General features: G+C 42.2%; 2 protein-coding genes across 6 annotated transcripts; one reads left to right on the forward strand and one right to left on the reverse strand.

Moving 5' to 3' along the window:
* Nucleotides 1-28,837: 28,837 nt before the first annotated feature.
* Nucleotides 28,838-32,605, forward strand: BSX (brain specific homeobox; the record flags this gene model as incomplete). The annotated part of the gene is made up of 3 exons (XM_082660475.1): nt 28,838-29,099; nt 31,081-31,277; nt 32,366-32,605. 3 exons carry the CDS (start codon nt 28,838-28,840, stop codon nt 32,603-32,605), a joined length of 699 nt encoding a protein of 232 aa, XP_082516601.1.
* A 16,663-nt stretch (nt 32,606-49,268) lies between these two features.
* Nucleotides 49,269-112,818, reverse strand: JHY (junctional cadherin complex regulator; the record flags this gene model as incomplete). 5 transcript variants are annotated; one of them, XM_082660633.1, is made up of 8 exons in its annotated part: nt 49,269-49,466; nt 51,401-51,529; nt 52,636-52,716; nt 60,474-60,768; nt 64,891-65,543; nt 79,842-79,955; nt 97,533-98,052; nt 112,505-112,818. In XM_082660633.1, the coding sequence occupies 8 exons, from the start codon at nt 112,816-112,818 to the stop codon at nt 49,269-49,271; spliced, it is 2,304 nt and encodes a 767-aa protein (XP_082516759.1). The 5 variants fall into 5 exon arrangements, with proteins under 5 accessions (XP_082516759.1, XP_082516758.1, XP_082516757.1 ...); XM_082660632.1 differs by having other exon boundaries at nt 64,891-65,552; XM_082660631.1 differs by having other exon boundaries at nt 51,401-51,586; nt 64,891-65,552.
* Between the last annotated feature and the right edge of the window lie 9,078 nt (nt 112,819-121,896).

Consider the following 121,896-nt stretch of genomic DNA (forward strand, 5'->3'; position numbering starts at 1 on the left):
GGAGGACCATTATGGATGTAGAGAAGAGACTGAGCAGGTCATGGTGCATGAGGGCAGAAGGAGGGAGAGGGAAAAAGAAAGCTGGTGACAGTGACAGTGTGTCTTCTAAAAGAAAGATATCTTGTTAGTCTCTTTGGGGTGAAAAGATGATATAGGCCTCCAGAGTATTTGTGGCCCGGAGGTGGCACAAAACTAACAGATGATTAGGCTATAAAGCTTACATGTTGAAGAGAGGTGCTTTGGAGGTTCATCATGAAGAGATATGCATATGGTGGAAGGAATCAGAAAGGATAAGGAGGTATTTGACCTGGGTCGTTTTTTTTGGTTGTGTGGCATATGGGATCTTAGTTCCCCAACCAGGGATCAAACCCTTGCCCCCTGCAGTGGAAGCACAGAGTCTTAACCACTGGACTGCCAGGGAAGTCCCCTTGACCTGGGTCTTGAAGGGAGGAGAGGATATCAGTGAATGAAGAGAGCTGAGAGCGCCTTTCCCGGAACTGCAGCTGTGATGCCTAAACTTTCCTTTTTGCAATGGTCCCACATTTGAAAGATTGTGCTATCAAAGTACAATAGATTTATTAAGTAATACGTTTTCCTATTTATAATTAAAGCAATAAAGCTGTCGATTAAAGCTCCGATCATCACTTATTAGCCAACATTTATTCAACAAAACAGGTATTTAGCGCCTTCTATGTGTATAGTGCTGTGCCTGGTACTTGAAATACATGGATAGATAAGAGACTGCCCTCCTTCAAGGGACTTACTGAGATTTCTAGTTGAAACCAAAGAAATTAGACATCTCTGTCCCATACTATCTTGGGTACATCTGTTATTAGGCCTTTTGAAATATTTGAAAAGAAAAATGATTACCATTTACTGAGAGACAGCGATCTGCCAGACATGCATTGGGCACTTTATATGTGTTTTTATTCATTCGTGTCTCCCCTCCACCTACACTCGAATGCAAGCTTCATGTTTTGTTCATTGCTGTGTCTCCAGTCTCACCGTGATGCCTGCCACATACTAAGTGCTCAGCAAACACTAGTCAAAGTGACCAGATTAACTCGAATCTCTCAACAATCCTGCAAGGTAGTGGTGATTTGTGTTCTTTCACTGCTGAGGAATCTAGGACTCAGAGAGACTGAATAAGTTGCTCAAGTTCACGCAACTCTCAGTGACAGGGCGGGGGTTTAAATCTTAGATCTGTCTGACTTTAAAGGTGCTCCTCTCATTCTATTCTTCTGCCAGAGAGACCTAAAGAGAGGGACACTAGGTTGGAAAACCCTGAGATGAGAAACGAATATGCAAAAGAGGGTTGGAGCAGGGGGGGTGGCCTGGGCGCAGGGTCAGAAGAGGAGTGGGGATGAGGCTGCCTCGCGTGTTGGTGTGGAAGGCCAATGCGCTGGGCAGAGGACTTTGACTGGATTGGGAAGGCACTGTCTAACGCAAATTTCCACTTGATTGGAATTATGTTTTAGAAAGATTAGCAGCAATGCATGGGGTGGTTTGTCTTTTAGAGAGATGGGAGATGAACGGGGTCATTAATTCACCCATCGAGGGAGAGGTAATCAGTAATTGAATGGAGATGGTGACAATAGGAATGGGAAGGAAGCATGGTGTCAGGGCAGACTCAAATGCCCCAGTGAGGGGTCCAAGATAAAGCTCAGAGATGGATTTGCAGTGACAAGTGGGCGAGGCAGCTGGTATGAATGGTCTTCTCCCTCTTCCTAGAGTAACTCCAGGTGGATGGCAGCCTCTGTTTTAGGGCCGCAGCTGTAAACAGTCATTTCGGCAGAGCCTGTGGCTAGCCATTTCCTTTGCAAATATTTACGGAGCTCTTAGTGTGATCTGTTCACAGCCTCAGCATCAGCACTTTTTCGCACTTTGGGCTTAGGTCAATAACATGCATTAAGGCTGTGCTACGGTAGAGTTTGGAGATACAGTGAGAGCAGACATGTGGGACTCTAGCAGGCTTCCTAGTTCAATCTGTACATAACACCTCCTTTCACTTTCTTCAGCTGTAAAATAGGGATAATAATTGCACCCATCTTACAGGAGTGCTGTGAGGATTCAATGAGCTAATACAGGTTAAGCAAATAGAACGGTGCCTGATATGTACAGTAGTAAGTGATTAGTATTGCTAATATGATGTGGAAGACAAAGTCCCTCCCCTCAAGGCCATCATCATGTAACTGTATTCATCCAGTCCAGCAAGACACTGCAATAACAGATACATATACAAGGGACAGAAAGAGTTCTAAAGGGGAGTGATTTTTAAAAAAAAATTTTATTTAAGTATAGTTGATTTACAACGTTGTGTTAGTTTCAGGTGTACAGCAAAGTGATTCAGTTATATCTACGTATCTATTTTTTTTCAGATTCTTTTCCCTTATAGGTTATTAAAAAATATTGAGTATAGTTCCCTGTGCTATATAGTAGGTCCTTGTTGATTATCTATTATATATATAGTAGTGTATATATGTTAACCCCAAACTGCCAATTTATCTCTCCCCCGCTTTCCCCTTTGGTTTTCTATGTCTGTGGGTCTATTTCTGTTTTGTATATAAGTTCATTTGTATTTTTTTTTTTAAGATTCCACATATAAGTGATATCATATGATAGTTGTCTTTCTCTATCTGGATTATTTCACTTAGTATGATACTCTCTAGGTTCATCCATTTTGCTGCAAATGGAATTATTTCATCCTTTTTTATGGTTGGGTAGTATTCCAGTGTGTGTGTGTGTGTGTGTGTGTGTGTGTGCGTGCGCGCACGTGTATCACATCTTTTTCTTTTTTTATTTTAAAGAAGGGAAGGAAACTACAGCTTTATTAAGATATAATTCACATACCCTTTTTCTTTTTGGTTGTGCCGTGGGGCATGCGAGATCTTAATTCCCTGACCAGGGATTGGACCCGTGCCCCCTACAATGGAAGTGAGGAATTTTAACCACTGGACTGCTAGGGAAGTCCCCCACATCTTCTTTATCTAGTCATCTGTCGATGGACATTTAGGTTCCTTCCATGTCTTGGCTATTGTAAATAGTGCTGCAATGAATATTGGAGTGCATGTATCTTTTCGAATTATGGTTTTCTCTGGATATATGCCCAGGAGTGGCATTGCAGGATCATATGGTAGCTCTATTTTTAGTTTTTTAAGGAATCTCCATACTGTTCTCCATAGTGGCTGCATCAATTTACATTCCCACCAACAGTGTAGGAGGGTTCCCCTTTCTCCACACCCCCTCCAGCATTTATTATTTGTAGACTTTTTGATGATGGCCATTCTGACTGATGAGGTGATAACCTCATTCCAGTTTTGATTTGCATTTCTCTAATAATTAGCAATGTTGAGCATCTTTTCATGTGCCTTTTGGTCATCTGTATGTCTTCTTTGGAGAAATGTCTATTTAAATCTTCCGCCCATTTTTGAATTGCGTTGTTTGGTTTTTGTTTTGATATTGAACTGCATGAGCTGTTTGTATATTTTTAAAAATATTTATTTGTTTATTTTGGCTGTTAGTTGCAGCATGCAGGATCTTTTTAAAAAAATTAGTTAGTTTATTTTTGGCTATGTTGGGTCTTCGTTGCTGCGCGCAGTCTTTCTTCAGTTGCATCGAGCAGGGGCTACTCTTCGTTGTGGTGCGCGGGCTTCTCATTGCGGTGGCCTCTCTTGTTGCGGAGCATGGGCTCTAGGCACGCGGGCTTCAGTAGTCGTGGCACGCGGGCTTCAGTAGTTGTGGCACACGGGCTCAGTAGTTGTGGCTCACGGACTCTAGAGCGCAGGCTCAGTAGTTGTGGCGCACGGGCCTAGTTGCTCCACAGCGTGTGGGATCTTCCCGGACCAGGGCTCTAAACCATGTCTCCTGCATTGGCAGGCAGATTCTTAACCACTGCGCCACCAGGGAAGCCCTGCTCGTATATTTTTGAGATTAATTAAAGGAGAGTGATTCTTAGGGATGCCTGTCTATTGTGCAACCTCATCCCAACCACTGACAGCCAAGCTCTCTTTATATCTCCCCAAACTCCTCAGCAATAAAATGACTATAACTCTTTCCAAGCCTCCGTGACCCTAGGACTTCCCACAAATGTTCAGGAGTCAGAGCCCCCCATACAGTTTTGGAGTTGATCTTTATCCCCCTCCAGCTCAGCAGATCTGCAGATATTAAGTCCCGGGACAAATGAGATTATGTTCCCTTTGGAGAGAAAAAAAAGACAATCATCTTCACCTCTCCCTGGACACAGATATTCATTTGCCTGATCACCTGCAAAGCAGATGAGCCTCTGAGATGCCCTTTTTCTGTTCACTTAGGGGTGAAAAATTACCAGCAAAAAACCAATTAGTATCTTCCACGAGCAAGTCCCAAGCCTTCTGGAGGCAATTCTTTTACTCCATCCTCTGCACATGAGCAGCATCTACTTTGGGATCTGGTCCTAATTGAGTCCAACCTGTGCTGTTATCATGTGTTAATTGTAGCCCCAAGAGAGAAGAGGGAGGGAGGGAGGGTGGAAGGGAAGGGGCTCTCTCCTTCCTTTGTCTCCAGCCTAGAAGAAGGCAATCAAGAAAGAGGGTGGTTGGCCAGAGGGGCAGAGGTCAGAGATGGAGGAACTACCCAGATGCCTGAGTGGCTGATTTACATGTGATGAAAAAGAATAAAAACGATTCTTTTTTGAGCACCTATTATGCACCAGGCATTATTATTATTATTATTATTATTTGGCTTGCAGAATCTTAGTTCCCTGACCAGGGATTGAACCTGGGTCCCGGCAGTGAAAGCGCTGAATCCTAACCACTGGACCACCAGGGAATTTCCACCAAGCCCTATTCTACATGCTGTGTCTGGATTAACAGATTAACAGATTACCACAACAAGTCTCCAAGTTAGGTATTGTTATTAGTTCTCATTTTAAAAAATGAGGAAAATGGGGGCACTAAAAAGTTAAGTATTTTCCCAAGGCCATGCCACTGAAATGAAGGGAAGCCAAGATTTGGGCCTTGACATTCCTGCTGCTGCCTCTGTGCTTGTACCCACTGTGCTGCACTGCTTCTCCCCTCCGCTGCCCCTTGGCTGCACTTGGAGAGCTGAGTCAGCGGCAACATGGGGGCAAAGACTCAAGTGTAGGCGCTGCCGCTGAGAATCACCAAGCCTGGGTCTCCGAGGTCTCCCAGTTATCTGCTGAGAGAGCCTGGATGAGCGCCAGGCAGCGGGTGGCCCCTGAATGTAGAGCTCTGACCTGGCTGCAGACGGGAGGTACAGAGGAAAGAGACGCAGTGTTTGGGGACACCCGGTCTATTGGGGAAACAGGATATGCAACGGATTGAGATAAGCAAAGGCAAGTGAATACCTGCCATTTGGGCCACGGCCTGAAACCTTAAGCCCAAACTCCCTAGTAAAGCATGAGCGGTCCCTCGCCCTGTGGCCTCTGCCAACCTCCCAGCCTCAGGTGTTTGCCTTGGATGAAGACTGAGAAGAGGAAACCCCTCTCTCCTGTCACAGCTTCTTCTCATTTCCACCCTACTGGCAAAGCCCAGCACCCCCGACTGCAATAGCATTGCTTGGGTTCAAATCCAGATGCCAGGCTCCTATCCTATTTCTTAGAGCACAGGGCTGCATGTTCACATGTCCTCGGGAAACAAGGGAGGTATAATCCAATAGTGAGTGAGTGGTGCTGCATGCCTTAACCTGAAGAGCGTGCATTTTGCCTGATGGCTTTCAGGATAAAAACATTTAAAAAACACTGCTGAGTAGTGCAAGGCTCTTAGCTCCCCAGGAGGAGGAGTGATGGGAGTAGACCTAGAATTTCTCCTTTCCTGTGAATTCCTAATAGTAAGGAAGCAGCACAGTGTGGTTCATCCACACTGTAAAGGCATGGATGGACTCCGAAGGCAGGTTACGTGATTTTGATCCCGGCTCTGCTATTTATTGCCTCTGTGACCTCGGACAAGTTATATGCCTCCCTCTGCCTCAGTGTCTTCATCTGTAAGATAGGGAGAATGGTAGGACTCACCCACTTCATGAAAGCCGTTGTAGGAATTAAATGAGTTACATGTAAAGTGCTTAGAACAGTGTCCCACACGCATTTAGAGCCATATAAGTGTTAACAATTATTATATCTATAGTGCACATTTCACAAGTTCTGGATGCTGTGGACATGTAGTGACAACCTGCAGTTCTGTGTGCAGCCTGACAGCAAGAAGGTAATCAAGAGTTACATTTGTCATGATATCTCTAACTTCCCAGGTTCCCTGGAGTTCACCATTATCTCACTACTTATTATTTTATAATTATTAATAATAAATAATTAGGAATAGTATTATTTATTATATAATACAATGTTTAATAATAATAAAAGTAATTAAAAGTAATAATAGTAACAGATTACATATAGAGAGAGCTTTCTGTGAGTTGGGCACCATCCTATATGTGTTCTATATGTCATCTCAGTCTTCACATTAATTTTCTGTGACAAGGACTATTATTATCTCCATTTTACAGATAAGGTCCCTGAGGTTTAGAGAAGTTAACTAATTTGTTCACTTTTTAAAAGCACAAAAAATGTGCTGCCTAGATTTAATATAATCCTATGTCATTATCTGTGAATATTATGGACAAGAAATTCTGGGTATAAGAACTATTCTTTTTTTATTTGGCCTCGCTGTGTGGCTTGCAGGATCTTAGTTTCCCAACCAGGGATTGAACCCAGGCCTAACCACTGGACTGCTAGGGAATTCCCAGAACTATTCCTTGAAAGGAAACCCTTCTAGTGCTTATTTCCAGGTAATGACCTGTTAGGCTGGGAGGAGACTTCTTGGAGTAAAAGGAAGCAGAGAAACTCAAGACTGAAGATGTACATCTTAAACTGTGCAAATGTGAAAGTGGGAAAATGTGCACAGCACTTGGCATTTTATTAAGTGCTTTCTGGTTGTACCAGATCCTTTTTGAAACAAGGCATTGTGTAGCTAAATAAATAGTGATGTCACATTCTTTTTCTTGAAGAGTCCCCTACAACAACTGTGAGACCCTCATTTTATAAATGGGGAAACTGAGACTAAGAGGGCTTAGGTGACTTGCCTAAGTTTGGTGCAGAGCCAGGATTCAATCCTACGTCTTACAGATTTCCATCTAGCAGCCTTTCCTTACACTGTGCTGCCTAAGAGTTCGCAACACTGCTGGTGCAGTCAATCAAGCCACCATATTCATGACACTGTACTAAGCGCCATGGAGGAATCAGAGAGCATCTGGACTAGCCATTCCTTATGCTTCAAATGGAGAGGCAAGACACACGGGGAACTGAGTTAATGGTAGGAGAAATGTCCCAAAGCAGTGTAATCGGAAATAAAGGGAAAGCAGTTCTCAAATGTCAAGGAGGAAGTCAGACTCTGTGCCTATAAAAGAGATTTGTGCACAAAGTATATGGAACATGCTGACCGACTAGAGGAAGCCAAAAGGGAGAGAGCCTGCTGCCCTGGTCAGCCCTCAACCCTGTCATCCAGCAGCCAGCTGGACCCTCACGCGCAGAATCCTCTACGGCCGCAAAATGGCTCTTCCTCTTCCTTTAGAGTCGCGAGCGTGTTGCCAGCGTGTTTCATCGTGGTTTTGATTGAGGACTGGAGAATTTACGCCCTGCAGCCCTTCTCCCCAGCATTCTCGTCACTTTAATTGGTGGAGCTGCCTAATTACCTAAATACTTCTGGCCCAGAAGCAGGATGGGGATGTTGAGGCCGGTGCGCCTCTCCCCTCCTCCTCCCCCAGCTGGGCCATCCCCATCTCAATTCCAAAGGCCCAGCAGTTTCCATTGAAGTGTAGCAGCTCCATTTCCCTCCAGTATTAATAATTATGACATTAGAAGGGTGATCTGCTGCAATTCAGCCTTTCTATTTGCAGGCTGGTGGCTGCATATCAATGGCATGATTAGGCAAATGAAATCAGATTGACACTGTCGTGAAATATTCACATGGCCAGAATGCATATGCTTCAATCTCATTGTTCCCATTATTAAAGCCATTTTATAATCTCATAACATTTAGACTCACACTTTGCATTTCTAATTAACTTGAGGAGTGACTTCGCTGGGAATTAATTGCAACTTGTGCATTCTTATACACACAAACTTGCCGAGCAACAAACTCCGGTTGGCAATCATGCAGTTCACCCGCAGGATGGACCCTAGGCTGACTTCTGTTCTAAACCATCCTCTCTGTCAGTTGGGAAAAGTGGCTGGGGACATTGGTTTTCATTAAAATTTGGCTACAAATTGCATGCAGGAACAGTCTGAGTGCCAGAGTCCCATTTCCCTTTGGGGGGACTTGTGTCCACCTGAATAGCCTTTCACAAAGAAGAGGTTTGATGTGAGGCAGCGGTTTTCAGCCTTTTGGATTTCATGGATCAGTAATATCTTTAAAGTAATAATAATGAAGATTTGGGATATCTAAATAGCTGTCATATCGAGCTATTATATTGCCTTTATTGAAAATTACTTCGGGATGAAGAATGTTGTGTATCTCTCACACTTTAGTTGGTTAGTTAGCATTTGAAAATCTCTAATCAAAAGTCCATACCCTTGAAGTGGTCGCTACAAGCGCTTTAATGATCTCTGTCTCCTGTTAACATCAGAGCTTTGTTAATGCGCACAGTTGGTGTCAGAAATGTTTTTTTTTTTTTTTTACTGGTGAAAGGAATGATGTTCAAGACATGTGGATTGGTTAGAAATATTGACGAGGCACTTTTCATGAATGAACTGTGTAGCCCTGTAGCCTGCACCCTTCAGAATAGTGCCTAGGCCCAGAATTTTGCCTGGTCATATTTTAAGAAACGTATACAGGATCTGGCTGCCTGGCATTGCTTAAAAAGTGATCTGAAAAAAAAAAAAAAAGGTTCTGAAGAACCTAGAGGCAGGACAGGAATAAAGACATAGATGTAGAGAATGGACTTGAGGACATGGGAAGGGGGAAGGGTAAGCTGGGACCAAGTGAGAGAGTAGCAAGGACATATATACACTACCAAATGTAAAATAGATAGCTAGTGGGAAGCAGCCGCATACATAGCACAGGGAGATCAGCTCGGTGCTTTGTGACCGCCTAGAGGGGTAGGATAGAGAGGGAGGGAGGGAGACGCAAGAGGGAGGGGATATGGGGATATGTGTATATGTATAGCTGATTCACTTTGTTATACAGCAGAAACTAACACAACAATGTAAAGCAATTATACTCCAATAAAGATGTTTTTTTTAAAAAAGTGATTTGAGTCTACTGTGAGTGAAATTTGCTTGCAAGATGCTTGATGGAGTGACTGATTCTCAGCTGGGGACAATTTTGCACCTCCTGCCCCCGACCAGGGCATTTACAATGTCTGGAGATATTTTTGTTTGTCACAATTGTGTGTGTGTTTTGTGGGAAGCCATTGGCCTCTTGTGGGTAGAGGCCAGAGATGCTGCTAAACATCCTACAGTGCACAGGACAGTCCCCTTCCCCAACAAAGAATGACCCACCCCCAAACGTCAGTAGTGCCCAGAAACCCTGGAAAAGGATAGAGCTTCAACTTCATTGAGCCCACAGAGCTGGCTGTACGACTGTTTTCGTAGCTAATTGCTAATGTTTGCATGTGTGGCAGAATTTAGTCTGTGCCTCTCTTTCACTGTAATTTAGGACCTGCTGGTGAAGTTGGAGGGATGTTACCAATGTCTGTCAAAAAGAACCTAATAGGGACTTCCCTGGTGGTTCAGTGACTGGGAATCCGCCTGCCAGTGCAGGGGACATGGGTTCAAGCCCTGGTCCAGGAAGATCCCATATGTTGTGGAGCAACTGAGCCTGTGCATCACAACTACTGAGCCTGTGCTCTAGAGCCCGCAAGCCACAGCTACCGAGCACGCATACCACAACTACTAAAGCCCAGGCACCTACATACCATGCTCCGCAACAAGAGAAGCCACCACAATGAGAAGTCCGCGCACTGCAACGAAGAGTAGCCCCTGCTCGCCGCAACTAGAGAAGCCTGAGCACAGCAATGAAGACCCAACACAGCCAAAAATAAATAAATAAATTTATGGAAAAAAAAAAGAACCTAAAAATTGTGCAAGACCAAGCTGTCTTAGGTCAGTTTGACACAACAATGTAGAGGCTCAGGGGTGTTTTTACTTTGGAAACTTTAAATTTTGTTAATTCCTGCCTTTAAAAAGAAACAACTACCATCCACTATCACCATCATATAGTAACTGAATAAAAATCTTTAATACCAAAGACATTTCTTCCCCCTCCAACTTTTTTTTTTTTTTTTGGCTGCATTGGGTCTTTGTTGCTGTGTGCAAGCTTTCTTTAGTTGTGGTGGGCGGGCTTCTCATTGCGGTGGCTTCTCGTTGCGGAACATGGGCTCTAGGTGCGTGGGCTTCAGTAGTTGCAGCACACGGGCTCAGTAGTTGCGGTGTGCATGCTCTAGGGCATGTGGGCTTCAGTCGTTGTGACATGCAGGCTCTAGAGCACAGGCTCAGCAGTTGTGGTTCATGGGCTTAGTTGCTGCACAGCATGTGGGATCTTCCTGGACCAGGGATTGAACTCGTGTCCCCTGCATTGGCAGGTGTATTCTTAACCACTGCGCCACCGGGGAAGAAAGACCCTTTAATACCAAATACATTTAATAAGAATGATCCTTTAAGTAAAATATGTTCAGCTTTTTAAAAAACTCACTTTTTTCCCTCAACTCATTGCATTACGATTTGCTCCAGTTTCCCCTCATACTGGCAAGAATGTGCCCAATTTAGAAGGAGATGTTGCTCTTTTTCCCTTTAAAGGGTATCTTGGATCCAAGGACCAGCCTAGAAAAGGGACCATCTTTCCCAGAGAAGATTGAGAAAATCTTCAGGCAGCCAGGCCACTGGGACATCCTTCCTTCACAGGGCTGGAAATCCACAAACGGTACACCCCTCCCCCAAACAAAACAAAACAAAGACCAAGTAGCATGACTCCCATTCTACAGAGGAGAAAACACGCTTCAGCCACTTGTCCGAAGTCATATGGCTTATATGTTTTCCAGTGTCTGAGCCCAGATCTCTCTGCCTCTAAGATCTCAGAAAGGAAACATCTCTTCCAGGATATGGCCTAAGGACTGTGAGCATGTTTCCATGCAGCGTCTGATGGATCATAGGATTGAATGTTCTTTGGTGGATCACCTGGTCCAGAGATTCCCAATCTTAAACATGATAGATCCGTGAACATTTTAATTATATACTTTGACTTTTTCCAAGGAAAAATATTTTTTTTAAAAACCCCAAAACCTGACACTACTAATACCATTTCAGCAAAGAAAGGATATTTTAATGCTAGGAGAATAGAAAGGAAATAATTCATTCCTTCATTCATTCAACAAATATTTATCAAGTGCCCATTACATACAGGTATTCTGGGTGTTGGTGAAAAAACAGAATGAGAATAGCAAAGTCCTTGTCCTCTTGGATCTGACGTTGCAATAACAATCTCCGTTCTTTAAGTGAAATAAATGTAACTCTATGAAAGATTCTTCCAGTGTTCTTATTGTTCTCTTTTCATCTTAATCAGTAAAATCCTTGTGTGGCAGCACTGGTCCACAGACCAGCATTTGGGAATTCTGCATCTAATGCATTTGTCTGTTTCCAGGGACAGAGCCCTGAAGTTACCTCAGACAGAAGAAAATCAAATCAAAATTTAGATGCTGTCTGGATTCTCACAGGGCTCAAGTGGGAAATGGGGCATGGCTTTGTACACCACTGGGTGGCATGAGCCAGGTTTCCATGAGCGCAACTTCTGACGCTTTGGTTTTATCGGTAAAGTGGCGATGTCCGCCTCACTTTGCCTGCTTTTTCTACACCTTCACGGATAATTCTGGAAACCCTCCAAAGCATTCCAAACACCTTTCCATCTCCCAGTTCATTGAAGCTCATTAACAGCGCTGGGAGGCTAAGTTCATTTCTCAAACAGGGAAATTGAGCCCCAGGAAGAGGTCACCTGGCAAGGCAGAGATGGCTTTAGGACCAATCCCAGCTTTTCTGCTTTTCATCCATGGATCTACTCATGGGACAAGTCAGAGTTATCTCTGTTCAGAATAGAAAAGGCCAGAAGCATCTCCAGGCCTCTGTACCAACAGCCTTGTTTGTTTCTTCCCCCCAATTGTTTGGGTTCTACCTCTTCCAAATCACCCTTCCCACTCTGCCTGAAGCAGTGACCTAGGAGTTCAGGGTAACGGGTTTGCATGGCTAGTATCTCTTACTTGCTGAGCTATCCAGCAGGCTTGGAAATGGCAATAAAATTACTCAAATACTGGGACATCCCTGGTGGTGCAGAGGATAAGACTCCATGTTCCCAATGCAGGGGACCTGGGTTCAATCCCTGGTCAGGGAACTAGATCCCACATGCGTGTCACAACTAAGGAGCTGGCGAGCCACAACTAAGGAGCCCTCCTGCTGCAACTAAGACTCAGCACAACCAAATAAATATTTTTGTTTGTTTTTTGTGGGGTTTTTTTTGTGTTTTGTTTTGTTTTTTCTGCGGTACATGGGCCTCTCACTGTTGTGGCCTCTCCCTCTGCAGAGCACAGGCTCCGGACGCGCAGGCCCAGCAGCCATGGCTCATGGGCCCAGCCGCTCCGCAGCATGTGGGATCCTCCCGGACCGAGGCACGAACCCATGTCCCCTGCATCAGCAGGCGGACTCTCAACCACTGTGCCACCAGGGAAGCCCTGTTTTTTGTGTTTTTTTAAAAAATATTTATTTATTTATTTGGCTGCATCGGGTCTTAGTTATGGCATGTGGGCTCTTTCATTGCAGCACGGGCTCTCTAGTTGTGGTGCACAGGCTCAGTAGTTGCAGCGCGCAGGCTCCAGAACATGTGGGCTCTCTAGTTGTGGCGCGCAGGCTCTAGAGTGCACGGGCTTAGTTACCCCATGGCAAGTGAGATCTCAGTTCCCCAACCAGGGATTGAACCTGTGTCCCCTGCATTGGAAGGCAGATTCTTAATCACTGGACCACCAGGGAAATCCCAATAAATAAATATTAAAAAAAAAAAAAGACTCAAACACACTGAAAAAGTGTCCCTGAGAGAGGGCACAGTGAAGAGGTAGGAGCAAAGGAGGAGAAGCAGGCCTGAAAGTCTGAGGTTGGAAGGCTGTTCAAGGAGCTCCCCAGGCCACCAAAATCCTCAAGGTGGAAATGAGAAGGCCGGGGTCCTTGCCAAGCTTGACAGCTGGAAAATAAACACTGAGCTTCCCCTACTCTGTGTGAGCTTGGTTAAGTTTGCTTTAGAGAAAGGAAAGTCTGGCTGGGATCTTCAAGCAGCATCCTGTCTCTCCTCTGGCCTCCAGGCAGGCCTGCGTTGCACCAGTCCTGGTGAGTGCCATTGGACTGCACTCCCCTCCCTCCAGCCAGGGCTGTGCAAGCCCTCAGCCCCCTCCATGCAAACTCCTGCTCTTCCCAGTGACCTTCCACGGAAGCTTCCTTGGCCCATGAGAGCGTGGGCCTTCACAGGCCTAACCTTGTTAACGCTCATTCTACTTTCTTCTTTAAGTATGGAATTCATTCTCAGTCACTGGTGCTATTGCCACGGAGAAGGGTGACTGGGTGACCATACAAAACAGTGCCTGATACCAAGATCTTTCTGTTTGGTGCTGAGAAGTGTGAAGGAATTTTCTGAGGGAGATGCATCTCTTTTTATTTTGTTTTTTAGGCAAAGGCTAAAAATGAATTCATGGTTCCTGAGCCCATAACAACTGCAAATGAAATGAAGAATACCAGGAAGCATGGCTGGGATGGGAGAAACATCCTTGGAATGAATGCTTGGCCATGGATGATCTCCAACATGCACAACCAAGAGGTGATTTCTTTTGGTAGAATATTTTATTATTTTTAATTGAAATATAACTGACATGTTACGTTATATTAGTTCAGGTGTACAACATAATGGTTCCATATTTGTATATATTGCAAAATGATCACCACAAGAGGTCTAGTTAACATCCATTACCACACATAGTAACAAATTGTTTTTCTTGTGATGAGAACTTTTAAGATCTACTCTCTTAGCAACTTTCAAATGTACAAAACAATGTTATTAACTATAGACACCATGCTGAAGAGGTCACCTTTTATATATAGCGTTTATTATGCTATTTAATATATATGTCCAAACATGCGATGAGCTTAGTTTCTGCTGTCAATAAGTGTTGGATCAATTAGTTAATCAATGAGTGAATACAATCTGTATTTCTATCCAGCATTATTCAGACCACATGTGGAATATTATGTTCAATTCAAGGCAGGCTCTGTTTTAAAGTTCAGAGATCCATAGTGGTGAGAGGGCTAAAAAATGATGTGTTACAAGGAGCAGTGCAGGTTCTGGGATATTTATTCTGGGACAGAGAATACTCAGAGAAAACAGTAGAGCTTTGGAATGTTTGTTTGTTTGTTTAATATTGGAAATGCTTCTCTGTAGCAGTGAGTTTTCTTCTATGTGATTCTGGTGGTCAGAACAGGGATCCGTAGTACAGGTGACATGGGAGTAAACTGAGCCTTCATAAGAGGGAGTCATCGAACTGTCTCGGATCTTTTAGGTGGGAGGCCTACTTTGGGTAGAGGTTGGACAAAATATCTGGTAATTCCCTTTCCTGTTATAAAATTATACTACATATATGTATATGTGTGTGTGTAGCATATGGGTCTCCTGTACCCAGACATAGGTTTTTGTTTGTTTATTTATTTATTTTTTTTTTTTTTGCGGTACGCAGCCCTCTCACTGCTGCGGCCTCTCCCGTTGCAGAGCACAGGCTCCGGACGCGCAGGCTCAGCGGCCATGGCTCACGGGCCCAGACGCTCCGCGGCATGTGGGATCTTCCCGGACCAGGGCACGAACCCGTGTCCGCTGCATCGGCAGGCGGACTCTCAACCACGGCGCCACCAGGGAAGCCCTGTTTATTTTTATTAATGGGTAAATGTAGGTAAGACCATTTATTCTCTGAAAGTACACTATTTAAAGGAAGGTGAGTATATGGTCATACGTAGATATGCATGGAAAGATGCAGAAGCACGTAACAGTGTTTCCTAATTTTTATTAAACACCCCGTGCTGGACTCACTAACCACTTCCCATGCACTGTCTCATTTAAAGCTCCCAACCATCCTGTGAGGAGGGGGGACCATTTATGTCCCCATTTTACAGATGGGACAAAGACTCTGAGAGGTCCCAGATAACATACCCAAGGGCACACAGCCAGGTAGACTTGGGTTGAACATCCAGGAGCGTCTGATGATCAGCCTCATAAAAGAGGATCTGTGGGCTTCCCTGGTGGCGCAGTGGTTGAGAGTCCGCCTGCCGATGCAGGGGACGCGGGTTCGTGCCCCGGTCCGGGAGGATCCCACATGCCGCGGAGCGGCTGGGCCCGTGAGCCATGGCCGCTGAGCCTGCGCGTCCGGAGCCTGTGCTCCACAACGGGAGAGGCCGCAGCAGTGAGAGGCCCGCGTACTGCAAAAAAAAAAAAAAAAAAAAGAGGCTCTGTGATTTGTATTTCAACGCAGACACACGTTCTGAGGCTGTGCATTTATTGCAGAGACCGCATGCATACCTGCTGTCGCCCTATTTAGTCATTGGCTCATGGGACAGCGGGACTGCAGAGCGGGTGGTGTAGCTTCTCTTCTGAGTGATGAGCTCTCCCCACCTCCTTCAGGATCTGCGTACCTCAACTTCAAGGAGCCCAAAGGCCCATGGCTGGGCTGGCCAGGCTGGGCCGTGATGTTGGTCTGGGGTTTCCCTGCCATGGCCCATCAGAATAGAAATAACCTCAGGTTTCTTTAGTTGAAGCAAATGAAGTTTTCTGTGCCTTATTTCATTTTGGTTTTTGTGTGTTTTGTGTGCATATGTGCACATACACATGGGTTCTTGTTTTTATTTTCCTAATGGACGAAGTTGGCATGGGAGAAGCTGAGCTCTCTGCAGCAGGCAGAAGCCTCCCAATGAATGAGGATGGTTAAATGAAAGGAGACGCTTTTCATAATTTGTCTCAAACAATCACTTAATGGGCGCAGGAAATTTCTGCGAAATGGGTGAATAGCGTAGGTCCATTTTATCAGCCCCTTAATGAAGTAAAGCCCGCTTGGCTTTTAAGACCCAGGCAGCAAACAAAAAGTGGTCTTTATCCTCACACACCAAATCTGTGCGTCAGTAAAGTGCAGGCCCTGACAGGAATTTCAATTATTTAATCAAAAAGAAAATGAAAGAGGTCTTAAGTGTTGTGATTCGAAGACAGCCTTTTCATAGACCAATCTAGTGTGTGCTCACATTGAATATGAAGCAAAATGGGAAGGAAATGAAGGCAGCTTCGGTTTAAATCATGTGATTGCAAATAGTAAATTAGTTTCTCGATGTTTTCATTTAAGTGTTTAAGTGGAAGGTTTTATTCCTAATGTAGTGTAGTGACACAGAACAGAACCCGCGCGGACTCCAGCCTCGCCATCCTCGTTTGGGGATGCATTTACGCTGGGGCGGGAGAGGGGGGAAGGGAGGCCAAGATGGAGAGAGAAGGGGAAGGGGGCCTCAGTCACGTTGAGATGCTTTTGTTTCAAATTGCTACCGAAGTAGCTTTCACAGCAAACTCATTAATCGAGCAGATGAGTAACGTCTGTTGAAAATGTACTAAGCGAAATGCATTTAATTTGGAAGGGAAATCAGGAACTGCATTAGTCAGAGCATTTAAATGGCAACATTATCCATTCGCCTGTTGTTTTGTTTGATGCGGGCTCACTGAGTTTGTTCTTCAGGGATAAGGGTTGGTAAAACTGGTCGGCATTGAACTTCAGAGAAAACATGCCCCTCTGGCTTTCAAAGGCTTCTGGGTGGTTTTGCTGGGGCTCAGACGAGAGCCTGCTGTTGGCATGGGTGAGCATGTCACAGGAATCTCTTGGGTAAAGTACTAATTGGGTTGGACTGAGTTGACCTCTGGCTGATGCAACAAGTAGCTGGAGGTCATTTCTTTGCAAATGAGCATCCCTTTGTGTTTGTAATTAGCTTTGATTATTCGGCTGGGGTCTTGCAGCTGTGCGGGAGATCAGGCTCTGGGTTCACTCCATAGAACAACAGTGAGTGGACTTTTAACATCAAATTAAGCACTAGGGCTTGGCATCTCTGAGGGTTAGACCCGCCAGCGTCCCTCCTGCAGCCCACAGTGAGAGGAGTATTACGGTGAATGTGTCTTTAACTGGCACTGTCTTGGCTCTGCTAGGATTACTGACCCTCGTGTATGTTTCAGTTTCATTTACCCAAAGTCCCACCTCTCCCATAAAGTATTCCTTGCCTACCTCAGGCCAAGAGATCTTTTTTTTTCTAGACTCCTAGAAAGCTTTTGGTCCATGTTTCTGTGATGCTTTCTGGACACTTGATACTGAGCATACACTAACTTACCGTTGCCCAACTTTCTTTTTATGGTTGAATGGTATTTTTGCTCTTTCTTTTCATTATGGAAATTTTCAACAAATAGAAAAACAAAGAAAATAGTATAAGTAACTTCCAAGTACGGATCACTAAATTTTAACAATTATTTACCTCTTGTCATATTTATTTCATACCCCCTGACCCAGCCCCTGCGATTTACTTACATTTCTCCATTATTCTAAAAGTATTTTTTATGATTGGTGCGTTCAAAGCAGGATCTAATCAAGGACCACACATAGTGTTTGACTTTGTGTCTTAAGTCTCCAGTCCTCACTTTATTTTTATTTTCCTTGTGGCATTGCCTTTTTGAATGAAATGGGGAATTGTCCCATGGAATCCTGGATCTCCTGGATTTCTCTCACTGCTTCTATGCAGTAGAGTTTAGCTTGCTTTTGTATCCTGCGTATTTTCTGTAACTTAAAGTTGGATCTAAGCCTGATTGGGTTCAGGTTCAACATGTGGCAGGGATACTTTACTGGCAATGACGCGTGCTTCACGTAGCATCACAACAAGGGCACGTGTGATGTCTGGTTGTCCCACCATTAGGGATGCTAAGGTGGATCACTGGGTTGTAATGTTGACAGCCTGATGGCACTATATAAAGTTACATTTCCTTCTTTGTAAACAGCAAGTAATCTGAAGGGTATTACTTTGGTGCCATTAACAAAACCCAGTTTCCCTATTTCACAGCAAGTGAGAGCCAAGGATGTGCATTAGAGTTTCCTGTTTTCTGCAGCACCTCATAGGAAGAGATGTAGTCATATTAAAAAATACTGGTTGAAGGTATGAATGAACGAATGGATGGACACATGAGGTTCTGAGTGAATAAAGTGAAAAACTTAACATAATGAGAAATTCTGCAAACCCACCTGTGAAATATAAAACTAAGCTAATTATGTTTACTTTGCTGTATAACTTGGAGAGAATATATTAAAGCATGTAATACAATGCCAATCACAGAGTAAATGCTAGAAGCTATTATCCTTAATAATAATTAACATTTTCATCCTGCTTGACAGTTTTGAAAGATCTTTTGCATATTTTCCTCATAAAATAGTCCTACAATAGTCCTCCGAGGTAGGTGACATTATCCCCACTTTGCAGATAGAGTAACTAAGGCCTTCAAGGGTTAAGTGACCTAGTAAACACAAGAGTATTGTCCTTAGATCAGTTGCATGAGAATCACCTGGGGCTCTCTGATGTGCTACAGAAAAAAGTATACACTGATACTATCTTTATGGGGTACAATTTGGCAAAGCCAGTGAGAATTACAAACTTGATCCAGCAATTTATCATCTAAGAATTCCTATAGACATACTTGCCTATGTGCAAAATAATATATGTGTATGGTTATTTATTGCAGCATTGTTTGTAATAGCAAAAGACTGGAAACATCCTAAATATCTTATTATCATCGAAGGGGACTAGTTAAATAAAATCCTGGTCGTCCATAAATGTTATAATGTGCAACCAAAAAAAAGTTATGTAGAAAAACCAAAATGCAAAAGAATTTGTATAAAAAGAGAAAGGGGGCTTCCCTGGCGGCGTAGTGGTTGAGAGTCCACCTGCCGATGCAGGGGACATCTTCCTGGTCCGGGAAGATCCCACATGCCGCGGAGCGGATGGGCCCGGGAGCCATGGCCGCTGAGCGTGCGCGTCCGGAGCCAGTGCTCCGCAAGGGGAGAGGCCACAACAGTGAGAGGCCCACGTACCGCAAAAAAAAAAAAAAAAGAGAGAAAGGATGTGTGTATGTGAGAGGAAAAATTTATATATATTACATATTTATATTTCACTTATACATTTATTTATTAATTCACAAAATAATGTATTGGGTGGCTGGAAGAATGGGATGGGAAAAATTTTCACTTTGTAACTTCTATGATTTTTCACTTTGCATTATTTGAATATATTTCCTATAGAAAAAAAATGATACGTAATCTAGTTGGAAAAACAGAACCTGGCCGTAAAAAGAGATAAAACATATCAATGTAGTATTTAGCCTATTCCAAAAGCTCAATGAATAGAATATCTGCTAATTGCATGGTGATTAAATACTGTGGACCAGAGTGGTTTTCTGAGGGAAAAGGGTATGAACTGGATCTAGATTTGAATGGAAATTATCTACGTAGATGGGAGGTGATAAGGATGATCCTTCCCAAAAGAAGACAGATGAAAGCAATTTTTAATAATCAAGTTTTGCGAGGCTAAGACCTCAGAGTACAAAGTGGAGGCTGTGTTTTAGTTTAGTTTTGAAGAGATTTCCCTACACTTGCCAGTCCATATTTCTTTCCCCCCCAAAAATCACATGGTATTTGTTTAAAAAGCACATGGTATTACCACACCATCTTGAGGGGCTGCCCACCTTCCAGCCAATAAGGAGGGCTCTGGTAACCTGCACTAAATTATTCTCTTACCTGGTAACTGTCAAATAATACTGCAGTCAATTATAGAAATATTTTCGTGTCAATTTTGGGGGATTCCAATACTGGAAAATATTAAAGACACAGTAGATAAAATTAAATCCATGGCTTAAAAGTGGAGGCAAGATATATACGTATGAGAAAAAGCCTCCAAATGCACACTCCCGTTTTTATAAGGTACATGTTCAGTAAATGTTTGCAGATGTAAACGGAACAAATCACAGAGCTCTTGGCTTCCCTGTCTCCCAATATAATTTTCTCTCCTAGTTACAGTTGAGCCTGCATCATCTCAGTGATGAAAATATTTTGCTAATTAAGTAAAATGCACAGAGAATCTCTCGGTTGGTTGTTCGTTTTACATGTTTTTAGTTTCATGTGTTGAGGTGTGTGTGTATTTCAAGAGGAAATAAGGCTTACGCTTTTCCGACATGTTTTTGTTCCCTGCACTTCTCTACCCTATCTCTCCAAACCACCTCACAGGGAGCCTAGCAAAGGTAAGGTACCTGGTAGACACTCAGTAAGTAGTCTTTGTATGATTGGTTCTCCCCACCCTCCACCAGAAGAAAATAGACCTGGTGTGGATATCATGTTCTAATTTAATGTTTTCGAACCCTGTCTGGGGGAAAGTAGGAACATGAAGAGTGCAGCCATCCAATAAGAAGGCATCATCTTTCTCAAAATCATCTTCAAGGTATCTTCTAGAGCTAAATAGCTATTCCCCATTTGTATCTAGGAGACCACTCCCTCATAGCTTGTACTCATCACCACCTTCCCAATACATTGGTTTTTTTTTTCTTGACAAGAAACTCTTCCTAAGATTACATAAGCCTGCTTTTATGTAGCGACACGGTGTTGGATTCATTATTCACTCATGTCCGTGGTAGCCCTAGGGTTCCAGTATTGATCATCTGCGCTTGCTTTTATCACCACCAGCATCACCACTACCACCGTCTCCATCACCACCTCCATCAGCACGACTGTCACCATAACCACCACCACCTGCAGTATCACCATCATCATCACCAGTAGCAGGGCTACTTATTAAGCATTAGCTGTGTGCCAGGCACTGAGCAAAATGCATTACATATATTACCTTTGAAAAATTGAGATGCAGGAATTCCCTGGTGGTCCTGGGGTTAGGACTTGGCGCTTTCACTGCTAGGGCCCCAGTTCCATCCCTGGTCGGTGAACTAAGATCCCACAAGCCACACGCAGCAGCGCAGCCTAAATAAATAAATAAATAAAATTGAGACGTAAGTGACACATACCCATTACCTTAAATTCTCTCCAAAACTACCCTGTGAGATACAAATATTGTCCCCATTTTACAATGGAGAGCAATAGAGCTTCGAGGGATTAAACAAAATTTCCACAGTCATACAGCTAGTATTCAGCAGTGATGGAGCCAGATCTCTAATCTCAGTCTGTCTGACTCTAAACCCTGTTCTATTTTCAACTGGTTATGTATACTGCCCTCAACATCTTGAAGTGTATATGTGTGTGTGTGTGTGTGTGTGTGTGTGTGTGTGTTCATATTCCAAAGTTAAAACTTTAAAACATCCTTTCTGGTTCTAGTAATTACAGGTCATGGTATGAATTTATAAATCCTCCAATGAGAAGATTTGGGGAGATTGCACTCTTAAATCAAGGGCGATAGTTTCAAGTTCCATTCCAGATGAGAAATAAGCAGCACCTATTATTGCTTTACTTGTCTATTTTTCAAAGATAATGTGGTTGGAATGAAGAGAGTATGGACACTGGGGTCAGATAAACCTGAGTTCAAATCCTAGCGTACAAAGCTGAATGATCTTGAGCTCATGACTCTACCTAAGTGATCTTCTGTTTCTTTGTATGTAATAAGGAAGAGTTGTGATACTCAAATGAGAAGGCAGAGCAAAATATATGATGTATAATATAAATGCAAGAAGTTCACCTCATTATCCATAGTGCCATCATTGAAATTGCTAAAAAACATTCTTCAAAGACTTTCTTTAAGTGATTAAATCGATATTATTCTTAATTTATGGATGAGAGTGAGGTGTGTGATCAACTTTGAAATCACGTATAGTTTATATGAAAATAAAGACTTGCAGAACTTTTACTAAGGAATAAAAGTTTCATGTCCCTTATAGGCAAATATCAATTAAAAACAACTATGTTCTAATTTGGGTCCAGTAACTTATGGAGAAAAGCTAAAATCATAATAAAAATAATGTAGTGAATTTTGATTTGAACATTTTGGGGTTAAAGTAAAATAATTCTTTTTTCTTTTATATTTTAATTTTAAAATGACTTTTGAATAAATATTACATTCATATGATTCTTACTCAAAAGATACAAAAAGGGCAATTAGGGAAACACCTGCTTCCCATCAAGTCCCCAGGACCTCAGTCCCTAATGGCAACTAATGCTATGAGTTTCTTTTGTATCTTTCCAGAGGTATATATAGAATATGTAATCAAATTTGTGTAGTTTTCCCCATCCTTCCCCCTTTAAAACAAATGTTAGCGTACTTTGCTCTTTTCACTTAAAAATACATCCTAGAGTTCCTTTTGTTCTGGGTTTGTGTAATTTAGCCATGATGTGCAAATCATATCTGTTGGATAAATTACAATGTGCATTTGTAATTTTGATATATATTACTAAATTGTTCTCAATGGAGATTGTACAAATTTGCATTCCTTGCATCAATATATGAGAGTGATTCTTTCCCCCGCAGCTTTGCCAACAGAGTGGGCAATTAGATTTAAAAAATTTTTTATTCGACAGGTTAATGATGTCTCAGTGTAATCTATTATTAGTCTTATTTTTAGTATTATTGTTAGCATCTTTTAAAATGCTTAACAGCCATTTATTTATATTTTCTTTTTGGTGAACTCTTTCAATCCTTTGCCCATTTTTAAATTGTACTCTTGATTTTTTTTTTATTGATTTGTAGGAACTTTTTATGTATAAGGAATTATCCTTGTGTCTGGGATATGAGTTGCGAACACTTTCTCCCAGTTTATTGTTTGTCTTTTTCCTTTGCTTATGATAACTTTTGCCATGCAGAATTTTAAAAAATTAGTTAATTTTTTAATCAATGTTTTCTTCTCTGACTTCCAGGCTTTTATGTTATACACAGATTATCTACCATCTTGGTCACTGTAAGACAAATTCAATATTATTCTCTTTTTTTTTTTTTAAATGTATGTATTTATTTATTTATGGCTGTGTTGGGTCTTCGTTTCTGTGCATGGGCTGTCTCCAGTTGTGGCAAGCGGGGGTCATTCTTCATTGCGGTGCGCAAGCCTCTCACTATCGCGGCCTCTGTCGTTGCGGAGCACAGGCTCCAGATGCGCAGGCTCAGTAATTGTGGCTCACGGGCACAGTTGCTCCGCGGCATGTGGGATCTCCCCAGACCAGGGCTCGAACCGTGTCCCCTGCATTGGCAGGCAGACTCCCAACCACTGCGCCACCAGGGAAGCCCAATATTATTCTCTTATAGTGACAACATTTGTACCTCCCATTTTTTTGGTACACTAACTTGATTGCATTACCAATGAGAGTTTAAAGAATAAATATCATAAATATCAATCTGTTTCATGAACAGTATTCTCAAACAAAATATAAAAGGCCCAGCATTTTAACAAAACATACCAAATATTTAGTTCCATGTACATAGTCCTTTTGGAAATGTTTACAAATTTCTATACCCAATAATAGAGTTTGAAAGGGTCTTACAATCTCTAACATTAGAAATTCACATTGTATTATGGTAGCAATTCATGAACTTTTATTTTTAAAACTATGCATACTAATTTTGTATTGTTTAAAGTACATTGTGCTAGTAGGTGCTAAATTTAAAATCTGACATAGAATTTGAATAGTTTGGAGTGGGAGAAAAGAATACTTAAAAGACATTTTGTTAGCTTATTGGGTTTTTTCCTCTGGTAATACACTTGGCTACTCTTCTAGGGACTCAGTGAGGAAATGGTGGAATACTAATAAGAAACCTATTCAAACATCATTCTTATTCCACTATATGCCTCTTAGAGTATTAAGAAATGATAGGTAATCTCTCGTATTTCAAACCTTTAACTTCAGGTGTTTTTTTTCTGTCACTTTTTGAAGCATGTTTTGAATTGAGATGCCAAAGGCAGCAGCATAGAAAACTTAAAGAAAGAAATAAAATGAAAGTTAATTAACTCTTCAGACTGACCTTGTCCTGAACGAGCAAACCGGATAGAGTTAGTCCTCCTTATGTTAGGAATATTGTGATTTGAATACCCTATCCTTGAATGTGTTCTCATAGAATTCACATTCTAATTTTCGCTGTAAAAGCACTATTTGAAGATGCATTTGCAGGAAGCATTCAGTGACTCCTGTTCTTTTTCTAGGCATGTCATCCACTTTGGTAGTGCTTAAAATAAAGTACTCAGATAGAAGGTAAGTTGAAACAGACAACAAGCAATATAATACAAAATGTTATGAGTAAAGTGTGTTGCTCAGATCCTTCTAAAATACATTTCTCCCTTTATTTTGAAGGCCGCAGTATAGGCACCTTGGCTAATGGAATCAGTTTCTTCCTTTGATCATCAATAGGGTTATCTTTTCGGAAAACTAAGTCCCAGTTCAGATGACAGTTTTAGATGAGGCTGACATGAAAGAGAGAAGGCCTGTTTAATTATCAGCTCCCTGAAAAACATGTATTTTCTCTCTTTAAATTAATAATTCTTCAGATGAAACCATAAACAGGAGCTCGATCGGGTCTTGTGGGTTGGGTGGGGGAAAATTTATTTGATCCTTAACTTTTGCTCAGAGCAGTGAAGGGGATCTGGTTTTACGTGTCTGCCTTGCATACGGTTATAGCCTGCTGGCTCCAGGTGATCAATTTCGGTCAAATGAGAATGAGAAATAAATGTAAAGAGATTGCATTTATTTAATCTCCTAAAGCTTGGTGAAAGCTTGCAAAGACAGGTAGTGAGTACCCTGGAAGATAGTAGATGCTCAATGAATGTTCACAATAATAGAATATAGTGGATAGATGAAGGGCAAGTATTGAGAATGTGCTAGGCTGGCTTCAGCAACTGCTTTCCATTTTTTAAAAATTTACTTATTTATTTTTGGCTGCGTTGGGTCTTCTTGCTGCACGCTGGCTTTCTCTAGTTGCGGCGAGCGGGGGCTACTCTTCATTGCAGTGTATGTGCTTCTCATTGTGGTGGCTTCTCTTGTTGTGGAGCACGGGCTCTAGGTGCACGGGCTCAGTAGTTGTGGCTTGCGGGCTCTAGGCGCGGGGGCTCAGTAGTTGTGGCTCACGGGCTCTAGAGTGCAGGCTCAGTAGTTGTGGCACACGGGCTTAGTTGCACCGCAGCATGTGGGATCTTCCCGGACCAGGGCTCAAACCCGTGTCCCCTGCATTGGCAGTCGGATTCTTAACCACTGTGCCACCTGGGAAGCCCTGCTTTCCGTTTTCTATGTGTGTCTACCTACATTGGAAAAGGGTAAAAGGAATTATGGCAATTTACTAGACACATGCTGTCCAATAGGTAACCATTTGCCATATGTGGTTATTGAGCGCTTGAAATGTGGCTAGTCTGAACTCCTGAACTGAGATGTGCAGTAAGTGTAAAATACACAGTGGATTTTGAAGGTTTAGTATAAAAAAAGGAATGCAAAAAAAAATCTCAATGATACTTATATTGATTATATGTTGAATAATAATATTTTTGATATATTGGGGTTAAGTGAAATACATTACTATTTCTCCTGTTTCCTCCTACTTTTTAAACATGACTAGTAGAAAAATTTAAATGACTTATGTGGCTTGATTTATATTTTTATTAGACATCGTTGGTCTAGACTTTAGAGATAATCTAGGCAATGAAATATTTCTGCTTTTAAGGGGCAAACTGTTTGCAAGCTATATAAAAATATGACATTTACTCCTTACCTGGGCTGGCGGGAGTGGAGGGAAGAGGGAGGCCTGTTGGCTCTGGAATGCCTCTTCCTTCTACCCTAAGACTTACCCGAATTGATTCTCAAGATGGGGCTGGGCACCTTGGGGGCCTCCTTCACCCCACCGGGGAAGAAGGATGGGCCAGGCCAGAGCGCCAGCATCAGAGAGAAACGTGCCAGCTTTCTTCACCTCGCGATTTCCCCGAGGGTCTGGGTCGTAACTCTTAGAGGAATGTGAGGCCGGGACCCGAAAGGAACTTCTCCAGGACAAGCCCCGCGTGCACAGCCTGCCCCTTGCGCTGTGCTCAGGCCCCATAGCCCCCTTGGCGAGCCCAGCTGGGATTATCTGAGTGCGCTGGGATAAGGGGTTCTCCTTAATGGACAAGGGTGGCGACCGAGGAATCCCTGTCTCTGCCTCACTTCCGATCCCCCTGTTCCTGCCTCCGCGCCCCCAGGGGCCTGCATTGGTGCGGACGGCGGGTCGCACTCTCTCAGCCACGGAGCTTGGTTTCCCAGCATCGTTGAAAGGGGAGAGAGAAGGAAAACTCCCGCAGTCCTGGAAGTCCTTCCACTTCCCAGAGCTGTCCAGCTTCCTCCCTCCGTCTCTCACTTCCTAGGTTCCCACTGGGGCGGAGGCGGAGGCTGGAGAGCCGGACTCCCGAGGGAAAGTCTCCCTCGGCAGTGCTGGGCTCTTGGGCAGGCGGGTTCTGGCATGAGCAGAAGTAGAGAAAGGGGAGCGTGGGCAGTCGGCCCCTCCTCCCGCGCGTCTTGGCCAGCGAGCAGGGCCTGGGGAGATAGCCTTAGCTTTGGGGGACAGCAGGGAATGTGAAATAAAAGTATATGAAATAAGGGGGAGGGTAAGGACTGAGCAGGCTGTCTACCCCGCCCCTTCCCTTCCCTCCTCGGGTCCCTCGAACACTCCGGGGGACGTGTAAGGATGAATTCTGAGAAAGGGTTTGTAGCGCCTTGGCTCCAAGGTAACTGCTACCCAAAGGCGTTTTTTACTGCCCCTGGTCCCAAGGGACATTCAGTAATCTTGTCATTTCTGTTTCTGAGACAGAAGTTAGTCCCTGCCCCCAGAGTGAAGCTAAAATCCCACCCCCAAGGCTGGGTGCAAATCTGTGCTCGGTCTGTGTAGGGATGGAGTGTAAGCGCGCGCCGGCTCGGGAAGGCTCTCTACAGAGGCTACTTCTGGTTGTAAACCCGCCACGCCCTCAATAGCCTCTAATCCTTTAGGGTCTTAGGAGACAGGATGCCTCGGTTTCCACTCACAGGAAAGAGTAAGCGCTCGCTGGCAGCAGGGTGGATGTGGGTAAAGTGTGGACAGTCCCCTCTTCACGAGTCTCCTGGGTCTTCCTTTGGTCCTGCGGGAGATGACTGGACCAGGACTAAAGACCAAGCAACGCCCCTGGAAGTCTTCTATGTTCCCTCTCCGTGGCCACCTGCTTTCCGGTCTTCAGTTCTTACAATTATAAACTTTAAAAAGATCACATTTCTCACTCCAGGACAAAGAGTTCTGACTTCGTTTAGAGGCTTACTTGCCAAGAGCTTATTTTAAAGTTATTTCCCCCTTCGTCCTCCTTCTTCTGGCTCTCCTCATCTGTTTACCATTTACCAGTTCATCCGTATGGAATACGACGCTCCCACTTCTTGGAGCTCTGTAGTTTGGGGCCTAATTGATTCTGGTAATTAATTTGTTCTACCTGCTAGATCAGATGGAAATCCTACCCGTGCGCCCAAGGATTAGCACTTGGCTTCCTAACACCTCCTCTAATTATCTAATAGCATGGGTTGTGAGGACTCAGTCTCTATTAAAACACTTTTACTATTAGCAGTGGTGATTGGAATTGTGATGATGACTAGATTTCAACAAATTAGAGCTTAAAAATGGGGAGATGGAAGAGAAGTGGCTTCTTTTAATTTCCCTGAGTTTAACATCAATAATTAGAGCAATTTTCGGAGATGCGAGCTGAAATTACCCCTGCTGTGCTGTAGATGATCACCTTAATTTTAGCAAATTGACTCCAGGGAAATAAATGTGACAGATTTGAAAAAGACAAACATTAGAAAACAAAAGATTGGGAGGGAGGAAAATGAAAAGAAAGGCTGCAAAAGGGAATGGGAAACAAAAACACAGTACAATTATTTGGGGGGGCGCTAGGGCTGAAAAGGATAGTATAGCAGAAATAGCAGCCTATGTGAGCGGAATGAGGAGAAAGTAATGGAAATTTGAGAGGAGGTGGAGGCTGGCATTTAAGAGGTAGTTTTGGACATATTTACACAGATCAAATTAATTGACTAATGTAGGTATAACTTTCCTCACACCATCCTCTAAAACGGAGGTAAAGAATGTTATGATCATCATCAACGTTTTATTTATTTACCTCGACAATCCAGTCATCCCTCAGTCATCAACTTAAGGTGGGTCTAGCGGATATGGACTCTCTCCTCACTTCTCTTCCCCCTGTGCTATCATTTCTCTAAAGTTTTAAAGCCCTGGCCCCAGTGCTGAAATAAGTGCTTTATTCCTGTTGCTTCGGGGCCCTTTAAATGCCTTCTGCTCTCTAAAGAGGAGTTTGTCCGAGGGTAGAGACTTTATCTCTTTCGTTTTCTTTAAAAAACGGCCGGGAGCTAGGCAGCTCCTGCCGTGGCGGGCAGAAACTGAGGTCGAGAAACCTGGTAGGAGCAAGGACCCGGTCCGCTCGGCTGCACTCTCCCCGGGCCTGGCCGGTCGTATTCAGCACCGCGGACAGCTCCCCGCCCCGCCCCGCGCCCACCGCACCCTCCCCTCTGCCTCTGGCAGCCTTGCCATTGGCTGTCCCGACTCCCCTCTCCAAGCTGCCAATTCTCCTACACTTAGACCCAACCTACCCAAGAGCTTATCTTCTTGCCTCTCCAGCGCCGGGGGTAGCCCAGGCCGAGGAGAGAGCATCAGGGATCCGAGCCTCGAGGGTGGTTGGCTCTCGACCAGGCGTGCTGAGACGCTGCCTGCTTCCTACTCGTCGTCCCCGGCCCCCGCCCTGTGGCAGGCGCTCGGTTCAAGATGAATCTCAACTTCACCTCCCCTCTACACCCGGCGTCATCTCAGAGGCCCACGTCCTTCTTCATCGAGGACATCCTGCTGCACAAGCCCAAGCCGCTAAGGGAGGTGGCCTCTGACCACTTCACCAGCTCTCTGGCCTCCCGGGTGCCTCTGCTAGACTATGGCTACCCCCTCATGCCCACACCCACCCTCCTGGCCCCTCACCCCCATCACCCTCTACATAAGGGAGACCACCACCACCCTTATTTCCTCACCACCGCGGGTAAGTAACAGGGGTCTCAAGGTATGGGGAGAGAGAGAGAGAGCACGTCTTCCAGCATAGACCCTAAGCCTGTGACGGATGAGAGGAAAGGCCAGAGCTGGCTGGGCCTGGCTTGGCTGGGCCTCCTTCCCTAAGTGACAGTGGAAGGTTGGGGATATGGCTGAGAACACAGGGAGCTCCCTTGAGGCCAATCCAGGGTCACTCCTCACTTTCTATAACGGAGGAGACGTGCCGAGCCAAGAGGTAGCTGCAGATTTGTCGATATTCTTGACGGGCAGTGTTCAGTTTCCTTTCTCTTGGTCTTCCTGGCCACTCTGGTCCATCTCTCGGTCCCCATCCCTACCTCTCCCACTCTGAGGGAGACCCCTGACTATCCCACCCCACGGAAAGGAACTCAACTTTCCAGCCCAGAAGCTCAAAAGGCTCCAGTGGGGCCAGCTCTCTCCTCCCAGGCGCTGAGCATTTGCAGGTAGACACTGCGGGGGTTTGGAAGTGAAGGAGGGTTTGGGGATATTCTGAGGACTGAAGGTTTGGGCTGGCCCGAATAAGGGAGAGAAGGTAAGGAAAAAAGAGGGAGAGACGCAGCTGCTCATTAACCCTCTTCACTCCCAACATCTAGCATTTAATTCACAATCTTGGGCTGCGCTGCCCTCCTTTGCCCCTGTTGCTGATATCTCTGGAGCCCAGAGCCAAAGTATTTTGATTTCCCAGGCACGGCAAAGAGCGGGGACCAGCCAAGTCTGGTTGGGACAGGGAGATGCGGGGAAATACCCAGGTTTCTTTTGTGCCTCTCTCTGAAAGGCCACATTCACGCTTTCTTTTCCGGCATCTTCATTCCAGACAGAATAGAATAATTCGTTGAGTCCAGATGCAGAGCGCAGCCGGAAAAACAACCCTAGTCGGGGTGGGGGCTGGACAGACGTGAGCCAGTTTGTGAAAGGTGGGCGCTGGAATCCACGACAAAAGCTAAAGCGTTTGTGAAGCGGTAAAACCCAGACTTCGGGGCACTGGGTTGGAGGGGCAATTGTGAAGCCTGCGTCCAAGTCCGCCTCTCTGCTTTGGCTCCACCGCCGGCCAGAGACAGTCTCTTTTGCGCTGCACCCATGTTCCCGGCAAATAGTAGTGGCCAAAGCCAGAGATACCGGAACTACTAGTTTTCTGTTTTTGCTGTTCCCCCCCTGGGATCAGCCGATATTTACGTCTGCGGCGGTTGGTCCGCTTGGTACGTCTCAGACATGGTAAAGCTTGCGAAGGTCAGGAAAGACACGAGAAGTCTCCTGCGGCCCGGGAAAAGCGTTTCAATCCTTCTGCGTGGGGTTGGAGGGAAAGAATGAGAACTAGATGGGTCCCCAGCGCGACGCCGAGACTGATAGGAAACGTGCGAGGCGGCAATTCCCCTTCCGTTCTCGCTCAGGAGCTGCCCCGCACGTGAGAGTGTTGGCCTGTTCCCTTTGGCCGCAGGCGGGAGAGTGGAGGCGGCTCAGGGAAGAGAACGGTGTTTTTTAGTGAGGTTGGGAAGCCGGATCACATTCATGGTTCAGCCCCAGGACATCACTGGTTGTCGTCAGGGGTCTGGAGGATTGGGGGGAGGGGGGATGGTGAGGAGGAGGATAGCTGCTGGACCCTCCGACGTTTGCAAGAAAACTTCGGGAGGCGCAGCCGAGGACTCTCCGGAAGTTTCTCCAAGAAGACAGTATTTAAGGCCTCCGGATCTATTTTATAATTTTCTTTTCCGTTTTACTTACTGTTTATCGTGTGTGTGTGTAGACGGCCTTTCTGATAAAGATCTCCAAGCGCTATTCTTGCGATTTATTCCCCCTGCCCTGCGATTCCTGGGAGAAGCCCTGGAGAAGCCGTGGGGCGAGGCGGGGACCGGCGGGGGCACGAGGTGGAGCGGGTGCCGGGGACGAGGGTGGGGAGTGGAGCGGGGGTCGCCCGGGGAGGTCGGGCTCTGCCCACTTGACCGCTCTTCTCTCCGCAGGGGTGCCTGTCCCGGCGCTGTTCCCGCACCCCCAGCACCCCGAGCTGCCGGGGAAGCACTGCCGCCGCCGCAAAGCTCGCACGGTTTTCTCGGACTCGCAGCTCTCCGGCCTGGAGAAGAGATTCGAGATCCAGCGCTACCTGTCCACGCCCGAGCGGGTGGAGCTGGCCACGGCCCTCAGCCTGTCCGAGACGCAGGTGGGCCGGAGGAGGGGGAGGCCCCATCTCCGCTCGCTCCTCTCCCCCCGACTCCTAACGCCTCTGGACCGGCCGCGGAGTTCTTGCGTGCAACGACCCCGCTCCCCTTTATTCTAGGCTTCTCCGAAGACCCGTAGTAAAAGTACCGACACCTCCAATCTCTTGTCGACTCACCGAAGCAAAATCTCTCGAGCGGGTTCTGGACACGGAGGAAAAACCCCTCGAGTGATTCTGATGCTCACTCCCCGCTTGAGAACTAGCATTTCTGTGCCTCCCCACCCATTTCTGATCAGGGCAGTAACCCGGGTCACACGTAAATCGGTAAGAGATAAGAGGGTTCTTGACCCGAGAGAAGCCCACACAAGATTTTTTTTCTTCTTTAACCTCTCTCACAGCCGCGAGTCTTCATAGCCACCCCTCCCAGCACAGACACAGACAGACAGACAGACAGACACACACACACACACACACACACACACACACTAATATAAGCCTCCTTTCTATTGCCCTGTCCTGAGTGGAAGGACTGTTTTCATCTTCTACCAGATGCTATTCACATGCAACCTCAAAATACCTCGCTCCACTCCCTTTCCTATTCTCTGTACCTGGAAACCCAACTTGCTGTGAAATCATAGCCCTGCCAGGCCCCAGTGATTTTTCTCTCTGATGAGAAGCAGCAAGTCTGCTTCTCATCTTGCTGTCCAGCAGTCTTGCTGGACCCGGTATTTAGATGTCACAGTCAGAGGAACGTATTCTGAACAGAAAGGAAACTTATCCACGCAGCACTTACTATTAGAAATTCTAATTAATAGCACTATTAGTATTTACTAAACACACCCTTTTGAGCCTCATCGTTATTTCAGGACAAGTACTTCTGAGAGCTAGGATGTTTGATTCTCATTCAAGCTAAGACAATAACTTGTGAGCCACTCAGGTGTGACTTAACCCAAGGTTGGGACTGTCACAACTTCTGGATAATTCATCAGTGGATTGCGGTCTATTAAACTCCAGCAATCGCTTTTGTCTTAGCTCAGTAACCATGGGTCTGAAGGAATGACGTGATTTTCTTTGTTTCTCCCCGGAATCAGGTGAAAACGTGGTTCCAGAATCGGCGGATGAAGCATAAAAAGCAGCTGAGGAAAAGTCAAGACGAGCCCAAAGCACCTGATGGGCCCGAGAGCCCTGAGGGCAGCCCCCATGGCCCCAAGGCCGCACCCGCCGAGGCTCGGCTGGGCCTGCCCACGGGTCCCTTCGTGCTGACCGAGCCGGAGGACGAGGTGGACATTGGGGACGAGGGGGAGCTGGGCTCAGGGCCGCACGCGCTCTGAGCCGCCGGGCTGGGGAAGGCGGGGAGGACGCAGAGGGGCGGGCCACGGACATCGGCTCCGGGAAGATAAACACGACACACCTGTTAACCCTCCAATACCTGCGGGGCCTGCGCGGCGCGGCCTCCCGACCCCCTCCCCCGCCCGACCGCCAGCTCGCAGCGCCCGTGCGGGGGCGAGTGTGCGCCTGCTTGGCTCGTCCGCTCGCCCCGCGTCTTCGGCAGCGCAAACGGGAGCACGGACTCTTGGCTCCCTAATTCGGTGGGGGACCTCTTCCCCGCCGCGACTGCAGACCCCTCGGCCCTCGCCCCTCAGCCACCTGTCCCCGCTCCGTTGGCCAGGCTCTCCACCGGACCCCTTGCCCTTCCTTGGGCAGACCGATGGGCTGCAGGTAAGGGACCGAGTGTCTGGGCCCTCCGCTCTGCGGGGATCCGGATCCGGACCTGATCCTTAACACATTCACTCCCGGACAGACTCGCGCGCCACCCGCCACTAACCTCCCACTCGCCCCCCCCCCCCATCTCTAACTAATACAAAGGCGGCTCCCTCCTTCTCAGGGCGGCGCTTCCATCCTCTAGCGTCACAGTTCCCCTCAAGAGCTCGTGGTTCTGCACCCAGGAACCCTTTTTGAGCTTGTGGTCCCCCAGGCACCCGCGCTCTTTACTCTGGTTCCCTCTCCCTCCGCCCCCGTTCTGAGCGGCGCTCACGGGAGTCGAGACACTTGGGCAGAGCAAACCCACCGAGCAATTTTGCTTCCCGGCCTTGTTGCGCGCCTGTCCAGCAACTCTTCCATGTCCCACCGGTTACTGATATTTTAAAAGCGAGCGTTCCTCGGGTTGTGTGTGGAAGTGCTCATTCTCATCGCATTTTAGGGAACTCGGAGTTTTAGCAAAATGAAACCTAAAGGGGAATACGCATCCTCTTACAGGCGTGCACCTGTTTGGGGACCCTTGAGGGGCGGCAGGAGTCCTATTGGCTCTGCGCGTTGCCCCCTCCCTTTCCCCCTGGGAGGTCTCCTATTCTTTTCCCGGGTTTGCACTCTCTTTAGATAATAAAGGGCTCGCCGGGCAAAACTGGGAACAGACACGAGTTTCCGGGAATCGTTTGTTACCGCGACCTCCTACGCGCACGCTCCCTCCCTTCCGCCCTGGGCAGTTTCCTGTCCCCCGCAGGAATGAGCAGGGCTAGTAACTTTTCCTTAACAGATTCCCGTCTCCCCGTCGCCGATTTTTCTGTTTTTAATCGTTTAATAGTCTAGAGTTCCACCTACGTGAAAAAGGTTTCTGCAAATAGTATTTTTTGACTCTGAAGTGCTGAAAGGACAGAGATCTCTTGATATTAGGAGTGTGAAATTATGGTAATGAATTGTGTGACGACACTACATACCCAGTACACTTATCAAGTATAGCAGCCGTGCCAGAGGCGACCTCAGTTTCCCATCTTCCTTTCGCCCTGGTTGTGTATTCAGGTAACAGAGACCAGGAAGGCCAGAAAAGAGTGTCTGTGGCTAGGTAGAGGACTGACTCTTGGGTTCTAATGACTAATAGTAATTATGAAAATAACAGAGATGTGAGCTTGGGTTACATTTAATTACGCTTTTCCGTTCCTTATTTCTCTAATAAGAGGATGAATCCTAAAGATCCTTCTGGGTCAAAGTTCTATGATTCTATTAATGTAGCAGCAGATTTTTTTTTTTTTCCAGTAGGCTTGTTTGAGGAAACATTAACTTAAGCAAAGATAATCGTCAGAGTGAGAACTTTATCCAATCTGCACCATTTAGGAGGCAAAGCTATTGCTTTAAAAACACAAGCATTGTATATACTATTTGGGTTTGCCAAAGTGCTGTCAGTCAACAATCTGTGAGTCATGGCAAGGATTATTTTTCTCTTCATAGACAAGGAAATAGAGGCTTGGCGAGATGGAAGGATTTACCCATGAAATCAGGACTAGCTAAGAGCCAAAGCAGGACAGAAAATATCTCTTCTGACTCCTTGATCACTTCTTTGCCCAAAACACTTTGCTTTCTTCTGGTAACATGGTTGGCATTTTGCTTCTAACACTTTGTAAGGACCCCTCTTGTATTTATTTAGATTGTGTAGATGTGCTACGAAAGCAAGTCTAGGTTCAGATTTCTCCTCTCTCTCCCTGTTCAGATGATGACAGTACTGTTTTAAAGCAGGCGTTTTTGGCAAATGCTTTGTGAAAGACTTAGTTATATAAAGAAAGCAATTTGTGAATAAGAACGTTCCTAGTAACCTGGGAGAGAAAGTGGCTACTGTTACGCAAGGGGAACATCTCCAATACGTCTAATCCCAGGAAGAACAACTACTAAAAGAGATTTTGGGGGAGAATCTTTGAAGTGAGTAGAAATACTGTGTTTTGGGAGAAATGAAAACGGTTAAATTAGACGGTTAACACAAACCCCAAAGCACCAGGCTTTTCTTTCCTTCTTCTCTTGTCTTCACAAGAAGATGGCAGGGCTTGTTCTAGGTCTCAGAGTAGCAGACTAGCAACATTTTAAGACTCTCTGCCTTGAAAAGGCAGGTAAAGAGGAAACACTGTTAGCATAGGCACAGCTCTGCTTGATCAGAGGCAGGATGAATCCTGGGGCTCAGGGAATGGCTGTGTCTTTCATTTATGAGCATCAAACACAAAAAGATGCTCATTCTGCCTCGCCTTGTCTCCCTCTGTGGCTCTTCCTGAATAGATTAGTTAGGAAGGGAAGAGCTCAGATACACAGCGCCAGCCACACTGACGGTGGCATCATTTTCTCATCAGACAGTATTCCCTGAAATTGGCGGCCAACAACTCAATAGCAAAGTTCTCCTAGTTTTTCTTTTCTTTTCCCTTTCTTTCTTTCTTTCTTTCTTTCTTTCTTTCTTTCTTTCTTTCTTTCTTTCTTTCTTTTTTAATACACAGGGAGTTAGTGACGATAGTAGAGGATAGACACAATTTAGTCTCAATTTAATGTAACATGATAGCACTTTTTGGTTTCGGCCTTCAATACTGATCAAAGCCTCCATAGGCTGAAAAGATATTTTGTCTGAATTACCCAGGCTTTTGCCTCCACTCAGTTTCAATTGGTGGTGAAGATCTGCAAAACCATGTTCATTATGATGCATTAAAGTAAAGAAAGACATACATAGGTCTGATTCTGAAGGGGCAAAACCATCTTAAAATAGCCAAGGTGGACAAGTCATCCTACATGTAATCCCAAATGTAGTAACTAATTTGTTCGGTATTTGTTCTCAATGCTGTATCTGATGGACTTCATTTCATAGCGTCTCAGAGAGGGACTCGATAATATTTCTACTCACGTGACATAAGAACACAATAAATCGACAACACGTTATTCAGCCCAGTATTAGCTGATAGTGGCACTAAGAAATGATTAATTGGAATCCATGACACCACTTCAAAAGACAGAGAACTGGCTTTTGTCGATGGATTTGATAACTAGAGATAAAGAGGTGTGAAGGCACAGAGCAAGCAGAATGCTTTCTTCTGCTAAGAATCGTGCAATAAACATACTTAGTTGAAGCAGTGACTCCCTGGTCTTCTTGAATGGGGCTCAGTGTGTGTGCAAAAATAATGAAATATTTTATATTTATGTTATATTCTTGGCAGCACATTTTAAAGAGGATATTGACAAACTAAAATTCATCCAGGAATGAATACAGGAACCTAGATAGTAAAAGGTATAGGAAACAGAGGAGTATGAGCGTTTCAGCTTGGAGAAGCAAGGCTTTAGAGAGGGTTGGGAGAGGAGATTGGCTGTGTTAGCTGTATTTCAGTGGCTACAGAGCAATTACGTATCGGGAGGGTATGTCTAGTCTGTCCTGCTAGAGACGGCAGAACCAGAACCAATGGATGGTTCCAGGCAAGCAGATTTTGGAACAATATTTGAGCAATTTCTATAGGCCAGGTACTGTGTTGTCCATCAGTAGAACAGGCTAAGTCCACAAAACACTAAGCACTTTTCACTAGCAAAGTTTGATCAGAAGCTGGAAGGCAAAACATTTAAAATTATTTGTCATCTTACTAAGAATAAGATTTTACTTCATACACTCTAATTTAAATAAATAGACCAGGACTTCCCTGGTGGCGCAGTGGTTAAGGATCCACCTGCCAATGCAGGGAACACGGGTTCAAGCCCTGGTCCAGGACGATCCCACATGCCACGGAGCAACTAAGCCCGTGCACCACAGCTACTGAACCTGCACTCTAGAGCCCGTGAACCACAACTACTGAGCCCACGTGCCACAACTACTGAAGCCCGCGCGCCTAGAGCCTGTGCTCCACAACAGGAGTAGCCACTGAAGTGAGAAGCCCGCGCACCACAACGAAGAGTGGTGCAACTGGAGAAAGCCTGCATGCAGCAATGAAGACCCAACGCAGACAAAAATAAATAAATAAATAAGATCCCACGTGCCACGTGGCCCGGCCGCCCCCCATAAAAGATACCTAGAAATCAATAAAAATAAATTTAAATAAATAAATAGACCTATCACAATTAGAAGAGTTAACGGAAACAAGAAAAAGAAGAAAAGGATATTAACTTTAATTCATTAAAGAAGTCCCAAAACCTCATTCTAGAAAGTAAATGAAAACAAGGTGATATCCCACTGAGTTGAAGACAAAGTTATAGTCAGGAAGGAATTGTCAGTGTTAGAAGAGACATTTGACAAAAATCTAAGCCCTTCATTTTATAAACGAAGACATTAAGATCTAGATATAATGAATGTCTGGCCAATGTCAAATAGACAGTGGCAGGGACTTCCCTGGTGGCACAGTGGTTGAGAGTCCGCCTGCCGATGCAGGGGACGCCCGGTTCGTGCCACGGTCCAGGAGGATCCCACATGCCGCGGAGCGGCTGGGCCCATGAGCCATGGCCGCTGAGCCTGCGCGTCCGGAGCCCGTGCTCTGCAACGGGAGAGGCCACAACGGTGAGAGGCCCGCGTACCGCCAAAAAAAAAAAAAAAGACAGTGGCAGAATTAAGACTAGAAGCCAATTTTAATTATCGTAGCTTACCACTGATTCATATTGTGATAAAGGTGGCAGTGGGGCTATTGTCATTGTATTATGTGGAGGAGAGGGTTTTGCATAGCAATTTTGGTTGTAAAATTTTAAAAAATTACCTGGAAATTATCTAGCAAATTCTTAGATCAATTTATGGAAAACCTTCTAATTAAGAGCAATCTGAAACTTAAATTGACATTCCTAGGATGTACTGAATCCCTTAGCCCTGTTTTCATCCAAGCCACAGTTGAATAACCACTTGCTGGGATGTTTTCTTTATTTTTCTTTTTTAATTGAAAATGATGTTTTATTTGAATAAGGCATAAAATAAATTTATACTATTATAATTTATGCCAATCCCTATATTATGCTTACGTTTTATATTTTTTCTTAACTACAAACTTTTACTATGTTAATATATGTTGTGAATGATCATAGGATACATTTAACATATAGCGCCGGGATATCTTAGAAGAGGTTCATATATCCTCTTGTAGGATGAGCTAGATGATGTCTCAGCTACTTCAAATCCCCCCACTTTTCTATTCTAAAATTTTTGGCTTAATCTCCTTTAATTACAGACAAAGCAACTTAGAGTCAGAGACTGACTTGCCCAATGTCATACAGGCTATTAATTTGGTGAGTTACAGAATTAATACATGCAGAGGTCAGAGATAATTCCGATAAGTATTCAGAAGTGAGATGAAAATTTGAAATGACCCTCATGTTTTCTCTTCAGTCAGATTCTCCCTGTTGTATTTTCTGATTTTAATCCCACCTCCTAAAGACACGTTTCTCCTTCCCTCTCAGAATTCCTCGTGTGTACACTAGATAACCGTCCCTCCATGATTTCATTTATAATAATTCTGTGAGCTCTCTCTTATTACTCTTTATAATATTGTGGAACCACATCTGATTTGGCATCATTGCCACTGGCTAGATGGCTTAGAGACTTCAATTCTAATCTTACATTAGCTAATGATTACATTATTTCTCTTACTTGGCATCCAAAACATGAGGAGAGTACCCTATAAATCAGTTAAGAATGGGGAGGGGATGTGAGATAACAGTTATAAAAGTATATACTGTGATATCTTGGATGAAAAGTGCTAGAGAAAGATGACGAATTACAGTATACATCTGAACATAGCAGTTTGTTCATTGATACCAAACTTCAGAGGACATCAACTGTAGCAATATGGTTACCTAAAAGATGAGTATTAGTCTTGTGTGCCTTCACTATCATTACAAAGGGGATATTATGTCTCTTTCCAAGGAATTTTATTTTTTTATAACTTCATCTTAATTTCTCTTTGTCACTGACCTCCCATGTGGACTGAGGGGACAAGACAGCCCTGGATGAAATAGGAGTCAGAAAGTGTCATTGAGGATGCTTTATCTGGAAAGCTCCTTTTTCTCCCCCTTACCTGTCCCAGCCCCATTCTGCCCCAGGTTTCTCTTATCCCATTTGGTGACAGACATGATGTTATATAAGGAGTCAATTTAGAAAGAATTGCCTATGATTCCAATACAGAATGTACGATGGAAATCCAGGATTTAAGCTTCCTTCTGAAGCCTTTAAGAAATTTTTTTGAGCTTAAAAAAGGCACACCTTTTGCATATATCTCTGTAACAAGAATAAATAAAAGAGTTGTTTAGAAATATTAACTAATATAGTCCCTGGGAATTAGCTGAACATTTCTAACATCTGTGCCCTCCCTAGCCTCCAGGGCTGCAGATAATGGAGTAATCATGTGTGCTTGCCTTCTAGCCAGAAGTTAACTTAGCTTAACTTCTAGCCAGAAGTTAAAGAATGGCCAAATAGGGAATTCCCTGGCCATCCAGTAGTTGGGACTCCGCGCTTTCACCCGCCAAGGACGTGCGTTCCATCTCTGGTTGGGGAAACTAAGATCCCGCAAGCTGCAGGGCGGCAATCAGTACCCACGTACATACATACACATACCAAATAATCTATTCCTCTCAGTGATTCACTTGGGAAGGGAAACAAACTATAGAAAGCAATGGGAATAAAGATAGGAGATGGCTCTTTATCCCAAGTTTAAGATGGGAATAATTTACAAGCTAAAAACAAAATAATGAATACTTTATGCTTGCTCTGCTCTTTTCTCATCTGTTTTTTTCCTCCAGTTCCTAAGTTCTCTAATTTTAATTTTAAAGATTTGAGCTTTATCATTTACCTGTGCACAGTGTTTAAAAAGTCAAATAGTTCTACAAGGATTATTTAAAAAGGAAGCGGTCCCCTGTCCCCTTCCCTATTTTCTTCACTACAGAGGCAACCAGTTTCTGTTTTGGGCTGATTGTTTTGGTATCTTATCCACCTTCATGTTTCTAAATGACTTCACTGCATTGCTGCTTTTTGGTGTTTCTATTTCAGAAATTATCTAGTACTTCATGCTATAAAAGATGAAGGCGTAGTTCTCTTTCTCGCCTGTTCCCACCACATACGTGCACCCTCTCTTATCTCTCCTCTCAAAACTGTAACTTATTATGATGTGCATGTGTAATTCTCAGCTAAGCCAGGTAGTCAGCTGCGATTACTTTACTTTTTCTGCAAGACTTTTTGTTTTTCTTGGAATTAAGGCTCATTGTATTATTCTTAATTTTTAGTGTACTTGTGACTAATTTAACTCCAGTTCTTCACCATTTGTCACTACCTCCCTCCCAAATGTTCATGTATTTTAAAAAAATTTTTACTGGAGTAGAGTTGCTTTACAATATTGTGTTAGTTTATACTGTACAGCAAAGTGAATCAGCTATACATATACACATATCCCCTCTCTTTTTGGATTTCCTTCTCATTTAGGTCACCACAGAGCATTGAGTAGAGTTCCCTGTCCTATACAGTAGGTTCTCATTAGTTATCTATTTTATGCATAGCATCAATAGTGTATATATGTCAATCCCAATCTCCCAATTCATCCCACCGCCCCCTTCTCCCTTGGTATCCATACGTTTGTTCTCTACGTCTGTGTCTCTATTTCTGCTTTGTAAATAAGATCGTCTATACCATTTTTTTTCAGATTCCACATATATACGTTAATATATGATATTTGTTTTTCTCTTTCTGACTTACTTCCTTCTGTATGACAGTCTCTAGGTCCATCCACGTCTCTACAAATGACCCAGTTTTGTTCCTTTTTATGGCTGAGTAATATTCCATTGTATATGTGTACCACATCTTTATCCATTCCTCTGTTGATGGACATTTCAGTTGCTTCCCTATCCTGGCTACTGTAAATAGTGCTGCAATGAACATTGGAATGCATGTGTATTTTTGAATTATGGTTTTCTCTGGGTATACGCCCAGGAGTGGGATTGCTGGGTCATATGGTAGTTCTATGTTTAGTTTTTTTAAGGAATCTCTGTTCTGTTCTCCATAGTGGCTGTACCAATTCACATTCCCACCAACAGTGCAAGAGGGTTCCCTTTTCTCCACACCCTCTCCAGCATTTGTTGTTTGTAGATTTTCTGATGATGGCCATTCTAGCTGGTGTGAGGTGATACCTCATTGTAGTTTTGACTTGCATTTCTCTAATAATTAATGATGTTGAGCATTTTTTCATGTGTTTGTTGACCATCTGTATGTCTTCTTTGGTGAAATGTCTATTTAGGTCTTCTGCCCATTTTTGGATTGGGTTGTTTGTTTTTTTGATATCGAGCTGCATGAGCTGCTTGTATATTTTGTTAATCCTTTGTCAGTTGCTTCATTTGTAAATGTTTTCTCCCATTCTGAGGGTTGTTTTTTCATCTTGTTTATGGTTTCCTTTGCTGTGCATGTACTCTTAACATTTTGATTTCCTGAACAGATTTCTCCCAGAGGCCCCTGGTCTGCTCCCCTATGGATTCTGGGTCAATGCATCTTCCTTCCTCTTCATCTCAGGCATTGCTTTCATTTTACTCTTGTTTCCTCTATCTTCCTTTTTCTTGGTTTACTCTCTCATTTTGGTGGAGCACACGGTCCTGTAGTTTCCGTATTGGTGTATGAAAAGTCAATGTTTTGAGATCATTCTTGTATAAAAACATCTTTATTCTAGTTTCATGCTTTATTAGTATTTTGTCTAAGTATAGAATTCTCAATTGGAAATACTTTTGAATACTTTTGAATGATTTTGAAGGCATCTTTCAATCGCTTTTTAGCTTCCAATTGCTGCTGTGAAGTCTAACGCCATTTTGATTCTTGATTCTTGATTCTTGATATATCCTGTTTCATTTATTCATTTGTTTTCCTTTTTGGAAGCTTGTAGGGTACTCTCTTTGGAGCCAGTGTACTGAAATTTTGCAGTGATATGCCTGAGTTGGAGGTCTGTTTTCACCCACTCTTTTGGATACTCAATAGACCCTTTCAGTCTGAAAACTCATTTTTTTCAGTTATGGGAAAATTTCTTGAATTAATTCTTTGATGATTTCTGTTCCTTTTTTTCTATGTTCTTTACGGAACTCCTATTATTTTGATTTTTTTCAGCCTCCTGGATTTATCCTCTAAATTTATTCCTTTCTCTCCTATTGTCTATATTTTTGCCTTTTCGCTCTGCTTTCTGAAAAAATTCTGAATATTATTTTCTAACCTTTGGATTTTTTATTTCAGCAATCATGTTTCTAATTCCAAAGATCTCTTTAATTTCCTCCTCCTCCTTTTTAATGGTATCGCATATAATATCCTCAGATGTTTGGAAATCCTTGATTGTGTGCTCATATTTAAGTAGGAGAAATAAAAAGCTCATAGGAAGCTCTGAATACCCAGTGCGACCTGCTGACTGTGAACTTTCCTATAGGATAACATGGTTGCGTTCTTCAGTTGGAGAACCTCTGAAATCAGAACTTTTAGCTCTTTTCTTTTAGGCTGGTCAGATTCCCCAGAGAAGAGTTTTCCAAATTCCTGCTTATAGGATGAAGGCCTAACATTCTGGGGACCACGTGTCAGAGGAGGACCAGAGGTCTCTGTATTTAGAACACCTGTGCTCACTGTTGTCTCTGTTCTCAGGATGGTGCCTCCTAACAGCCCGTTGTTTCTCACTCCTGAGACTCTGTAGAGGGTCAAGCAGCCTTTTACCAGGGTGGTGGAGGGAAGTCATCCTTCACTTAACCCCCTCACCCTCTTCCCCCTCCTACTTCCAGCAGTAATTGACACCATCAGTTCCAGAGCATTTTGGGCATTCTGTAGTGTATATCAGATTGATTCTTGGATTTCCCCATTGCCTGGTTACAATTTAGTGTTTTTGGAGGCTTCCAATTATTATTATTATTATTTTGCAATTTATTCATCTGCTATCCAGTTTTTAAAAAGTTGCTACTGGTATCCCTCTTCCTATTCTCCCTGTTCTTATATGTTTATGCCTTAAAAAAAACCCGTTACTGTGATTCTAGCGGGGGCTTGCCAAGGGAGGGAAACAGATGTGTGCGTGCGTGTGCATGTGTGTGTGGGTGCTCAATCTACCGTATTTATCCAGATGTCTCATAATTTGAATCTAAGATTATTTTATTCTGGCTTTTACAATGAGTGATGGAGGTATTGATCTTTTACCTTGATGTTTCTTTTATGTAACTGAATTTGTTAAGTTCGAGAGAGTTGCATTATCATTAGAACATATTAAAAGGCTGACTTCATTACCAAAGCTCAGGATGGCCCTTCTTACCTCATATTCAGTGATGTACTACCAACGGCTTGGGATCTATCCATTTGAAAGCATTGGAGGTTAGTTAGTCCTTAAGAATCTTTGTCTGTGAAAGGTCCTGAATAGTTTTGCAGGATATTCGTAGAAATTTCAAGGTGAGGGAATTTATGTTATTTCATTTTCCTTGGTCTCAGATTAATTTAAAACCTGGGTCCGTAATTCTCTGAGAATCAGAAAAGATAAACAGAGAAAGCAAAACAGAGCCACACAGAAATACACACACACATGCACGCGAGCGCTTATAAAGAGAATGATGCAAACAGGACAAGGAGAATTGGAAGGTGATCAGTTAAGACATTAAGTGTTTTGTGACGCACGGACGCGTCTGCATTTTGCCCTGATAACAGGCCATCAGCTCGTTTTCAGAGGGCTGCTGCCTTCTTCAGCTCAATCCGCAGATCAAAGCAAAACTGTCTGCTTGCATTTTGCAATCAGAATGGGGATGCTAATTTATACTCCTTAATGTGTGAGGGTAAGAGACTCCTTCAATTAACTGAATTCTATAGCTGGCAAAATAAAAGGTACACAAAGAGGCGCAGGCTGGAAGAGCCGAAATTCTCATTAAATCAAAAGGTCCAGTATTCATTACCGCGTGCATCTGAGGCTAAACACTAAATATGGGGCTCATCAAAGGAGGTTTAATGGGTTAAATTGAGAATATAATCTAATTAAAACATTAGACACGGCAAATAGTTCTTTGATATTCATCTAAAGGTTTCATTAAAAATGGGTACTTGAGGCTTGTATGATAGATTATCAATTTTAAGTAGAGACAGCATCCTTGGTACTGATTCAAAGTGTCACCATTGTGTGGAAGCAGGGGAAATGGGAAAAGACATCACTGCCAGGTGACAGGTTAGAGATACAAGGTAAGGCCAACCAGGATTCATGATAGTGATTTTGATCACTGTCTGCATGACAAAAAAGAAAGCGTAAGGATTAATTTAGGAGACAAATTTGCCACAGAGGAAAGAGTCCATTTGGGGCCCAAATTATTTGGTGTAGAGATCTACAGTGGTTTTTTTCACTGGACATTCATTCTGTTCTCTACTTCCTTCTCCTGTATAGACAGCTTCCCGAAGGATAACTGATTATACTTTGTGGGTTTTAAATTTCGGAAGGTTATTTCTCCCAGTGTCAAATTCGCACCATAAGCATATCTACTATTTAAGCATCTCTTGCAAAAGCTTGGGACTCTAGCCATAAGAGGTACTCTCAAAAGCCAGTCTGGCAGCCCCGGTATCAGGTCTGGTCTCTACGAGCTGTCAACTCAGTAAAGAAAGTCTGTGAAATCTTACTAGATATTTTCAGGGTTGCACTAAATTTATTTGCCTGAAATGCTCATATCATTGTAATCCTCTCGACCTGTTAGAGCTGTTTAATAGCGGAAGACCATTTATTCAGCTTATTGAAAATTAATTACTTATATTGCCCAGGTTTGCAAGGGGACAATGAAAAGGCAGTGGAGAGGCAGCAAGGGAGATAAACCTTGCCCACCAAATTCTTTTTTCTTCTCTTCATTTTACCCAAAGAGGCCCTATACTGAGTGGTAGGGAGAGCTGAAAAATCTGTTCATTTTGCATCTTATTGCATCTCTCACTGTGATGTTTTCATAACCTTTTGGGAAAGCCCCAACTTTTCAGTTATTCCACTGAACCAAAATTAAGTAACCAAACATGAAGAATGGGAATCTTTAAGATGAGAGAATAAAATGAATGAACGAATAAATGAATGACTGAATGAATGAAAAAAAACCCTGCCATCCAAAACCTTTTGCTTTCCATTGAATGGATGTTTGCTTAGGAAATTGAGACATTTAGTATTTTCTCTGTACCTCTGTGAGAAAGATGTGTGGCTTTGCTTCATGAAGTTGAGAGGGGGAGCAGAAACAAATACTGTACTTAGTCTGGAGGCAGTGAGTTGTGGGGACAGTTCTGAATATCAGATTTTTAGCTATTCTGAGATCCTACTTCAGTATATTTTAAAAAGTGGAATAAATAGCTAAATAAAATTTTGTTAGAATACATAATTCTCCTTTTTTGCCTTTATAATATAGAAATTTTGTCTGACAATATAGACCATTTCTTATAATGAGGGACACAGAGGGAGGAGACACTGGATAGACAAAATCCACAATAATGAAAAACTGACTTTGTGCTACTGTTTAAATCCTGTCTCACTGGGAAAACAACTAAAGAGGCAATGCAGCATTTATGTGGCCTTTCGTCTTTCTGTTTTTACCCATTAGGAATAAAAGTTATGAAAACTCACTTAGCATTAGGGAGAAGCCCTATAGTCACATCCTGTAGAATACTTGCGTGTTAGAGGAAATGTGTATTATTCAAGATTTATTCTTACTCTGATTCAAGATTCCTATTCTTACTCTGATAGGAAAAGATGATCTTTAAAAAGGCACATTTAGGGGCTTCCCTGGTGGCGCAGTGGTTGAGAGTCCGCCTACCGATGCAGGAAACGCATCGTGCAGGACCGGGTTCGTGCCCTGGTCCGGAAAGATCCCACGTGCCGCGGAGCGGCTGGGCCCGTGAGCCATGGCCGCTGGGCCTCCGCGTCCGGAGCCTGTGCTCCGCAACGGGAGAGGCCACAGCAGTGAGAGGCCCGCGCACCGCAAAAAAAAAAAAAAAAAAAAAAAAAAAAAGGCACATTTAGGAAAGCAACCTTGATTTTTCCTTAAGAACTTTATATTTTCAAGTGCAACTTCTAATATAATGGTAATATCTGTTTTGAAGCACATGTTAGAGTTAGTTAAACTTGTCCTGGTATGTGCAGACTATCACCCAAATTCAATTCATTTTATGCAATTTTTCAATAAGTAATTAAAAAAGAATCCCTCCTGAGTTTATCCAGTCTGATATTGTAGACCATTTGCTATCAATTCAAAGTTCTCAATTAGCTCCAGTGTTGTTCTAATTACTGGATGTGTTTTCAAGCAACTCCCAGCTAATAACTGTTGGGATGAAGAGTCATTTTCTCGCTCTAGACTAGACTGTGCACGCTCATGCTTACTGTGATGTTTTGACAATGATTCATTAACCAATAATAAGGCCCCAATTGGAACAATTAGACATCGATGCCTTTGCTAGGCTGACCTTTTATTTTGTTCCTCAATATTGTCTTTTCTTCAGTTGGTTTCTAGATAACTCCCAAGAGACTCCTTACTATACAAAGCAATATCATGAAGACAGCTGTCATTAAATTCAGCTACTTGTACAAAAGCTGCCTCTAGGAGGATGCTCTTGTTGGAAACTCAAGATGGAAAAACATCATAAAAGGAGTCTATAATAAGAGAATACATGATTTAAAGGTCCTTTATACCAGTTCATAGAGATTAGGGAGTTAGGCACTATGTCTTTCAATGGCTTGTATAACATCTGGTCAAATCCAGGCCCTCCATCATTACGTCACTCAAGTTTATGGTTCCTTTCCTTCTAATAGGCAGATTATTTTTATTTCCTAAATATCTGAAATAGAAATATGATAAAAATTGATCACTGATCCACTCAGGTCTATAAAAGATCAATGTTATTGTTAATAGTACAATTGCCTTTAAAGGAGGAGCCAGACAAGCATTTGTCATTTACTGCTTTTGCAGAACGTCTACCCTGTCTTAGTATCATGGTGCCTTAGTGACATTCTGCTGGATCTTACCATTGTGGGATGACTTGGGGCCAGATGAAGCCTATTTTGATCTATTCTTTGATTTCAACCCCAAGCTCTCAGCAAGTATGTTCTATTTCTTTAGTCAAACTCATTTTAGATGCTGCCTGCCACTTTCCGTGTTTGTGTACAAAGAATTTTGATTGCTGTAGGGTCATATATACTGGATGGTAAAGCTTTGCCTTGAGTGTAAAGTTCCTGTGAAATGTTGTTTGATATCAACTGGATCTCTGAACCTGCTTCAGCTGGGTGTGGGTTCTTAATAGGAGGTGTGAAAGTGCCTGAAGGATTTAATGCTTAGGCTGAGAGAAATGGTTAGGGAGAGGTTTTTAAATGTTCTGAAAAAAAAATTGAAATAGTGTCTCTTTTATTGGTCAGCATTTGAGTTGCACTGTAGATGTCTCTTACAACTTCATCAGTGTAGTAATAAAGTTGCCAGACTGTACACGTTAAAAATGCAAGGTAGATAGTAATGCATATTTCTAAAAATGGAACTTAAATGTTGGAAGTTCATGTCCCAAATTGAAATGTATAATTACATCCTCCTTGCCCACACAGAAAAACAAGAACTCTCTTCCCACAAACAAATAATCAAACAGTGCTCTCCTTGCTGTTGAAAGATTGGAGTTTAGACCTGGCTAGTCTCCCATTGTAGGACTGAAGGACTTCAGAGTCCCTTATCCTTTCTTGATCTCCATTTCCTCTTCTGAAAGATTGGCACTTGAACAAGATAAACCCCTTCCAAGCTCTAAATTTCTTTAAGATAATTTAGTAGAAATGGAATGTTTAAAAAATTTACCCTGTCCCTTTAAAAATGAAAATATGGCAATGTCTCTTATGCATTATTTTTAGCTTCCAGAGCAAGTTTTAAAATATAGGGAAGTTTTAAAATATAGGGGGAAAAATCATTCTATCTCATGTTTCTAGAAAAGTCTTTAAACATGTACCTTGAAGGGTCCTCTTCTTTTACAGATACATTTTAGGAGCACCTTGGGCTGTGATTTTCCTGAACTAACTCCTCATATATGCTATGATTTTCCAAATACTACTGAAACATGATTCTCCAGTTTACTGTTTATGTTCAGATACTTGTTATCTTTCCAGACTTTCAATGCTGTTTCCAGTATTAAGAAAAAGTTTTGTACAGGCAGCTTTTCTACCACATTGTGGTATATGTAAAATTTATACAATATAGATATAAACCTCCAAAGCCAGTCCTTATGCCACCTGTATAGAGACACAGATTTTCCCTAAATTATTGTTAAATGTGTCCATTTCTGGATGTAGCCATCTAAGAATGCAATGCCCATCTAGTACAAGCAAGTAAGTAAAATTTAAATCCTAATTTAATAGGATTTAAAATAGTCCCAGGGACTATTTTAAGACCTGGGAATTTCACAATGTTTATGCAGTTTCAAAAGATTCTTTAAAAGGGAAAAAATATTCATGAATATTGACATTCAGTAGGATGTTTCTGTGGGATGTTTTTGTCTTACCTAATGTTTTTGTGTGGAAGCACACGTTTGATGATATTTTAAGATATTTTTGAGGGCAAGATGTTCAGCAAATTTATGTACTTGGAGTCAGCAGCTTTGAGCAAGTGTCTCTCTCAGGGGTGCCCGAGTTGAGTGCTTTTGGACTTGGTGGATTTCTGATTAATATCTTGATGCTCTGTTAGAACAACATTGAGATTTGTTTTACTTGAGTAGCACATCTAGAAGCACTTTCATTTTTTAAATTTTACATATAAACCCTTGGCTAAATTTAGAGATTTCTGAAATATTTTGGAAATGATATTGCAAAATTTACCGGTGTTTAGTCCAAGTTGAGTTCTTTTCAATAGAAACTGAAGTGCTTATAGTTTTTTTTTAATCAGAAAAATGAGAAAGAAACACAAGTAGATACATTTATTTCTGGGTAACTTTAAGAGTTTCATTATGCTAAGAAAGGGTAGCGATCATTTAAGAAATTAAAAGAGCCAATATAAAGCCAAAAAGAAATCAAAGGATCCAGGATAAAACCAAAAGGCTTTATTCCCTAGTTCTTATTCAGCCCCAATATTAACTGATTTGAAAATAAATAATTAAAATAGTTTTTCTTCCTGGAAAGTAAAGTATGGCGCCGTAATGTAACAGGGCCCCATATTTTAAACCCTGTACGAAGCAAACGTGGACTGCAGTTAGGTGACGATGCTAGGTCATCACTCTCAATGCAGAGCAGTGGGTTGGAGTTTCTCTTCTCCAAGTCCATCCCCTGGGCATCTCTGGTCATCTCTTGTCTATACAATATGAAGGGCTTTAAAAGCAGCCACAGCCTGTTTTTCCCTTTCGTGTCTGTTCTGCAGTACTTCCAGCAGTGAGATTTCAGGTAAAATGTCTCCGTTTCCAGCATGGGTTGGATTTTTCTTTTCCTTTGAGGCTTGACCACTCAGATTTGCAGGTTTGGGTTTGGGGATGGTCTTAGCATATTCCAAAGCCTAAAAGCATAAAGATAAAATTTTATTTGAGATGGGAAGTGAACCCTGGATTCCTTAAATTAAATCTAGTCTTAGGAAAGGTTTATTGATAATATAATTGGAGACTATTGCTACAATAATGTACTAAGGGATGGATGGAAATGGAGACCAAATGGAAAATACAAATAATGCAATATAACGCACAGTTTAAACAAAATCAATTAGCCACGTAACAAAATGCTGTGGAAAAAAAGAGTTGAAGAATGATATGTACGGTTGTGACTCTGGACGTTTTCTTTATAAAACTGAGTTTTATTCAAGTGCTTGAAAATAGATTTCTTATGTGTTTGATCTGTGTAGCTTCTGGCAGTCTTATTAAAACCAAACTTTTATTGAGGAGATATTAACTGACCTTTCCATCCAAAGAGGACTTGTTACAGCTTGAGACCAAAGACATCACTGTAGTTGAGATAAAACTGAGTCTCCATTATTATACCAACTATTCTTGTTTCTGGGTTCTTGCAACTCTTGCAAGTATTTATTAGAGGTTGAAAATTATTTTTTCCTTTTCTTTAGCATATCTATAGATACCTGGATACTAAAAAAAGGCAGTCTTTTTTTCAGTGATGTCAGTTCTGACAGGCATTACAATAAAAATGAGATTACTGAATATGATTTCTAAATCTGCCTTTATATGTTTTACTTTTCTAAAATTAACCATTTTTAAAAATTGAAGTATAGTTAATTTACAATGTTGTGTTAGTTTCAGGTGTACAGCAAAGTGATTCAGTTATATATATGTGTGTGTATATGTATATATATATACTTTTTCAGAGTCTTTTCCATTACAGTTATTACAAGATATTGGATATAGTTTCCTGTGCTATACAGCAGGTCCTTGTTGTTTATCTATTTCATATATAGTAGTGTTATATGTTAATCCCAAACTCCTAATTTATCTCTCCCCACCCCCAGTTTTACAGTTTAATAAGGGTTTCTTGAGAGCTAAAATGGGAATGGATAATATATGTAGGTCCTAGAAGGGGAAAAATCTCCAAAACACAAAAACTCCAGACTTCTCAGTGTGTGTAGTTGACTTCTATTGGAATTTCTAATTATAGACTTGTTGCCTTGAATCTCTTCATGAACAAATAATGGATTGGAGAAAAAAAGAAAAAGTGGCATCATGGAAACTCAATCAAGTGGATTGAGGTCTTCAAGGTCTGAGGAAGAAAGGCAATAGATAGAAAATATGAGAGTCTGTGAAAGAGAACACGAAGTACAAATTCCTAAAAGCACCAAAGGGTCACTTGTCCCTCGTGCAAAGGGTCCCACGTCCTTACTGGGACTGAGGCAGAGACTTGTACTGCAAAGCTCGGTGTCTCCATAGAACGTATTTCATTCACATCACAACTTAGAGTTGGATGACTTCTGAGAAGGAGAACATCCTGTATTTATCATTTTTATTGGGTAGAGGAACCTATATAGTACCATCCCTCAGGAGAAATATAGGGAATGAACTTGAGAGAAACAGTGAAGGACTTTCCTCTGACATAAGCACCCGGACATGGCAAGAAGATGCTAATTTCTTAAAACTTATTTAATGGTAGAGAAGGAAATTGATGGTTAATCAGGATTATTAGTTTTTTTCTATGAAATCACCTAACCATTGAATTTTTGTGTGAGAAACTCAAAATACTATACTTGGAGGAAAACATGTGGAAGACTAAAGATAACAGTGAACTTCAGGGGAAAAAAGAGGCTAACCTTCCAGCATCATATGTGTGTATATCATTTTTACATCAATATCTGTGAATGATGGGGAGCCGCAGGAACAGTAGTAGCTAAAACATCCTCTGTGTTCAAATAATGTGGGGAATTCATTGTCGTGAGGTCACAGAGGTTTCCTTTTAATTGTAATTAAAAAGACAACTGCCTTGGTGAGAATTTCTTACCTTCTGCCGAGGGACAGCAGATTTATTTTCAGTCTTTGCTATTTGTGGCTTTGACGGGATGGATAGTGCCTTCATGTTGTATTCCTTTACTTGTCTTGCATATTCCTTTTGCTGTATTAATTTCTGCATCTGTTCAGAGAAACAAAGTGAGGGTGACTCACAGGTCCTGCTAGATCGCTCTGTTCTCTATCTAAATTGACACTAATTTTAGTGAGCTGGGCATGGGGGAAATGGGATCACCGCGTGTAAGGTGACAGCAGTGAAATGGTTAAGTTAATGTCTCTCCTAGAAATAGTTTCTCTTGAGGGGCGGAATGTCACTGCAATAGCACACCCAGTGTTCACTTAACGGTGGCTAAATCACATTCAGCCTCTTCTTTGTTGCGTTTACCCAATTTATTTTCACTTTTGCTTCCAACTTTGAACTCTACTCTCTTTTTATGCCTTGAGTGCAGCTGCAGTTAAAACACATTAAATGAAGATCTCCTTTCACTAGAGGAAAGAGAATAAAGTGGATGTACTTTTCATGGCTTGGGAAACTCTTACCCTGAGTGTCTTCTCTGTAGCCACTCCTCAATATTATCAAGATAACTCTATTGGGAAAGACCAACGACCACATAACACACACATCTCTTTTCATGTGCATGTGTCCCACTTTTCTGTTTGGGCCTTCAAAACTAACTAAAAGGTGGATACATAAAACAACATTGGCTGAGTAACTTTTATTTTATGGTAGAAGTAGTGCCCGGGGCTTATTACCAATGCTACTTCAGAAGGGTCTCTATTCAGAGGGAGACATTTGAATTAGGACTTGGTTCTGGGGGTATCTTTTTTTTTTTTTCAGGTCCATACCTTTGTTTTTATTTATTTATTTTTTTTTTACATCTTTATTGGAGTATAATTGCTTTACAATGGTGTGTTCGTTTCTGCTTTATAACAAAGTGAATCAGTTATACTTATACTTATGTTCCCATATCCCCTCCCTCTTGCGTGTCCCTCCCTCCCACCCTCCCTATCTCACCCCTCCAGGCGTTGCGGAACTGATCTCCCTGTGCTATGCGGCTGCTTCCCACTAGCTATCTACCTTACGTTTGGTAGTGCATATGTGTCCATGCCTCTCTCTCGCTTTGTCACAGCTCACCCTACCCCTCGGTTCTGGGGGTATCTTTATACAGTTTTGCTGGAAGACAAAAGGCAAATCCAATCCTGGAATTGCTGTCTGTACATCACACTCACTTTGTCTCTGATGGACTCAAGGTCAGGTCCGAGGCCTCCAAGCTTCATGTCTCTGTTCTGATAAGCTTTCAGCTTGGAACTCTAAAAATACAATCAAAGAGACAGTTTCTTTTAAAGACTTGTATGTCCCCCACCCTCGAGTTGTCATGGCCACATAAAAAAGGGAAGAAGCAAAATGAAGAATGGCAGCCTGTGTGGACCGTGGGAGAGTGGGTGTGTTTCCCAACAATTCTTCCATTTTAGTGGTCGTCATTGATAACAGTTTCCTTGGTAATTTGTAGCTGGTGAGCTAACATGTTTGGACTTTTCCACTTCTGCAATAAAAAACATTGAAATTCTGAAAATTATAAATAAAAAATTTCAAGTGAGTGAAGTGCTGCTTTGTTATTAACATTTTTATCATAACGGATCCATTACTAATTTGCTGCTGCTGCTATGAGTAGTATGTCTAGTTTTGTACCGTTCACTGAACCAACTGATTTCCCTGGAAGAGGCGATCTAAGCGAATCAGGTAAGCACACTGCTTCGAAGAGAGAGCACCCTGTCTAATGTCATAATATTCAAAAGAAAGGAAACATTTAAGGGTTAAGAGTCTAAGCAAGACCCACTGAGAAGCTCATTTTATTCAGTGTGATTTTGGATATTTTGAAAGGTACAAATAATTTTACACGATAATGCTTATTACTATTGCATATTTAAAGGGACAGAGTATGGGCTTCCCTGGTGGCGCAGTGGTTGGGGGTCCGCCTGCCGATGCAGGGGAGGCGGGTTCGTTCCCTGGTCCGGGAGGATCCCGCATGCCGCGGAGCGGCTGGGCCCGTGGGCCATGGCCGCTGAGCCTGCGCGTCCGGAGCCTGTGCTCCGCAACGGGAGAGGCCACAACAGTGAGAGGCCCGCGTGCCGCAAAAGAAAAAACAAAAAAAATAAAATAAAATAAAGGGACAGAGTAACAGACCAAGGCTATTTAATTACTAAATTATGTCAGTTGAGCACAGTAACAGGCAGGAAAAATACTAACGTGCTCCTGACTGTAGGATAGGTTAAGATACTCCCCAAACTCCCACTTTTGACGTGAAATCTGACTTGCTACTTGCAGCAGATACCCTTGTGGGGAAACAAAGGCCTCTTTTCTTTGCATTTGTGAGTTCATTGAGTTGTCTTCCGTGGGAAGGGCAGGAAGGACAATACCAAAGAGATGGTTTGGGTGACGGCAGTGATCTTAGGGTGCCTCAAAATTGGTGCTTAGGGTAAACAGCCATACCGCAGAGGCAGCAGTTCTGAGCTAACCGTGTATGGTGCCACCTGTCTATATGCTAATGGCAAGGCATGGTATTTTTCTAAATTTGGAAAGTTCCTGTTAATTATTAAGTCCTAAAATATACAATATATCTGACGTGCCCTTTCCTAAGAGAGAATTTGGCAGAGATAGTCCAGAGACTTTAAAAACAGAACATTTCATCATATAGAGAGTTACTGCATATAATTCTCAAATCTTAACAATGAACTTACGTAGACACTTATATCAACTGTTACTGCTCACAGGGCCTATTGACCGACTACCTGGAGGTCAGACCACTTAGCTTCTCCATTGCCATTTCCCAGGCTCAGAGCCAAAAGCTCTTTCCTCCAGACCCCAGCACTGAACTCTGGCCCATGAGATATGAATGAAGGTTTGCTGGCATAGACAGAGAGTACATCTTGGAAAACCTTTAATTGGATTGGCACAGCCCCTCCCCCTTTCCCTTTATCTTGCCTTGAATGTGGATGTGATTTCTGGAGATACAGCAGCAATCTTGTAGCCAGGAAAGAAAAAAAGAACAAGAGAATCGTACAAATACTGGTTCTGATGTTTTGAGCTATAGAACCACCGGTGCTAGCAACTACCTACTTGTGGATTAACTGTATGTAAGAAGAATGAACCCTTATTTTTGAAATTGCTGTAAAGAGTAGTTCTGTGACTTGTAGCTGAAGGCAGTATTTCTAAGGTCCTACAAAATGTTTATAGTACATAGCGCTTCACAGGGCCAAAATCATGTGTCATTTAGGTAACACTTCTACACTGCAAGGATTAAAAGTTCTGTAAGCAGAATTTGCCTGATTAGTATGCTAAATATTTGTAGTCAAAACTCTTTCAGTGCATCTAATTCTAAAAGGTCAAAGAAGATCCTTTCTTAAGTCTTTGGACTAAAATAATTAAAATATAGTATACAGAAGAATATAATATATAGAAGAAGTATATAGAAGAAATATTGTTCATTGAAGGCATTTCAAAATCATAAATCTCCTTTAAGAGAATAGACTCATCACCCAGCAAAACCACTACAGCTGCTTCCTGCCCTTTAGATGTATCCGTTCATACTTTTATAAAATTGTCCCTATGCTACAAATTATTTTGTTATTTTTTTTGCTGAGAAGGTTACCATTACACTGTATTTCCCTGTCACTACATGTTTTCTGAAAATGTGATTTTTATGTATAACATTCTATTGTCTAGTTATAGTTGAATTATTTAGCGATTCTTCTAAATGTTGAACATTTAAGATGTCCTAGGGATGAGCGTTGTTTGTGGGCTACTCTGATTATTTCTTTGAGATAAATTAAGAGAAGTGAGATTATTGAGACAGAATCATGAACATATTCAGGGCCATTCATGAACACTTCTGTTAACAAGGTAGGAGAATGCTCTTTTTGTCCAAACCTCGATGACACTGGGTATTATCACGTTTTAAAACCTCTGCTAATTTTTAATAGGTGAATGAACTCAGATATCCTATACTTTGCGATTGCAAATTTGTTCTTTATCTGGCATATGCCATCTCCGCCATTGTTTTGAAATCACTAAGTTACCATTTGCCAAAGTAAACCAGTAATGAAAAAGGAGAGAACCCCACTCACATCCAAGTCATAAATCCAGTTTGTCCAAAACTGATGAGACAGAAATGATCAGTGCCCAGAAATCGCATCCTTAGTCTGAAGCAGCTTAGCTTTAATCATTCCACCAACTCACAAAAGATGTAATGTAAAGCATGAATAATTGCTTATTGCATCCCTGTTGAAGTTCTTACTATCACTTCGAATAAATATCGTGGCTGTCACAGAAAAACAGAGCCGATGGTCTAGCACTGCAGACTGACACAAGGAAAGAGTGTGGCCCGAAGGGGTCATCTCCAAAAGCCACTGACTCCTTGACAGACTGAGCTGCTTCCAGTGAAGAGATGTTTCTCAAGGGAGAGCGATGGCTCCTAACAGAGTTTGTTCTGGGTGACTGGCAATGAAAAATCCTGGATTTACTTGTTAGCTTCAAGTAATCTTGATTGGTTCCCAGTGCTGTAATTTTGTTTGATCTCTTCCCATCAAAATTCTTTTTCACAGCTTTATTGAGATAAAATTCACACACCACCAAATTCACCCATTTGAAGTTGTACAGTTCAGTGGTTTTTAGTATAGTCATCAAGTTGTGCGAAAGTCACCACAATCCAATTTTAGAACATTTTCATTGACCTAAAAAGAAACCCCGTACCCATTAGCAGTCCCTTCCCTCCCCCCACCTCCAGCCCTAGGCAACCACTAAGCTACTTTCTGTCTCTTCAAAAGGCTTTCATAGTCAAATAATCCCTAGAATTTAGTTTGATTTACCTCTCTTTGGCTGTTACAAGACCAAAAGGTCACAATAGCACCATGCCACCCCCCATTTTTAAAAATTAAATCAACAATAATAGTCTCATTAGGTCTCCAAACACGGGGAAAATAAAAGCATGTTTTCAAAAAATCCCCGGCGGGGTTTGCTGCTACTCTTTGCATGAGATGCACACAGGGTGACATCAGCCAACCCTGGCTCTAGCTGACGGCTGACCAGACCAGATCTACCCCTTGGAATCGGTGTCCACTGGTCGTGGCTTTGGCAGAGTCTGGCATAGGATCTCCTGGTGGAAGGTTTCTGCCGGCCATCAATCACACGTCTTCTCAAGCCGGAAGAGTGACTTTTATTGTAAGCGGGGGGTGGGGGGGGCAAAAGGTGCCTGACTTGGAAATGACATTGACTGTCCCGGGAGGACTTGTTTCAACTCTGAGAGGTCGTGCCCCGCTGTGGGGGACACTGCGGGGCTTTCCTCCAGAACATTCCTCAGATGTGTAAGGGTGAGAAAGTTACTCAGAGACGGACGGAAAACAATGCCTCAAATACTGCGGAACAGCAAGTGAAGGAAATTTGCTCTGCGGTTGCTAAACTTAATCCAAATAAACCTCGTCTTAGAAGCAGTCAAGCAGCAATACCCGGATTGTCTGTGACAACAAACACACGGGTTAATTACTGCAGCTCAGCGCGACACAGCTGTCAGAGAACTCCTTAAGCAGTTACTTTGTGGCCGGTTGCGGTAGATATTTTTATTACTGTTTGTCATCACTTGTGCTGTGTTACTCTCTCACTGCCTGATGTCTGCATTCAGTGGCGTGGACAATGCTGAATGTTCGTAAACTGGTCACAACAGAACTGCCAGGAGAAGAGGAACGGTGCTTGGGCCTATTATCTTGACAAATCCTCAGATTTTTAATGTGATTCGAGTCGATTCCCTTGGCAACCATGAGATTTGCTTTGACTAGGAAATGGGCATGACCTGGGGAATGAGTCCCTCTGTCTGGGGCCCCGGCTACCTGCTGTCCTATACAAATAGCTCGGTTCTAAATCATTTTAGCTTCTGGAATGGCTTCCCGGACAAAGAGTGCTTCTGTGTCTTTGTCGGATGTAGGCTGAAAGTCTTGGATGGAGAAAATGGATACGTGTGAATTGCAACATCTCTGAGAGAAAGCAGGAAGGCAGGGATTTCCCAAGTTGGAAAGAGGGCTTGGGAAGTGGGAAGTGGAAGTTCTCTTTCTTCCTCTTCCCTTCCCTCCCCGATCTTAGATGTGTCATGATCCACATCATCACTGGGTACTGTCCTCTGCCTTCCCTCGGTAAAACACAGATTCGAACCACCAAAAGGAGAAGGAAGGGAAAGGAAACTAACATTTAGTTGATGTCTATTCTTTGCTAGGCACTAAGCTAAGTTTTTTTTTTTTTTAATTTATTTATGCATTTATTTATTTTTGGCTGCGTTGGGTCTTCATTGCTGCGCGCGGCGAGCAGGGGGCTACTCTTCGTTGCGGTGTGTGGGATTCTCGTTGCGGTGGCTTCTCTTGTTGTGGAGCACAGGCTCTAGGTGTGCAGCCTTCAGTTGTTGTGGCAGTGGGCTCAGTAGTTGTGGCGCACGGGCTTAGTTGCTCCGCAGCATGTGGGATCTTCCCGGACCAGGGCTCGAACCCGTGTCCCCTGCATTGGCAGGTGGATTCTTAACCACTGCGCCACCAGGGAAGCCTAAGCTAAGGTTTTAATACATTGTTGCACTTAACTGTCAAACCAAATCTACAAAAAGAACAATTCTGATTGTGCGTATGAGGAAATAGGGGCTCAGGTGAATTAATAACTTGTCCGAGTCACAGAGAGGTTAGGTGATGAGAATTTAGAAATGGCTGAGTGCGTGACTTCCACTAAACCCTGCTCATTAGGAATTGTTAAAAGCTTGCATTGTCAACAATAATCCACAGTTGGCAAGAACCCTAACCCAGAAGGTTCTCTTCCGAGGTAGTGAGTTTGAGCTCTTTTTTAGGCCCTGGTAACTCGTAAATTCCAGAGTGACAGCACGCCCTCACCTTGAGAATGTGTTGGTTCCTGAGCTCTGAATACATTTCCCTATAGAAATAATAATACGCACAGTGTCTGGCTTCCTAGTCCAGCCTACAAACCCTATTCTATTTATGAAGTACTTGAAAACAGTGCTAATCATACCTCAGATTAGGTACGATTAACTGTCAAGTAATAATGTTTTGGTGGAAAAATAAGTTACTTATGAAGCCAGGAACATATTTCTTCTTATTTGCTGTGAAACTGGGGATCATCCCAGCTCTAAACAACCAGTAGTGGTTTCCACAGCCTGGGCAAGAATTAGGTACCCCGGCAGGACGGAGGATGTGAGGGAGGGTCACGTGAGGAGCTCAAGAAGCCCTCAGGTCAGCATGTGGGAAGGGGCAGAGGGAAGGACCCCGGGGCTGTGAGTGAGCTGAAGGCCTAGGCTCGCAGGTGGCGGCAGTGGGCTGGGGCATTTCATGTGCACCAGCCTCTGAGGTTCTATCTCAGGAGGACACACCAAGCTGGTCCTCCTTTTCTTCTCTGCAATAGGACCCACTGTCATTCTAGTCCAGCTTTCCCTTCTTCTCTTCAAGGCCACCCTTTCCTTTTTTTCTGAGGCTCGCATGTGGGTGTCCACTGACTTCACGATCCCCTATTCCTGGAGTGCCCTGCACCTGCCCTGCACACCACAGCCAGAGCAGTCTTTCTAAAACATTAATCTAACTGTGGTTAAAATTCTTCCATGCACCCCGCCAACCCCCCGCCCCAACACCAGCTGAGGGATTAGAGCCCTCCTTCTTCCAATGACGAGCAAGATCCTCGAAGACCCGGTGCCTGACCTACTTCTCCACTGCCACCTCTCAACACTCAGCACCTCCCAGTTTGAGTGACAGCAGCCCTAAAATGCATCAGTTCCCAGAATGCTTTGTGTTCTCTCAAGCGTCAGAACATTCACTTACACTGGTCCCCCTGCCTAAAATGCTTTCAGTCTTCCTTCTTTTGCTAACTCTCAATCATCCTCTAAGATGCCTCACGATCACCTCCTGAAGCTCTGCTTGGCTCGCAGGTGGGGATGTGTCCCCCTCTGTGCTCCTCTGTGTTCACTGTGCATCTCTCTCTCTTTTATTTCAACGTGATACTGCTGGGGAAAGGGCATGGCTCGTTTGCTATACGTCCCAGCACCTGACACAGTTCCTGGTGGGAATTCAACACATATATGTTGAGTTGAACTAAGGATGGCTCCCTAAATCTGCCTTATAGTGGACGCCCCACGGGTGTCCACTGGTTCCCCGGCTGCTGGGAGTGTTGTCTGCTACGGCTCACAGTCGAGTCCCTCCCTAAGAACTGACCTCAGTCAGATGGAGCGGCTGTGCCCAAAGTTACAACCCTCCCCCAGAGACAGTCAGTAGCCAATGGCTGCTCCATGTGGGGAACATCCAGGTTCCTTGCCTCTGAAGGGCCATCCCAACTTCAGAACCCTCATGGGCTTGGCGGAGGCGTCCTTTGCACCAGCCTCAAAGCCGCCCCTTCTCCCTCACCCGGCCCTGCCCTCTCCCTCCCCGACAGGGGTGGTTCCCCGGTAACTCTCTTGCTCACAAATCTCCATTTCAGCGTCTGTTCCTGGCGGGGCCCATCCACCACAGGACTATTGCTTCCAGCCAGTAAACTGAGCAACTACTTCCCTGTTGCCCAGTAAAGCAGAATGCATTTTCCAGCCTTTTCCTTACTATTTGACACTAGAAACAAGTGATCTTTCCTGAGGGGTTTTTATTGTTTGTAACAGTAGAGAAACACAAAGGACATAAAAAGACTCCTTCAACGCTCCTTCATTTCTTCCTGGAAACCTTCCTCTTTGCCTCCTATCCCCATTTCCCTTATTTAACAAAGCAGACCCGATGGGAAAGACCTAAGTGCACAAAGGTGCTAGTCATGGTGAATCTTAGGTAAACACAGAACTCAGTAAAGCAAACATTTCAGAAGAAAGCTCAGTCATTGGCTGTCCTGGGTGTTTTACTGCAGGAGCTGAGGTGAGATGAAGGCTGAGAAGGGGTGGGGACTAGAGGAAGAAGGAGGGGCAGCAGCACCCCTATTCCAGGCCTGTGATAAGGAGAATGAAAATCAAGGTCCCTGTGTATTATCAAAATAAAAGGTTAAGTAAGTAAGATGCTTTTATTACCTTAATGCTGCTTCTTTTCCTATGCTTCTTCCCCTTTTCCAGTTGAAACAGATAGCCTTCAGAATTGCTACGGCTAATTTTCACTTGGTTTCTTTGGCTTCTCTCTGGACTGAGCTGGGATTCACTTTCCACCCTTGACGGTATGGGTGGAAGCGTGAGGCCGGGTAAGGCCCCTTCGTGGGGATGCACCTCAGTCAGATGCATCAGCGCTTGCTGATGCTGCTCCATTGTCTGGGTGAGCCGGGAGTCTGGAGAGGCACTAGCAGGTTGGCTCTCAGAGGAAGAATGGAACTTCCTTAAAGGAAAAAAAAAAGCACAAATCTGTTAATGAAACCTAGATACATAAGACTTTTAGCATAGAAGTCTTTATGAACCATTAATTTGATGTATTTATCACTCCCCCAATCAAATTAATGTTCTTTAGCTTAATCTTTTCATAAATACATTAATTTCTTAATATCCTCTATTTTTTCTTTAGGATATTCTAGCTCTTACTTAGAACTTTCATTTAGTGCATTCAGAATAGAAAAAACATCATTCTGAAAACTCAAAGGCATTCCCACCACAAAATACCTGGACAGGTTGGATTAAATTAAACAAATGCCCTTTTAATTAGATAGTTGGATTTGTAAGAGAGACAGGGAATCTTCAGAGACCACAAACTAAACAGAAACTAAAACTAAAGCAAATTTAGATAAGATGAAGCTATGGCTTTCTTTGAGGGAGTTTGGACCTAAGTGCTTGAGTTTCACCATTCAACACTGGTATGGGATATGTGAGATCTTGGCTCTGTGTTGGGCAGAGAATCAGAACTGAGATGCCTGCGTGAAGGCTGTATGTAACCCTTGAAGAGCTACACCCTCAATAAAAAGGCAAATTAGTGAAAAACTCATTGACCAACCTTGGGAAACAACAAAGCAAGACTATCTGTCTTAATGTAGGCTCTGAGCTAGGAAAAAAATTCCCTGTGAATATCTACGGGACAACATTTGGGGTTCAAATTTACCTTCCCCACATAATCATGGAAATCCAACACCAAGAAATTAACATAAAGTGATCCTAGAGGAAGGATACCTCTGTAGTATCTGGCAGAAGCAAGTTCTCTGGAAGGATACATTCCCACCCAAGCCTGCCTAGGTGTCTACAGAGAAGATGGATAAACATAAGTTCACAATCCAAAATCCTAGAACATGTGAGTAAATAACCTACCAAGTATGAGAATGAGCAGATACACACACAAAGCAGTAGTAGATTTCTAAGAACTTAAGGTAATTGAATATTAGACAGCGTTCATAAGGAAGCATGTTTATAATGATTAAAGACATGAAAGAAGAAATCAAAACCCCGAGAAATATATTCTGAAAAAATAACAGGAAGGTTTTAATCAGAACCATGTAGAACTCCTAGACATGAAAAACACCATTACTGAAATTTACAACTCAGTGGATACACCAAAGAGCATATTGGGGCTGAAGAGACTTAGAAACTTAGAGGAAATTTCTCAGAAAGAGGCATAGAGGGATAAGAGATGGAAATAAGAAACAGTTAAAAAGACACAGAGTCTAGAATAAGAGAATCAAATATACATCTACTTGGTGTTCCTGAAGGAAAATGAGAGCAAATTTGGGAGACATAATATTCAAAGGAAAAATGGGTGATAATTTTCCAGAATTTATGAAAGAAATGAACACTCAGATTTAGGAATCCCAGAAAAATCACAAGCAGGATTACAAATTTCAAACCTAGATACATCACAGCAAAGCTTCAGAACACCAAAAACAGAGACCTCAAAACCAAGAAGAGAAACAAAGACAAAGACAAAAAGAATGATAATTACACTGATAAAAGACTTTTTGAAGAAATAGAGAAGCCAGGAAATAGAAAAACAATGTTTTCAAAGAGGTTAATTCTTTATCAAGTTAAACATAATTTAAGATAGAGAGGAAAGTAAAGGAATTTCCGGTAAATTTACCAGTGAAATGTACTTGCTGAAAGAACTTCTAAAGGATCTACTTCAGGAAGAAAGAGTAAAATGGAAAAAAGAATGGGAGGCAAAGACGATAATAAACAACTGGTTAAATCTAAAACAGCACTGACTCTATACAACAATAATAAAACAATGATTAGTTTTAGAGCTATAAGATGCTGGCTAAAAATAATATGTATGACACAAAGGGTGATTGGATTACAACAATCCAATGATTTGAGTATGTCTGCAGGAGAATAGAAATTTTAACACTAGACTAGTTAATAATGTAAGTTTAAAAAAAAAGAGAATAGAAAGAGAATATGCATTTCCAAATCAGTAGAGGGAAGAAGTAGCAGAAAGTTCTATCAGTTCAACAGACAGTATTAAAAAAATAAAGACAATATGTATTGGAAAAAGTAGGGTGGCTAGGACAAATTAACATAGTAGAAATTAATACAAATATATGAGTATCACAAAAAAAGTAAGTAGTTTAAAGTTTAATATCTGCCCACAAATAACAACAAAAGAAAAGCCGAACAAAAAAACACATGAGAACTAAATAGTTTTACTGGAAAATTCTATGAAATCTTCAAGAAGCAGTTCCAGTTGTACATGAAGTCTCCCAGAGGATATAAAATGGGGGAATTATTTTAAGGCTGGTATAATCTTGATAACACATCCAGGCGGGGGCCAATGGCAGATTGGAGAATTTTAAGCCAGTCTCACTTCCTGCATGTGAATGTTAAATCCTAAACAGTGTTAACAAATCAAATCAAGCAATATATTAAAATCGTGTGACAAGTTGGGTTAGTCCTAGGAATAAAAGGACGATGGAATGTTAGAAAATCTGTTAACACATTTAGCCACATAAAGGATTCAAGGAGAAAATTTTTCAATTGATGCAGAGAATTTGATAACATTAAATATCTATTTATGATAGAAGTTCTTTGCAGGAAAAAAATAGGAATAGGAGGTCATTTCCTATTTATCTCCCTAACTACTAAAAATTAAATATTTTTAATGGCAAAAATGTTAGACTCACTCCCTCTAAAGTCAGGAAAAAAAGATGAGAATGCCTGCTATCTATCTATCACTATCTCTTCTAGGAAGCAAATTCTGAATCTTATTAATTGTACATTCCATACCTCCACGTGGAGCACTTAAATGTCTTCTCATTAATTCATGTGTGTCAAACTGTCTCCCTACTTTGAAAATAAGCTCCTTGAAGGTTCCCATGCATCATACTACTTTTGTATCTTTTATAGCTTTTTAGTCCTATATTCAGCCCTATCAGGTATGTAATAAACACATTTGACTGAATGATATCAAGAAATACCCCGATTTTAAAAATAGCTTTTCTTTCTTCTAATTGTAGAAGTAATGCATCTACACTGTAGGGAACTTGGACAACTCAGAAAATATAAAGAAGAAATTAAAAATAATCCCAATCTCTCTTGCCAGAAATAACCACTATTGACATTTTGGTGCATTTTTCGTCTTCTCTGCACATTTTGACAGAGTAGATAGAGCTCATACTCCTTAGGTGTAATTTTTGCACTGTACTATTTTCTCTTTATAGAAGAATTTCCTCATAAACATGGTTTTTAATGGTTACATGATATTAAATATTATAATTAATCTAAACATTTCCTTATTCAATTATTGTTGTCATTTCTGTAAATGATATATATATATTTTTTATTGAAGTGTAGCTGATGTACAATGCTGTGACAATCTCTGCTGTACAGCAAAGTGACTCAGTTATCCACATATAGACATTCTTTTTTTGTATTCTTTTCCATTGTGGTTTATCACAGGATACTGAATACAGTTCCCTGTGCTATACAGTAGGACCTGTTGTTTATCCATCCTAAATGTAATAGTTTGCATCTACCAACCCCGAATTCCTGGTCCATCCCTCTCCCTCTCCGTCCTCCCTCTTGGTAACCACAAGTCTGTTCTCTATGTCCGTGATTCTGTTTCTGTTTTGTAGATAGGGTCATTTGGGCCATATTTTAGATTTCTCATGTAAGTAATATCATATGGTTGTAAATGATATTTTTATACCCAAGTGTTTTTTCCCTGTATTTTAGATTATTTTCTTAGGATAGACCATTACAGAGCTGGAGAGAATTTGTTCCCTCTGAACATTACTTGCGACCCTCAAAATATACTGATCTTTTTTGACTGGGTCCCTCTGCCCTTCTCCCTCCAACCTCTGGTTTAACGACAGTGAAAAAAGTAGAGGAGACAGGGAAGAAGAAATACATCAAAAGTGGACTATTTTCTGCAGAAATCAAAGGCAAGAACGTCGTTAGGAGAATTTTTCCTCTTGCCTGACCATCGCCATGAACAGCCCCCGCCCCTCCACCCCGTCCTCCCCGTCCTGTCTTTCTCTAGCAGCCTCTCATTACTCTAGAAAACCACTTGAGAACAGGAAATTCTTACCATAATATTTCTAAGTCCTTATACTTTGTTTCTGTATAAGTCCGTTTGGGTTGCTTCTTATTTTCAGTGGATCCATTATCATTTATGTTAGAAACAGACTGAGAGCCTTTCTGGCTAAGGGATGCATGCTTCTTATTCAGTTCATGAAGATAGTTCAAGTCCGTATTGGAAAGAGTGTCGATGTGTAGCTGCTGATTTGAAAATCTTTTCTCTTCTTGGTCTTTGCATCCTCTTTCCGTATTAACGTTCATCATGGAGTGACACCTGGTAGAATTTCTATATAACACCTTGTCAGAAGCCTGGTGTGGTGGAGCATATTTATTGGAGGTTACTTTGGGTTCCTGGCTTCTCGGTATACCTGAGTATTGTAAATCATTGTCCGGGGCATTCATAACCACGACTGTTTCCTGTTTCACTGCCGTAGGTATAGGCTTAGTTGGGGTTTGCTGCTGTCTGGAAGCGTTATTCTGGTTTCCTTGACTGACAACCAGCTCTTCAGTCACCAAAGACTTTGGGCCATGCCGGTGTTCATGCTGTTTTTGAATCTTGTGCTTGGCTGGTCTTCTGGAAGGTTGCTGGCCATTGGTTGTTTCTGAAGATTGACCTCTGGGTCCATTGCTTGATTTTGCATTTTCAAATTGAGACCAGTGTTCCTGGTAATCCTAAAAAGATATTTTTAGTTAATATAAAGTTAAAAGATTGACACTCTTCACCAATTTTAGTGTTTCTCAAACTGGGAGTTAAGACTTCTAGGAAGGTGACCACAGAATTGAAAAGAGCTAAAGAAGGAGAACAGAGGGTCCTTTCCTCATTTCGGGCAATGAAAGGGTGATTAGCTGAGTGGTTCCTCCTGGCAGTTTCAGGTTATGAATTTTCTAGAAAGAAATAGCTTAGAATGGGCATTATATTAAGGGCAAGTCTTTGACTTAAAATGTTGTAAGATGAAGTATTACCAAATGGGGGAAAAAAGCAGCTTTACCTCTAAAGAGCTGCATACAAAGGAAGGGCGAATCAACATCGAAATATGCAAGTTTATCTTAACTAAGATGAATATTTTTAAAAATATTATCCAGAAAGAACATCAACAATTTGCTTTGCCCACCAAGTACAAGTTTAATACAAAATACAATTCAGATTATCAGATCTTCTTACTCACATAGGTCAGAAGCTAGAAATGATCTCTTCACCAGATGAAACAAATTAGATTTTATTCAGAGGATTATAAAAGAGTCTGTGCGGTGATAGGACATCTGTGAAACCACAAGGGTTGTTTTGCTTCTGTTCCTTAATATAGCCTGTACTTAGGCAATCAAACATCTGGGGGAAATATTTCAATTTCAGAGCAGTCTTTATGCTTTCCAAAGTCTTATAACAACAAAATGTACTCCTGGTATAATAGATGCACTATGTAACTATATTGTGCTAAGCCATTTAGACATATTTCCCGAGGAATAAAGCGCTCATTACTTTGTGAAAAACTAGCTGAGTTAAGAGGCCTTTGGAAAGAATGATTAAATGCTTACTGAAAACAGTCCGAGGACCATATGCCTCAGTGTGTTATATAACTGCAACATAATTCTTCCTTGCTGAACACACGTATAAAAAGCCTCTGTGGCCTGTATCTATGCAACGTTAATCGAAAAATGCAAGTTACCCAGATCATTTGAGAAAAAAACTTGAATAAATCATGTTTTTGCTCAAATTGTTTTAAGGATAAGTTCAACTTTTATTTCACTTTTCTGATATAATTGCTAAGGCTCATCCTGCTCCTGTATAATATTTACTGGTATTCTACTTCTCATGAAATCTCATTATAACGATAAGGTTGAGATTATTCAATTTAAAACAGTAATACACAATATGACTTCTTATATCAGATTTTCAAGTAAGAATGACTTATAATTCAAAATGTAGAGTAAGTTCTCCTTAGAATTTGAACTTTTTGGAGGATTGGCCAGGTTCTTAGTAGCTCCTCTAAACTTTAAGTTTTTACCTGTGGTGCTCCAGAAAAGAAAATACTTCCTTTTCTGTCTGTATTTCAATTAAGAAGGGTCCTTCTTTTCATGCAATATATTGAGCTGCATGGGGGAAATGTGGGCAAGGCGGCGCTGCCAACAGACAGCCCAAGAGCATCCTTCCTTGTAGTGGATCCAGAAGAACATTGTTATCTACACTCTTGTAGGTGTGTCCATGAAACACAGCGGCTCTTTTCATGGCTGTCATCACTGTTCTTGAAGGTCAAAAAAGATCCCTCTTTGCTATGACCTAGAGATATTTATTAATGCTGATAATGTCATTCTTTTCAATATTTGTTCAGCCTTCTTTTAAATTGAAGGATAGTTGATTTACAATGTTGTGTTAATTTCTGTTGTACAGACAAGTGACTCAGGTTAACACATATATACATTCTTTTTGTCTATTCTTTTCCGTTATGGTGTATCACAGGATATTGAATGTAGCTCCCTGTGCTATACAGTAGGACCTTGTTATTTATCCGTCCTATATATAATGGTTTGCATCTGCTCATCCCAAACTCCCAGTTCATCCCTCCCCCACTTCTCCTTCCCGTTGGCAACCACAAGTCTGTTCTCTATGTCTTTGGGTCTGTTTCTCTTTCGTGCATAAGTTCACTTGTGTTATATTTTAGATTCCACGTATAAGTGATATCATGTGGTGTCTGTCTTTCTCTTTCTGACTTATTTCACTTAGTATGATCATCTCTAAGTCCAACCATGCCTGTTCAGCCTTTTAATTGCTAGAAAAATAAGTGACCAGGAACTCTTTTTCTGCTGCCATATGACTGTACTTGTCCAGCTCTGTCTCTCTCATTTCCACCAAGAAAACCTATCAAGAGTGTTCTTTCCTGGGGTACCAGACCCAAAATCTTGGGTTACCGCTTGGTCTTAATCCTGTTATACATTTGCAGCCGACAATTCAGATGACAGTAGTGCTCTTCACAGGGTGCTTTGTCAACAAGGCCAAGGACTCATCATTTCATGAGAAACTTCATTTGCCTCGAGTGTTAAATCCACTGTTCACGTAAATGTAAGTGCCCAGAGACGGCATTTCAGTCTCCAGAAAGAAAGACGTTTATGGGCTTGATGCGATCCCTCTCACCTTCCGAGCAGCCTACTTGAGATCTGAGGTTTACTAAAGGTTTATTACCTACAATTGAGGCATCAGGTGTCACTCTTTAGGTGGCAAGACCCTAGTTCCCTGAAGTTAATATACAAAGCCATTCTCAGGCTATTTAATCTCCGTCAGCACCGAAATCCTCTATTTCATCCCCCTCTCACTGGGGTTCTTTTGTTACCAACACTCACAATCAGTCCGGACCAAGCACTCAGAATAACTGCTTAATGGCAGTAGGTTTTCCCAGCACACACAAAGCAGAGTCCTTTGGCTGCAGCGTTAGCACCGGGGGCTCCTGATGCCTAATGCTGGGGTGGTAATTTCTCAGTAAGATCTGTGCTCAGTTATTAATGCTCCTTCATACTGTGCCATCCAAGGGAAGTCTGCCCCCAACCCTGAGACAGGCAGCATCTGGCTATTTCTCTTTCACGACTTTTTCCGTTTACATGACCTAAGCAGAGGGGAGAATGCACGCTTTGATGTCAGCCAAAATGTTAATCTGCTTTAAAACAAAAGCCGTTCTTGTTCTTAGTCACCCTGATCGACCCTGGAGTCCTGAGGTTGTGCCTGCGCTCCAAGATTAGCTCTGAAGTTTCTTTTGTGTTTACTAACAACAAAACACACATTCTCTGAGTCTGGGTTATACATTCCATTCGATAATATTAATAAAATTTAGAGAACACAGTAGCTCTAATATTCAGTGCTAGTATAGAAGGACTCTGTGCTCAGGTGAATAAAAGCGGCATAGCTCTGTTGATAGTGCTGGAGGAAAACCAAATGAATAGCTCTTTGGAAAGGTGGGAAGATCACTTAGGATGTGGTCACAAGGATGCTGACATAGATAAGTCAAAGACGCTGCATATCTTTTGCGCTATCGTTCCTTTTCCTTGTCTAGAGAGGCAAGAGTTATTTTATTTAGAGGCAAGAAAGGAAACATCCTGTTTCATCCTTTTGAAGACTCATGTATTTGGGGAACTTTCTTCTTTCCCACTGACAGCATGCTCCTTTCCTGGGAAGGATCTTCTGCTGGTGGGAGTGTACCCTCTTGCACTGGCCAGCAAGGGTCTGACCCTTAGCTCAGTACTGTGTCTGGTTCTGAGCACACAGTGGAAATGGGATTTGGAAAATCTGTGAAGGTTCACAGGAGAGCACAAAGCGATTCAGGGCAAGACCTATGTGGACAGGTGAAGTGACGACGGATTGCTTGGCTTGAAGTAAGGATCTTAGGCATGTGTACGGCACTTAAATAGAAAATGATGAGGATGACCATCAATTCTCAGTATTTTTTTAAAATAGATCTTTATGGGAGTATAATTATTTCACAATACTGTGTTCGTTTCTGTTGTACAACAAAGCGAATCAGCCATATGCATGCGCATGTCCCCATGTCCCCTCCCTCTTGAGCCTCCCTCCCACCCTCCCTATCCCACCCCTCTAGGTCATCGCAAAGCACCGAGCCAAGCTCCCTGTGCTATGCCGCTGCTTCCCACCAGCCAACTATTTTACATTCGGTAGTGTATGTATGTCACTTCGCCCCAGCTTCACCCTCCCATCCCACATCATCAAGTCCATTTTCTATGTCTATCTCGTTATTCCTGCCCTGCAACTAGGTTCATCAGTACCATTTTTTTTTTCAGATTCCATATATATGTGTTAGCATACGGTATTTGTTTTTCTCTTTCTGACTGACTTCACTCTGTATGACAGACTCTAGGTCCTTCTACCTCACTTACAAATAACTCAATTTCGTTTCTTTTTATGGCTGAGTAATATTGCATTGTATATATGTGCCACATCTTCTTTATCCATTCATCTGTTGATGGACACTTAGGTTGCTTCCATGTCCTGGCTATTGTAAATAGTGCTGCAATAAACACTGTGGTGCATGTTTCTTTTTGAATTATGGTTTTCTCAGGGCATATGCCCAGTAGTGGGATTGCTGGGTCGTCTGGTAGTTCTATTTTTAGTTTTTTAAGGAACCTCCATACTGTTCTCCATAGTAGCTGTATCAATTTACATTCCCACCAACAGTGCAGGAGGGTTCCCTTTTCACCACACCCTTTCCAGCATTTATTCTTTCTAGATTTTTTGATAATGGCCATTCTGACTGGTGTGCCATTCTGACCAGCGTGAGGTGACACGTCATTGTAGTTTTGATTTGCATTTCTCTAATAATTAGTGATGTTGAGCATCTTTTCATGTGCCTCTTGGCCATCTGTATGTCTTCCTTGGTGAAATGTCTATTTAGGTCTTCCGCCCTTTTTTTAAAAATCAATTTATTTATTTATTTTTGGCTGTGTTGGGTCTTCGTTTCTGTGTGAGGGCTTTCTCTAGTTGCGGCAAGTGGGGGCCACTCTTCATCGCAGTGCGCGGGCCGCTCACTGTCGCGGCCTCTCTTGTTGCAGAGCACAGGCTACAGACGCGCAGGCTCTGTAGTTGTGGCTCACGGGCCTGGTTGCTCCGCGGCATGTGGGATCTTCCCAGACCAGGGCTTGAACCCATGTCCCCTGCATTGGCAGGCAGATTCTCAACCACTGCGCCACTAGGGAAGCCCTTCTGCCCAATTTTTAACTGGATTGTTTGTTTTTTTAATATTGAGCTCCATGAGCTGTTTGTATTTTTTGGAGATTAATCCTTTGTCTGTTGTTTCATTTGCAAATATTTTCTCCCATTCTGAAGGTTGTCTTTTTGTCTCGTTTATGGTTTCCTTTGCTGTGCAAAAGCTTTTAAGTTTAATTAAGTCCTATTTGTTTATTTTTGTTTTTATTTCCGTTACTCGAGGAGGTGGGTCAAAAAAAGATCTTGCTGTGGTTTATGTAAGAGTGTTTTTCGTATGTTTTCCTCCAGTTGTAGTTTATTTTTGTGTATGGTGTTAGGTAGTGTTCTAATTTCATTCTTTTACTTGTAGCTGTCCAGTTTTCCCAGCACTGCTTATTGAAGAGGCTTTCTTTTCTCCATTGTACGTTCTTGCCTCCTTTGCCATAAATTAGGTGACCATATGTGTGTGGGTTTATCTCTGGGCTTTCTATCCTGTTCCATTGATCTATATTTCTGTTTTTGTGCCAGTACCATACTGTCTTGATTACTGTAGCTTTGTGGTATAGTTTGAAGTCAGGGAGCCTGACTCCTCCAGCTCCATTTTTCTTTCTCAAGATTGCTTTGGCTATTTGGGGTCTTTTTTGTTTCCATACGAATTGTAAAATTTTTTGTTCTAATTCTGTGAAGAATGCCATTGGTAGTTTGTTAGGGATTGCATTAAATCTATAGATTGCTTTGGGTAGTATAGTCATCTTCACGATATTGATTCTTGCAATCCAAGAACATGGTATATTTCTCCACCTGTTTATGTCGTCTTTGATTTCTTCCATCAGTGTTTTATAGTTTTCTGAGTACAAGTCTTTCACCTCCTTAGGCAGGTTTATTCCTAGGTATTTTATTCTTTTTGTTACAATGGTAAATGGGAGTGTTTCCTTAATTTCTCTTTCTGATTTTTCGTTGTTGGTGTATAGGAACGCCAGAGACTTCTGTGCATCAATCTTGTATCCTGCAACCTTACCAAATTCATTGATTAGTTCTAGTAGTTTTCTGGTGGCATCTTTAGGATTTTCTATGTATAGTATCATGTCATCAGTAAACAGTGACAGTTTTACTTCTTCTTTTCCAATTTGTATTCCTTTTATTTATTTTTCTTCTCTGATTGCCGTGGCTAGGACTTCCAAAACTATGTTGAATAAGAGTGGTAAGAGTGGACATCCTTGTCTTGTTCCTGATCTTAGTGGAAATGCTTTCAGTTTTTCACCATTGAGTATGATGCTTGCTGTGGGTTTGTCATATATGGCCTTTATTATGTTAAGGTAGGTTCCCTCTATGCCCATTTTCTGGAGCTTTTTTTAATATCATAAATGGGTATTGAATTTTGTTGAAAGCTTTTTCTGCATCTATTGAGATGATCGTATGGTTTTTATTCCTTAATTTGTTAATGTGATGTATCACATTGATTGATTTGCATATATTGAAGAATCCTTGCATCCCTGGATAAATCCCACTTGATCATGGTGTATGATCCTTTTAATATGCTGTTGGATTCTGTTTGCTAGTATTTTGTTCAGGATTTTTGCATCTATGTTCATCAGTGATATTGGTCTATAATTTTCTTTTTTTGTGATATCTTTTTCTGGTTTTGGTATCAGGGTAATGGTGGCTGCGTAGAATGAGTTTGGGAGTGTTTCTCCCTCTGCAGTTTTTTGGAAGAGTTTGAGAAGGATCGGTCTTAACTCTTCTCTAAATGTTTGATAGAATTCACCTGCGAAGCCATCTGGTCCTGGACTTTTGTTTGCTGGAAGATTTTTAATAACAGTTTCAATTTCATTTTGTGATAGGTCTGTTTATATTTTTTAATTCTTCCTAGTTCAGTCTTGGAAAATTGTACCCTTCCAAGAATTTTTCCATTTCTTCATGGTTGTCCATTTTATTGGCATATAGTTGTTTGTAGTAGTCTCTTATAATCCTTTGTACTTCTGCAGTGTCAGTTGTGATTTCTCCTTTTTCGTTTCTAATTTTATTGATTTGTGTCCTCTCCCTTTTTTTCTTGATGAGTCTGGCTAAGGGTTTATCAATTTTGTTTATCTTCTCAAAGAACCAGTTTTTAGTTTTATTGATCTTTGCTATTGTTTTCTTTGTTTCTATTTCATTTACTTCTGCTCTGATCTTTATGATTTCTTTCCTTCTACTGACTTTGGGTTTTCTTTGTTCTTCTTTCTCTATTGTTTTAAGTTTAGGGTTAGATTGTTTATTTGAGAATTTTCTTGTTTCTTGAGGTGAGATTTTATTGCTATAAACTTCCCTCTTAGAACTGCTTTTGCTGCGTCCCATAGGTTTTGGGTCATCGTGTTTTCATTGTCATTTGTTTCTATGTATTTTTAAATTTCTTCTTTGAGTTCTTCAGTGATCTCTTGGTTATTTAGTAGCACACTGTTTAGCTTCCATGTATTTGTGTTTTTTACAGTTTTTTTTCCTGTAATTGATTTCCAATCTCTTAGTGTTGTTGTGGTCAGAAAAGATGCTTGATACAATTTCAGTTTTCTTAAAATTTTCTGAGGCTTGATTTGTGACCCAAGGTGTGATCTATCCTGGAGAATGTTCCATGTGCACTTGAGAAGAAAGTGTATTCTGCCACTTTTGGGTGGAATGTTCTATAAATATCAATTAGATATATCTGGTCTATTGTGTCCTTTAAAGCTTGTGCTTCCTTATTTATTTTCTGTTTGCATGATCTGTCCATTGGTGTAAGTGGGGTGTTAAAGTCCCCTACTATTATTGTGTTATTGTCGATTTCTCCTTTCATGGTTGTTAGTATTTGCCTTGTTTTGAGGTGCTCCTATGTTGGGTGCATAAACATTTATAATTGTTATATCTTCTTCTTGGATTGACCCTTTGATCACTATGTAGTGTCCCTCCTTATCTCTGGTAACAGTCTTTATGTTAAAGTCTATTTTATCTGATATGAGTAATGCTATTCCAGCTTTCTTTTGATTTCCATTTGCATGGAATATCTTTTTCCATCCCTTCACTTTCAGTCTGTATGTGTCCCTAGGTCTGAAGTGGGTCTCTTGAAGACAGCATAATATGGTCTTGTTTTTGTTTCCATTCAGCCAGTCTGTGTCTTTTGGTTGGGGCATTTAATCCATTTACATTCAAGGTTATTATTGATATGTATGTTTCTATTAACATTTTCTTAATTGTTTTGGGGTTTTTTTGGTGGGTCTTTTTCTTCTCTTGGGTTTCCTGCTTAGAGGAGTTTCTTTAGCATTTGTTGTAAAGGTGTTTTTGTGGTGCTGAATTCTCTTAGCTTTTGCTTCTCTGAAAAGTTTTTGACTTCTCCATTGAATCTGAATGAGATCCTTGCTTGGTAGAGTAATTTTGGTTGTAGGTTTTTTTCCTTTTATTGCTTTAAGTATATCCTGCCACTCCCTTCTGGCCTGCAGAGTTTCCACTGAAAAATCAGATGATAACCTTATGGGGATTCCTTTGTATGTTATTTTTTGGTTTTCCCTTGCTGCTTTTAATATTTTTTCTTTGAATTTAATTTTTGTTCGTTTGATTAATATGTGTCTTGGTGTGTTTTTCCTAGGGTTTATCCTATATGGGACTCTCTATGCTTCCTAGACTTGGGTGACTGTTTCCTTTCCCATGTTAGGGAAGTTTTCAACTATAATCTTTTCAAATATTTTCTCAGTCCCTTTCTTTTTCTCTTCTTCTTCTGGGACCCCTATAATTTGAATGTTGGTGCACTTAGTGTTGCCCCAGAGGTCTCTGAGAATGTCTTCAGCTCTTTTCATTCTTTTTTCTTTATTCTGCTCCTTGGCAGTTATTTCCACCATTTTGTCTTCCAGCTCACTTATTCATTCTTCTGCTTCAGTTATTCTGTTATTGATTCCTTCTAGTGTATTTTTCATTTCAGTTATTATGTTGTTCATCTCTGTTGTTTGTTCTTTAATTCTTCTAAGATCTTTGTTAAACATTTCTTGTATTTTCTCAGTCCGTGCCTCCATTCTGTTTCTGAGGTTCTGGATCATCTTTACTATCACTACTCTGAATTCTTTTTCTGGTAGATTGCCTATTTCCTCTTCATTTATTTGGTCTTGTAGGTTTTTACCTTGCTCCTTCATCTGTGACATATTTTTTTTGCCGTCTCTTTTTTTTTTTTTTAATGAGTGTGATTGTGTTCCTGTCTTACTGGTTGTTTGGCCTGAGGCTTCCAACATGGGGGTTTGTAGGCTATTGCATAGAGCTGAGTCTTGGTGCTGAGATGAGGAACTCCGTCAGACCTCACTCCGATGAATATTCCCTGGGGTCTAAGTTTCTCTGTTAGTTCAGTGGCTCATAAGAGGGAGGCCTGGGAGATCAGGAGGGGCAGGTGGGAGGGGCCCTCCAGGAGGAGCTGAGCAGGAGAGAAGCAGAGGGCAATTGCCCAGCCCACTCGGGCCTGGGGAGCCTGCTGACCTCCCAGGCCGATCCCCTGCCCTCCAAAGCCCTCTCCAGGCTGCATAGCTCCTTGCGGGCATAGGAGGGGGGACAGGGAGATCAGGAGAGGCAGGCAGGAGGGGCCCTCCCAGACGGAGGAGCAGGAGAGGAGAGGAGGGCGTTTGCCCTGCCCATTCAAGCCCAGGAAGCCTGCTAGGCTCCCAGGTGAGGTCCCCTGCCCTCTGAGACCAGGGGTGGAGGGCACCCTGGGCCCCTTCTGTTCCTTGAGCCTAAGCCCCACCCTCCACAGCCCCCAGGGCCTTTTTCAGCCCTGTGGGTGCTGAGCATTTTGCCCCACCCACTGCCCAAACCTCACCCTTTCTTAGGCCCCACCCTCCACAGCCAGGGCCTTCCCCCCCACCCTTTTTTTTTTTTTTCTCTTCTTCTTTTTTACTATTGTGATATTGTTGTACCTTCCGGTCGTTGATTCATCTTTATTTTTATATTCTTCCTAACATATCTGTTCGTTTCCTAGTGTAATTTTATTTTTTACTTTGTTATTTATTTTATTTTATTTTTTTTTTTGGCTGCCCCAGGAGGCTCGTGGGATCTTGGTTCATGAACCCAGGGTTGGGCTGAAGCTCCTGCGGTGGGAGCTCTGAATTCTCAGTATTTTTAAAGTGAAAACACACAGGCTTAAATGGTCCAGGGACCTTGTTTCCAGCATATCACCCTTTCTTTTCTTGTCCTCTATCTCCAGTTTCTGATCCTTTCAGCATATAAATGTATTTAAACCTCTTCTATTAAAAAAAAAAAATGAAACCAATCCCTTACTTGATCTCATTCTCTGGTTAAACCTCATCTCTTAATCCACAGCCAGGCATCTTAAAATGTAGGCTGGTCTTCATTTCCCCAGCTCTCATCCTGACCTCTGTACCCTGCAGGAGAGCCCTTATTCTCACTGAAACTGCTTTGCTCAGGCCACCAATGACCTTTGAGTGCTAAATCCTATGGTACCATCTTCTTTAACTTTCTATTTTTTCAAACTTACACAGTTATTTCAAACTTACAGAAAAATGGCAAGAATAGCACAGAGAACCCCCAAATATCCTCACTGATCCACCACTTTTTAACATTTAGCCGCATTTCTTCATTCTCTCTCTTTCTGTAGATCTCCCACTCTCCATTTGTAGAGAAACAGATCTACATTCTATCATTTATAGTATTATTGTTTGTATCATCATTACTTAGTTTGTCTGAATCATTTGCAACTTGCATATATGAGTTGCATACATCACTCCCTTTTCGTGGCACCTTTTTACTTGTCTTCTCTGCAGAGTTGAACCCTGTTCACTGATTTCCCTTCCTTGAAGTTTTCATGTCTCAGGTTCCATGACACTGTTTTATCCTGGCCAGCTTTCTGCCTCTCTGGCAATCCCTTTGTAATCTTTTACCTTCTCTACCTCTGCTCTCCCTTAAAATATTCTTACCAATTTCTCCAGGGCCCTGTTCTTGACCTTCCTTTCTTCTCCCACTACCTACAATTCCTGGGGCAGCTCAGCAATTCCCATGGCTGTAACCCACCAGGGAATTCTTATGATGCAAATGTATACAGGCTAACTCAGATGTCTCTCCTGAGTTCTAGGTCCTCCTCCCTACAGACACCTCCTAACTCAACGTCAGGCCCACTGCTGGCCTCACGCAGCCCTCTTTCATTCCCAGAACCAAAGCCCTCCTTTTCTTGCTCAGTGGTGTTGGTGCCACTAATCAGACACTCAGAAACTATTCTCTTTCTCTCTCCCACATTCACCTTTATTTAAGCAATTGCTAAGTTTGTTCATTCCACTTCCTGACCACCTCAAGGCAGGGGCTGAGGGGGATCAGGTGCTGTCCTAACCTGACAGGAGTTCAGTCCAGCCAGTGGAAAAAGATATACCCACCGTCCGGCAAAGTGAACTGATGGCATGTGGAGTGTGGGGCAAACAGAGCAAATGCTGCCACCTTTCCAGTTCTCTCATCATCTCTTGCAGAAATTACAGCAGAAGTCGCCTGACTGGTTTCGCTGTCTCTGCAATCTCTATTATTCTCTTCCAGTCTATTCTTCAGACCTTGGCAGTGTGTTAACATGCAAGCCCAATGATGTCATTAACCTGCTTACAATTTGCCAATGGCTTCCTGCTCTCCGTAGGATAAAATTGAAAATCTTTTGATTGGCATAAAAAGCCTTTCATGGCCCCTCGCTGACCTGGCCAGCCCTGTGTCCCTCATGCTTTGCCCTTTAGCTACTGAACTCCGGGTAATACTCAGGACACACTAGATTGCCCTGCATTTTTACACCTCTGCTCCCATTCGTCTGCTTGGCGTATTTTGACTCATCCTTCTAGGGGCAGCTCAGGTGCTATCTCTTTTCAGGAAGCTTTTCCTGTCTTTTTAGGGCAGAATTAGGTGCTCTTTTAGTTACACTAAAAGGAAGAATTAAATTATACCTACTTTTATATCACTGCATTATAATGATTACATAACTGTCTTCCCACTACCAAAAGTTTTAAGCTCCTTGAGGGTAGGAATCATTTTTTTTTTTTTAAAAAAGGATCTTTTGTCAAGTTTTATTTACTTTTCTGAAGAGTTTTTTTTAAAAAAAAAAACATGTCTTTTGGGCTAGTCACCTAAAAGCTGGTGGTTGGAATATAGTAGGTACTCAATAAATATTTGTTGTCTGAATTATTTTGATTTCACGTAAAGGTATCTCTTAGTAGTGAGTTACTCATTGTTAGAGTAAGTTTACTGAGGGATATGCAGATTCTTTGAAAATCATCTTTCAAGAAAAAGATTTCAGATGAGGCCCATTTTCACTTGAGATTCACTAAATGACCTTTAAATGTTTTTTAATCAACCATTAAATATTGAGATCAGCTTTGGGTAAAGCAATGTGCTAGGAGGTGGAGAGGAATACAATGCTAAGGTTCAAGGAGCTTATCGTGTAGTTGGTACAAAAGAAACACAGGCAACAGCTAATGAGACAATGGCCGAATAGGATTAAACCCTGGCGGAGTGGTTCTAGCCACAGGCACACCAGGACAGGGGTGGGAGAGGCAGGAGGGGGACCACAGAGAAGCCACCCGAGGTGGGTAGTTGAAGAGGAGAAAAAAAGTCAGCCTGGAGGTTTGTATACTGAGTGACCCGCCAGCATGCAGGACGCGCAGCGAACACCTAACAAATCCTTTCCGAATAAAGAAAGGGAAACATCCCTTGGGCTGCTCGGTCTTGCTGTCATTTTAGATGCAACAATCTTAAGATGCTTTGCTCCTTATTGCCTTTACTCAGGAGTGGGTTAGAAACAAATGAGTCTTGTACCCTCAGAGATGAAACAGTATCCTTTTTGCTTTCTTCTGAGTTTCTTCTGTACGAAGTTTTTTACTGTCTCTGCCTAGGGCCATGCCATGCGTTAAGCACCGTGATTTGACCTTGATTATTTTATCATTGGCCGAGACTCCTAGTGACAAGTGTGAAAGCTAGCGTTTGCAAGGATCCTACATGCTTCAACTGTGTTTCCTATAGTAATTTAAGTAACTAGAGATAAAGGATCATAGATTTATAGCATTTTGCAGCTGGGATGGACCTTGTAGTTCATTTCGGCCAATGCTTCGTTTAAGAAAAAAGAAACTTAAGGCTCGGGGGAAGCTGAGATTTGCCCAAGTCACGCATTGAGTAAATGGCAGGTCAGGGCCCAGAGCTCCCTGTCTTCTGACCCAGTCCTTTACCCACAACAGGTAACAAGCCTTAAGGCGTTTCCTTTGTCCCCTCGATCCTGTTGGCCGAGCTGCCTAGGCTCTCCATCAGGTCTGGTAGGAGACCCTGTCCTCTGGGTCCACTTCTAGGAGACATTTGTCCCCATCCTCCCAACCTCTGGGTGTGGCATCCCTGGCATCAGCTTTCAGGAAGCTTCAGGTGAATGGCTGTTTTCATTTCTTTCTTTCTTTCTGTTTTTTTTTTTGGCAACTCTAAGAGTAGCCTGGAGGCTACTGCAGAGGCAAAAAGATGATTTGAGCCGTCCCTCTTTTCTAACTTTTCTGAAACTGGAATGAATTTTCTTCTTCTTCTTCTTACTTTTCCGCTGTACATAGTTTTAACTAATGACGTCAACAGGCCCTACAGGCTGGGTGATTTCAAAGGGCTTTATCCCTTATGAAGCAGGTATAAAACCCGGTACAAGAGCAACCGCCCCATGTAACACTATACACTGGATTAAGAAGACATCAACTGCTAGAACTTTTCTTGATTCTTCTAGAAAAACAATCAGTGGGGACGGTTTCATAAAAATCTTCCCTGAAACCATATTGTGATTTCAAAGTAGTAAACCCATGGCCAAAAAAAGGGATGTCATCACGCTAAATTACTAGGTAGTAGGCGTTTATGTTCTGCAAACGAGGGCTCAGTGAGGCTCTGGGGATTCCCACCCATTTTTAGGAACCATATCCCCCATCACCTAGGGATACTGTATGACTGATAACTCCAAAAGGAGACAGACTTGGGAGCAGCACAGTGTTGGACAATATTTTGGAACTGTGATTTTTTTTTTCCTGCCTGTATTTTCTCCATGCCATTCCTCTGAATGTTTGAAGAGTGATATGATGATTTTTCTCTAGGAAACGGAACATTGGGAAAGTGGGTAGGGTTGGCTCGCTGAGCAAGTAATGACCCATCTGGGCAGAAGGCAGTCTTTTACCCATCAGAAGGTAGGTAGCTATTCTCAGGCATAAGAATAAACCCTTAAGTGATAAGATGTCAGTCACAAACATCACTTAGATCCAGCAGTAACCCTTGAAACACACTTAAAATTCAATCTAGCAGGTGACCTTTAGCTGTTGGGCTTTTTGATGCCATTTGTCTTCAGGGTCGATAGCGACATTTCCAATCTCTCTGGTGTTCTGAATAGACGTCTTGTCAGTTACTCTGACGGGGTAGGAGATCTAAGGGGGTAAAACATACAGCACGTTAACTGGATTCATTTTAGTCTTATGGCCATGGGGCTCGAGTCTGTACTCTAGAAAGAGGTCCTGCAGGGTTACATTTTATTTATAGTTCATTTCAAGGATTCATCTCAGTCCTTAGGTATCTGGATTATTCCCAAGGAAAATGGGAATAAACAACGTTTTCTCTTGCAGGGATGATGTGAGAATTGGTGTTTTGAGGTCAAACTACTAATTATTGGGTTGGCCAAAAAATTCGTTCCGTAAGAGTATGGGAAAAACCCGAATGAATTTTTTGGCCAACCCAATACTTTAAATGCTCAATACATACTCAGGGGACCTGATTTTCGAACAGTTATCTGAGCCGGATGCTGCAACTAATGTTTAAGTATGCCAAACAAATTATGAAATAACACTATACCCCAAGATGATGATAAGAACAACAAAAATAACTAATATACATTGAATGCTCATGATAGCTGTCCTAAGCACTTCGTATACATTAGTTAATTCTCACAACAGTCTTACCAGGTATGTACCTTTTATTATCCCCTTTTTGCAAATGACAAAACTGAGGAACAGAGAGGTTAAGTAACTTGCCCAGAATCAACAGCTAGTAAGCAGAGGAGCCAGGCAGTCTAACTCCAGAGACAGCACATTTAGCGATTTTGCTAAATTAACTCACTTATTGGAAATATCATCTTTGACTTGCAGAATTTGTAGTTTTGACACCCCATAAATTGGAATGATGTAGGTTAGTGGTGCTCAACTTTAGATAGATATTAGAATACCTAGGAAGCTTTTAAAAATTAATGTTCTGGTCCCATCCCAGATCAATTAAATCAGAAGCTCTGGGAGTGGCCCCAGATATAAGTCTCGTACTTTAAAAGCTCCCCAGGTGGGTCTAACCTGAAGACAGGTTTGGGAGCCAGTGATGAAGGCAGCTGTGTGGGATTTCGGTCCCCAAATTATTGATGGATTTAGGTCCCCAAATTATTGATGGATTTAGGTCCTCAAATTATTGATGGATTTAGGTCCCCAAATTATGGAGGCTCTCATTAGCTACCTGTTTTAAGTCAAGGAATTAGATTGTCTTCTGTGCTATACGGAATTCTAGCCACCAGCTAGCATTTCAGAAACAAACTTAAAGTTCTGCGATAGTAATGTTGGCAAAGATTCTGGCGGTAATTATCCAATACACCCTCCATCAACAACGTCTATCCAGTACACCTGGTAGACGTTCCTCCCCTCACTGCCTAATCACTTGCCCCTTCTCCAGGCAGGAGTTATCTGCTTGTCACTATTCGTATAGGTTTAAAGATCTTGACGGAGGAAGAAGGAACAAGGTGGCTTGTGAATAGTTCCTTTCTCTGGGAGACCTGGTCCTTTCAAACACTCCCTGGAGTAAAATGTTAGACCTTTGAATCTCTGTTGTATCAGTGATAAACATTATTTTCCATCCTCCAGAAACCTAAATGCTATAAGGCTCTTCCTTATAAGAGCAGTGATAGGTCTGTCTGTAATTTCTATCCCTCTGCCCTTTGAAATAACGTAGAATAAGTCAATCCCTCTGTCGGAAAACAGCCCTAAACTGGTAGAACCTAAGATGCCTTCCCCAAGCCTTCTCTTATATAGAAGACTTCTCAAGATGTCTTTGTCATTCCTCCTGGGAAAGATTATTCATATGGGGTCCTGTGGCCACCCTGCTTTGTCACCTGCAAGATGCTGGTCTCCCCATTTCTAAACTGATGTCCTTAATTTTAAAATTTATATTCAGGATTTGATACTTGTTTTGTTAAATTTCCCCTGGTGGACTGTGTGGTGTGAGAAGTAGCAAGGTGGAACGCTGGAAAGAGCATGGGGTTTAGAATCTGTTATGGCTGCGTTTAAATTCTCCCTCTGCTGCTGACTTTTTATGCAGACTAGTATTCAATGCAGAAAGAGGCAAAAATACTTGTTAAATATTAACTGGTAAGCAGGCATTTGACAGTGAAGATAACCTCATTCCTTACCACTCAAGGTGGCTTCTCTGACACAAGAAAGACTATTTGTTCCTTTTGTTTTGGATGTAACCCCCTCTCTCCCTGAATGCCTCCCCATCACAACTGCCCTACTAATATATACAAATAAGGGAAATAGTGTGAAAGTTTCAGTACTTAAAGGATCTGAAAATGGGAAAAAATGAAAATATAACTTTTTCCATGTTTGAATTCTCACCGCTAATACAAGGTACAAAATGTACTATTGGATCATGGCAATTTTTAAATGACAAACGGAAGTAATGAACAGGTTTTGAGTGATTACCTACTCTGCAAATGGAAAACTTCACAATACTGTGGAACAGTTTAACTTGTGCTGAGATGGAAAGTTTGGAGTTGTAAATGTTATAAATGCCCAAGGTCAGGAACCACTTCTCATGTTTCCATCTCTCAGTCCCTCACTGGTTCCAGAAACATGGGATGACAGTAAAAGTATTAGATTTCACAGCTTCTGTCATCATTTGCTCAAAGGCTTCAGTCCCTTACTGCCATGACGTTAAACAGATACACAACTCATTTAAAAGAAAAATCAACTCCATCCTGGAGGAGAAATGAAGGTCGGGGCAGGAAAAAAAATCTAAATAGGCTGCCTAAGCAGGCGAGGAAATCACCCTTTTTTAAACCTCAAACACGCAATGTCTTGGACAAGCTGGAGCCTGGGAGAAGTTGGGTTTATTCCTAGATCTGCCACTAGGGGGTCTGATGCCGGCTTTTGTAAAGGGGACTTAGTTAATTTGGTTTTTCACTGGTGATATTAATTGTTTGATTAACAACGATGGGATCCCTTATGGAGCTCTGATAAAAATTTTACAAATGAAAAATACATTGTCCTATGCTTCCTTCCCCAGAGAACATAGGATGTATAATATTTCCATCCACAGGCTGTTTTGGTAGAACTTGGTGTCTGAATCACTCCACTGAGTCTCTGAGTGAGTAAAACATACTTCTACATTATCTCTTTGAAAGTGGAATGGGACACAACCTCTGCTAGCTATTTATTTTTTTTCCTTGGTGAACCATTCTATTAATACCAATCAAATCGAGAAAATGATCAAATGAAATTGCATTTTGAGCATCATAAGCTGTGTAATGTCTATTCTGTTAAATTGGGGCCATAATTGCTTCTCCACTGAAAAGATACAACAAAGACAGCAATCATGGCATGTCATTATCCCAGACTAGAAAACCGGCCTTTCCTTGGAGGACTTCAAAGGCTTGTGGTTCTCGAATTGCATTTGCTGCTATTGTCGGAGCGCAGGCAATCTTGATTAGGTGTTTACACTGAGGTAAGGCGCAGAGCAGAGCGCCTGAGTGCCTGGGTCTAGAGCCATTAAAAAATTGTACATTATGTCCCTGGCTTTGAAGTGAGGGTTTATATGTAGGAGAGCAACTCAGATCGAGTACAGCTGAGCTAGATTGGGCAGCTACTTCTCTCTCAAAGAAACTCATCAGGTTCTTGGAGAATCAGCGCCACAAAAAAAGTTGATGCTTTTCCAAGAGCTGTATGTGAATCACTGTGTGTCCGCAGAGACACACACTGAAACATGTTTAAATAGAATATCACTGTGTGGTCCTGCAGTCGCGGGAGGTTCGGGTCCTTTTTTCCCCTCTATTGTTTTCTGTTAATAACCTTGTGTTTAGATGTCCTGGGGAGTCTCGCGTTAATTTATTAGGTTCCTTGTTGTTCTCATTCCTTGATGGTGTTAACAACGAGCGTATATCCCCGTTAAAATAGGCCAGAGAGTCCTAATTTTCTAAATGTGGCATTTGCTTGCCATCATTCCAACACAGCTGTTATTGAATCCCTCTCTTTGGGGCGTAATCAGCGGACTCAGTTGATGTTTCTTTGTTAACTTGGCTAATGAGTGATCTGCAGTTTTAACTGTACTATTTCTAATACACTTTGCTCTGTGTCAGTCTGCACCTGCTAAGATCAATGGTACTGCCCCCTGTATTGACAAACGGCCAGCAGAAGAGGTGGAGGCATGGCAACACACAGAGCCTGCCACGGTCAGGCTCCAACACGGGGATTTAGGACAGCTGTTTGAACTATCTGGGGATTTGTATTAATTATTCAGCTATTTAGAGACAAAACACCTGAAACCTGAAATGTTTTGGCTCTGCCTGGCCACCGTCTCCATCCTGTAGAACACTTCGTAATGTACCAGTATTTAGCACGTACGGGCTCGGGAAGAAATGGATGACACTGACACCTCTGGATATATTATTTTTACATTCATTTTCCAGATAAGGTACTTGAGCTTTTAACAACCCCAGACTAATTATGCCAGTCCCCTACTTTAAAACCCTTTGATGCTTTTCCATTGCCCTTGCCTTTTAAGGTTCATAAGGCCCTGCATCCTCTACTCTTCAGCCTCCCCTCCCTGCTCTCTTTAGACTGTACTTTTTCAGGTCTGCTGCTGGGCCACATGCTCTGGGTCCACACACACAGGGCCATTCTTTGACTGGAAAGTCCCCTTTACCTCACTTATTCTGACCAATCCCATTCGCTGTTCTAGCCTTGGCTGAAATATAGTTAGCCTTCCCTGATACCCCGGAGGAGGTTATAACAGATGCACCTGAGCTCACGGCCTTAGTGCTCTGTCCTTTCCCTTGTGTGACAAGTTTCACCCTGGTCATTATGTTTGTCTCGCCTCTAGATGTTACGTCCCATGAGGGCAGGAAAAGTAGGGACTCCGTGCTGGACTGTTCGGCCCCAGAGGCGCTACTCCCATGAGCTACGTGGTGGTTCTGGATGTGCCTGGTGCATATGTGCTCAATAAATGTTACTGAGTGAGAAGATCAATCTACATTGCTCACTGGACGCTCCGTTTACATCAGAACACATCTAATCTAGCGTTTATCTGGCTAGATCTGTGGTTTATATTAAAGCCTGGAGGCTGTCAGCTAAACAAGGTGGAAGCTGGGATCCCATCTCTGTTCTTTCCCTCGCTGGTTCGGCCCCAGACCCAATGGCCCTTCAGCACTTCAGCCCTCGGCATTTGCTGTTCCCTTTTCCAAGGAAGCCCTTTCTTCAAATATTTGCCTGGCGGTTTCTCCCACCTCCCCTGTGATCTATTTACAGTTGTAACCCCGCTCCCAGCATCCCCTCTCCCTCTGCTGCGCTTCATTTCTCTCCTCACCATTACATCACCTGCTAGTACGCTGATGATCTGTTCCGTCTATTGTCTGTCTCCTCCTAATAGAAAGTTAGCCCCACAAAGGCTGGGATTTTTGTCTGCTTTGTTCACGGATGTATTCCAAGTACTTAGGACAATGCCTGACACCTAATAAGCTCTTAATAATTATATGCAAAGGAACGAAGCAATCAGCTGTTTTCAAGAACGTGAAAGAGATTTTTAGGAATGTGTCTGAACTTCCCGTTAACACAACTCAGAATATTGTAGGTGTGACCTCTGGTTGGTCACAGGATGCAAACTGCTCCATTACTAAAATCCTTCAGCGATTCCATGTCATGTAGAGGAAAGGCCTAACTCTCCAGCACAGTAGGTAAAACTTGAGCATGTATCAGAATCAGTTAGAGGGCTTGTTGAAACACAGAGGTGAAGGCGTCACCCCAGAGTTTCTGACTCAGGAGATCTGGGCTGGGGCCCGAGAATTTTCATTTCTAATGAGTTACCAGGCGGTTCTGATGCTGCTGGTCCGGGGACCACATCCTGAGAGCCCCTGCTTTAAAATGACACACAGGGGCCTCCATGAAAGGCCCATGCCCATTTCTCTAGCCTAAATACGCACACGCCCATCCTCATGATCTAGTCATGCACGACACGGAAGTTCTGCTTAACTAACTTGCTAGATTAAGTAACACTCTCCAGTTCTTTCTTAAGATAGTGGGCCAAATGCTCATGGCTGGTCAGCTACTCTGTGGTATGCCTTGGTATGTCTATTTCCACTAGTTGAGTTATATATTTACCAAGAGTCTTTTATGAGTGTTCTCAAACCTGTCTATTCCTATTGTACGTGTTGTTAAAATTATGAACTTCCTTTTTAAAAGTTAGATCATCTGGAGAAATCTGAGTGTGAATAGAGAGTTGTTTCCATGAAAAAATAAGTTAAATAATTTAGAATGACCCAATAAAGCAAATGGAAAGATAACTGGGGAGGGGTGTCTGTAAAAGACTAGGGGAGGAGTCACAAAAATCTAGAAAGATTATGATCTTAGCTCGTTTCTAAACACTTTTTAAGTTTTTACGTTGCTTTCAAGAAATCGGGGGCTTCCCTGGTGGCACAGTGGTTGAGAGTCCGCCTGCCGATGCAGGGGACGTGGGTTCGTGCCCCGGTCCGGGAAGATCCCATATGCCGCAGAGCGGCTGGGCCCGTGAGCCATGGCCGCTGAGCCTGCGCGTCCGGAGCCTGTGCTCCGCAACGGGAGAGGCCACGACAGTGAGAGGCCCGCGTACTGCAAAAAAAGACAAAGAAATCGGAAGTGAACACCATAGATGTTTCAAACTGACGTGAGAAAGATAATACAAATCTGTAGTCCACTGAATATACACTGGCAGGAAGGCCCAGCCCCTCAGTAGAAGGTTGGTGAATTAATGCGTACTTATATACTTTAAGTGAAAGTAAAGTACTTAAGGTCGTCGTTTGCCACATCTGCTTTAACCACTTCACTTGATTGACTGACCAACTGCCAGGTCATGACCAGCACCAAAGTGCTTCCCCCTGTACCCACAGGTCTCTACTTAAACAGTGTCCTTTCTCACCCTCACGCCATCCCATATGCTCTCTCTGCCTGTGGTAACTTTGCTGTCCACCTCCACCTGTTACTTTCTACTTCTCCCTAAAGAATCAGTTCAATGACTGCCTCTTCCGTGAAGCCCTCTCTGACTTCCCCCGACAGACTTGGGTACTTCTTCTTCTGGGTTCCTTTGGGGCCAGACATGTATCCAGGACAGCAGTTATCACTTGGTTCTGACTGTTTACATGTCTGCTTCCCACTTGGCCAGAAGCTCCTGAAGAGCATATACACTGACAGCAGTTTATAAAATGACCACAGGATCGTAGCATCTGGGGGAATTTGGTAAAGAGGCAAAGGATGGTTCCCATCACCATAGCTCTCGGCTTTACTGCACAACAGTGCACTATGGCCTGGGTTAGAGAGCACAGAATTATCAGGTTCTCCAGGCACATTTTGGACACCTATCCTTAGACAGGATTAATTCTGTTCAAGTTCTGGTTTTTGAAAGGGCGTGCTTCAGTTATGGGGAAAGTTTTCTTTCCATGGATCCCTCCTCAGTGATGTCGAATTAGTGAAGTGTCACTCTACAGATGAGATAAATAAGTGCCGAATAGTGCATACAAGAAAGATGCCTTAAGAAACTTCTTGTACTGAAAAACCATAAAGTTCAGTTTAAATTATGCTGTCATAAGTAAGTGTTCTTGTTGTGGTTGCACAGGGCAAAATAAAAAACAAAAAGTCAATCAATGAACATACCCAGAGTACCTACTCTGTAGAAGCATATTTTTAATGAGTATAATATGAGATATGGGACTCAAAAACACCATCAGACTAGAGGAATTCTATAAAAAAGAATTCTGTGTTTCTAGCCAAACATAATTAGAAAAAGATGATCATAATTTAAATAAAGGTAAAGTTTAATTTTATAGACAACCAAAAGTTTCACAAACCATGAAATTTAAAACCATGGAAAAGGAGAGTGTCACATCACTTCGATATTAATCTTATCCAATGGGAGGCTAAATTCAAATCAAATGTTCAATAATAAATATATTTATACAGGGCTATATGATTATGCAAAGTGTTCACATACAGCATCTTATTTGGGCATCTAAATAATCCTGGGTCTGTAGAAGAAGGCAAACATTTGTAACCTCACTCTGATGGGGAAAAACAAAGCTCAGCAAGGTTTTTTTGTATTTACCAAAGGTAATAATTGGCTCTAATAATAACGGGGCTCAAATCTGGTCTTTCAATGCCACATTCCATTATTTAAGTCAAGAGCAGAAGCTCGCTAGTCTTTTTTATTTTTTCATTTTGAAAGTGGTAAAATTCTGAACCCCCCCAAAACTATATAAAAATCACATTCCTTCATAAAAGATGTAGAAAGTGCTTACTGTATGCCAGGCTCTCGGAGTTCAGAGATGAGCCTTTAGGAGCTCAGAGTCATGTAAAGACATACAGACACATACAGTAAATAGTGCAGTGTGGTGTTACGGATTCTGCGGTGGATGTTCAAGGATGAGGGAGGAACTCAGAGAGTCTTCATAAAGATAGGGGATTTTGAGTTGAATCTCAGAAGGAGGTTGAGATTTTCCCAAGCAAACGAGACAGGGAAAAGTAATCCATCAGCCTGGACAGAGGCCCAGGGGAAATACTGGGTTCTGGGAGCTGTGAGTTCCCAGAGTACGACTGGAGCATAGGATGCAAGGGAGGAGTGACAAAGGATAAGGCTAAAATGGCAGGAAGGAGCCAGGTCACAAAGGGCCTCGAGTACCACTCTGAGAGTCAGAATTTTATCTTGAAATCAACAGGGACTCTCATTAAGCAGGAGATTGATATCAGATTTGTATCTAAGAAGAACATTTGTGAAGGCAGTGGAGAAGATAGATTTGAAAGAGTTATGATGTGAAATTGCACTTCAAAGTGTCAAATATTCATATGTTCCTTATCACCAAGTGTAAATATTTGAAATACAACTGAGACCAAAGGCAACTATTAAAGAAATATTGCCAACAAGTTGGGTACAAGACTGTAGGGTCCTATAATCCATGGGGCAGTGTTTGATTGACTGGGGACCCTCAGGAGACAGCATGGTGAGTGTGAGGTGTGTCCACCCCCGTTGTGTACAGTCTTTTGGGAGTCACATCATAGAATGGGCTGCAAGAGCCTACAGATGTTATTCTTTTGACAACACTTTGTTCTTATTCTACCTGCAGTCACGTCCCTTTCATTTTGAGACACTGTAGCCTGAAAAAAAAAAAAAAAGCTGTTAAGGAGAACCTATTCCCGGGGTGGATTCCTTTCTCGTGGCTTAAGGAATGACCAGTGGTAATAACAGCTTCCCTTCACTGAGTGTCTGCCACGTGTCAGGAGCTTTGTATAAGCTCTTCCAGTAGCCCTCCAAGGCAGAAATGGACCCCATACAATAGACGAAGAAGATAAGGTTTGAAGAGTCACTTGCTCAAATATCTAGTTGGTGGTACCACCTAGTACACGGAAAAGCCAGCATTTAACCCATGATAGTCTGACTCCCAAACCAGTGTTCTGTTTCAATTTCATCTCTTCTCCCACTATATTGTGTTGCCCCCTAGGAGAGAATGCTGCTTCCAAGGCTGAGGTCCCAGAGCTTACACAGTCTTTTCTTTTTCGTCCATTCACGTTTCAACTCGAATGATATCTCCTCAGAGAGCCCTTCCCCAAGTACCTCGCTAAACATCCCAGTTACACCAGGCTCATTACTTTATTAAAGAAAGTTGATTCAGTATCCTTTGAGATGTTTATCCCTTCCTGAAGTTGTTACATGTTTCCTGTCACCTGACTGGATGTAGGTCCCTTGCAGGCCGGGCTCTGCATGTCTTGTTTTCTGTTACATCCCTAGCACTAAGAAGAGTACCTAGCACACATTGTTGCTCAATAAATGCTTGTTGGCTGAGTTACCTGCTGCCTCAGCAACGGTCTCAAAGATGTGCTGATGCTCAGAATGGGTAGTGGATTCTATATAGGACTTTACATTGTTTAGAAGGCCATAGCTAGTTGAATAACCTTTCTATATGCACACTGCAAAGTATCTGTGATTTCTTTAAGAAATTTCAAGGAAAAAACCAGAATAACATGTATGAAGCTTACTGCTCCTTTCTGAGCCTGTACTAAATTTCGCCTTCATCAGCCTTCAAAGTCACATTAGAATCAAGATAGAAAGGTAGCTCAGGACTTCCCTGGTGGCACAGTGGATAAGAATCTGCCTGCCAATGCAGGGGACACAGGTTCGAGCCCTGGTCCAGGAAGATCCCACGTGCCACGGAGCAACTAAGCCCATGCGCCACAACTACTGAGCCTGTGCTCTAGAGCCACGAACCACAACTATTGAGACCACGTGCCACAGCTACTGAAGCCCGCATGCCTAGAGCCCGTACTCTGCAACAAGAGAAGCCACCGCAATGAGAAGCCCGCGCAATGAAGAGTTGCCCCCGCTCACCACAACTAGAGAAAGCCTGCACACAGCAATGAAGGCCCAAACGCAGCCAAAAACAACAAAAAAAGGTAGCTCATTGTTGAAGAGACAGTTTCCTTTAATGGTAGATCATAAATTGACTCAAATTCTAGTGAGTTTCAGACAAATACTTATGGTTATGAAACAAATCATAAATAAAAGTAGCACTGAATATTCACCAGCGAAGTTATTGGCTGACTGTGATACTTCGGTGCCGTCTAGCGTGTGTTGGTTTTTACATCAGTTCCTTGCCTCACACATCATGTGACTAAGATCTTGTAATGTATTCAAACGTGATTTTTCCAGTGCATTTTAATGTGAGATTAACAGGTCTATGAAAAATGGTGAAATGATTGTGGAGAAATTGAATTTAAAAATTAGTGGTTCTACTCTGAGCCATTATTTTCAAGCAAAAGTGCAATTCAGGTGACCCTGAGCAATCAGGGGGGTGTAAAGTTACCAGGGTTCCTACAAAACACTGTATATTCTAAACACATAGGCATGGTTCAAAAATAAGAGATATGGAAAGGTATAAAGTGAAAAGTTTTGCTCCCACCCTACTCCCCCTCCGGCCTCTTACAATTAACCACCTATGTATCTTTCCTCACTATTTTTTTTTTTTTTTGGCGGTACACGGGCCTCTCACTGTTGGGGCCGCTCCCGTTGCGGAGCACAGGCTCCGGAGGTGCAGGCTCAGCAGCCATGGCTTACGGGCCTAGCCGCTCCGCGGCATGTGGGATCTTCCCAGACCGGGGCACGAACCTGTGTCCCCTGCATCGGCAGGCGGACTCTCAACCACTGCGCCACCAGGGAAGCCCTACTAGAGCCATCTTACAGAAAACATAGAACAAACCTTTTGGCCAATCCAATAGTTCCCTGTGCTGTACAGTAGGACCTTGTTGTTTATTTTATATATAGTAGTTGGTATCTGCTAATCCTAAACTCCTAATTTATCCCTCTCCCACCCCCTTTCCCCTTTGGTAACCATAAGTTTGTTTGCTGTGTCTGTGAGTCTGTTTCCGTAAATAAGTTCATTTGTGTCACATTTTAGATTTCACGTATAAGTGATATCATATGGTATTTGTCTTTCTCTTTTTGGCTTACTTCACTTAGTATGATAATCTCTAGTTGCATCATGTTGCGGCAAATGTGGCATTAGTTTGTTCTTTTTTACGGCTGAGCAGTATTTCATTGTATATATGTATTACCTCTTCCTTATCCATTCATCTGTCGATGAAGGTTGTTTCCATGTCTTGGCTATTGTGAATAGTGCTGCTGTGAAAGTAGGGGTGCATGTATCTTTTTGAATTATAGTTTTGTCTGGATATATGCCCAGGAGTGGGATTGCTGGAACATATGGAAATTCTGTTTTAGTTTTCTGAGGAACCTCCATACTGTTTTCCACAGTGGCTGCACCAACTTACATTCCCACCAAAAGTGTAGGAGGGTTCCCTTTTCTCCACACTCTCTCTAGCATTTGCTATTTGTAGACTTTTTAGTGATGGCCATTCTGACCAGGGTGAGGTGGTACCTCAATGCAGTTTTTTTTTTTTTTTTTTTGCGGTACGCGGGCCTCTCACTGTTGTGGCCTCTCCCGTTGCGGAGCACAGGCTCCGGATGCGCAGGCTCAGCAGCCATGGCTCATGGGCCCAGCCACTCCGCGGCACGTGGGATCTTCCCGGACCGGGGCACGAACCCATGTCCCCTACGTCGGCAGGTGGACTCTCAACCACTGGGCCACCAGGGAAGCCCCTGTATACACTTTTATACAACTTTAGCTTCTCTTTTAGTAATAATAAATCCTGATAGGTTGTCCATCCATAATGGTTCATGAAGAACATCTCTTTTTTTTTTTAATAGCTACAGTGTACTCTGTTATATGAATATACTATAATTTATTACACATTCCCCAAATGATAGACATCTGGGTACTTTCTAATCTTTTGCTATTAGAAATGAGGACGAAATGAATGATTTTGTTCAAGGGTTATTTCAAAACTGCACACATATAACTAGGATACATTCCTGGGAGTGCAAGATGTTGGGTCGATTTAAAAAATAATAATTACTAACATGTATATAGTGCTCGCTATAAGCCAGGCATTGATTTAAGCACTCTCCATATGTTAACTCATTTAATCTTCTTAATAATCCTTTGAGGAAGGTACTAGTATTATCTCCATTTTAAAGATGAGGTTACTGAGGCACAGAGAGGTTAAGCAATCTGCCCAAGGTCAGATGGCTAGCAGGTGTCAGTGTCAACCAACCTGGCTTGAAAGCCTATACTCTTGGCCATTATGCTTTGCTTTCTCAAGGAGTGTATGTAGTATTTGTATTTTAAGTAGATATTAACAGATTGTCCCCCATACTAGTTAATCCAATTTATTCTCTCATCAGCTTGACTATACTTTTTTGCCCAGAGGTAAACTGGGCAAAAACTGGGAATTTTGTTGGTTTAATTATAGATGAAAAATGGAATTCCAATGTAGTATTAATTTGGATTTCTCTTATAATGACCAAAGTTGGATATCTTTTCGTATGTTTAATAGCCATATGTATTAACTTTTCTGTGAATTATCTATTCATATCTTTTGTGAATTTTTATATTGGGATATTGGTCTTTTTCTTATTGATTTTGAGGAGCTCTTTATATATTAGAGCTATTAGTGTTTTGGCTGTGATATGAATTAGAAATATTTTTTCTAGTTCTTTATATTTTGGATTTCTTATGCCTTTTTTCTTGCAGAAGCTTTTGATATTTATGTATAGTTGACCCTCAAACAAAGTGGGGGTTAGGGGCACTGACCCTCCAAGCAGTTGAAAATCTATGTATAACTTTACAGTCAGCCCTCCATATCTGTAGTTCTGTATTTGTGAATTCAACCAACTAAAGATCGTGTAGTACTGTAGTATGTATTTTTAAATAATCCACAAATAAGTGGACCTGTACAGATCAAACCCATGTTGTCCAAGGGTCAACTGTAGTCAAATCTATCAGTCTTTTGTAGATTTTGGACCTCAAATCGGGTCCTACCTTTATCAAATCACAATATCAGATCATATATTCTCACACTAATTTGGTTCTATTTCTAGACTTTCTATTCTGTTCTTCTATTTTTCTGTTCATACATTAAATATTACCCTACTATTTAATTACTGAGGCTTAAAATATACTCTATTATCTAGTGGGGCTAGATTCTCTCATGACTCTTAATTTCCGGAGTTTGCTTTATCATTCTTTTTTTTAAAAATTTATTTTATTTATTTTTGGCTGCATTGGGTCTTCATTTCTGCACGTGGGCTTTCTCTAGTCGCAGCGAGTGGGGGTTACTCTTCCTTGTGGTGTGCGGGTTTCTCATTGCAGTGGCTTCTCTTGTTGTAGAGCATGGGCTCTAGGCAAGTGGGCTTCAGTAGTTGTGGCATGTGGGCTCAGCAGTTGTGGCATGCGGGCTCAGTAGTTGTGGCATGCAGGCTCAGTAGTTGTGACTCACGGGCTCTAGAGCCCAGGCTTAGTAGTTGTGGCATATGGGCTTAGTTGCTCCGCAGCATGTGGGATCTTCCCGGACCAGGGCTCGAACCCATGTCCCCTGCATTAGCAGGCAGATTCTTAACCACTGCGCCACCAGGGAAATCCCTGCTTTATTATTCTTGCCTGTTTTTTTTAATGTGAACTTTTCAAGTTTTATTTTTTTTAAAAGGTTCACATTTTTTACCGGGATGTTGTGAACTTCTTAGACTTTCAAATCTTCCCAAATACAATACACTGCTTAAGACCCTGTCTGATTCAACTGGGCATGGAGGCTTGCAACAAAATGATATATTAAAAAGCTGGGTTTTCTTGGCCATGTAATGGTAACTGACATTTATTCATTTATTGAACAACAGAGGTCATTTATCCTTTCAGTATTTCTAGTTTTAAGGTATTTGTCATCTCTTTCAAAGAAATGAGTCGGGGAAAACAGACTTTCAAATATGAAAACCTTCCAGGTGGATGCTGCTTAATATAAAACAGCCTCCAAACCTGCCACCCCAACTTCTTACCTCCCACCCCCCAAATCAACACAATAATCCGATCCGCCATTGCAAACATCAAGGGTCAATGGGTACTGACTTACACAGTTGTTCCTGTAGGTTTCTGAAAAACCCTTTATGTTCTTTCTGTGTGGTCCAAGCACCAACAGCCTTGGCATCACCTGGGAGCTTGATAGAAATGCAGACTCTTGAGTCTCACCCCAGATTTACTGGATCAAAATCTGTATTTTAACGAGATCCTCAGGGCATTCATGAGTATCTTAAAGTTTGAGGGAAAAAAGGATCAGTGGTTCTTAAAGTGTTGGCCTGGTAGCAGAAGTGGCGTCCCCTGGAACCATGTAGAAAATTCAAATCCCTGGGCCCTACCCTACCCCTACTGAATCAGAAATCCTTGGGTTAGGTCCAGGAACATGCCCTCCCGATGATTCTGATGTTTGAGAATCACTGCTCTAGATCAGTCTTAATGAAACACGAGGAATACCTGGGGAGCTTTGAAAGCTCCCCATGCTTACAGTGTACCCCAGATGACTTAAATTAGAGTTTCAGGGCTGCAGGCCAAGGAACCAGTATTCTTTTCATTTTCCAGGTGATTCCAATGTGAAGCCAAGGACAAAAGCCACTGCTCTAGTCTGGAGCAATGCTTCTCAAACCTGGCTTCATGTTAGAACCGCTTGAGGATCTTTAAAAAAAAATACTAATGCTTGGGATCTCACCCAGATATGTAAACTGGTCTGGGTAGAGCTGAGAATCACTTTGGGTTTTTTTCTCTGATGAATCTAATATCCAGCCAGAATTTCAAACCACTGCTCTAGAAACACCGTTTCTCCCACATAAACTTCAAATCACAGTAAAGAGAAGGAGATGGTAAATAGTTTGGAGGTGATGGAAGACAGATGCGTTGCATTTCCCATGTACTTACTGAGCCCTTACAATGTGTTAGGCTAATTACCATGAAGATTAAAAATAAATACGGTGCATAGTTCTTGCCCATCAGGGGACATATAATCTGCACTGGTAGAAAAACCTGTACATACTGCATATATAAATAATGATTTGAAGGGAACACATTCCACGCTACTGACTATAATTCAATAAACAAGTTATACCTATCATTCTATCATTGTAAGGTCAAACTAATTTGTATTCTTTTTTAAAAGAATAGGAGTAAAATGAAGGAAATATAGGTTGGAAAATGGTGAAGAAACAATTTTGGATATAATTAGCAATCAGCCCTTAAACATTTGAACCTGGAGAAAGTGGTGGACAAGGTCAATGGCCACTTCAAAGAATAATTCACAAGCTTAAAGACTGGGCAAGCCTAAAATGCTTTAAAGTTTCCTCCTTGGCATAATGAGAAGAAAATTATGCTATGGAATCACTGGCAACACACCATGATATTGTTTGTAAATTAAGTTATAACTATTAAGAAAAATTAGCAATTACAAAATCAATTAAAGAGTTTATAGTAAATCTTTTTTCACTTTTATTATTAGAGATATAACTAATTTTTCTGGCCTCACTATTTGCCTCTTCTCTTTTGAGAACACATTTAAAAATAAAGGCAAAATATTGCCCTAGTCTAGGAGAAATTATTGGCTATAAACATTTTTCACAGAATTTATATTTTAAAATGAGCAACCAAGCAAAATTCAAAATTTCACAGAAGTTTTATGGAAAAGTACATTAACAACTAAAACTGAGTCAAAAATGTTAAAAATTCTGTTTGAAGTCAGCTAAGTATTCATTTTGATAATCAACTAAATATACACACCCATTCCTTTGTTTTATTATTAGTTACAAAGGCAAGGATGTGACATAATCTTTTAAGACCATATAAGGAGTTTCTCAGTTAAGAAGAAAAAATCACAAATGTTCACCCACCTCACCCCTCTTGTTCTATCAGGAAATACTTACAGGTTAGAACAGGTGAGAGTACTCTATGCAGCATCAGTTTGACTTTGGGGGAGGTCTAAGGGCATGCCTATTTAATGTAATAACCTCTCCTTCATATTTGAAAATGATCCCACATTAGTGGGTGATGAATTTCAAGTTGTCTCCTCAATAAGGGTGGTGGATGCACTGATCCAGCCAGTTTTCCCATGTTCACGAACATGTCAACTAGGAAGTGGGCAGATGTGATCTTTATGTGCACCCATGAAATAGAACTAAGTTTACTGGCTCCAACAGGCTTTTTTTTTTTTTTTCTGTTTTTTGGCCGTGCCGCACAGCATGCAGGATCTTAGTTCCCCCACCAGGGATCGAACCTGTGCCCCCTGCAGTGGAAGCGGGGTGTCTTAACCACTGGACCACCAGGGAAGTCCTCCAACAGGTTTTTTTTGTTTTGTTTTGTTTTGTTTTGTTTTTGAGTTTTTTTTTTTTTTGCGGTAGGCGGGCCTCTTACTGGTGTGGCTTTTCCCGTTGAGGAGCACAGGCTCCGGACGCGCAGGCTCAGCGGCCATGTCTCACGGGCCCAGCCGCTCCGCGGCATGTGGGAACTTCTCAGACCGGGGCACGAACCCGTGTCCCCTGCATCGGCAGGCGGACTCTCAACCACTGTGCCACCAGGGAAGCCCCCTTCCAACAGGTTTTGAATCCATCATCTGGGATAGAATATACCCTCAAAACGATCAGATGAGAAAGGGACGGCACTTATTATTATTCCAATTTTATAGATGGGGAGACTAAAGTTTGTAATGGTATCACATCATTTGCACAGGATAAAAGACGGTACAGTGATTATCAATGGAAGTTGGAAAGATAATAGAAAGATAATAGGATCGACTGGATAATAAAAGAAAAATACTCATGTTGTATCCTGCCCTCCTTGCACCACCACCCAATATGTACACAGAATCTAAGTTGAGAATCACTTCTGTAAGTGAGCTGCTGTTATTGATATGAGTGTGTCATTGCACCTCCAATGTACTGGAGGAATTTAATAGGGTTGAAAACCAGTGCCTTAGTGGGAACAAGGCAACTAACATAGGGAATCAAACTCTCAGCCCTGTATTTTATCTAATGGAGCATACAGTTAAAAAGAAAATTCTACGGTTCCTTGAATAGAAACATTTGGAATATAATAATTGAATTACAGCACTGTAAGCCATTGACGGCTTTTATTTTGCTCTTAAGACTTTGTGGGATAATTCCCTTGATTCTTCAAAGAGGGGCGAGGGACACGGAGTTCATTTTACTCAGCCAGGTGGTTACAATGACGTCACCATCCCAGAGGAAGTGATACCTAGCCGTTTCAAACAAAGGCAAATTCCAGTCTAGTGCTCAGAAGGGATTTTTAGGTAGCTGCTACATACCTGTTCTGGGTGAGTTTCCCGCCTTTTTTTATTGTGAAGTTGAAGATAAGAGTCCGTTTTCGGAGTGCGTAATCCCAAAGTCAGTTTGTTTTTTTCCACAAAATACTGTTTGGACTTCCTTCGCCGAGGGCCGTGTGATCCCGGCAGGAATACCTCACTCTGTGAACTTGAACTCTTCAAGTACTGAGAGAGGTTGCTGGACTTCTCCTCCGGGTCACTGCTGCTCAGCACTGAAAATGGCCCGCTGCGATGGGCACCATGTTCGTAGTTTGGGCTTAAAAATTCACTCCCAAGTAAGGAGGCTGTGCTCGGTGGGCTCTTCTTCTGTTCACCTTTCCCCCCTGAGAGTTCCATCGAAGTCTCCTTGGAAGGGTAAAGTGGATTCAAAGTCAGATTTTCTGCAGAGCTGTCCACAGACTCTGGCAGTGCTTCCACAGCCAACAACTTCCCCTCCTCTTTTTTCCTCTTCCAATTTGGGTCATAGCGCAGGTCTGAGTATTTGTCTTCTATGGGTTGTTGACTGCCCAAAGCAGAAAAGAAATGTCAAGTCCTTTATCCAAACAGATTTACTCGTTCTCTTTAGCTGATCATCTTATTCAAAATCAATCTCCATCTTTCTCCTACAATTTTCCTTTTACCATCTACATGGGAAAGACACATCCCAGGCTCAAATTAGACCTACACACTACACATAAGGGCAAACAGTCATAATTATCTAAGTTCATTGAAATATGGAATCAAAATGGGGGATGGGGACTTCCTTGGTGGTGCAGTGGTTATGAATCTGCCTGCCAATGCAGGGGACACGGGTTCGAGTCCTGGTCCGGGAAGATCCCACGTGCTGCAGAGCAACTAAGCCCGTGCGCCACAACTACTGAGCCTGTGCTCTAGAGCCCGCGAGCCACAGCTACTGAGCCCACATGCCTAAAGCCCGTGCCCCACAACAAGAGAAGCCACCGCAATGAGAAGCCCCTGCACCCCAATGAAGAGTAACCCCCACTGGCTGCAACTAGACAAAGCCTGTGCACAGCAACGAAGATCCAACGCAGCCAAAAATAAATAAATAAATTTATTTTTAAAATTTAAAAAAATCAAGTGTACAATTCAGTGATTTTAAAAAAATGGGGGATGGTTAATTTATATATGCTGGAAAACAAATGTCTATAATGTTAAACCAGTAAATGGCCTTGATGCAAAGAATGCTGTTACTTAAGACACACCATAAGTTGAATAAGTACCAAGCTGCTGAAGATAAAATGGATTTCACACTTAGCTAGTGATCTACACATGTAGCTGTTTATCTGGGAAGGGAAATTCGACTGTTGCCTGAACAACGACTCAGTCTGAGCCATTCGTGGGAGGAAAGCAAGACTTATCCCAACTGAATACCTACATAGGTTCATCCTCCTGTATCAGTGATTTTTACTTGTGACTTCATTTCGTCTTTGTAGATTTTATCAAATGTGCTACAGAAAGACCCCTAACTTTTGGAATCAGATGGTGCCTCTGAAAGCTCTCAGTTTGTACTCTCTTGGTCAAGTCTATGTACACAAAACTCAGTAGACAGGTCAGTGTGAGCTTTAAGCTGTAGACAGCCCTATCTGAATAAAAGGTTAAGCACAGGGTCCAGCCCGAGGGGAGTGAACTGGTCTGTCATCAGTACATATGACCCCAAATAAAGTCCTCCCTTTTCTCTATGACGATCACAATTTGCAAAGTACCTCCTAGTCTTAACCAAAAAAGAAAAAAAAAACGCTGGTAATATGGCATATTTAATGGCTGCTTTGATCTTCAAAAGCTAAATGGGAGAGATTTTCCTTCCTTGGTACAGTAGATGCAATCCTCTAATCAAAAAGAAAATGTAAATCATCTGGGCTTTTTATGCTATTTGATATTCCCGTTTATAGAGGACATAATTTTATGCTGGGTAAACAAACTAATGGTGCCCCTAATGTTAATTTCGTCTTCTTAATGTGGACCTAGAGTTCTTTGATTTGATGTAAAGCAAAAACTAGAGCAGAAAGCCCCAACTCCTGTGTCTTGCTTAATTGTCACTTTGAATTTTTAGTGTCTTTTTTTTTTTTTTTTTTGGCTGCGCTGCGAGGCTTGCGGGATGGGATCTTAGTTCCCCGACTGGGGATTGAACCCGGGCCACGGCAGTGAAAGCGCTGAGTCCTAACCGCTGGACTGCCAGGGAATTCCCCTTGTCACTTTGAATTTTTAGTTTGCATATTAAGACAGAAGACTTCTTGGGATAGGCTTCTCTTCCTTTTCCACCAAGGGAAGAAAAATGATATTCTCCTCCAGCAAAGTGCCTGAATGGAGATGGTCCGCGTTTGTGAGGAAATTGACATCAAACCGTGCAACTCCCCGCTCCCGAAACTCCACAGGGCTGCCTGCCTCTGAGGCTTTGAGGAGGTTTCTCCGTGTGATGTCCCCTCATGTGAACTTACAGGAGTTTGGGGCCCTGCCTTTCACTTGGCTCCAAGGGTCACTGGGCATGTAGTGTCCCAGGGGCAGGGAGGGGGCCAGCAGGGCATAATCTAGATTTGGGACTGGACAGACCTGGGCTTAAGTTCTGGGTTTGCCACTACCTATCTGTGCATCAGCTGGCAAATCATGTCACCTCCGAGCTGGTTTCTGTCATCTGTAAGTAGGGATCAATTATATTTGTTCTGTTTATTTCTCAAGGTTGCATAAAATCAAAATGAGACAATATAGCTTACTTCATGTTCTGTATTTGTGCTTATTTCACTTTTCACTATGGCAACCGCATCTTCTCACCTGGTTAAGGTCCTGGGCAGCAGGGACAGAGGGTTATCCTTCCTTCCCTAACCTCTACCCTGTGCTATGGGCAGAAGAGGCAACAAGTGATGCTTCCATCAATAACTGGGCATTAGATATTTATTTTATTTTTATTTAGATATTAAAAAAAAACCAACAACAGTAAATTAGAATCTAAACATGCAGAAAAACTTCCTGCATTGGACCAAATCAGTGAATGATTTTAGGGCTTATCTTGTGCTGCATTAAGTATAAGGTTCAGCAGTGGTTGTTTAGATGGGGAAGAAAAGATGAAAGTACATCTTCAAGTAAATAAAGATATAAAGATTTTTTGAAATGAAGAAACATGCCATTTCCCATATCTATGATATATTGAAAGGAAAATGTGAGCCTAACTCTCCTCGTTCATTCATTCACTTGATTTGACAGAATTTAACTTTCCTCATGCATTTGCTCGTTCACTGATTCTGTATTTATTGAGCACATACTAAGTTAGGGGGATACAGTGGTGAGCCCACAGCCTAGTGGGGGATACAGACCAGGAAATGAGCTATTTGTGATTAGAGTGATGAGTGGCCATCAGGGCTCAGGAGGGACATCCAATCCCATCTTGGGGGAAAGGGCAGCTTTCTGAAGGAAGTGATGGCTTAGCTGAGACCGAAGGCTAAGAAGGGCAGGAAGTGTAAGCCAGGCTGAGGAAACAACACGTAAAAAGGAATGGAGGGGAAAGAGAACGTGGGGCTTTCAAAGAACAAATTCTACGTGGATAAAAGGGAAGGTGGGGGCTTCCCTGGTAGTGCAGTGGTTGAGAGTCCGCCTGCCGATGCAGGGGACACAGGTTCGTGCCCCGGTCCGGGAAGATCCCACATGCCGCGGAGCGGCTGGGCCCGTGAGCCATGGCCGCTGAGCCTGTGTGTCTGGAGCCTGCGCTCCGCAGCGGGAGAGGCCACAACAGTGAGAGGCCCGGGTACAGAAAAAAAAATAAAAATAAAAATAAAAAAAAAAGGGAAGGTGGGAGGATTAGAACTCAGGGTTAAGCAGAGGTGAAATCTTGAAGGGCTTTGTAAACTCTGTGAGGGGTTTGGCTTAACTACATTAACTTGAGAGTTTGGATTTATTTAATTAAGTAAAAATCATTTAATTAGCAAAGATGTTATAGTAAGACAAATACTTTTGGATAGGCAAAGTGAGGTTTTTGGAAAGGATTATGTACAGAGGCCATATGGTTTTTGGGGGCAAAGTTTTAGAACAGGTAGCCCTGTCCTCTGCACTATTTAGAGCAGGGGTTGGCAACCTTTAAAAGTAACACGTTATTGGAGCCCACTGTCTTGCTGCTTTTCTGGGTGGGTTGTAGAGTGCTGGCTTTGGGAAGATAGCACATAGCACACACTACTTACTATGTGCTGATCTAGGGAAGGCTTACAGTGAATCTCTAGTTTTCTCCTTATGGCAACCCTATGGGGAGGTACTATTATTATGCCCATTTAATAGATGAAGAAACAGGCTTCTGTCACTTTTCCAAGGTCACAGAGCTAATACGTGGTGCAGCCAGGATATAGACCCTGGCAGTTGGCCCTGGGATCTGGCTCCTGTCCAGTAACTCGCCCTGTATCACACAGCCAATCCCAGAGGTGGTGGTGAAGCAGGTGTTGTTGCAGGGCCTGCCTTAGGGGAGTTAGTGAATCGATCGGTCAGTCAGTTGGCCAGTCAACAAATATGTACTGAGTGGCTCCCCAAGTCCTAGGCACTGGAGGTGAGCGGTGAGGGAAACAGAAACAGGCGGATGGACTGGCTGCTGAGTGAGGAAGACAGGCGGACGGATCTTATGCACCAACAGTACAGAAGTACAGAATGTTATGGGCATTTAAACTAGGAGGACAGACCTTGTTTATCAATGAAAATATGTTGACCTCTTATTTCCAGATCCAACTGCTAGATGATATCTCAAAGTTCATTCCAACTCTCTTGTTCTGTGATCCTATGATGAACTCACAAGAGTCGATAAGCGAGGAATGCCCACTCTTTTTAACAACTAGGTAGTCTTTGATGATGGAAGGAAATGGAGTCTCTGACTTCCGTCTCTGCAGTTATACTAAGAAGACTGGCACTCACACTGGTCACCAGACTTAACTAGCATTAGTTGATGATGGCATGATGTCCACAGTCAGGGCTATAGACACCCCTCAGTCTCATGGAATAAATGATATGGAATATTTTGGTTCTGAGAAATGGTACCGTAGAAAGTCAAAGGACGAGGGTCCTAGAATCAGACTGCCTGTGCTCAATTCCTGGTGCCACCAGTTACCGTGGGAGTGTGGGCAAGTTATTGTTCTTTTCTGTGCTTCAGCTCCTCATCAATAAAATGAGGATAATAATAGTACCTACCTAAAAAAAAAATCATAGTGCCTACCTCATAGTCGTTGAGAGTATTAAGCACATATATATACGTATATGTGTTTAGAACTATGTTCTTGGCATGGAGTAAGGAAGGTCCCAGGAAGGGCCGGTTATAAAAGCACATGCCAACGAGCTCCATCACTGGTCTTTGCTTGCTGTGTGTTGTGTTCTGTCACCAGGACACAACACTGGTGTGTACTATGCTTCCTCCTGATGGATCTCAAGGGATTCTTCTCTCCCTAGGGCTTAAGTTATTTCCAGGACACAAAGTTGTCTCGTGACGCACTAAGTGGGACGTTAGTGGCCTGAAAGAATGAACACTTATCTTTAAAAATCCAATTTTTTTTTTTACCACGACCTAGGCAGCATGGAGAATCTGTTTGAACTATAATTTAGGAAATGGGATTAAGAAATGTCAGTGTTTCCACATGATGAGATATTTTAAGAACTGCTGGAAGATGATGAGGAAGATAAAACTGGGAGAATTCAATTACTTTAGACCTTCAGAAAGAGCCGTAATTTCCAGCCTCGACAAATTGCCATGCTTAGATGCCCGCGGAAGCAATCTCACACGCCCTGGGGAAGACGGACATTTTAAGTGAAACCTGGAAAATACAGAAGGGTTTGAAACAAATCAGACATAATGAGCTGCTCTGGCTGCGAAAGATGCTTTTGAACCGATCGTTTGAAGAGACACTCTAATAATGTGTATTTACAAGATGAGAATCGGAAAGTGTGGCTCTTCTAAGAGCTTTAATGACACTGTACCGTGTACACCTGCCATGATTATCTTAAAACATCCCCCTTTCTTCCCTTTCTGATGGAAACCATGTGTTGAGACAAATGGGAGTTTATGTTTTGCAAACTATCGAGCATGGAAAGCTGTAATACTTCACAGAAACAAATCTAATGGTTGAAATAGAACATGATACTAAAGAACCCCATTGTTCTGAGCTTGTGTGCGGAGAAGCTCAATTGTGTTGTGTGGTCCAGGTCAACACACTGGAACAAAATGCGTGTGAAGTGCTCCTTCATCAGTAATCTTGTGCACACAAAACACATACCTCATTTCCTCCCCATTTGATAGGAAGGTTATACAGACAATGAGTATACAATGCTTTTGTTGCTGTTCAGACAACAGATGCCAGGTCTGCCGTTCAGATGCCCAGGTTAGAAATGGATGCAGAGAGGAAGGGGAGGGTGGTTTCATATGCATATGCCATCCTATCTGCTGGCTCTAATGGACCATATTTGAGCATGACTGGGACAACTTCAGTCCAAATAAAATCAAATCTCCATTTGACGAAGAGCCTCATATTCAGTTTAGTATTCAATCAAAAAATTACTAAAATTAGAGCATGTTTCTAGTACAATGAACATCCTTTGCACTCACAGGAAAATATTCAATAACTGGCCATTTTGCCTGTCGAGGAGGTGAATAAAAGCATTGCTATTAATCATTTAGCAGTTATTTATTTGCCACTTTAAGTAGGCAGTTAAATTGAAACTGCACATGTTATTATTGATTTAGGTTTAATTTAATCCTTTTAAACAGAACAATTATTCCCAATTTATATGCCATTAAATCTTTTATGCATATGAACAGCAAATTCAATTTTTGTTTAAGTGTAAAGTGTTTTTTGTGTTTTTTGTGTTTTTTATTTTTAAGTGTAAAGTTTTTAATGCTTCTTTAAGGAGCTATAAAACTGACAATTGTTTCCAAGGATTTCTGAGTTCTGTGTTCATCTTAATCTTTTTATCAACAGCTTTTAAGTAAATAAATCCAAAGGATTAAAAAATCACTTTTGCAAGTATGAAATAAAATGGTTCCACAAGTGTATTGAAATGCTTTGGGGAGGCTATTTACAGCCCAGAAAATTTCATTTAATGCAGGCATTTATTCTGCTAAAAATATTAAACATCTTAATAGAAGAAAAGTAGTTTAATGAACCGAAGGCCAAAGACTGTCTTTAGAAACACACTCAAGTGAAGGGACTGGATTGTTAGCTGGTGAATTTTATTTACCGCAATTATAGAGTTTAGATAATTCCAACTAAAGTCCCTTTTTTTTTCTTTTTGACAACAGGTTTATGGCTGCAAAATAACCAGATATTTGCCCCAAGTTCTTATTAGTGCCAGTCTTGATTCAAGGACAATCTGAGTGTTAAATGAAAATAAATTATCTTAAGAGGGCGTGTTAGTAATTGCAATGTAAAATTCTAGTACCTCGTTTCTAATTAAGATTATCTTATGTGAAACAAAGGCTGCATCTTCACAAGGGAAATGCTGTATGACACAGAACCTATTTAGAAACATGATTCCCCTCGTTCAGTGAGAGTTTACAGTGCTCAAGCCAGACATTTTCTGTGGAAGGCTTGGATATTCTTTTCTTTCTCCAGAAACAATGGCTAAAAGCCAGGGACCCAGATTTACAACATCTCCAGGTGCATACACTGTCTTTAGATAGAGTCTTTTGTATTTTAAATGCCAGATATTTACAGCAACAGAATTTCCAGGTAGCTGTGACTTCATGGGAAAAAGCACTAGACAGGTCTTGACACCTGGGTCCTGGTCCAGATTTTGCCACTGTGTGAACTTGGGTGAATCTGTTATCCACTCCAGGCCTCAGGTGTCTCCTTTTACAATAAGGAATAGACTGACCTTTAAGAGTCCTCACAGCTCTCAGAATTCACTAATTTTCAAACTGAATTGGACCTATCATGCGAAACTCAGCAATGTATGTAAGTGTTGGGGAAAAAAACATTTATTTTAAATTCAATCCATTAAAAAATTATAGTAACCAAAGATTTCTACGTTTCCACATTTGTCAGGGAGTAGAAACAGAGGAATACAGTGGAGGTCGTGAATTAAACTATCTCCTTAGTTACTTGGTTACAACCTTCCTAATCCTCTTGATAAACCTGCAGGATTGCAGGTGATGTAAATTTAAATTACACTTTTTGAGGTTTCAAACTCACTATTTATTTACGTATTTTAACACAGTAATGCATCCCCATTTGGAAATAAGCTAGAAAGGAACTCGTGGTCATCTCCGAGGGCAATAAAATCCCAGGAGTCACAGTGGCTTTAGCATTTCTGGTGGGGACTGTGCCTCTGGTAGACACAATTCATGCCCAGGCACACGCCTTACTCCCTCCTCTGCTTGTCTGTCACGATGGCACCATGCCTGCTCTGAGGAGTGCATCAGGGTTTGACTGCTGCACAGTTTGTGAGCAAGTGAGCATAAAACAGCAATGATGGGACTTCCCTGGTGGCGCAGTGGTTAAGAATCCGCCTGCCAATGCAGGGGACAAGGGTTCGAGCCCTGGTCTGGGAAGATCCATGCCGCGGAGCAACTAAGCCTGTGCGCCACAACTACTGAGCCTGTGCTCTAGAGCCCGCGAGCCACAACTACTGAAGCCTGTGCACCACAACTACCGAGCCTGCACACCTACAGCCCATGCCACAGCTACTGAGCCCGCGTGCCACAACTACTGAGCCTGTGTGCCACAACTACTGAAGCCACCACAGTGAGAAACCTGGGCACGTCAACGAAGAGTAGCTCCCGCTCGCCGCAACTAGAGAAAGCCCGCACGCAGCAACGAAGACCCAATGCAGCCAAAAATAAATAAATTTATATAAAAAAAGACAGCAAGACAAGTCACCTCTCTGCTATGACTATACCCATGTGATCAGAAATAAATTACCAAAACGCTAGTAGCTATCCCCAAATACCTAGAATTTGGTATATAGTAGAATGTGTTTGAAAGAGGTTGGCCAGCCAATGGCCTTAAATTGAAAATCTACCTAATCAAAACAGTATAAATCAACACGGATGAATGCTGCTAGAAACTAACAGGAATGAGAGTTGACTCCTGGAAGCTCTCAGAATGTTCTTGGTTATACTAGAATATTAGATCTAGCCTCAAGTGTCACATTTACTCTCCCAACCAGAGCAAAAAAACAAAACAAAACAAAACTCTACAACACTTATGAGAGGAAGTAATCTCCCCTCAGCTTAAATATATCCAATGTGTCCTACAAAACAGTCGGGGAAATTAAAATACTGAGTTTTAGTTTTTACTAAGTCTCCCTTTACCCACTTTCTGTTTTGCTTATCCCATACTGCTACTGAAGTCCTAGAAATCATCATTCAATATTTCACTTGATTCTTGTATTATTAAGCAGAAACAACATACAGTGGCCCCTTGGTATCTGCGAGCTACTGGGTCCAGGACAGGCAGGGGATACCAAATTCCACAGGTGCTCAAGTCCCAGAGCCGGCCCTCTGTATCCACGGATCCACATCCGCTAATTCAACCAATTGTGGATTTTCTACTACTGCAGTACTATTTATTGAAAGACACCCTTCTATGAGTGAACCCGCTCAGTTCAAATCCATTTTGTTCAAGAGTCAACTATATATGAAAGTGTTTGAGAGGAAAAATTATATACCACCATAAAAATGAAGATGATTATTCCTGAGTCCTTTTCTTACCTTCAGACAATTCTGAAATTCAGTTCAACTAAGAATACCTTACTGTGCCTGTCTCCCACCCAGTAATTTCTGGCACACGGTGGTTTATGAGACAGAACGTGGGATCTTTTGTGAAGGCTACACTTCCCAGGTGATGAGAGAGATCTCAATGAATGAAAACATTCCGTTTCCCAGGAGAGCTGCTGAGGAATACAGGCTCTATGACCTTACTGCCCAGAGTAAAATGCCATTAATATTTATAGTATTCTGAGGGCACAGGATCCTTTATACATTTGTATTACTTTACTAAAATTTATAATTTTACATGCATATTTTAATCTGGCCTCAGTTTAGTCCATATTGAAGTCGTTACACCTTTCATTTTTGCTAGAGAGCAAAACTGAATCCTTTATCAGATCAGCCCTTGATCACCTATCTAGATACTTATAATTAGAGGCTCAGATCTTGATGTTAAAAGAGAGTTCATTCAGTTAAATTTCTGGCTCTGCCACTTAGTGGCTACGTACACCTACACAACTTTCAGAGCCTTGGTTCCTAATCTGCAAAATGGGGATAATAATGTCGATATCTAAGAGCCTCTTGTAAGGATAAATGAGATAATATATATCAAGCAAATAGTCCTACAAATGGTAGCTAATTAGATTGAAGTATTTTTGTAAATAAGACCTTATCAAACACATATACTAGTTACTGTACTGCTGCTTTCTGGTTTTCTTTTTCTTTAACATATGAGGTTTCAGAAGGCCCCAGAGCTGAAGAGGTTATCTCTAATGCTCTAGGAATTACATTGATCTCTTTCTTCTGAGTGCCGAGTGTCATGGGGCTAGTTCTGGAGTGGGGTTGAAGGATTATCATATGAAGATCCTCTTTCCACTCTTGATTCATTCACTGCAGTCAATGCTGCTCCAATTTCCATTAAGTAAAAGGTTTTCTCTAATCCATATACATCGAACTGTGGCTTGACTTTGCTGAGGAACAAGGGAGTAATTGCTTTGAGGAGCTTCTAGTAACATCAAAACACAAGAGTAGGGCTCAAGTGATTTTGTCAGGCAGCTTTTAAAACGGTTGCCCATAAAAGCAAGAAGAAAGAGATCTTCTTCCGTCTTAAGGCAAGGCTTTGACTAATTATTTTGAACTACAATTCCCAGAATGCCATCTACCTGACAGAAATGAAAGTCTTCTTGAATTTCATACTGAGAGCCTGAGATCAATTTGTCTATTTCATGGCTAGTAAACTACTCAGATCCAAGTAACAATACACCTAAGAAAGGTTTCCAAGGCTAAAGTGAGGCAGAGAAAAGGGGCCAGTAACAAAACACTCGCCTGAAGGATGTTTTTAGGCATTACTTGGCTACATGCTTCAGTTCAGCTTTCCTTTGTAGTACAGAACTGGTCCTGTAAATGTTCAGTGTATGAAGCACTGTACAGCCAAGCAATGACTAGGGCTGTAACCCATTCTAACCCTGGGGATTATAGTCTATCATTAAGGATTTCCAAGGCAAATCCGTCCAAGGAAAATACCATTATTTAAGGATCTCTGAATCAGAAGGCCAAGGCCCTAATGATGCTTTTGACTTTGTAAGTATGGTTTTTTTATTTTGAAATATCCTGAGAGGTATTTACATTGTCCTTGGGTCAAAAGCAAAGTTAAAGTCAGGTCTCTGAGCCCCACTCAAAGAGGAAAAACTCGACATTGGAGAAATGAGGTCATGTAATGGATCCTTTGCCTTGGTTTCTTCATCGTAAAAGTACAGACAAGAATACCTATCCACCACAAAAGATATTTCTTTTCCGATGCCCCTCCCACCCCCGTAGTAAATAAAAGTACCATTTATTACCTAGGAGACTGTGACTCTCCTAGATTAGAGCTACAATACAAACATGGTTTAAAGGTCCCCAGCCTTTTTGGCACCAGGGACCGGTTTCGTGGAAGACAATTTTTCCATGGACGGGGGTGGGGGTTGGGGAGGGGTGTGGTTCAGGCGGTAATGCGAGTCATGGGGAGCGATGGGGGGCAGCAGATGAAGCTTCATTCGCTGGCCCGCCGCTCACCTCCTGCTGTGCGGCCCCGGGGTTGGGGACCCCTGGTTTAAAGCATAGAGTCGTACTGCAGGAGTTTTCTGTTCCACCACCCACCCGGTGGAATAAATGGGTATAACATAACTGGTTTCTTTAAGCCTCATTTGCAGTCTACAAGATGGGAGCATTATAGTGTCCACCTGTTGAGGCTGCCGTAAGGATTAAATGAGGTGATACATGTAAAGCGTTTGGCACAGGGATGGGCTCGGGACGAGCATTCTATAAATGCTATTGTTGTTAGAACCTTAAAGTAATCTGTGCCTTTTCTTGTTCCTTCCAACCCCAGTTCTAAACTGTCACCAAGTCCTATCAGTTCTTTATAAACATAAAGAATTACCTATGAAGTAATTAATTCATAAATTACCTATGAAGTAAATGAATAAAAGATTGCTACGAAGGATATATACTCATATAAGAGTATATGTGGGTTGGGACTTCCCTGGCAGTCCAGTGATTAAGACTCTGTGCTTCCACTGCAGGGGGCGAAGGTTTGATCCCTGGTCGGGGAACTAAGATCCCCCATAACGTGTGGCGCAGTCAAAAAAAAAAAAAAAAAGAGTATGTATTGATGTATTGGTTATCTCTGAGAGGAAGACGGGGATGGATTTGAGAAGGGGATCCAGGAAACTATCTAGCATTTTATGTTTTAAAATATATATCTGAAACAAACATGGCAATAAGGGTGAGATGGTATTTTTCTCTGTACTTTTCTGTAGGTTAGAATTTTTTCTTGATTAAAAAAACTCAGGGAGTTTCCTGGCGGTCCAGTGCTTAGGACTCGGCGCTTTCGTGCTTTCACTGCTGTGGCTGGGGTTCAATCCCTGGTCGGGGAACTAAGATCCTGCAAGCCGCACGGCGCAGCCAAAATACATAAATAAAATAAAAAGTATTTTAAAAAACACCTCAACATCAATAACAAAGCACTCTGACGTTGGGTGACTTTATCTCTGCCAGCTTCATCTTCCTAATCTGTAAATGGGAATAGCAGCACTTTCTTGCCCGATTACAATGAAGAATTGAGTGAAATTCTTCAAAAGAGATGGTCTTTCAAAAGCGACGTCATTACTGTTATTGTTGTCATTGTAATTATTACCATCTGGTAGTCTCTTTGTCCACTGTGTTTTTACCCTCTAATTCATAATGCACCAGCTTGCAGAATAATCTTCCTTGAACACTGCTTCATCTCACTGCTCTCCCCAAGAACCTGCATTTTCTCCTCCAGGTGGCCCAACCCAGTCCAGTCAGGGGCGGCTGGCTGGTTAAAGCCTTCCTAAGCCCCTCTTTTGCCCCCCAGCTCTATGGCTGCACCTCAGTTATAGCATTTATCACTTATACAGTGGACGTACGAAGAGCGCGTTCGTTAAGTCCAATTTGTTCTTAAGTCCAACAAAGTTAGCCTAGGTGCCCAACTAACACAATCGGCTGTAGAGTACTGTACTGTAATAGGGTTATGATACATTCGCATCCTTGAAAGTTTGCAACTTGAAGGTTCGTATGTAGGGGATTTACTGTACTGTGCTGTGAGATCCCCTAAGGAGCAAATGAGCTCGATTCAACTTGACATTTCCAGTGAAAGAGAGAAAGAGGGAAAGAAGAAGAAAAAGACTCAGGGCTGGGCTCTCATTCTGGCTCCACACAAGTCTTCGCTGTGACTGCATTCTTGGGACACGTCATCTGAGTTCTGTGTTCCACGTCCTACGCGTGGCATGGGCTGGGGGCACTCCACGACAGTCCCCGTCAGCAGGCCCCTCCTCTGTCTACTTTCCCTACACTCAGAACAAATCCTCTGCCATCAAGTGGGGCTCAATGTGCCACACACATTCATTCTAATTTTATTCTTTTTTTCCCAAATCTTACCTAGTCTCCAAAACCCTCCCTGCCCAAGTTCTAGGCCTTCCAATAAACTTTCCTCAATTTACTTTAACCCTAATTAAAAAAACATCTAACACATATAGAACTTATAGTCACTGTTTGAAGCACTTTTTATATATGTATACATAGACTTATTTTAGCCTCACTGTAAGTCTGTGAGGTAACTATTATTACTATCCCATTTTTACTGAGGAGGAACTGAGGCACAGAGAGTTTAATCGGGCTTGGCCAAGGTCACACAGCTAGTCAGCGGCACAGTTCCAACCCATATGGTCTGCTTCAGATGCTCTGTACTTTACCACCATCCCAAGACCCCTGTCTAATCAATAGCTTTTAACTTCAGTACTCTAGCATATCATTTATATTTTCATGAAAACTGAGTAAGATTGTACTCATTTAAATCCTCTTAGATGTTTTGGTGGCTTCTAGCCTAAAGTTAATACCCCATAAGTACTGATTATTAGAAATTAAATCTTTATGTGATTATATAAGCCCAGGAAGGTAGACCTCTCCTAGCTCAGGTAGGCTTCTACCCCCAGAACGTACTCTACTGACAGTGATGGCAATCCTGTGAGAGAAGCAGGCTGGCTCATTTGACAGATGAGAAAGACTGAAGGGACTTATTTCAAATTATACACTAAACGGCAGTGCCTGGACCAACTCAAGGCCACCCGGCTCCAAGTCATGGTATTTGCTAGACCAGGCTTTCGTGGATTTCTCCAGGGTGAGGTCACAGCAGTGGGGATACTTGGAATATGGACAGGAAATGAGCATAAGAAAGGCAAATGCCCTTATTATTAATAACTATTCTCATCTTATGCGTTTTTTTAAAAAAGAGAAATGAATGTGACAAAAATCTTGGCTCCGAGCTGTGGTTAGCTGCTTGGAGACCTGTCTCACACACACTACAAAGGTGCTCATTCCAACAGCCTGTCCAGAAACAGACTCACAGACTTAAAAAATAAACTTATGGTTATCAAAGGGGAAAGGCTGGGGAGACGGATAAATTAGGAGATTGCGATTAACATGTACACCCTACTATGTATAAAACATAATCAACAAGGACCTACTGTACAGGGAACACTACTCAATATTCTGTAATAACCTATATGAGAAAAGAATCTGAAAAAGAACAGATACATGTATAACTGAATCACTTTGTTGTACACCTGAAACTAACACAACATTGTAAATCAACTATACTCCAATATAAAAAAAAAAACAAAAAAACAAAAAAACGAAAACCGAGAGCCTGTCCTAACTTTCACTTGGGACAGTACCAGTAATTATGTAACAATGCCTTTCGGAACCCACTGTTTTCTTACACAAGCCAATTCCTTACCTGTTCTTCGCACCAGCATCTTGGGTATGGAGGTTTCTCTGAGCTGCTTTTCTGCTTGCTTCCTCTTCCGTCTCACTCAAGTTCTCCTCCTCTAAGCTGTCAGGCTCCATGTCGTTGTCCTGAATTTGGTCTTCAAGTTTAGACGGGGACTTGATCTCTTGAGTGACGCTTTCTGAATCAGATTCCAAGGAGTCTCTTGAAATCAAATGTAAGTCTTCTTTCTTAAAAGGTGGCTCTGTGGACTGGACCTTTAAGTTGGTGTGATGAACAGGAGACAGAATAGAGCGCTTGGGTATTAATTTACGATGAATCATCTTGAGAAAATACAAAAATGAACAGGGATACTCTTGTGGATGGCAGCAGCTGGCTGAATGTTTAAAGTCGTGGTTCGCAAAAGAATTTGCCTAAAAAAATTATATTTATGTTACTCTGTGACTACTGAAATCTCTTTAATTCCAATGTTAATCAAAAAATTAAGTAAGAGAAACTTGTTATTACCTGCAGGCTTTTGTATGCCCCCTTTTGTGTGTATGAGAAAGGTCTGTTGGAAAAACTATTATGTTTTTCTCTCTACAGAAACACATCTGATGTAGAGCTCATGAACAGTCTGAGTAATCAAATGCAGCTTTATTGAGAAAATTAAATGACTGGATTCCTTTTTTGAGCTTCCAAGGGCCTGTTACAGATAAGCCCGGACAAAGCGAAATGGCTAATCAGGGACAGTACTTCAATGCCTTATTTCCAAGACCGAGGGCACTGATATAAATATGCCATGTTCAGTAGTATTTATGGACAGAGTAAAACAGGTTCAGGGTCTGCCTTTTGGAAAATAAAGGAGGGGGAGAGAAGTAGAGTATGGTTTCCACAGTTGGAACTGTAAAACTGATGGAAGCTGTTTTGCTCCTAAACCTATATTGGCTGACTCTATCATTTGGAAGATTTTTTGATATCCAGATTGCTGTTAGGTAGGAATGTGTAATTTAGGTGGACATTACATAGAGATCAACCTCAGCTCAGAGGAAAAAACGAAAAACCCATGATAATGATTAAAACTGTTCAACAAAAGATTTGGTGGCCTTGTGAATTCTGCCATTCAGTGATTCATAGCAGAGGCTGGGTGTCCACCTACCTGAATGGAATGCAGTTCTGGGGAATGCTGGGTGGGTGAAAGATTGGCCTGAATAACAGCTCGGGTCCCTTGTAACTAGCTTAAGAGTATGATTCCAAGTGAGCCCTCCCTGTCTCAAAGGGCTGTCATAAAGACCCACGAGATGGTTTACGGAAAGGATGCTTTGAGTTCAGATAGGATTGAAAGGAAATGATGTTTTTGGATGTGCTTCCTTTCATCTCTACTTGGCATTTCTATTTGCTCTGTCTTCCATCTCACTGCCTTTATGCTGTTTTTGTTGTTGTTGTTGTTGTTTTTCTGTAGGTCAGGTAACAGAAACAACCTTTCTCATCAGAGATTACTGTAAAATTTGTTTCAATGGCTTTCTCTTGTTCTTTGGGCAAATCCTCTCTTTAATTAAATAACACGACCTTCTTGCTAGTCCTAGTTGACCTTGTTGCTAATATTTCCAAGGAACATCCTCAACTCCTTGGAGGAAAGCACCTTAACAAACAAAACAGACCAAAGGTAACATTCATACTTAAATACATCTGATATTTAAATATCTATGGTTTTCTTTTTAATTCAAAGTTCCCCCTGTTGGTAGACTAACATATTATTGTCAAACTGCACAGACCAGTTTGCTGTATTAATTCTCTTATTTTAAAAATACGAATTTCATTCTACCGTATTATTTTAATTTTGATAAGCAGATCAACTGTTGCTTTTAGGATATTTTTAGAAAGTGTCAAATCCCTCAAATACTAACACATTTTAACTGAAACAGTTTGTAATAAACACCAGTCTTACTTTAAGAGTTCAAGTCACTGTACTTGGGATCTTAAAGAAAACTTAAAATAATCATTATATTTCAATTTGGAATTGCTCCTTCATGAAATAATTCAGTCCCTTCAATTTCTCTTTTACATACATGGACTAGGATTTCTTGGAGTTAATCAATTAAAAATGTCCATAGAAGAAGATATAATTTTTGTCATTAATGAAGTTTGGGAGATTATGAAGAGAGCAAAGGCAGATACCATCCAAGCTGGGTCGTCTGTGGAAGGTGTGACTTTATGAAAGCATGGGATTAAAGTAGGAAAAGCTGATAGCTGAAATAAATTAAAAGTGGGCCTTTTAAATGTAGCGAATGTGGCTGCCTAGTGGCACAAAGTTTCTCACTGAAATTTCTGACCAAGAGGGGCTGACGCATCTCCTAAATAAGACAGACAGGGATAAACCGGTGGCACTAAGAAACGGCTAATTCCCTAGGGGTCCCTTCAAGACCTTGGGCCTAGCCCATTAGTACTGGGAGAAACACATTTCCTTCTGTAGGTGAAAAGGAGCCCTGCTTTAAGGACTCACCTACCAAGATGAGTGGTAGAGGAAAAGGTGCCCTGTTTTGGAACAAGCCCGAAGCTGCCCAAAGGGGAGTTGGGTTTATTTTCTCCACCCCTCTTTTCTCCGATGGACAAGACTGGGCAACCAGGAGCATTTTAAGGCCCAGGAAGTGATGGGTCCGGTGGTTCTGATGCCCTGGACCGGTCTAATCAACCCACGCTAGGGCTGTTCTGGGAGTCTGGGCGCCAAAGTCTTTCCAGACCCCGGCCACCTGGGCCCCGTCCCTGCCTCGGCCACCGTCTGCCCTTCCCGCCTCGGTCCCAAGTGCTCCCCGGCGCGGGCTCCTTTGAGTTCGCCCCGTCCAGATCCAGTTTCCTCGAGAGGTTTCCTGCCGTCCCCACTCCGAGTCCCACCCCTCCCAATCCCCTCCTCTGGCGCACCGCCCACCCCTCCTGTCACCTGCCCGGTGCTCCTGGCTGCCGCGACCCCGGTGGGCCCTCATCCTCAGCGCCTCCGCAGCCCGGCTGCCCGGCGCCTCCCAGTCCCGCCCCGCGTCGCCCGGCGCTGCCCTGGAGACCGGGGCCAACAGGACCCACCCCGCGCGGCTCGGCCAGCACGGCCGTGGGTGGGGCCGCACCGGGGGGCGGGGCCGGTGCGGTCCAGGCTCCAGCCTCCCGATCACTCGGTGCCCAGTCTTGTTCTGGTGGAGACGGTGGGAACGGTTGTGATGAGGATGGCCAGGGGAGCGCTCCCAGGACCCCGGGAGCTCTCGAAGAAGCTGCACGCAGGTCACACTGGCTTTTCCAAAGTTGTAATGCAAGGAAAGACAGGGCGCCGAGTGGGAAGAGATATTTGCAACACATACTGCCAGGAAATGTGAAGAACCAGTTAGGAAGGCAAAGAATCCAGTTAAAGAATTGGGCAAATGACTTGAACAGGAGTGTCCCAAAAGAAACCCAGTGGCCGGTAACTGTCTGTTGTTGATTGAAAAGGTGCTTAATTCGTTAATCAGAAGCGGATACATTAAGACCACCGTGGATATAGCTCCATACTCACCAGTTGGGCATGCGTTAACATATCTGACAGCGCCCAGGGTTGGAGAGGAGGGGAGAGCAAAGACCCCCCCCCCCCCATATACTGCAGACGGGAGTGTGAGGCCTTGCAGACACTTTGGAAAATGGCTTGACATTAGCTAGAATGTGTACACCCTATGGTTCAGCAATTTCACCTTTAGGTATTTACTCCACAGCTGTGTGTGCTTCTGGGCACCCGAACTGAAATGTCCATCAACAATAGAATAGTTAATTAAACTGTAGTATTCCGTATACTGACCTACGATACAATAGCGAAAATGAATGAAACACAGCTGTGTGCAATGATACAGAGGCAACTTAAAAATATATTGATAATATTGAGTTTAAAAAAAACCAAATAATTTTGTATATAAATATTTATAAAGGCAAAATTAAACTGTATTATGTTTATGGATGCATACTTAGTAAAGAAAACTATGAAAACAAAACCAAAGTAGTGGTTCTCATAAAGTTAGGATTGTGGTCAGTTCTGATGGGCAGGGCAGGGTGGGGATTTTTAGGGAAGAGTGCCTTTGAGATTGTATTTCCTGACTTTTAATGGTGGTTACATAGATATTCATTTTATAACAGTTCATTAAGCTATACATTTATGTACGTGTAGAATATTGCACTATTTTAAAAATCTTCAAAGAAGTGTAAAGAAAGGAAGGGTTAGGAATTATATTCATATTAACACAGCATTAAAACCACAAATAGATTTGAATAACTGACTTCAGAGAGGCAGGAATTCTTCAATATCAGTTGTCTCATTAATGATCGGAAACACAGAGAATTGGAAAAATCTTGAGTACTCAGTTTTACCATTTTTTATTCTGCTTTTTATTAGAGTTAGATTTTTTTTGACAAGGGAATTAAAACCTTTATTATGGGGCTTCCCTGGTGGCGCAGTGGTTGAGAGTCCGCCTGCCGTTGCAGGGGACACGGGTTCGTTCCCCGGTCCGGGAAGATCTCACATGCCACGGAGCGAGCCATGGCCGCTGAGCCTGTGCGCCCGGAGCCTGTGCTCCACAGTGGGAGAGGCCACAGCAGTGAGAGGCCCAAAAAACCTTTATTATGGTAAAATAATTGAACCCTACAACATTGCTTGCTGTATTTGATTTGATTATGACTCAGGGATGCGTGACTGATTCAAGCTACATCCTAGTTTTGTTTCATATGCTTGTGGTTGATGGTATTATTTTTAAAAATATCTATTTGCTGTCACCTTTGACTTTTGGTTCAATAGTGATTTATTAATTTACTGGTCAAATTTCATTATAAAAACTTAACGTAATTTTCTTCCACCTTCCCTTATTTTATTGAAATAAATATAGTTGGAATTGACTTAAGAGGCCTCTGACTGATTTGGAAATAACTTTTTTTATTAGTGGCATTTTTCTTTAATTAATTTATTAATTGAAGTATAGTTGATTTACAATGTTGTGTTAGTTTCAGGCATACAGCAAAGTGATTCAGTTGTGTATATATATATATGTATTCTTTTCCAGATTTTTTTCCCATATAGGTTCTTACAAAATATTGAATATAGTTTCCTGTGCTACACAGTAGGTCCTTGTTGTTGGTCTATTTTATATATAGTAGAGTGTATATGTTACTCCCAAACTCCTAATTTATCCCTCCCCACCACCATTCCCCTTTGGTAACCATAAGTTTGTTTTCCTTTTTCTTTTTTTTTTTTTTCTTTTGGCCGCACCACATGGCTTGTGGGATCTTAGTTCCCCGATCAGGCATTAAACCCTGGCCCTGGCAGTGAAAACACCGAGTCCTAACCACTGGACCTCCAGGGAATTCCCCATAAATTTGTTTTCTAAGTCTGTGAGTCTATTTCTGTTTTGTAAATAAGTTCATTAGTGTCATCTTTGTAGATTCCATGTATAAGTGATATCATATGATATTTGTCTTTCTCTGTCTGACTTACTTCACTTAGTATGATAATCTCTAGGCCCATCCATGTTGCTGCAAATGGCATTAATTCATTCTTTTTTGTGGTTGAGTAATGTTCCATTGTATATATGTACCACATATTCTTTTTTGTGTGTGTGTTTGTGTGTTACGCGGGCCTCTCACTGTTGTGGCCTCTCCCGTTGCGGAGCACAGGCTCCGGACGCGCAGGCTCAGCGGCCATGGCTCACGGGCCCAGCCGCTCCGCGGCATGTGGGATCTGCCTGGACCAGGGCACAAACCCGTGTCCCTTGCATCGGCAGGCGGACTCTCAACCACTGCGCCACCAGGGAAGCCCTACCACATCTTCTTTATCCCTTCCTCTGTGATGGACATTTTGGTTGCTTCCATGTCTTGGCCATTGTAAATAGCCTTTGAGATCGTATTTCGTGACTTTTAATGCTGGTTACATAGATATTCATTTTATTATAATTCATTAAGCTATACATTTATGTATGTGTAGAATATCACACTATTAAAAAATCTTCAAAGAAGAGTAAAGGAAGGAATGGTTGGGAATTATGTTCATATTAACACAGCATTGAAACCACAAATAGATTTGAGTTACTGTATTCAAAGAGGCAAGAATTCTTCAATACCAGTTGTCTCATTAATGACAGGAAACGTGGAGCATTGGAAAATATCTTTAGTACTCAGTTTTACCATTTTTAAAACAATGAGTAACAGGTTTTTGTTTGTTCGTTTGTTCGTTTGTTTTGGCTGCGTTGGATCTTCGTTGCTGCGCGTGGGCTTTCTCTAGTTGTGGCGAGCGGGGGCTACTCTTCGTTGTGGTGTGTGGGCTTCTGACTGTGGTGGCTTCTCTTGTTGCAGAGCCGGGCTCTAGGCATGTGGGCTTCAGTAGTTGTGGCACATGGGCTTAGTTGCTCCGCGGCATGTAGGATCTTCCCGGACCAGGGCTCAAACCCGTGTCCCCTGCATTGGCAGGCGGATTCTTAACCACTCTGCCACCAGGGAAGTCCAAGTTTACCATTTTTTTTCTGCTTTTTATTAGAGTTAGATTTTTAAAAAAAACTTTTTTGACAGCAGGGACCTTGTGAGTATACAACAGGACCTCAATGTTACTTGAAGAAATGAAAGCAAGGTTGCTGAAAGCGTTGATGTTATTCTGTCCAGCATGTTATACAGTTAACATCAGAGCAACTGCAAACAAACTCCACGCAGAAGGATTTACTCCTCATAGCAGCTAACAGGATATGTTATATAATCAGAGCTAAGTCATTCACACTTTTTGACTGTCTCATTACTGGTCTGTGGAAATCGTTGCTATGGTTCTTCAGACTCTTCAAGCATTTTCTGCGTTATCCAGAAAAGAGTTTATTCTGCTTGTCTGAAAATGAGTGGTTTGTGTGAGTCAGGAATCCACCAATCCAGCAGCTACTTGCAGAGACTAGTCACGCACAGAGGATGGAATACCCTGAACTTGATTTTCCTCCTTCCTCTTCTGGAATGGCTGTCCTGATTATTCTTACTCAGAGTCACTAAAGGCTGGAATAATAAACACAGGTGGCAGTCAGGGTCCAATCAGGAGACAGAAGCCACAGCAGTTTTTGTTTGTTTGTTTGTTTGTTTTTGCGGTACACGGGCCTCTCACTGTTGTGGCCTCTCCCGTTGCGGAGCACAGGCTCCGGACGTGCAGGCTCAGCGGCCGTGGCTCACGGGTCTAGCCGCTCTGCGGCATGTGGGATCTTCCCGGACCGGGGCACGAACCCGTGTCCCCTACATCGGCAGGCAGACTCTCAACCACTGCGCCACCAGGGAAGCCCAACAGTTATTTTAATGGAAATAATTTAATATGAAGATTTATTGACTGAAAAGTAGCAAAGGGAGCCCAGGTATCCTGGGAATAGTAGCTACAGGAAACAATTACCCGCCCCCCTATTTCTAGGGGAACACAGAGAAGAATTTGTAACGATCAACATTTAGAAGCTGGAAGAAAGGGGCCAGTGCTGGGAAGAGGAGGAAATTCCAAGGTGATGAGTGCTGGTGTCTTTAAGAGGTGTGATGAAGCTGGTTCTGGGAGCACTAGGAAAACTGGCGCCAACTGCTGCTACTGAAACAGGCTGAGCTGCGGGGGTGAAGAAATATGTCAGGACGACTCTGAGAGGAAAGAGCAGGGGAGGAACAGTCCCTTTTCCTTTTCAAGCTGTGTAGTGTCCCTCTACCGCCCCCTACTGGCAGAGCCTAACAAGGAGTGACTGGCCAAGGAGAAATGAGGTTTGCAGAAGTTGCCCCCGTATGACAGCAGAGTGCATGAGTGCGTTCGAAGCGGAGAGACGGTGGTTTAATAAGCAGCACAGAGATACACTGTTCTGCAGAATTCTTAAGGACTATAGGGTGCATGCATATGAACAAAATAAAGCTGTAAAGTGCATTATTATTATGGTAATAATGATGATAATTTACATATGATTAACAACTTCCCGGGGTTTGCAAAGTGCTTTTGCATATGTCATCTGTTCAGAATCAAACTGGCAATCTGATGCTGAACTAACTAAAACACAAAGAAGAATGAGAAAAACACGTCAAAAAATGATCAAAATAGTAATAGGGTAGTTCTCAACCCAGGGTGGTTCTGTCCACCAGAGAACATTTGGCAATGTCTGGAGACATTTTCTATTGTCATGACTTAGGGGAGTGCTACTGGCATCTAGTGGGTAAAGGCCAGGGACGCTGTTAAACATCCCACAATACACAGGACTGCCTCCACAACAAAAAATTATCCAGTTAAAAATGTCAGTAGTGCTGAGGTTGACAAACCCTGCGCTAGAGGAACAGCCCTTGGTCTGTGGCCACAAGGCACCCAAGTGCATGATTCTGTCTTTGTACCGACACTGCATGGCACTGACTTATCATTAGCTGTTAATGGTTCTGTCATCTCCTCACTGTACTATAAGCTCTGAGAGACCAAGGACTAGTTGTGCCCATGACACCTAATAGATGCTCAGTATACATTGAGGAAAAGCCACAATGCCTTACACTTCAGCACTTGAATGGAGAGTAGATAAGTATAGCCCGTCAGGTCTTTTTCTAGAGATATGCTCATATGTGGCACATAACTAGGATGATTAAATAACTTATTATTAAAATCCAGAATACATTCAAGAATTTTAAAAAAGATGCTATTAATAAATAAGACAATAGGTATGGCCTGAAATTGTCTTGGATAGCCGGAAAGTGTGGTTACTCTTATAACTCTAACAAGTTTAAATGTCTGGCTCCTTCACTTATATGTTAAATTAGGAGCAGTAAATTAGGAATGAGGAGAGAAGGGCACTCTGAGGACAGAAAGAAAGGACAGTACCAGCAAGTAAAGGAACAGAAGTAACATAAGAGATGTTCAAAAAGACCCAGAGCCACCTGGGGTCCTTTGGTGTAGGCAAGAAGCAACCACATAGCTGAAAACCCTGTGTGAGAATCACGGTATTAGAGCAAGCATGATTAATTTTCATAATGATTAATTTAAAAAAACTCATAAAATAGATCAGTTTAATAAATACTAGAAAGGTAAAAGTCAGGTAATATATTTTACAAAGATTTTTATCCAAAATATTAAAATGTTTAAAATTTCAAGGGATAAGCTCTCAATAATCCAGAAAAATGTACTTATTTAGCATAACCAATCTTGAGAATTTTAGAGGACTGAAGCTGTGTAAATGCAGTTCAACAGGGAGATGTGCAGGGCACACTAACGCTGTTCTAGGAGAACTAGCCGAGTGCTGGGCGAGCCTGGAGGGAGGGAGGGGAGTTCTGCCTGCTGGGATCAGAAGCTTTAGGAACAAGATGATCCCATATAATGGCTCTTATGAATACAAATTAACAAATAATCAACGATTGCCTTTCTTCTTCTGTTTTGATTCCTTGGTTTTCTTTTCTAAAAATAATTTTAA

Source organism: Grampus griseus (genome assembly GCF_964374135.1).
Source record: "Grampus griseus genome assembly, chromosome: 8".
NCBI classification, from domain to species: Eukaryota; Metazoa; Chordata; class Mammalia; order Artiodactyla; family Delphinidae; genus Grampus; species Grampus griseus.